Below are 144,179 nucleotides of genomic sequence, written 5' to 3'. Positions count from 1 at the left end.
GTTGTAAAATTAGTCACCTTCATCATGGGCACTAGCCTCCGGAGTATCCAGAGATCTTCAAGGAGCAGTGCCTAAGAAAAGTGGCGTCCATCATTAAGGACCACCATTTCTCAGGTCATGCCCTGTTCTCATTTCTACCATCAGGAATGAGGCACAGAAGTCTGAAGGAACACACGCGTCGATTCAGGAACAGCTTCTTCCCCAATGCTATCAATTTCTGACTGGACATTGAACCCATGAGCACTATCTCACTACTTTTCTTTTGCACTCTTAATTAACTATTATATATTTTCTCTCTCTATTGTCATGTTTTGCATTGTACTGCTGCCACAAAGTTAACAAATTTCATTACATGTGCCGGTAATATTAAACCTGATTCTGATTCTATGTTGTGTCAGATAAGATGAGCTGACAGGGCAATACTGAGAGGAAGTTTTCCTTGGCTGATATGACTAGAACTGGGGACCACATTTAGGTGCGGGATAAGGAGGAATTCATTTATTCAAAGAATTGTAAATCTTTGGCATTTTATTTTACTCCAGGGGGCTTACTATCGGTTTCAAATGCATAAAGATTAATATTTTGTCCTCTAATTCCAGTACCACAACTAACTTTGAAGCAATATTAAGTTATTTATGGCTAGTTAACATTTCACTTACATCAAGACATAGCTCTCTTAGCTACAACATAGTACATTCTCCTTGCACCATTTGCAAAGAGATTTTTTTTTTGCAATTAAAACTGCCCAGAGGATTAGAAATGCAAAGGTCAGATAAAAATTTCATTTTAATTCTTTGATAATAGAGGAGCTTATATCTGTTGTTCACAATGTCAGTTTTTGCCAGAGTTAAAATTCAAGCAGCTTGCAGTTAGGCAGTTCTTGTTTCAGTGTGTTGATCTGATGGGGCATGGTGGAAATGAGTACTTTCAACAGCTCGGCACCAGAAGATTCAGTAGTGCATGAAGCATAGTATCATGTGTTCCTGAGCAGGAGCACATCAAAGAAAAAGGTCTTTGTCTTGCACTACTGTGGAGATCGGAATCATTATCCGAATCAGGATTATTATCACTGACATACAGTGTGTCACGAAATTTGTTGTTTTATGGCAGCAGTACATTGCAAAACATAAAAAATATGATGTTACAATAAAAATAAGTAAATAACGTGAAAGTGGAATATCGGGTAATTCTAGGATCTGATCATTCAAGTCATTGATGACTATAGGAGGGAGAGAACGTCGACTCAGACCATGAGAGGCCTGCATCGGGCATTTTCATGCCTTGCAAGGCGCAGATTGGAAGTCGGTGTGGGGTGCCACTCTTCGCACAGACAGTAGAGTGATGTGTGGTTAAGTGCCTTGCTCAAGGGCACAAACATGCTGCCACAGCTGAGGCTTGAACTAGCGACCTTGAAATAACTAGACGAACGCCTCAACCACTTGGCCACGTGCCCAACACAACTTATTGAAGACTATAAGTTGGAGGTAATGTTCAGAATTTAGAAATAGAGCAGGGATATGGTGCGTGATTGGTAGGCAGGAGGTTGGTCTGAGAGGCTGGGGAAAGTTCAGGATCAGATGGATGGTGTGGGAGTTTCCTGCGTGTGTAGGGGTTACAGATCTTGCTGCTGAGGTTAATGTGGGGAGGGTGTCAGTAATTTGTGGTGGGCAATGATTGAGTCACAGGTGAGTGGCCATGAATTGGTGTGGAGGATGGGTTGGTTCAGCAGATTGGTTAGAATTGAGGATGACCTTGTGCGTATTGAGCAGGGAATGCAGGTAGGCAGTGCCTCTCCAGTTAAGAGATCTTGGGTAAGAAACTCGGCTGAGAAGCACCATTGTGATACATTCTCAGTGTTGTCCCCCCACCTTCCTCTATCTGCTGTAAAGTTGCCAACTAAGTAAATTGACCTACCTGATGCACTTTCTTACTACAGATTCCCAAATACTGGGGGATGCTTGGGTCATTCCTCTATAGTGAATCCGATGTACTTACAAAGTAGGCATAGGAAGCCTGCAATGTTTGAACATGGGCCAATATCTCAGAGAAAGCTACTGTACATTTCAAAACTTTCAAAAGTAAATTTTTTTATCAAAGTACATATTTGTCACCATGTACAACCCTGAGATTCGTTTTCTGGCGGGTACCTAACAGGATGGACAAACAACCAACATGCAACCAACCACAAACTACAAATAACATAAGCAATAAATTTTAAGAACATGAAATGAAGCATCTTTAAAGTGAGTCCACAGATTGGGGGAACAATTCAGTGTCCAGGTGAGTGAAGTTGAGTAAAGTTATTCTCTCTGGTTCAAGAGCCTGATGTTGAGGGGTAGTAACTATTCCTGAACCTGGTGGCATGGGTCCTGAGGCTCCTGTACCTTCTTCCTGATGGCAGGTGAGAAGAGAGCATGGCTTGGATGATGGGAGTCCTTGATGATGAATGCTGCTTTCCCTTGACATTGCTTGCACTTGGTTGTACACCAGTGTGTATATTTGGGTCCATCAAACCCAGGGAAGATCGTCATCACCATCATCATCATCATCATCAGGTGCCGTGCCCAGTTTGAGCTTTGACTGCCATGGCCCACACACTCCCGTTACGGGTCAAGTGGATCAATTCATTGGTATTCATTTCCAGTTCTCTGGCTGCTGTCTCCATCATCATTTGTCTTTGTCTTCCTCTTCCTTTCTTCCCTTCAATCTTTCCCATAATTACCGTGCATTCTAACTGCTCTTTCCTAATCACATGTCCAATGAAATTACGTTGCCTTTTCATGATCTCATACATTATTTCTCTTTTTGTGTTTGCTCTGTTCATGACATCCTTGTTAGATATTCATTTCGTCCATGATATTCTTTGCATCCTCCTCAAAAACCATATGTCTGCTGCTTCAATTCGTTTCCAGGGAGGACAATGGCAAACCTCATACAACATGCAATCTGTTCAAAATATTTACTAATATTCCAGTTTAAGATGGCATTACTGAGGCCGAGCTGCACCTTACTGGTAGTTCAAAAAGTAGGAAATTTGACTATAGCACTTAATAACACTTTTTCTGAAGTAAATTGTGGTAAACTATCGCTGCAAACAATGAAGAGGCAAACAAAGGGATGATGGGAGGGATGAGTTGTGCTGGTGCATTTCAAAGCTGAAGCATAAGGGGTTACAAACGGAGTTGAAGTGCGTGATTTGGAGAGGAGGAGATGAGGTGGAGGAATTTTAATGCTCTTCCATCCAACCCGGGTGCGAGGTTGGATCACTCTAAGCGCCGAGCCAATTTGGAGAGGTGGAGAAAGACTTTGGGCTGAGAGGCGAAGTCTAGGCCCAGAGCGTATCGCTGTGGCAGGGCCCCGATCCTAGTGTGAGGCACGATCTGCTGTTTGGACAATTTAAGTACCAGCCTAGATAGGCTGGAAAGGCAGTGTGTCCGGATCGGGAGCAAGGGTCTGGCCGGTTTCTCACTGAGCCTGCGAGACTGCTCCGGCTGTTGCGCTTCACATCTGGGGGTTTCCTAGCGACATGCCCTGCTAATATGATGAACTGAGACTGAGGCTTTGGGCCTACTCAGAGCTGCTCCAGGGATTCAAATCTAAGGACTCAGTTTGGTTTGGAATGATGTTACTCGCTTCCATTGTTTGCATGATTTGTGTTTTTTCCTCTTTCTCTGTGGATTGGATGTTGTTTTTTTTTAATTGGGTTCCTTCAGGTTTTTTGCGTTGGGGCTGCCTGTCAACAGATAAATCTCAAGGTTGCATAATTTATACACACTTTGATAATAAATTTACTTTGACTTTGACTTGATTATTACCTAAAATGAGTCAAGTTGCATAGAAAAGCTGAACTATGCCCTCCAAATTCTGATGAAGTCATGATGAATGGTCTCAGCCCGAAATGCCGACCTTTTATTACTCTCCATAGATGCTGGCTGAACTGTTGAGCTCCTCCAGCAATTTACGTGTGTTAATCCAAATTCTGGACAAAGATTTTTACTGCGACCAAAATCCTCTCAAAATATTTATTTGGGCTAACATTCATGAGTCTGTTCATTCAATCTAACTCATTAAAGAGCATTGAATATTTTAATCCAAACAGGAAAACACTGTGATTGAAATTTTTGCTTGCAAATGTTCTTGTGCAGAATGAAAAAGCATGGAACTGACACATTTCACTCCTCTGCATTGCTGAACTCATGACATCAACAAGGACTTGAATTTCAGTTACAAACCTGACATAATGAAACAGTGGATGTGGGGTCAGGAGAGCAGAATGGAATAGAGTGCCACTCAAGGACAGGTGAATGAATAAGTCAGGAAAGAGGTAGATGGTTGAGCGTTCTTGATAATTGCAGTGAAAATCCAGGGGAGCCAGTTCTCTCCAAGGTTTCCACAGGCTAGATGGGGCTGAATTCACTTAATTGCTTTAATTACTTATTCACGATATGTCTTATTCCAAATAAAGGTTGTAAGATTTTCTTCAAAAGTTGCCCTTAGATTTATACACTTACCATGCAGACCCAGAAATTGGTCCACCCATGTTTATATTGTGCACTTACAGTAATTGTATGCATATTGAATATAATGGCAGCTCTTTCTGGTAGAAGTCACTCTAACCAAGAAGTTGGACAGGGCACTTATTTATTTAGAGATACAGCACAGAACAGGCCCTTTCAGCTTAATGAGCCACACCGCCCAGCAACCCACCTAGTTAACAGTAGCCTAATCAAAGGGCAATTTACAATGACCAGTTAACTTACTAACCAGTATGACTTTGGAATGAGGGAGCAAACAGGAACACCTGGAGGAAACTAATGTGTTCATGGGAAGGACGTACAAACTCCTTAGAGATGGCAGCAGAATAGAACACTGAACTGTAATGCTCCAAATTGTAACAGGTCTAAGTGTCTCCCTTGCTCAAGTGACGTTTTTTTCCCGTGTCACTGATGTCGATGATGATGATGTCAATGTACATGAAGGACCTTTTAACCTTCCAAAGTGAAAGTTTCAGACAGTCAGAGTCGCAGGGTGGAAACATCAACTACTGGATAGCCTATTTAATTATTGCCTATTTATTTTTTATTCTTGTTTCTTCTCTTTGTAGTTGCACAGTTTGTTGTCTTCTGCACTCTGGTTGAACACCCTAGTCGGTGGGGGGGGGGGGGGGGAGTCTTTTATTGATTCTGTTGTGGTTATTATTCTATAGATTTATTGAGTATGCCCAAGAAAATGAATCTGAGAGTTGTATATGGTGACATACATGTACTTTGATAATAAATTTACTCTGAACTCAGATTTAAGGCTTGGGGGAAAGTGTTTAAGGGAGACGTGTGAAGTAAGATTTTGTGCCTGGACTAGGTTGCTAGGTTAGTTGTGGAACCAGTTAAAATAGCAATGTTTAAGAATAATTTAGGCAGGCACATGAACAGGCAAGAGATACAGGGAGATGGACTATGTGCAGACAGACTGGATTAGTTTAAATTGGCACCGACACGGTGGGCCACAGGGACTATTCCTGTACTGGTCTGCGTTCGGTGTTCTGTATTACAATGCACTGAAGTGGAACTTGCAACCTTTGTTCATGGCACTGACCAGAACAAGAGTAAAACCTTAGACGGGCCTTGGAAGGACTTGAGCTGCTGGAAGATCAGTGAAAGAGGCTCGTCGGTCTGCACAAGACTTGTGCTATTCCAGTAGAATATTCCAGTGCCTGTAAGTGAATGCTTCTACTTGGCACATTCCAGACTGCAGGAGTACACACTGAACACTCATGAAGCTTGGTCCAGCCAACACAAAGGGATGTGAGAGGAAACACAATCGAAGGTCCTGCTGCAACTACATAGAAGATGGAATCTAGAATATTACAGCACAGTACAGGTCTTTCAGCCCACAACGCGCCAACCTTTTACTCTAAGATCAATCTAACCTTTCCCTCCTACATAGCCCACCATTTTTCTATCATCCGTGTGTCTATCTAAGAGTTTCTTAAATGCCTTTGATGTATCTTACTCCACCATGATCTCTGGCTGGGTATTTCACGCACCCACTGTAGTGTAATTAATATTTCAGTAATATTTAACTAACCTTGAAAATATATTTTTCATTAAACTGTCTTTGTTTACATAATTCATTACGTGTTATATGATAGAAGTACATGAATGGCATGAAGAGGTGGTAGAAAGTATGTGAATACGTGAAGGCGTAGTGGAAAGTGTGGAAAACCTAAAGTTCCTTGGAGTTATGTTGTCAAAACAGCTGACATGGACCACCAACACCTCGCTGCTTGTAAAAAAGGCACAACAAAGACCCTTCTTCCTCAGAAAGCTGAAACAGGCCAAACTTCCACAAAAGTTGTTGCTTAACTTCTACAGAAGAACAATTGAAACCATCCTGACCAACAGTGCCACAGTGTGGTATGCCAGCTGCACAGCCGCTGAGCGACAAGACCTGCATCGCGTGGTGACGGCGGCCCAGCGAATTGTCAGGCTGGAGCTCCCAGAACTGGACACCATCTATTCCAGCAGACTCAGGAGGAAAGCAATCAGCATAACCAGAGACACCACACACCCCGGCCACTCCCTGTCTGACGCGCTGCCGTCCAGCAAAAGGTTCAGGACACTAAAAGCCAGAACAAATAGACTGAGAAACAGCTTCTATCCCAGAGCTGTGGCCTCCATCACACCACTCCCACAGAACAATGATTGAAACTGTGAGCGCACACACGCACACACAAGGACTCAAATACTTGCAGTAACGGCACTTGGTGCATTACTGTGATATTTTGGTGCTGATGCAACTTATATTCTGCTACTTACCTATTTAATACTGTTTTTCTATTACTGTCTGGTTTTTATCTACTGCTTTATTTAATTGCCTGAGAGGACGCCAAACAGAGTTTTGTTGTAACTATGTAAAATGACAATAAAGATAATTCAATTCAATTGATTCATTCAATTCAATTCAATGTCATAAGTCATTATGCCAACACATCCTATGTGAGTGCCTCACAAAAGAAGAAACTAAGTAAACACACATCCTGGCTTCTGTGCTTTTCTTTCAACTAGTTTTTGGAGTTGCAGAACATAATAGTGGTGATGAGGAAGTTTTAAAATGAACCTTTATACTTTATACTTTATTGTCGCCAAACAATTGATACTAGAGCGTACAATCATCACAGCGATATTTGATTCTGCTCTTCATGCTCCCTGGAGTACAAATCGACAGTAATTATTAAAAATGTAAATTATAAATCATAAATATAAAATAGAAAAAGGAAAGTAAGGTAGTGCAAAAAAACCGAGAGGCAGGTCTGGATATTTGGAGGGTACGGCCCAGATCTGGGTTAGGATCCATTCAGCAGTCTTATCACAGTTGGAAGGAAACTGTTCCCAAATCTGGCCGTACGAGTCTGCAAGCTCCTGAGCCTTCTCCCGGAGGGAAGGGGGACGAAAAGTGTGTTGACTGGGTGGGTTGTATCCTTGATTATCCTGGCAGCACTGCTCCGACAGCGTGCGGTGTAAAGTGAGTCCACGGATGGAAGCAACACACATCAAAGTTGCTGGTGAACGCAGCAGGCCAGGCAGCATCTCTAGGAAGAGGTACAGTCGACGTTTCAGGCCGAGACCCTTCGTCAGATGTCAGCAGTCCTGACGAAGGGTCTCGGCCTGAAACGTCGACTGTACCTCTTTCTAGAGATGCTGCCTGGCCTGCTGCGTTCACCAGCAACTTTGATGTGTGTTGCTTGAATTTCCAGCATCTGCAGTATTCCTGTTGTCCAAGGATGGAAGATTGGTTTGTGTGATGTGCTGGGCTGTGTTCACGATCTTCTGCAGCTTCTTCTGGTCTTGGACAGGACAACTTCCGTACTAGGTTGTGATGCACCCCAGAAGAATGCTTTCTACGGTGCACCTATAAAAATTAGTGAGGGTTTTAGGGGACAGGCCAAATTTCCTTCGCTTCCTCAGGAAGTAAAGGTGCTGGTGGGCCTCCTTGGCAGTGGACTCTGCTTGGTTGGACCAAGTCAGGTCATTTGTAATATTGACCCCGAGGAACTTAAAGCTTTTGACCTGTTCCACTTGCACACCACTGATGTAAATGGGGTTGTGTGGTCCATTACTCCTTCTGAAGTCAACAACTAATTCCTTCGCCTTGCTGACATTGGTTGTTTTCTTCGCACCATGCCACCAGGTTCTTAATTTCCTCTCTGTACTCAAACTCATCATTATCCGAGATACGGCCTACAATTGTGGTGTCATCAACAAACTTATATATTGAGTTTGATGGAAACTTGGCTACACAATCATGGCTGTACAGTGAGTACAGCAGGGGGCTGAGCACACAGCCTTGTGGGGCACCGGTGCTCAGAGTGATTGCAGAGGAGAGCTTGTCCCATATTTTTACAGCCTGGGTCCTGTCTGTGAGGAAGTTGAAGATCCAGCTGCAGATCTGTGTGCTAAGGCCCAGGTTCCGGAGCTTAGGAATCAGTTTATTTGGAATGATGGTATTAAAGGCAGAGCTGTAGTCAATGAAAAGGAGCCTTACATATGTGTCTTTATTCTCCAGGTGTTCTAAGGAGGAATGTAGGGCCAGAGAGATGGCATCTGCCATTGACCTGTTGCTCCAGTAGGCGAATTGCAAAGCGTCGAGGTTGACTGGTAGGCTGTGGTTGATGTGTGCCATAACCAATCGCTCGAAGCACTTCATAGCAATTGATGTCAGAGCCACAGGTCGATAGTCATTCAGGCATGCCACCTTGCTCTTCTTCGGCACGGGGATTATCATTGCCTTCTTAAAACACGAAGGGATCTTAGACTGAAGCAAGGAGCAGTTGAAGATGTCAGCAAACACTCCAGCTAACTCCCTTGCACAGGCCCGGAGAACCCATCCTGGGATGCCATCTGGGACCATGACAACTACCTTAGAGAGCTACCTGTTGTAGTGCAGCACATTTTCCTCAGAAGGGAAGAGTTATGCTTGAGTTCAAATAAAAGGTAGAAAATAGACAAAATTTACAGATTAATAAGCAGAAATAAATAAATAAATACATACATACATAAATAAGCAGAAATGTTTGCCTACATTGAAGAGATTGCACAACACATAACCGGAATATAACTGAATGAATTGAGCAGTATTTTGAAGCAAATGAAATAGCCAATGAAAAGCGAGTGCCAGTGTTACTGAGTGCAATACGTGGAAAAGCATACAGTTTGCTTAGAAGTTTATCTGCTCCAACCAAATCAGCCAAAATGAGTTTTGCTAATATCATGCAAGTAACGCAGAAACATTTAGTTGATTGCAGTTTGCTTTAGGTTTCATAGGTGGAATCCAAAGGAAGTGGGGGGGGGGGTGGTCCATTTCAACTTATGTGGCTGAATTGAAGAAATTGTCCTAGTATTGTCAGTCCAGTGATGCATTCAATGATGCACTGTGAGATAGATAGTTTAGTTTATGGAATCTTACCAGAAAGCATTCAGAAGCAGCACAGCTTGCATTCAAATGAGCAGTGGAAATCGCTGTTTCAAGGGAAACCACAGATAGAGATGCAATTGAGTTGAAATCAGGAATGGAAGTGAGTATGAACAAAATTGCAACATCTCAATAGAAACTTGCCTGGCCAAACAATTTGTATTACCATTGTGGCAGGAGCCAAAGCAAGTTTAATATCTCAATAATATTTGAGTGATAATATTTTAAATATATTATTGAATAAGCATTCTTTGTTTGTTAACATAAGTAAATACAGGTTATATGTAAGAAGTCTTTGAATAGCATACATCATTACATCTCTACATCATATGTGAGCACCTCACTAAAGAAGAAACTAAGGTCATATGCAACCCAGTTCTTTTATTTTTCTTTCAATGAACTTTTGGAGTTACAAAACATAGCACCCACCACTCTTTGTGTGTAAAAAAAACTTAACTCCGGCACCCTGCTGTCCTTGGAGTGATGAAGTTTGAGAGGTGACCTCATAGAAGTGTATATGATAATCAGAGGCATTAACGTGTGGCTAGCCAAAGACTTTTTTTTCCCAAGGCCGAAATGGCTAACATGATGGGGCATAGTTTTAAGGTGCTTGGAAGTGGGCACAGAGGGGATGTCAGGGGTATGTTTTTCACACAGAGTGTGGTGGGTGTGTGGAATGCACTGTCGCCGACAATGGTGGAGTTGGATACAATAGAGTCTTTTAAGAGACTCTCAGAGAGGAACATGGAGCTTAAAAAATAGAGGGCTATGTGGTAAGGTAATTCTAGGCAGTTTCTAGAGTAGGTTACATGGCCAGCACAACATTATGGGCTGAATGATCTGTAATGTGCTGTAGATGTCTATGTTCTATATGCTTTCTCCAATCTCCTTAAGCTTATGCCCCATTATATTTGCTATTTCCATCCTCAGAACTATTCTCTGGCTATCCACTTGAACTGTCGCTCTTATCATCTTGTACACCACTATCAAGTAACCTCTCCCACCCCTTTGCTTCAAAGACAAAGCCCACTCAAGCTATCCTCATGAGTAATGCTCTGCAGTCCAGGCAGGTAAATCTCCCCTGCACCGTTTCTGAAGCTTCACAACATTCCTATAACGAGGCGACCAGAGCTGAGCACAATATTCCAAGTGTGCTAATATAGGTCCTGGGTAATTGTCCAGTTTATACTTATGACTGAGGGGCTAAGCACAGCCCTAGTGCCATTTTTAAGCTTACTGACAACGCCACCGTCACACCCTGAAACAAGCATAACGATGAATCAGCATATAGAATATAGATTGAAAATCTGGCTGAGTGGTGCCACAACAACAGCCTCTCACTCAACATCAGTAAGAGCAAGGAGCAGGTTATTGACTACAGGAGGAGGAAAGCAGAGGTCCACGAGCCATTCCTCGTCTGGAGAATCAGAGGTGGAATTGGTCAGCAACTTTAAATGCCTCGATGTTATCACTTCAGAGGATCTGTCCCAGTAAGTGCCATTACAAAGAAAGCATGACAGCACCTCTATTTTGTTAGAGGTCTATGAAGATACAGCATGTTATCTATAACTTTCAGAAACTTCTATAGATGTACATTAGAGGATATATTGACTGGTTCCATCATGGGCTGGTATGCAAACACCAATGCCCTTGAGCAGAAAAGCCTAATAAAGTATTGGATACAGCCCAGTCCATCACGGGTAAAGCCCTCATCACCACTGAGCACATCTACATGGAGCGCTATCCCAGGAACGTGGCATCCCTCATCAAGGACCCCCACTGCCCAGGTCACACTCTCGTCTCTCTGCTGCCATCAGGAAGGAGGTACATGAGACTCAGGACCCACTCCTCCTGGTTCAGGAATAGTTATTTTCCCTCAGCCATCAAGCTCTTGAAACAAAGGAGATAATTTCACTCAACCTGCCCATCACTGAACCGTTCCCACAACCTATGGAACTCACATTCAAGGACTCTTCATCTTATGGTCTCAACATGTATTGCTTATTTATTGATTGTATTTGCACAGTTTGTTGTCTTTTGCACATTGGTTGTTTGTCCGTCTTGTGTGAGGTCTTTCATGGATAAAACTGTGTTTCTTTGTGTTTAGTGTGAATACCCATACTCTAAGTAAATGAATCTCAGGGTTCTATGTGATGACATATACGTACTTTAATAATAAATTTACTTTGAACTTTGAACTTTGAACAAACATTTGAACGATATATTGTTCATAGAGGCCAGATGAGTGACGGTGGTGCTTTTGCGAGGAATATGTTAACCTGATAACATGTACATTTTGGGTAATTATAGGTGCAAAGAAAGTCATGTACAGCTTGGTATTTCTTCAATGTATTTTTTATCAGTAAAGGTTATTTTTCTTTGAAACAAAAGGGGACTCTCTCAGCATGATATCCTGCCTGGGATTTCAAGGATTGTGCATATAAAGTTATCAATAAGACTGAAAGGCTACAGAGAAAATTTACAAGGATATTGCCAGGATATAAGTATCTGATTTATGGGGAAAGGTTGAATAGGTTAGAACTTTTTTCTCTGGAGTGTGGGAGAATGAGGGGAGATATAATAGAGGTATACAAAATTATGAAGGGTGTAGATAGCATGAATGTGAACAGATTTTTTTTTCTACTGAGGTTGGGTGAAACTAGAAGTAAAAGTTGTAGGTTAAGGGTAAAAGGTGAAATATTTAGGGGAAACCTGGGGGGGGGGGGAGCCGTGGTTTAAGTGTGGAATGAGTTGTTAGATGACGTGGTGGATGTGGGTTTGATTGCAAAATTTTTAATTTAAAAATGTTTTTATTTAAATGAGATAAAGCACAGAGCAGACCCTTCTGGCCCTTTGAGTCATGATGCCCAGCAATCCCTAGGTTTTAATCCTAGACTAATCACAGGACAATTTATAATAACCGATCAACCTATCAACTGGTCTTTGTTCTGTGAGAGGAAACCAGAGCACCCGGAGGAAAGCTACACAGTCATGGGGAGAACATGCAAACTCCTTCCAGGCAGTGGCGGGAATGCTTTACCTGTACTGTGAAGCATTGGGTTAACTAACATGCTACCATGAAGTTTGGATGCGCACATGGATGGGAGGGGTATGGAGGGGTATGGAGGGCTATGGTCCAGATGCAAGTCAATGGAACTAGGCAGAATAACAATTCAACCAAGACTAGATGGGCAGAAGGGCCTGCTTCTGTGCTGCAGTGCTCTATTTGTCACAACATTGCTGGTCTTACCATTTTAATCTTTCCATACCTAGCATGAATCCACTATGATCCCATCCTGAGTAATGTACTTGTGTGCCTGGAAGGAATGAGGCCACTTCCAACACCAGACCCAATCTGCAACAACAATCACAGGGAAGGGAGACATTTGTAAGACTTGTGTCCCCTTTTCCTTCTTTCCCTCACTGCCTAGGCAGCTCTTTCTGCTCCTGTACTGGGGTGCCATGGAGAGAGGTCTTTAAAGCTCTCTCTCATTTTTTATGACTCTTTGTGTTAAAGACTAGGCAATGCAGTCAAAGACACTTTCAGCCATGCTTTAAAGAAGGATTCATTATGAAAACCATCCGATACTATCTTAAAGTTTTTCTTTTGAAAATCCGTGAATTTTGGGATCCTCAAATGAATCAATGAGATAAACACTAATCTACATTTTATTGCTTGAAGTAGTTGCTGCAACGTTTTTTTTAGCATTTGCAAACATTAATGATATTGACTCTAGAGTATCATTCTAACTTTCCTTCTATTTTTGTCCTTTAAATAATTGTTTTCTTTGGCATCTGATTTCCACAGTGCCGTCATGTAGAGCACTCTGAAAAACTCTTCCTCTCTTCAATTGAAAACTTTCAAGTCTGTTCCCAACCAGATACTTAGAAGTATTAACTGGATTTACGACAGAAGACTGGATGCGGATTCTGAAGCTGGTTAACTCTTCTTCGATCTGTGCTAGTCATTCACTGATTCAATTTAAAATTGTACATCGTTACCATCTGACGAAAGAAAGATTGTCTAAAGTATTCCCTAATGTTGTTAGTATTTGTGATAGATGTAAAACTGAGACAGCTACACTGACACACATGTTTTGGTCCTGCTCTATACTGGAACAGTTGCGGAAGTCAGTTTTTTCGACAATTTCCAGAGCACTTAAAATTAATTTACAACCTAATAAATTAACTATGCTTTTTGGAATAATTACTCAAAATATCCATGGTATCTCTGTGTCTGACCAACATATTATTGCATTTGTTACATTGATAGCTAGGAGGGCCATTTTGTTAAAGTGGAAGGATACATCAGCTCCCACTTTGTCACAATGGTTCTCTCAAGTGATGCTATGTCTTAGTGTGGAGTTGAGGCTCATTTGCTCATTATTATCATTTGAGTTAATTGATGGATTCTCCACGATCTAATTGTAAATATTTTTAGTACTTCTTTTTGCTGGTGGTTTGATGTTTATCTTTAGAAGCTTTATGTATGACGCATGGCTCTGGGGTTGAACACCTAATGGGATTTTTTTTTTCCCCACTTTTCTTGCTTAGTAGAAGTTATTTTTTCATCACAAAATTTTTTCAATCTTTATATAATTTTTTTTTCTTGAGATATTGTAAATGTTGTTTACTTCGATATACTCATGTTTATTTTGCAAAAAAATAATAAAAAGATTTGAAAAGAAAGGAGTATTAACTGGCAACACACATCAAAGTTGCTGGTGAACGCAGCAGGCCAGGCAGCATCTGTAGGAAGAGGTGCAGTCAATGTTTCAGGCTGAGACCCTTCGTCAGGACTAACAGAAGGAAGAGTGAGTAAGGGATTTGAAAGTTGGAGGGGGAGGGGGAGATCCAAAATGATAGGAGAAGACAGGAGTGGGAGGGATAGAGCCAAGAGCTGGACAGGTGATAGGCAAAAGGGGATACAAGAGGATCATGGGACAGGAGGTCCGGGAAGAAAGACAATGGGGGGGGGACCCAGAGGATGGGCAAGAGGTATATTCAGAGGGACAGAGGGAGAAAAAAGAGAGTGAGAGAAAGAATGTGTGCATAAAAATAAGTAACAGATGGGGTACGAGGGGGAGGTGGGGCCTTAGCGGAAGTTAGAGAAGTCGATGTTCATGCCATCAGGTTGGAGGCTACCCAGACGGTATATAAGGTGTTGTTCCTCCAACCTGAGTGTGGCTTCATCTTTACGGTAGAGGAAGCCGTGGATAGACATGTCAGAATGGGAATGGGATGTGGAATTAAAATGTGTGGCCACTGGGAGATCCTGCTTTCTCTGGCGGACAGAGCGTAGATGTTCAGCAAAGCGGTCTCCCAGTCTGCGTCGGGTCTCGCCAATATATAAAAGGCCGCATCAGGAGCACCGGACGCTGTATATCACCCCAGTCGACTCACAGGTGAAGTGTTGCCTCACCTGGAAGGACTGTTTGGGGCCCTGAATGGTGGTAAGGGAGGAAGTGTAAGGGCATGTGTAGCACTTGTCCCGCTTACACGGATAAGTGCCAGGTGGGAGATCAGTGGGGAGGGATGGGGGGGACGAATGGACAAGGGAGTTGTGTAGGGAGCGATCCCTGCGGAATGCAGGGGGGCGGGAGGGAAAGATGTGCTTAGTGGTCGGATCCCGTTGGAGGTGGCGGAAGTTACAGAGAATAATATGTTGGACCCGGAGGCTGGTGGGTGGTAGGTGAGGACCAGGGGAACCCTATTCCTAGTGGGGTGGCGGGAGGATGGAGTGAGAGCAGATGTACGTGAAATGGGGGAGATGCGTTTAAGAGCAGAGTTGATAGTGGGGGAAGGGAAGCCCCTTTCTTTAAAAAAGGAAGACATCTCCCTCGTCCTAGAATGAAAAGCCTCATCCTGAGAGCAGATGCGGCGGAGACGGAGGAATTGCGAGAAGGGGATGGCGTTTTTGCAAGAGACAGGGTGAGAAGAGGAATAGTCCAGATAGCTGTGAGATTCAGTAGGCTTATAGTAGACATCAGTGGATAAGCTGTCTCCAGAGACAGAGACAGAAAGATCTAGAAAGGGGAGGGAGGTGTCGGAAATGGACCAGGTAAACTTGAGGGCAAGGTGAAAGTTGGAGGCAAAGTTAATAAAGTCAACAAGTTCTGCATGCGTGCAGGAAGCAGCGCCAATGCAGTCGTCGATGTAGCGAAGGAAAAGTGGGGGACAGATACCAGAATAGGCACGGAACATAGATTGTTCCACAAACCCAACAAAAAGGCAGGCATAGCTAGGACCCATATGGGTGCCCATAGCTACACCTTTAGTTTGGAGGAAGTGGGAGGAGCCAAAGGAGAAATTATTAAGAGTAAGGACTAATTCCGCTAGACGGAGCAGAGTGGTGGTAGAGGGGAACTGATTAGGTCTGGAATCCAAAAAGAAGCGTAGAGCTTTGAGACCTTCCTGATGGGGGATAGAAGTATATAAGGACTGGACATCCATGGTGAAAATAAAGCGGTGGGGGCCAGGGAACTTAAAATCATCGAAAAGTTTAAGAGCGTGAGAAGTGTCACGAACATAGGTCGGAAGGGACTGAACAAGGGGTGATAAAACAGTGTCGAGGTATGCAGAAATGAGTTCAGTGGGGCAGGAGCAAGCTGAGACAATAGGTCGGCCAGGACAGGCAGGTTTGTGGATCTTGGGTAGGAGGTAGAAACGGGAAGTGCGGGGTGTGAGAACTATAAGGTTGGTAGCAGTGGATGGGAGATCCCCTGAGCGGATGAAGTCGGTGATGGTGTGGGAGACAATGGCCTGGTGCTCCTTAGTGGGGTCATGATTGAGGGGTAAATAAGAGGAGGTATCCGCGAGTTGTCGCTGTGCCTCGGCAAGGTAGAGGTCAGTACGCCAGACTACAACAGCACCCCCCTTATCGGCGGGTTTAATAATAAGGTTAGGATTAGTGCGGAGGGAGTGGAGAGCAGAGCGTTCGGAAGGAGTGAGGTTGGAATGGGGACAAGGTGCAGTGAACTCGAGACGGTTGATGTCCCGTCGGCAGTTAGCAATAAAGAGATCCAGAGCAGGCAGAGCAGCAGGTTCCCCTGGTCCTCACCTACCACCCCACCAGCCTCCGGGTCCAACATATTATTCTCCGTAACTTCCGCCACCTCCAACGGGATCCCACCACTAAGCACATCTTTCCCTTCCCCCCCCCTGCATTCCGCAGGGATCGCTCCCTACACAACTCCCTTGTCCATTCGTCCCCCCCCATCCCTCCCCACTGATCTCCCGCCTGGCACTTATCCGTGTAAGCGGAACAAGTGCTACACATGCCCTTACACTTCCTCCCTTACCACCATTCAGGGCCCCAAACAGTCCTTCCAGGTGAGGCAACACTTCACCTGTGAGTCGACTGGGGTGATATACTGCGTCCGGTGCTCCCGATGTGGCCTTTTATATATTGGCGAGACCCGACGCAGACTGGGAGACCGCTTTGCTGAACATCTACGCTCTGTCCGCCAGAGAAAGCGGGATCTCCCAGTGGCCACACATTTTAATTCCACATCCCATTCCCATTCTGACATGTCTATCCACGGCCTCCTCTACTGTAAAGATGAAGCCACACTCAGGTTGGAGGAACAACACCTTATATTCCGTCTGGGTAGCCTCCAACCTGATGGCATGAACATCGACTTCTCTAACTTCCGCTAAGGCCCCACCTCCCCCTCGTACCCCATCTGTTACTTATTTTTATGCACACATTCTTTCTCTCACTCTCTTTTTTCTCCCTCTGTCCCTCTGAATATACCTCTTGCCCATCCTCTGGGTCCCCCCCCCCTTGTCTTTCTTCCCGGACCTCCTGTCCCATGATCCTCTTGTATCCCCTTTTGCCTATCACCTGTCCAGCTCTTGGCTCTATCCCTCCCACTCCTGTCTTCTCCTATCATTTTGGATCTCCCCCTTCCCCTCCAACTTTCAAATCTCTTACTCACTCTTCCTTCTGTTAGTCCTGACGAAGGGTCTCGGCCTGAAACCTCGACTGCACCTCTTCCTACAGATGCTGCCTGGCCTGCTGCGTTCACCAGCAACTTTGATGTGTGTTGCTTGAATTTCCAGCATCTGCAGAATTCCTGTTGTTTGAGTATTAACTGGCAAGACCTTGAGAATTTTCCTTTGGTATCTATTCCAATTATCAGCACCATCCTCCACACTCTTGCAGTGAGGAGAAGAGAATCTTTCTAAGCATAACTCCTGTTTGAGATTTATGAATTTCATTCAAGCTGTTAACCACACTTCGGAAATACTCTTAACTATTCTAGAAGCATGTGTACTATCTCTCTTCTGTCTTAAGCTTTGATGAAATGCAGTTAAGTGATGCAATGTCTAATATACAGGCCAACCACAGTTTCCTTATTGTTCAATTCAAAATGTAGACTTCTCATGAATTGTACGTAGTGGTTAACTGAGTACCTGTTTCCTGCTAGTATTAATATTGATTGTAATGCCTATTGAATTCCAGGATATTTTCAGTAATTAAGCAATAATCCTTTTTCCGTTTCTTCTTTTGTTAAATGAGTTTGGTCATCTACCTAAATCTTCATGCTTACCATTCCAAAGTGCATTACACTTACCATATGCAAAATCCCATTATAATGATAATTTAATTCCCTTGAACCTTTGCTGTCTTCCTTTTGTTTATCAGCAAACCATAGTACTCTAACTTCTTCCCTCAATATCATTAACCAGTAACTGCTCAGCAACTTCCCCACTGATGTCTTCCTCATGAACTACTGTATGCCATAATCCCTGTGTAAACCTCTGCATTATGCAGTTTCTAACATATTAACTCTGGCCTCATGTACTCTTTAACTTGTTTCATTGAGATATATGTGTCACTTGATACATATCATGAAACGTTAATAGATTAATTGCATTGTTTACACAATTAGTACATTCTCATAACACACATAGGAGGGCTTTGAGAACCACTTTGTTTCATAAATTTAGCAGGTTTTTAAAATTATTTTTGTCTAATTGAAAAAACACGAGGTTCATCGTGATACCTATCTCCAGTTAATACTTAAAGATGTGGGCACTCTTTAGCTCCTTGCATACTTCGCTAAACATGAAACCAGTTAGTTAATGTCAAAGTAAATTTATTATCAAAGCACAGTGACCAGTTTATTAGGTACCACCTGATAAAGTGGCCACTGAATGCATTAATTATGTACTTGTCAGTAAAATTTCATGGATTTACCATGGACCTATTAAGCAGAGCACGATAGCAAATCCTTCCCTATCAACTCTTGCTGATGAATGAAGATGTTCAGGCTTTGAGACATGGACAAAAATCATAGGTCTGGCACAGTTCAAAAGCTCAAAGTACATTTATTATCAAAGTACATGTATGTCACCATGTACAACGCTGAGATTAATTTTCTTGTGGGCATACTTAATGAATCTATAGAATAGTAACCCTAATAGGAAAAAAAACAGAATCAATGAAAGTCCCGCCCAGCTAGGGCATCAACCAGAGTGCAGATGACAACAAACTGTGCAAATACAAGAAGAAGAAGAAGTAATAATAATAAATAAATAAATAGTCAATAGATATCAAGGACATGAGATAAAGTGAGTCCATTGGTTCTGGGAACATTTCACTGATGGGGCAAGGGCAAGTGAAGTTGAATGATGTTATCCCCTTTAGTTTAAGAGCCTGATGGTTGTGGAATAGTACTTTCCTGCGACAGTGTTTCATGTGGATGATCTTAATGGTTGGGAGGGCTTAACCCATGATGGACTGGGTCAAACCCACTACTTTTTGTAGGATTTTCCATTCAAGGGCATTGGTGTTTCCATACCAGCCTATGGTGCAGTCAGTCAAAATACTCTCCACTACACAGCTATAGAAGCTTGTCAAAGATTTGGATGTCACGCTGAATTTCCATAAACTCCTCAGGAAGTAGAGGTGCTGCCATGTGTTCTTCGTAATTGAACTTGTGTGTTGGGCCCAGGACGGTCATCCAAAACCTCAGAATTGATAGTCACTATCCCTCTCCAGCTCTGATCCTCTGATGAGGATTGGCTGACGGACCTCTAGTATCCTTCTCCTGAAATCTATAATCAGCTCCTTGATCTTACTGACATTGAGTGAGAGGTTTTTGTGATGACACCACTCAGCCAGATTTTCAGTCTCCCTCCTATATGCTGATTCATCACCACCTTTAATTTGGCCTGTGACAGTGGTGTCATCAGCAAACTTGAATATGGCATTGGAACTGTGCTTAGCCACACAATCATCAGTGTAAAGCAAGTAGAGCAGGGGACTAAGCACACAACCTTGTGGTGCACCTGTGCTGATGGAGATCATGGAAGAGATGTTGCCAATCCAAACTGACTGGGGTCTGCAGGTGAGAAAATCCAAGATCCAATTGCACAAGGTGGTCTTGAGGCCAAGATCTTGGCATTTATGGATTGGTTTTGAAGGGATGGTAGTATTGAATGCTGAGTTATAGTTGATAAAGAACATTCTGATGTATGCACCTATGCTGTCCAGATGGTCCAGGGTTAAGTGAAGAGCCGATGAAATGGCATCTACTGTGGACCTGCTGCCCTGCTAGGCAGGGAGCAGGGCTGTTTCCTCTCAGCTCCAGTGACCCATCTTCAGTCTTGACTCCCAAATGCTGTTTGTGTGGAATTTGCATGGTCTGTGACTGCACAGGTTTCCACTGGTGCTCCAGTTTCCTCCAGCCTCCAAATTTGTGTAGGGCAGGTTGTTACGTTAGACAGGCTTATGTACATTAAGCATGCCCTAAGTTATAGGCATCCTTAATGATCGGTGCCACCTTTTTGAGCTGTTGCTCTTTGAAGGCGTCCTTGATGCTGGGGAGGCTAGTGCCCATGATGGAGCTAGCTGAGTACAACTTTCAGCAGAAGTTACCAGGTCCATGTTTCAGAATTAGATTTTGAAATCATTGGAAAGACATCTGAACAATAGATGAAGTTAAAATCTGAAATTGATTAAGGATCTTATTTATATTGTGTTGAGGGATGCACAATAGACAAATAATTAACTCAATGGTTTTGTTTTCTGTGGTTGAAGCAGAGGCAGAACTAACAGAGCTGCTGCCTCACAATGCCAGAGAGCCAGGTTCAATGCCAGCCTCCTGTGCTGTCTCCGTGGAGTCTGCATGTGCTCCCTGTGACCATGTCAATTTCCTGAGAGCTCCTGTTCCTTCCCACATCCCAAAGACATGCAAGCTGGTAGGTCAAATGTCCACTCTAAGCTGCTTCAGGTGCAGATGAGTGATGTAATCTGGAGGGACATAAGGAGAACATCTGAAGGATAAAAGTGAGTGGCTGATGGTCAGTGCAGACTCATCTGGCCAGAGAGCTTGTTTCTCCATGGCTCTATGACTACATGTAAGACATGCAGCATTGCTATGTACCAGAAGCAAGCTTTTAGTTAGAATTGGAATCAGAATCACAACCAGGTTTATTATCACCAGCATGTGTCGAGATATTTGTTCACTTAGCAGCAGCCGTTCAATGCAATACATGATAATGTAGAAAGAAAAAAAAGGAAATCAATTGCAATATATGTATTTTGAATAGTTAGATTAAAAATAGTGCAAAACAGAAATAATATAAAAAAGTGAGGTAGTGTTTATGGGTTCTATGTCCATTTTGGAATCCAATGGCAGAGAGGAAGAATCTGTTCCTGAATCACTGAGTGTGTGCCTTTAGGCTTCTATACCTTTTTCCTGATGGTAACAGTGAGAAGAGCTCAAGCCCTGGGAGATGGGGGTCCTTAATAATGGACATGGTCTTTCTGAGGCACCTCTCCTTGAAGATGTCTTGGATACTACAGAAGCTAATACCTAAGATGGAGCTGAATAATTTTACTATTTTTTGTAGCATTTTCAGTCCTGTGCCCCCCCCTTACAAGACAGTGATGCAGCCTTTCAGAATGCTCTCCACAGTACATCTGTAGAAGTTTATGACAAACCAAATTTCTTCGAACTCCTAATGAAATATAGCTGCTGTTTTGTCTTCTTTATAGCTGCATTGATATGTTGGGACCAGATTAGATCCTCAGAGATCTTGACACCCAGAAACTTGAAATTGCTCACTTTCTCCGCTTCTGATTCCTGAGGTAGTCTTCATTGATCTTGTCAAGTTCACTTGACAGGTGGATGAGACTAATTTAATTGATTAGTAGATATTGGTTTTCTATTATTTGACTTGGTGACAACAGCTGCAAATAAATCATGTTTTCTAAATCCTGATTCAATTGTGATTAATATTTTAAATTGTTTGGGTGCTCTTGTGGGAGTCGCTGTACAATAGCATATTACCTAAGCAATTAACATTGAGCAAGTTAAAATATAAAGGGAGGTGAAAGGAAAGGTAAACGACAGACCCCAGAATAGTTTCATTTGTTTAGGTTGGGGGGTTCCCAGCCTTTTTTATGCCATGGACTCCGACCATTAATCAAACAATACTACACTCAGGTTAATTACCTAGCCTTATTTAGGGCCTCAGGGCACTGTAGTTAACTTACAGCCTTCACAACAAGAAGTTGTCCACAGTGACAGGTCCCTACAGAACAAAATGTTGAAGATGAGAAATGTTAGGTGAGAGGCTTGGCAGTGCTTCGACAGTTAAAATGTAAGATTGTTCCTGGTGCATTAGTTTGTCATTTCAAATTTTCTTAGAAAGCAAATATCTTAAAAATGATTATACAATATTATACAATGACTATTTCCAAGAAGTTTGAAACTGCTCAGTTGCTACTGCTGTGCTACTTGTGTAAAGAGGGTGTCGGTGGTGCAAGTTCTTCCGAAGTCAATAGCCATCTCATTTGTCTTGTTGATATTGAGTAAGAGGAAGAAGAGTATAACAGTAAGTGAGAAACATCTATCGATATTCTCTGCTATACCGCTGTCTGGTTGGTCATTGCCGCTTAACTGGGCAGAAAAGGCCCCAGCATTTCAAGAGGAACATTAGGAACCTTAGAACATTTTTGAAAATAGCCCTGCATGTGAAATCGGTGGTGAGTTTGTGAAGTGTGCACTATCTGCCCCTGTTAATGATGTGTTAATGGAGAAAAAAAATTACCTTGAGCTTGGGTAAGTGAAACTTTTGGAACAACAAAAATAACTCCAAATACACATGTGTCATTGCACCCTTTCTATTTAAAAGACCTTGTGTGAATATATTTGTGATTTCCAGGCACTGTTCAGACATATATTTTAGTTAATTTAAGAACCTGAGATACTTGGATTCGGAAAATGGCAAAAATTTGGGAGTAACCCCTGTAGTCACTGGTGGCACCTCCACTACCCAGGATATACCCTCTTCTCATTACTACCTTCAGGGAGGAGGAACAGGAGCCTGAAGACACCCATTTAACATTTTAGGACTTCCCCTCCGCAACCTATGTCGGTGATAATAAACCTGATTCTGATTCCAATTCTGTCACTGAAGACATTTGATTGAGTGACTCACACAGAATTCTGGAGGAACACAGTAACTTAAGCAGGAGAGGAAAACAGTTGATGTTTTGGGCCGGGATCCTTCATGAAGATTGAATCAGGGTCTCAGCTGGAAACGTCGATTGTTTATTGCTCAAAATTTCCAGCATTTATAGAATCTGTTGAGCTGAAGACTTTTACTTCTCTTGTTGCTGACTCACAAGAAGCCGTCGACTGCTTCTGGAGCTTACCAGAGCAGCTTTCTCTCCACTGTCTCCTCCAGGAGCCCATCATTTGATTAGTGATGAAGGATTTCAGAAAGAAAGGTACAGGTCGACCTTCACTAATCCGGCACCATTGGGATCTGAGGAGTGCTGGATTAGTGAATGCCGAATTACAGAAGGATCACATTAAGCATACTCAATGCTGGGTTATGGAAGGAACCGGATTACAGGTAGTCGGATTAGTGAAGGTTGACCTGTACAAATAAAAGTCACACTTTCAAAATCATCTGTGGTTTGTTAATGATTTCAAAAACTATTTTTTCAGCATATTTAGACATCTTCAAAATTACATTTTTTAATTGCTTTTTTCACTTTATGAATGTTTTTGAATATCAGGGACTTAGAGGGTTTGACATGGCGAAGCGGAGGGTGGGGCTTTGTTGCCTGGAGATTTATGGGTAAGGCTTTTTCAGGGGAGAAGGCCGATGTGAGTTCAGAAGTGAAAGGGCAGCCAGATGAAGAAGAGGACCAGAATTAGCTGAAAAAGCTGAGCTGTAATTTTAATTATTTTAATCATTTCAAGTCACATCAAGTCAAGTCGCTTTTGTTGTCATTTCAGCCATAACTGCTGGTACAGTACACAGTAAAAACAAAACAACGATCCTCCAGGACCATGGTGCTACGTGAAACAACACAAAACTACACTAGGCTACGTGAAACAACACAAAACTACCTTAGACTTCAGGCTTACACAGGACTACATAAAGTGCACAAAACAGTGCAAGACAGTACAATAATTAATAAACAAGACAATAGGCACAGGAAAGGACATATTACAATATAATAATAAATGATGTAACTGTAAATGTAAATATGAACAATGCAAACAATGTTTTGGCAGGAATTGAGAAAGAAATGTGCAAATATTGCAAAGGGAGTGGAGTGGTGTTCAGTTGAGTGTGTGTGTGTGCGTGCGTAGGTTGGTGTCAGACTAGACTCTGGGAATTAAGCAGTCTAATGGCTTGGGGGGAATTTAAGCCCAATATTGAAATTTATGACACCAGCTCTCCTAATTGCTGATAGAATCTGGCAGACTTGTAGTACTGTTTTGTAGGTATGTTAAAACCCGAAATAAATATGAGATGAGTTGGATTGGTGGAAGATTTCTGTTAGTGAAATCAAGAAAAGAAAAATGGAGGGTTATCAGTGAGGAAAGAATTGGACTGATCTTAGTGTAGATTAAAAGGTTGGCATAACATCGTAGGATGAGGGGTCTGTGCTGTGCTGTGCATTTTATGTTAACTCAGCTGGACTGATGAAGGATCTTCCCACAGATGCTAGTTGACACGCTGAGTTCTTCCAGCATTTTGTGCGTGCCAGAGAGATTATTCGCTGAACTGCCACCGCTCAGAGCCCTCTCACTCAACTCTTGGATTGCCTCCGGCAGAAAGTTCAGTACAAGTACTTCTGAATGAATGCAAGAATAGGCAATGACTCTGGCTCTAATTAAAGTAAGTAATAGAGTCATGGATTGAATGTGGCCCTATAGCCCACTGGGTCCAACCCAACCATCAACCAAATATTGACACTAATTCTATGTCAATCCCCCTTTTTTCCTCTCTATATTCTTGTCATCTCCTCCTTAATGCCAGCACTCCTCCACACACTACAGGCAATTTACCATGGCCAATTCACTTCTAACCTACATGTGGTTGGGATGTGAGAGATGACCGGAACACTTGGAGGAAACCCATGTGGTCACAGGGAGAAGGTACAAAGTCTAAACGGACATCACCCGAGGCCACAATTCTGGGGGAATGTGGGAATGAGAATTGTGGGCAATTCCTTTCCAGCCTTGATGAAGGGTCTTGGCCCAAAACATCGATGCTTCCTGGCCTGCTCAGTTCCTCCAGCATTTTGTGTGTGTTGCTCAAGTATGTATTTAATTACAAGGTCATTAGGTGGGCCATTTGTCCCATCAGATCTCTGTAAACTCTAAGAACAATGCCATCAATCTCATTCTCAGACTTACTTCCCTCTATCTTATTTTGTCTTTCCCTGCATAGACAGCACCTGAGGTCAAAGGATCAGGGCTCAACTTTACTCAGCATGTATTAGGAATTTGTTGTGGTATGTTGGTCGGGGTGCGATATGCAACAAAAAACAAACATCCAGCAGTTACAAAGAATAAAGAATTTTATAAAAATAAAGCTAGGGGTTAAAGCACAGATATGGAAATATGTGCATAAATACCAGCATGTACATCATTAAAGGTGGTTTAAAGTGTTACATTTGCAGTGCAGTGGTGTAGATAGAGATGAGACAGTAACTCTAATGGTTGATCAGATTCTGGTGTGAAGTTTTTGTTTTATTAACCCTGTAGCACTTTCCAGAAGGGAGCTAAACCTGGATTGATGCAATTATGCACCAGCGATGGTAAGTTCTTTAACCACTCTGCTGCCTCAGTTATCAATGATCTTCTAATGAAGAACAATCCGATTCTTTACATCTGGTGGTGTGAAGGGTCAGTGGGCAGTAGGTGGGTATGAAATTGTACTAAAGATCAGGGGTGAGAGGATTGAAGGCAGTTAAGATCAGAGAGGCTGCACCTGTATTCCCTAGTGAAGGAAAAGATCAGATAGAACATGACTGAGATATATAAAAGGATGAGAGGTTCAGATAGATAGACTACAGGAAACTTTTCTTCATATCAGTGACAGTTAAAACTAAAGGACCCAGATATAGACTGAGGAGCAAGAGATGTAGCAGGGATACCTGAGGGAGACTTTTTTCATGCATGCCTGGAATTACCTGAGAGCGTGGTGGAAACAGAGTCACTGATAGCACTTAAGAAGGATTGAGATGAGCATTTGAACCACTCTGGGCATAGAAGGCTACAGGTGAAGTGCTGAAAGATAGAATTATAATGGATGGCTGCCCACTGGCCAGAATGGATATGGTGTCTGTGTACGATTCTGTAAAATTGTAAAAAAAAGAGGTGTCTGTCTCTTCCAATTCTCAATGTACTGAGATAGCTGACAAATTGGAGAGATGAGGAGCTTTCCTCTCTCCGATTTTTCTCATTTACACCTCTTCCTGCACTAAGCCCGAGCACGGTAATGACGATCGAGTGGTAACCATGGTCCAGGGCTAATAATAAGACAATTGCTGCGAAATAGGGCACCCCCCCCCCCCCATTTGGGCTTCCTGTGGACTTCAGGAAAACAGTGATAGAGCTGCAAATGGTGGGAAGGGAAAGATGGAGAGGCCCTTTTGACCTGCCCTTCCCTCATCATTTCCAGCTTCTATCCAACAAAGATGAAAGTAGGGAGAGGTGCCTGGCTGAAACTGAAGAGTTTCATCATTAAGGATCACTGGAAGTAGTTCACTTTAGGGGTAAAGCAGCCCACTTCTATGGGTGTCCATGAAAACAGCTCTTCCTTAGAATGATAATGAGGTCTGGGTGTTTAAATAGGCACAAAAAATAAAGAGAGGAAGGTGGAAGACACCCTGTTTCTGTCTCCTGATCCCTGATTCCCAGTCAGCTATTTTGAGCTTTCTCAAACTGCTGAACAGAAAAGGTCCGAGGATCAAGTTTATTCACCATATATATTTACATATATTAGGAATTTGCTGTGGCATGTGGGTCATGATGCAACATGCAACAAAAATGAACAACACTCAGCATTTACAGTGCTCTGCAGTGACTGAGGTCATAGATGAAGGCGGTGAAGTGGGGGGGGGCGGGAAGAGTGGCTAAAAAGAACAATTGATCAGATTAACTGTCTAGGGAAATAAACTTTTAAGATGCTGCAAAATCTTTGTTCTAAAAGCCATATTGCGCTTTTCAGAAGGGAGCTTTCGGAAAAGTCAGATTGCAAGGTGGGTAGTGTCCACGGATATTTTCTGCCCACCTCTTTTTCTTTGTCCTGGACACACACAAGTCCTACAGTGATTGTAGACTGCAGCCAATATCTACTGGCCTGCATGTCTACAGTAGTTTTAGTATATAATGAGAGGATGCTGCACCAAACCAGACAGTAATGGCTGATGTGAGGATGCTCTCTCTGATGGCAGTGTAGAATTGCACCAGTCTGTTCTGGGGAAGATGGAAGTTTACAACGGCTGCGCAAAGTTCATCTTCTGTCAAGCCATTTTATTAATGAAGGAGATATGGTCCATTCATGTGTAATAGTTTTTAAAGCACTGTTGACTGACCTAGGTTAAGTATGATCCACTAGCGTGTTTTTCACTTTGATCATACTTTGAATGTAGCATTAAACAGAAGTGTCTGTAATGTGGTAGCTGCTCCTTGTAACTACAGAGCTTTTAACAAAATTTGCAGAAGTCTTAATGATAGCATTCTCCATCCTCTTTTACTGAGCTGCTGGGTGATCAAAATGCACCAAACGTTGACAGCATATCATCAACGATTACTATTGAACATGACATATGAAATCAAGGTGAACTTCTAAACTGTACCTTGCCAAGTAAGTTGTGGAACTGCATCAAAAAAAAAACAGTCACCCTGGATTGTTATATATTGCATAGATTAAAACCATTCCCTTAGCATGTGGTTTTCCAAGACCACTTTTGACTCAATAAGGTCTCGGTAGTGCTTAATATAAAGTGAGATTAGATTAGATTAGTTTAATTTGTCACATGTATATCGAAAAGTACAATGAAATGCATTGCTTGACTCAATGGCCAACACAGTCTAAGGATGTGCTGGGTGCAGTCCTGAAGTGTTGCCATGCTTCTGGCACCAACATAGCATGCCCACAGCTCACTAACCTTTATCCATAAGTCTTTGGAATGTGGGACGAAACCCATAGGGTCACAGGGAAAATGTACAGCCTCTTTACAGGTTGCGATGGGGATTGATCCCTGATTGGTGATTACTGGTACTTAAAGCCACTGCACTACTGTGCCACTTTGTCCTGTACTGTATGGAGCACATTAATATATATTCATTGTGCACAGTGGGAGGGAAATCCTGTCAGTGAGATGCAAGTTTACCTCTCTCAAGTCAATAGACAATAGACAATAGGTGCAGGAGTAGGCCATTTGGCCCTTCGAGCCAGCACCGCCATTCACTGTGATCATGGCTGATCATCCACAATCAATATCCAGTTCCTACCTTACCCCCATGACATTTGATTCCATTATTTTTAAGAGCTCTATCCATCTCTTTCATGAAAACATCCGGAGACTTGGCCTCCACAGCCTTCTGGGGCAGAGCATTCCACATATCCACCACTCTCTGGGTGAAAAAGTTTTTCCTCAACTCTGTTCTAAATGGCCTGCCCCTTATTCTTGAACTGTGGCCTCTGGTTCTGGACTCACCCATCAGCGGGAACATGCTTCCTGCCTCCAGCATGTCCAATCCCTTAATAATCTTTTATGTTTCAATCAGATCCCCACTCATCCTTCTAAATTCCAGTCTTTACAAGCCCAGTTGCTCCAATCTTTCAATATATGACGGTCTCGCCATCCCAGGAATTAACCTTGTGAACCTACGCTGCACTCCTACAATAGCAAGAATGAGCTTCCTCAAATTTGGAGACCAAAACTGCACACAGTACTCCAGGTGTGGTCTCACCAGGGCCCTGTACAGCTGCAGAAGGACCTCTTTGCTCCTATACTTAACTCCCCTTGTTATGAAGGCCAGCATGCCATTCATAATTGTTGACCATCCAAGCTCCCTGCACCTTTATAGGTACCAACTGCAGCATTTGCTAGGCCAACTCCAGAGCCTGAAGATCCACACTTATTGATTCTTCCCCTCCAACATCAGATTTGTTAATGGTCCATTAACCATGAGCATTACCTTACATTATTCCTTTTTTTCTGCACCATTTATTTATTTTGTAACTTATAGTAATTCTATGTCATTGCATGATACAGTTAAAGCAAACAGTAAATTTCACTTCATATATGATGGTGATAATAAGACCCAATTCACGATTCTTGATTCCATTTCCAGTTACTGCATAAAAATTTTTGTTCCTCACACCTTTTAAAAGACAGTTGGGCAGGCACGTGGATGGGGAAGATTTAGGAGGATATGGGCCAACAGTGTGCAAGTGGGACCAGCTGCAACGAGAATCTTGGTCAGCATGAACCCCAAGTTGGGCGGAAGGGCCTGTTTCTGTGCTGTGTCACTCTGCGATCTCTCCTTTACTGCTTGCCCCAAAACCAGCATCTGTACTGAGGTAGAAATGGAAATTGCAAACTTGGTAATTAATATTGCCATCATTAGAAATCGAAAGGCCTGGGACATTCATGTAGCATTCCTTTAACCATAATTTCATCAGAAATCATCCTTTGTCAGTTTTAGTAAGGTCAGCCCTTTTTCTAAAATAACCCTTGAATGTGACGCACATGTGTCAAGCATTAACTAACATTACCAACACTAATTTCAATGCTTACGCATTAGCAACATCAAAAAGATAATGAGAAAATTTCCTATGCTTTCTATACCTAGAAAACATTCTCAGGGACCATTGTTCATGCTAGAGGATCAAAGTGATAATGTCAGCATGATTCACTTACCACTAATTTCTCCTCTGAGTCAGAGGCCATGAGTTCAGGGTTCTCTCTTGACTGGTGTATGTTGTTATGCTGATACAATGGTACAGGACAGGGCGATCAATGCAGCATTGAAGACAATTCTCTTCAAATAAAATGGTAAACTCTTCTGGCTACACTGCAGCATGTGACAGAAGTTAACCAGGAGCATACCTTGACCAATATGCTGCTTAAAAACCTAGGCAACTCATTTCAATTTTGAGTGATTTTGCAGAGAAGAAAGTGTAAACTTGAAAGAAAGAAAGAAAGAAAGAAAAATTATACTTATTTGATACATACATTGAAATATACAGCAAAATGTGTCATTTGCATCACATTGAATCGGCAAGGATTATGCTGGGTAGCCTGAAAGCGTTGCCAACATAGCATGCCCACATGTTTACCATTTACTCTTTAGTGTTTACCTGTGCTGCACACTTCACATGCTTTTTGAATTCTATTTTGTTAACTTATTTGTGGCAATATTTTGCTTTATGTGCTGTGTGTGATATATTTTGTGGGAGTGCAGTGGCTCGGAGGAATGTTGTTCCTTTTGGTTGTACATACTGTACGTACAGTCAGACGACAATAAACTTGAACTTGAACATACCTTACTAACCCTAACCTATATGTCTTTGGAACGTGGGAGGTTTATGATATAATCTAGTTTCTGGTTCTAGTTCTGCTCGCTCTCTTTTGTTACGACTCTGGCCGATTTTTGAATTGGAGCAGCCCGCAGGTAATGAACCCTGAGCTGAACTGTACTGAAATACACCTTTGATTTTGTGTTTTATATTCTGTTTTCACACGTTTTGTTTTTGTTGCTGTTTGCATGAACGTTTTTCACGTCGGGGGGAAGGGACGTTTGATGTGTGATTTTTTTTTGAACAGGATTCTAAGGTTCATCTTTGTTTCGTGACTGTCTGTAGGGAAGACAAATTTCAGGGTTGTATATTGTATACAAACTTTGATAATAAGTGTATTCTGAATCTTGAAACCTGGGCACCTGGAGGAAACCCACACAGTCATGGGGAGAATGTGTGCAAGCTCCTTACATTAGGGGTAGTTCTTGAACCACAATCTTACAGATGGTGCTGTAACAGTATTACATTAACCACTCTACTCCTCCAAGGGAATCATCGAGTTTGGAGGCTTGCATGCCTCAGTGACTCAGAGAGCTATGTTGGCTGGAGTGAGGGCCTTGTGCTTTGGCTCATGGTAGGGTCACCTGTGCCGAACAGGTCAAAGGGCAGAGGCCAGACTAAGAGTGGTCCTCCAAGATTTGGGGAGTTCAGCTCAGGGCTGACAGCCTTGACTGGTCAAAAAATAATTGTTACAGAAACAGTAACTTTAGAATCTTTCTGCACAGACAGAGATGGAGGACCTTCATTGCTGCCCTAAACACCAGCAGCGTAATGGGCAGAAGTATTAAGTAACCACTGTGCTACCATGCCACCTCACACGGAATTCACAAGTCATGAGTTCATTGGATGTCAACTACAAGCAATAAAATAAGGTGAAAACAAACGTTTCCACTTTCCCCATTTTGTTGGATGTGGTGTTAGAGTGAGTTTTTCTGGGCAGTTGATTCATTTACATTTAAATGACTTTGGCCACCAGACTTCTATTTGACAAAGTACTGTGGATTGAGTTCACAACAATGCGCTTCCTAAAAAGGTGTGAATACCAGATGCTTCTGGTGCCATAGTTTGACCAGATGCTGTAGTTTCGAAGACAGTATTATCTATACTTTATAAATATTAATTGTCTTCTATGTTAGCATGTAAAATGCCAAATAAATGTATTGTGGATTTAACTTGCATTCCTAAAGGATGTGGATACCAACCCAGATATGTCGGCGTCGGAAGGAAAGGATGAAGTCAGAAGGTGTGATGTTTTGTATGTAGCTTCAAAAGGAAGCATTGTCTATAACTTTTTAAGTAGCGATTGCCTTTATGTTTAGCATATAAATATCGAGCCCACATTGGGCTAGCGGACCTTTCTACCAAAAGCGTCTCCTTCCGTATGATGCCTACTGTACCTTGTTGTGTCGAATAAAGAAGCTGCTTTGTATCTACCAGTAACTCTGTCTCTCCGTGATTTCATCCACGCTACAACAGTGGTAACTTGAAGTTGTCTTACACTAGCGTGTGGCCCGCATTGCTCTGATTTAGGTGTCATTATACCTAGATCAAATCCCTTTTACATAAGATATTTTTGAACTGTTATTCACGTTATTTAGGTGAAATTGACAATGAATAGGGCAACACAAGTGAATGCAAAATATTTGTCAATAATGGATAGACATTGTTTACTGTTGGCATGATATATGCAAATTTGCTCCAGTATGCAATTTTCAACATTGAAACATGGTATTGGATCTCACACAAGATCCTGGGCTAAAAATTTACCTGGGAAAACAAATCAAGAGACTATTTGTTATTCCATCCCAAAAACAGCAGCTCCAGCACTCCCTCAACATTCCAAGGTGCTTATGAAGCCCAGGTCTTTGAGTGGGATATGAACCGCGACTTTCTGACTTTGAGCTGAGAGTTCTGTAGGTATGATGGTACCCCTGGCTCTCAGCTATAATTTTTGCCAATGGTCAGTCCCTAATGACAAAATGGGCTCTGAATGCTTCTTATATTCCTTATATACAATGTCGATTAGAAGAAGGCCATTCATCCCATTAGGCCCATGCCAGCTCTCAAAGCAATCCCATCATGGTTACCCTTCCACTTATTTTCTTGACTCTCACATGCTCATTAACTCCTCTTATTCTCCTACTGCTAGCCTGTATTGGGGGCAATATACAAACATCAATTAACCTACCAAACAGCAAGTCATTGGGATGTGGAAGAATACGGGAATACCCAGAGGAGATGTATCCTGAATCACTCCGTACAGACAGTGCTTGAGGTCAGAACTGACTCAGTCACTGAAGTTGTGAAATGGCAGAACTACCTGCTGCACCACTATTCCTTTTTACAATACCACTTAATTTACAATTTAAGTGTATTCTTCATCTTCCAGGCATCTCCCCCACCCTCATGACCTGTCCATCGCCTCCCTCTGGGTCACCACCTCTTTTCCTTTCTCCTATGATCCACGCTTCTCTTCTGTTAGGTTTCTTCTTCTTCATCCCTTTTCCTCTTCTGCCTGTCACCTCCCCAGCTTCTTACATCACCCCCCCATGACCTTGCTTGCCCACCCACTTTCCTCCTCACCTGGTCTCACCTATCACCTGTCAGCTCATACTCCTTTCCTTTCCAACTTCTGATCCCTTCCTTTCCTGTCCTGAAAAAGACATTGACCGTTTGTTTTCCCTCCATAGATGCTGCCTGACCCGTTGAAAACTTCTAGCTATTATGTATGCAGCTCCCTTCATTTACTTTCATTTTTGATAAATATCTCACCTTTATTCAGTAAAACGAACATTTCAGCCAAATTTCAATGGTTTCCTAAACATTCACACATACTTATTTATAAAAGTTACTAAGTGTATAGACCACCTACTAGTCTAACATTATTTCAGGTTAAAAAGATGATTAGAATCAGAATCAGGTTTATTATCACCGGTATGTGATGTGAAGTTTGTTAACTTAGCAGCAGCAGTTCAATGCAATACATAATCTAGCCGAGAGAGAGAAAAATAAACAAGTAAATCAATTACGTATATTGAATAGATTATTAAAAATGTGCAAAAACAGAAATACTGTATATTAAAAAAGTGAGGTAGTGTCCAAAGCTTCAAAGTCCATTCAGGAATTGGATGGCAGAGGGGAAGAAACTGTTCCTGAATCGCTGAGTGTGTGCCTTCAGGCTTCTGTATCTCCTACCTGATAGTAACAGTGAGAAAATGGCACGCCTTGGGTGCTGGAAGTCTTTAATAATGGACACTGCCTTTCTGAGACACCGCTCCCTAAAGATGTCCTGGGTACTTTGTAGGCTAGTGCCCAAGATGGAGCTGACTAGATTTTGATCAATGATTTCTCATGCCATGAAAGGTTGAGAAGATGAATTGTCTACTATGTTTCCCATGAAAGGAGCATATTTTGAGCACCACAAACTCATCAACTGATGCATCATTTTAATTGGAATGTCCTATCTGTAACCCACCAGCTTCATGGCACTTAGAAAGGAAAGAGATGTTTTATCTGAGCTTTGCCCTTTATTTCCTTGACATTTCTAAAGCAACATGCACAAGGTGGTTGGCTTTGCTCTGAACTGCACATAGATTTTAGCCAATTTAAGACTAAACAGCAGTTTAATGCATGAAAATAAAATAAAAAAGCTACTGATGTTGGAAATCCAAACTAAAAGCACAAAATGCTACCTGATGCTCTGAGTTTATACAGCATTTTCTGTTATTTTATTGTAGTTTAATACAGTTTGGGGGGGGGTCAGAAGTCACCATTTGTTTTTGACTTTATCAGTATGAGATTACCAGCTGCCCATTGAACAAACTTCTTTACATTTAATCCTTTTGACTTCATTGGAACGGGACATGAGGGAAGAACAACAGCTGGTCATACCCTACCACCTATTTAACACCAGCAACCAAAGACAAATAATGCCCTGTCTTTGCCTTATCCATGTTTATGATACACTGTTAATCTTCAGTTTAATATAGCTTTACTTTTGATCTTTGACATTTCTTATTATTTATTTCCTTTTATTACCATGATTTGTTCCTGTCTATTTTTCCCATGCACCGGATTATTTTGAGGCTACATTCTTTCCAAGAAATAAAGATGAACCACAATCAGAACACCAGAGTTCTTTCTCAAACGCTGCGTGGATTTTCCCACAACTGCTTAAAGTTTGAGTCATATATTTTCTATATTTTCATATCTTATTGTGGACCATTTTGTAAATGGGGAGCAAATTCAGAAATCAAAGCTGCAAAAGGACTCGGGAGTACTAGTGCAGGGTTCCCCAAGGTTAACTTGCAAGTTAACATTAATGCAATGTTAACATTCATTTTGAGAAGTCTAGAATATAAAAGCACAGATGCAATGCTGAGGCTTTCTATGCATCGGTCAGACCAAACTCAGAATATTTATTTATTTATTTATTGAGTTACAGCACGGAGTAGGCTCTTCTGTCCCTTTGACCCATGCTACACAGCAACCCAAGCCTAATCACGGGACAACTTACAATGACCAATTAACCTACCAACTGGTACGTCTTTGAACTGTGGGAGGAAACCGGAGCACCCAGGGGAAACTCATCCAGTCACGGGGACGACATACTAACTCTTTACAGGCAGCAGTGGGAATTGAATCCAGGCCACATTGAGCTAACCACTGTGCTACCATGGCACCCACATAGAGAACAGTTTCCGGCCCCTTATCTTCGAAAGGATGTGCTGGCATTGGTGAAGGACCCGAGCAGGCTCAAGAGAAGGACTCCAGGACGGAAAGGGTTAAAGTAAGACAAGCACTTGATGGCTCTGTGCCTGTATTCACTGGAGTTTAGAAGGATGAGGATGGATCTTATTGCCATGGATATTAAATGGTCAAGATAAGATTCACGTGGAGAAGATGTTTCCTATGGCGGGGCAGTCAAGGGCCAGAAGGCATAGACTCAGATGAGGTGGAATTTCTTTAGCCAGAGGGTGGTGAATCTGTGGAATTCATTGCCACAGATGGCTGTGGAGAGCAAGTCATTGGGTATATTTAAAGCAGAGGTTGATAGGTTCTTGATTGGTAAGGGTGTCAAAGGTTTATGAGGAGAAGGCGGGGGGGGGGGAATAATAAGTCAGCCATAATAAAATGGGCGGAATAGACTCGACAGGCTGAAAGGCCTAATTCAACTCCTATGTTTTATGACTTGTGGTCTAATAACGTCAGTGTAAGTTGGACAGTCCGTGCTGGTTCACAGAGGAAGGCGACTCTTCCACCTTCCAACCCGTGACCTCTGCCAGCTATAAGAACAAGGGCTGCAAACGATTAGGAGTGCCACAACCTGGAAGTTGCCCTCTAAGCCACTCACCATCAAGAATGCAGCCAGCCTCTGCAGGGTAATGTAATTGGTGGAAATATGTATAATTCACAACCACCGACATTGAGCTGGGGATTTACTTTAAGAGACCTGTCCGATGTGATGACATAATTACATTAAGGGCTTTTAGTGCGCGTTGAATTCAGCTTTTTGGTGTTCAATAAAAATCAGTTGCCACGGCGTTTCTGAAACATAAAACGCCTCTGCTGTTTTATTTGTGAAAACCAAAACCACCACCTTCTCAAGTACTAATAAGGACGGGCAGTAAAACGATGGCTCAGCCTGCGTCACTTGAATACGCCTCCTTCAATGCTAAATCTGGGGCAAACTTACAATGCCCAACTAACCTAGCAGTTCACACATCTTGAGATGTGAGCGGAAATGAAGCATTTCAGAGTCAGAATCGGTATCAAGTCTATTACCACTGATATATGTCGTGAAATTTGTTGTTTTCTAGCAGCAGTGCAGTGCAATGCACAAAAAAAAATACCATAGGTTACAATAAGAAATATAATAAATGATTGAATAAATAAATAGATGGAGCAGAAAAAGAGCAAAGCATTGAGGTAGTGTTCATGGGTTATGGAGGATTCAGAACTCTGATGGTGGAGGGGAAGAAGCTTCTTCTAAAATGCTGAGTGTGCCTTTTCCTCCACCCTGATAGTGGAAGAGGGCTTGTCTTGGGTGGTGTGGATCCTTAACTATGGTGCCTCCTTCTTGAGGCACCATTTTGAAGACGTCCTCAAAGGTGGAGGGACAAGTCCCTTCAATAGAACTGGCTGTCCAGAACCTTCTGCAGCTCTTTTTGATCCTATGCATTGGAGCCTCCACACCAAGCAGTGATACAACCAGTCAGAATGCTCTCCACAGTAACATCTTCTCAAATCTCCTCAAACCACATTTCCTCCATCACCTAATGACAAACTCCCATTGGGATAGTACCAGGGAACAGTAACAGAATACAGAATAAAGTGTTACAATTACACAGAAAGTGAAGTGTAGGTAGACTCACAGAGTCATAGAGCACTACAGCACTGAAGTAGACTCTTCGAAATATCTAGTCCGTGCCGAACTATAATCTGCCTCGTCCCATCAACCTGTTGCAGGACTATAGCCTTCTCTACCCCTCATATCCATGTGCCTATCCAAATTTTTTTTTAAAGTTGAAGTCAAATTCGCATCCACCACTTCCGCTGACAGCTCGTTCTACACTCTCACCATCATCTAAGTGAAGCAGTTTCCCCCTCATGTTCCCCTTAAACATTTCACCTTTCACCTTCAAACCAAGGCCTCTAGTTCTAGTGTCACCCCACTTCAATGGAAAAAGGCCTGCTGGCGTTCACACTATCTATGCCCCGTATAACAGGACAATAAAGTGCAAGACTATAATAAGGTAGATTAGAAGATCAAGAATTCATCTTTATCATATAAGAGGTCCATTCAAGAATCTTATAATGGTAGGATAGGTGCTGCCATTGAGTCTGGTGGTACACATTTTATGGCTTGTGTATCTTCTGCCTGACGGAAGGGGAGGAGAGAGAATCCTGGAGGTCAAAATGAATGGAGTTGTGATGAAACAAGCCATCTGCTGGATCACTGTTCCATCCTTATTTCATGCACACTCTCTTATAGGAATCTTGGTATTGTTGCCCAGTGTCCAAGGCAGTCAGTGGATGGCTATAAAATCCCATTGAACAAGTTTATCTCTGTTCGTATGATCCTCTGTTTGGGGCCATTTCAGCTCTTGGGCGACACACACTGGTCATTCCAGGGAAGTACAGCTGTCCGTTCCTGAACTGGATGTGAGACTGAGAATAAGGCCAGCGAAGGAAGCTAATCCTGTTTCATCTGAATCCCGTTCCCCCACTGCTGGAGGTTGAATGTGTTTGAAGAGATGCTACCATTTTTCATTCTGACTCATTGATGGATATTCTTAGTCTCTGGCTCATCAATGAGGAATGGAAATAACAGACTGCAAGAGACAAAACACACTGGAGCTTGGCTGCTTTGCATATAATTTCGAAGCTGATCCTTATCCCATTTATGAATCTTTCTTCCCACTTCTTGTACCGCTTAAGTATATAACTGGCTTGTTTTGATTGATCTGTTTTCAAAAGGCGAAGAAAAAGACCACACAAAGAAAGACATGATGAAAAAAAAATATATAGTTCTGTGCTGTGTGCCTCTCCCACCCAGTAGACTTCCAAATCAAGGTCAAAGTCAAGTTAAATTTATCATCAATTTACGTATATGTTACCATATGCTACTTCAAGTTTCATTTTCTTGCAGTCATTTAAAAGAAAATAAAGAAATACAAATAAAATTTATGAAAAACTAGACATAAACAAAGACTGACAAACAACCAATGTGCAAAAAAAGACAAATTATGCAAATAAAAAATAACACTGTAAACGTGAGTTGTAGAGAAGCCCACATTCCTTCCTTAGTTAATGGCAGTCCATTTTTCTATCACCTTTGGCCACGATTCTCTGTGGGAACAATTTCTCCAATCAATTTTAGATTTATGTGGAGCAGATTTTTGCAAAACCATTTGATTCAGCTGCCTAACTTGAATTCTTTTCCACTCTCCATCAAGAAACTAACATTCCTTGTGAAAGGACGGTATATGATAGCAGGAGATGCAACAACATTACCGCGAATTTTAATCTATTGTGGGCATCAAAAAGCAAGTTGCTTCAAGGAAAACTTAGATATTAATCCAAAAAGAGTTCAAATATCTTGTCAAGGACTGATCTGAATGGGAGATTTTAATGTCAACCCTATATAGTAGACTCAGAACACAAGAAGTTGACTACATAAGTCTGCTGTGTTATACTAGAATGTCTGATACTCTCTGGTACCAGATATTCCTATTATAAATTGCATTAAATATTTTAGTGACTTAACTTTAACCAGTTTGTTAACATAATATAAGAACAATGAATCCAAAGGAGAGGTTTGTCCATGTCCCCCTCTTGCTTGACCTTGCATTTAAAAGGTTCTCAGCTGATTATCTTGCAAAGTTGGCAAGAGATCCTTTCTAAATGGGTGAGGTGATGGGTGGCAGATTTATGTCTGACTGCTTCTCTACCCTGAGATCCATCTGATGGCACAGGTAATGTCACTTAAAACATTGAATTAATTTAGAACAGGACTAAATAGTAAAACAAAAATTACCTGTTGAACACCAAATGGACAGAAATTCAAAGCTCAAAGTAAATGTAGTGAAAGCTATTAAAATTATAAATTTTCTTGCAGGCATTCACAGGAGAGTAAGGAATTACAACAGAGTCAGTGAGAAAAAAAACTACACACAAACGAAGACTGGCGAACCGCAGTGTTTTTAGTATAGAAATTGCAAATGAGTCGAAGAATTCAAAAGCCTAAATTTTACAGTGATTAGAGATGAGCCTGGTCAAGATAATGAAAGACAAAGTTGCTATAGTGACAATTATGGACAATAAGTGCAAAATAAAACTAGGAGACATAGATTTAAGGTAAGGGGTAAAAAGTTTAGAGGGGATCTGAGGGCAATGCTTTTCACTCAGAATGGTAGCCATCAAGATGGACTGACAGACAGAGTGTTGGAAGTAGAGTCGTTGACAGCATTAAGAAGCACTTAAACTGTCTAGACAAAGACAGCTATGGGCCAAGTGCTCGAAGATGTGATTATTATGAATGAGTGCCCATTGGTCATAGCACAAGAAGTCAAACTACTTCTTGTTTTAGGGCTCTGCTATACAGGGTTGACATGTATTTAAAAAATTCCCATTCAATTGAATCCTTGACAGGTTGGTATAACTCTGTATTAGCTTCTGAGTATACCCTGAAGCAATTTTCTTCCTGAAACAAGCTAGCAGTAGATTTAAATACTCTTCAATGTTGGTGCATCTTGTACTATCACATACACTCAGTGGCTACTTTATTAGGTATAGGGGGTCAACAACATCCTGCCTGGTCAAGATAATTAAAGACAAAGATGCTATCAGGAAGTACCTAATAAAGTAGCTACTGAGTGTATATTCATGGTTTTCTGCTGCTGTAGCCTATCCATTTCAAGGTCTGATGTGTTGTGCACTTAGAGATGCTTTTCTGCACACTTGTTTTACGCTTGTTTCAGTTACTGTCACCTTCCTGTCAGCTTGCAACAGTCCGGCCATTCTCCTCTGACCTCTCATTAACAAAGTGTTCTCACCTACAGAAATTCTGCTTGCTGGATGTGGTCTATTCTGCTTTTTACACCATTTTCTGTAAATTCTAGAGACTGCTGTGCGTGAAAATCCCAGGAGACCAGCACTTTCTGAGATACTCAAACCACCCTATCTGGCACCAACAATCATTCCATGGTCTGCATGTTTTTATGCACTGAGTTACTGCCACATGATTGGCTGACTAGATATTTGCATTAATGAGCAGGTGTACAGGTGTGCCTAATAAATTGGCTACACGGAATGTTAGCTTATTGAATAGAGGATAGAAAAGAATTTAAATTAGACAGTTGAACCAAGTGGACGTTGTAGGTGGAATGGCCTGTTCCTTCCTACAATGCAACAGCTCTTGCCCAAGGTGTCAATAGTTTATTCCTTTCCATAGCTACTGCCTGATTTGCTGAGTTCTTCCAACATCGTGTGTGTGTGTGTGTGTGTATTGCCCTGGATTTACAGCATCTGCAGAATCCCTTGTGACAATAGGAGCATCGGTTTTCCTAGTGTCTCTGTACTAAACTGAACCAGGAAAGCCAAACAAACTTTGCAAAAGTTCGAGAGGGTTGACTCATTTGAAAATGTGAAACTGGAGATGATTGTGCAACATCACATGGATGGCCAGTCCTGGCCCAAAGAGAACCTGCTATCTGAGCAGAATCAGGCTTATTTAGGAGCTATAAGTAGCATTGAAATTAAGGAATCTTCAAAAAGTAAAATGGAACAGGAAAAGAGAAGGGCAGCAAGTACAGTGAATGTTGGAACAAGGGGGTCTCTACAACCTTTTCAGGATGTGGCTTTGGACAAGTTGCCTGACAAGATTGACACCAACTCAATTGCAGTGAGTTGAAAACACAGATAAGGAAGTATTTCTTTAGCCAGAGGGTTGTGAATCTGTGGAATTCATTGCCACAGAGGGCTGTCGAGGACAAGTCACTGGATATATTAAAAAGGAGTTTGATAGTTTTAATAATTTTTAAAGGCATTAAAGGTTATGAGGAGAAGGCAGGAGACTGGGGTTGAGAGGAATAATAGATCAGCAATGGAATAGCGGAGCAGACTCGATGGGTTGGATGGCCTAATTCTGCTGCTATGTCTTATGATCTTATGGTCTTACATTGGACCAGCAGACTTGGCTGAACCCTGTAGAATTCTTGTAACAAAGATTCCATGTTTATGTGAGTAAGTCATTGCTGACATGTTACTACTTTGTTACTCATCATTCTTCAGGAGCTGAAATAGTTCATCTTGCTTTTGTGCAACTGTTTACAAAAGAAACTGGCAAATTTAGTAAATGACTTACTCTGAGTATTTTAGACAACTTCTAATTTTTTGTATTTGAAATGTATACTGAAATAGAAACTGAATGTGCTGCAAAGATCCAGCAGGTCAGGCTGCACCAGTGCAGACAGAAACACAGTAACTACTCCAACTCCATAATCGTTCTGTATAGGTCCAACATGTTCTCTTGAGTATTTCCAGCCCTTCCTATTACTTCCTCAGATTTTTTCTTTGAAATGTAAACTGTCGATCTTTGGAAAGATAAAATAGAACACAGGGAATAGAATAGTACAGCATAGGATCAGATTCTTTTGCCCACCATGTCTCTGATAAAGATTAGCTTTATTTGTCACACGTACTTTGAAACACACAGTGAAATGTGTCGTTTGCATTGAGGGCGTGCTGGGGGCAGCCTGCAAGTGTTGCTTTGGCTTCCACTGTCAATATATAGCATGTTATCTACTAACTGACATAACTTACGAACCCTAACCTGTCCGTTATTGTGATGTGGGAGGAATCTGGGGCACTGGGGGAAAACCCACATGGCCATGAAGAGGAGGTACAAACCCCTTACAGACAGTGGCAGGAATTGAATCCTACCTTAGAACTGGTGCTGTAAAGCATTACGCTATCATGCCACGCTCACGATGCCAATCGAACTTAATCCCATCTACCTGCAGGTGGTTTGTATCTCCTGATTCCCTGTACAATTCTGATTTGATGGAGACAGATGTGAAAAGGCACAGAGGAACATCTAGAGAAATTTCTGAAATGCCCGCTTCGCTGCCGCTGCTACTGTGCGATTGAGAATCTCCGGAGGGAAGGCCCCAAAATCCCCGGCTTTGCCTGCTGCTAGCGACCGAGGCTGGGGTTGAAGCATTCAGCAGAGATGGTGCTCAGTACTCGGTGTCGGAGGGCTGATCGGAGCTCGAAGATTTCGGACGACTCAGAGTCGGACTGTGGTCGGGCATGGCAGGGAGAGTTTTCTTCCTTCTCCCGTCTGCGTGAGATGTGGGACTTCTGAGAGACTTTGAGCTTTTTTACTGTGCCCATGGCCTGTTCTACAACAAGTTATGGTATTGTTGCACTGTTGTAACTATATGTTATAATTATGTGTTTTTTGTTAGTTTTTCAGTCTTGGTCTGTCCTGTGTTTCTGTGATATCACACCGGAGGAATATTGCATCATTTCTTAATGCATGCATTACTAAATGACAATAAAAGAGGACTGTGGGTCCTCATAATCATAATCATAATATTCATGTGCCCGTCTAAATCGCTGTTAAACATTTCCATCCTATCTGCTTCCATCATCCCCCCTAGCTGTGCATTGTTGGCACCTACCATTCTTGCCTCACACACCCCCTTTCAACCTTCCACCCCACCCTCCATCTTAAACCTATGTCCTCTGTTACCTGACATTCCTACTGCAGGAAAAAAGACTCTCACAATTTTATATACTCCTAGCAGATTGCCCCTCAGACGCTGGTGCTCCAGTGAAAACAACTCAAGTTAGTCAAACCTCATTTTATTACCAGAGCACTCTAATGCATGCAACATCCTGGTAAACCTCTTCTGCTCCTTCTGCAAAGCCCCCGCACACTTCCTGTAATGTGGTAGCCAGGAAAGAGAGAACAGCTTCAAATTCCTGGATGTCAACCTGTCAAGATGTATCCCGGACCCAACATGTTGAGGCAATTATAAAGAAGCCATGCCAGCAGCTACATTTCATTATTTCACCAAATTTGAGGAAGGACATTCTTGCTATTGAGGGAGTGCAGTGTAGGTTCACAAGGTTAATTCCCGGGATGGCGGGACTGTCATATGTTAAAAGATTGGAGCGACTGGGTTTGTATACATTGGAATTTAGAAGGATGAGAGGGGATCTGATTAAAACATATAAGGTTATTAAGGGGTTGGACACGATAGAGGCAGGAAACATGTTCCCGATATTGGGGGAGTCCAGAACCAGAGGCCACAGTTTAATAATAACAGGGAGGCCATTTAGAATGTTGAAGAAAAACTTTTTCACCCAGAGAGTTGTGGAGCTGTGGAATGCTCTGCCTCAGAACGCAGTGGAGGCCAATTCTCTGGATGCTTTCAAGAAAGAGCTAGATAGGGCTCTTAAAGATAGCGGAGTCAAGGGATATGGGGAGAAGGCAGAAACGGGGTACTGATTGTGGATGATCAGCCATGATCACAGTGAATGGCGGTGCTGGCTCAAAGGGCCGAATGGCCTACTCCTGCACCTATTGCCTATTGTCAAAGGCTCTGGCAAATTTCTACAGATGTACTGTCGAGATCATCCATGTCTGGTATGGAAGCGCAAATGCACAAGATTGGAAAAAAAATGCAGAGGGGTCATAGACTCAGTCAGTTCCATCATAGTTGCCACCCACCCTATCATCAAAAGGTGATGCTTCAAGATGGCCGCATCCATCATTAAGGACCTCATCATACAGAACATGCCCTCTTCTCATTGCTACCATCGAGAGGAGGTACAGGAATCTGAAGACACATACTCAATATTTTAGGAGCGACTTCTCTCTCTCCACCATCAGATAGCTGAACGGACAATAAACCTGTGAGCCCTTCCTCATATTTGGCTATCTTTTTGCACTACTTTTTTTTGTATTTCTTCTTGTAACTTTTGATGTACCCCACTGCACTGTTGCCACAAAATAACAAACATCACAACACACGTCAAGCCGATTCTGATACTGAGAACTGTGCACAATACTCCAAATGTGGTCCTGCTGAAGTTGTAGACAGCTGCAGCATGACCTTCTGAGTTTTACATTCAATGGCCCAACTCATGAAAGTAAGTTTGTTCTATGGCTTCTTTCCCATCTTATCCACTTGTGTTTTCAAAATTTGCTCTTAAAAAAACCCACCCAGGAAGTAGATGAGAACATGCTATTTGTGAAAGAGGCTTCTGAATTGACTGTATTCTGTGAAATTAATATAATTAGCATTGATTTTGTGCCAAACAAAAACTATTGCACTTCGCAAGATCTTTAAAACAGACCAGCCGAGAAATTCAACCACAGTACTAATGGTATTTTGGAATCCAATGCTCTTTGCGTTTCAAATACATTCTATTGGCTTGATTCCCAGTCAGTATTGTTCAACATTACTAAAAAGAGATAATTGTCTCGGTAATTAATTAATATATATGATTACTTGGTTTGCAAGTTCAGTCAAACCTAATTCCAGCTTCTGCAGCAATTTGCTTCTATACAGCTGTCTACAAGTTGGATCATGTTGCATTTTGCAATTAAATTTCATTTTTAAAAGTCATTTGTGAAGAAAAGTAGAAATTATGCTTTGATACGCACGGTCCACGGTTTCCCATTGTGTCCTTGCATGTCAAACACACTAGCACATGAAGGAGCCCAGACGTGTTTAGTGGTATGGAATAGTTGAGTGGATTCTGGGATTTTGTAATCCACATGTCCAAAGCTCATGCACTATGCAAGTTGCCCCTACTTGTGAAAGACTTTACAGTGCTTGTAAGTCTGTTTCAGAGTAACTTAAAGGGGATCTTCACCACCAATCCAATCCCAACACCAAAATCTCCCCCCAACCATACAGATGATCAGCTGTCAATCTATTCCTTCAAACCACACCCACCCCACTATGTCCAGCAACTGAGGACCTATCCTGGTCCCAAACATATCAACGAAGCTAAAAAGAAGGCAAGAGAGTGACTATATTTCATAAGGAGTTTGAGGAGACTTGGTATGACACTAAAGCACCTGCAAATTTCTACAGATGTACCATGGAAAGCACTCTATCTGGCTGCATCACCATCTGGTATGGGATATTGGGGGGGGGGGTCAAGGGGTTGGGCTACTGCATTGAAGTAAGGTGCATAGAGTTGTAAACTTAGCTCTATCATGGCCACTAGCCTTTGTAGTATCCAAGACATCTTCAAGGAGCAGTGGCGCAAACAGCTCCTTGTTTGGACCCTCCCCCACCCAGGACATATCCTCTTCTCATTGTTACCATCAGGAAGGAGATACAGAAGCCTGAAGGCACACACAGCCCCTCCTCCTCGAACATCCGATTTCTAAATGGACATTGAACCCATGAACCCTACCTCACTACTTTTTATTTCTATTTGTTTTCCCTACGTATTTCTTTTAACTTTTATGTTGCTGCAAAGCTAACAAATATGACAACATATGCTGGTGATATTAAAACTGATTCTGATGTCCTGCCCACTCACTCCACTCGGACGGATCCCAAGCCATGGACCAGCCTACCGATTCTTGGCTTCTATTCCTGCATGCCCAGAACCAGCTGAAGCTCATGTCCTTGGTTCACTCTGCAGTGGTGAGGTATGCAAAGCAAGGGCATTTCCCATGTGAGATCTCTTTAGCATCCACAGCAGCCTTGGCCTTGTTTGCTGCTAAATTCTGCAGCAGTGAACCCTTGAACTAATCATTAAATAGTCTGCTATGTCACCCTCCAATGACAGACCTTTCCCATGAAATTCAGTTTCTATACATTATATTTGAGCCAATTAAGTTCTTCATGAAGTGAAAACAAATGCTTCTCACAACAAACACCTAGAGTATGTTGCAAATTCCCTTCATGCTGGCCTATATTTTCTGTTGGATACAATAGTGCAAAGATTTAAAATCATTAAATCTGCTGCCACTTTTCATACAGTTGTTAAACTTCTTTTAAACGTTATAGAAGAAAGATTTAGTTTCATTTGTACATTGAAACATATAGTGAAATCCGCCATTTGCATCAAATCAAATTGGCGAGGATTATGCTGGGGCACCCCACAAGTGGCACCATGCCACCGGCATGTCCACAACTGATTAACCCTATTAGTACCTGTGTGGAATGTGGATGAAAACAGGAGCAACTGGAGGAAACCCACACAGTCATGGCGAGAATGCACAAAAATCTTACAGACTGCGGTGGGAATCGAACCCCGATCAGTGATCATTGGTGCAAGGCAAATTAAAATATTCTTAAAGTTAGGAGGAGATATTGCTATTTCCAAATGAAGCTTTGCCAGCCAGCTTGAAATGCCCAACATTACTTTCCACTGACTCTAAAGGCCACTGGTAATATAAACCATTCTGACATTACATAAATGTGATTGGACGGTCCGGTTTTGTCTTGTTCACTCTGGCAGTTTGTAAGTTTCTGTACGAGAACAGGAAGGCAAATTTTGTGAAGAGTTCATTATACAGCAGTGATACAATTAAATTAGTTCAATGCCGCCTCATTTTTCACGAAGATGTTGAAATATCCATTGCCATATGATGATATTCTGTAATATATTTAACACAGAAATATTGACCATAAGACCATAAGATATAGAAGCAGAATTAGGCCAAATCTCCTGCTTTCTCCCCATATCCTTCACACCCTGACTAATCATGAATCTATCAACCTCTGACTTAAATATACAAAAAGACATGGCCTCCACAGCTGCCTGTGGCAATAAATTCCACCGATACACCACTCTTTGGTTAAAGAATTTCTTCCTAATCTCTGTTGTAAAGGGATGCCCCTCTATTCCGAGGCTGTGTCCTCTGGTCTTAGACTCCCCCACCATGGGAAACATTATATCAATGTTCACTCTTTCAAGGTCTTTCACCATTTCATAGGTTTCAATGAGATCACTCCTTATTCTTCTGAATTCTAGTGAATACAGGTCCAGAGCCATCCAACGCTCTTCATATGACAAGCCATTCAACGCTGAAATTATTTTTGTGTACCTCCTTTGAAACTGCTTCAATTTCAGCACACCCTTTTTAAGATAAGAGGCCCAAGACTGCTCACAATACTCCAAATGAGGCCTCACCAGTGCTTCATAAAGTCTCAACATTACATCCTTGCTTTTATATTCTAGTCCTCTTGAAATGAATGCTAACATCACATTTGCCTTCCTCACTACAGACTCAACCTGCAAATTAACCTTTACAGAATCCTGCACAAAGACTCCTGAGTCTCTTCGTGCCTCAGTTTTTTGTGGGAAGCAGAGATAGGAAATGGAAAGTGCTGGAAATGGCCAGAAGATGAGGCAGCATCAATGGAGAGAGAAAACAATCTTCCATTAGAAATATTAGCTCTAATCATCCCTCTGCAGAAGCTGACTGACTTGTATTCGGTCTTTACTTTGTACTCTACACCTCGCAATCAACCTCATCGTGCATGGCTCTTGCACCTTATTGACTGTTTGCTTTGCATTTTGTTTGTAGCCATAACACGATGCTGTGCGTTCTGCTATTGTCTTTCCTTATACCACCTTGATGTGCTGATGTGATTAAATGATCTGTATGGATAGAATGCAAAGCAGAGATTTTCACTCTACTTCTCAGCAGATGTGACAATAATAAATCAATTTGACAACTTTCGGGAGATGGGGATAATCGGCGAAGGAAATAGATTTCAGATCAGACAAGATAACACCAAATGGCATAAAAACTTATAGGGTCTGCCTTTGAATTTATGCACCTTTGTCCATACCAGAACATTTTAAGGAGGTGTGTGATTTAGTTTGCTTACAGCATAATTCTGACAAGTAATCTCTCATGCAACTTAATTTAAAGCTGATAATTTGTCATCAATGTGAATTTTCCCAAAATATTTGTCTTGCATAATAATTTGTAAACACCCTTCCATTTCTTGCAACTGTGACCTTATGTTCCCTGAAGAGAAATTTTCAAGTTAAATGCGACCTTTCTGGGCTCAAACTCATTTTGAGTCCTGAATTCCAGTCAGGTATTTTAAAGTTGTTGGTTGAATTTTGGCTTTTAGTCACCAATACAGATCACATGAGAAACGGCAAAGTTGTCTGAAATGTACTCCTGATCAGCCAGGCCAACAGGGTCAAGGTGTGGTGAATTTGTCTTTAAAAACAGATGGTGTGTGAAATTTCCGGATACTGTACATGCAGAGGAAATGGAAAATGAATTCCTCTGATGTATTGCTGTATTGCACCATCATGACTTGGATTTCATACCTTTCTGTCACAGACCGTGAAAGAATTACCCAGCATGTATGCATTCTCTGTAGAAACTGAAGATAATCCTGAGAAACCCTTCAATTATCTCCCCAAAGCTCTCACTTGATTGACTGTTAAATCTGAATGTGCTTAAAATACCTCACAATGAAAATGAAAATACTTTACCATCATAATGAAAACGTTGCTTACAGCAGCATCACAGGCACATAGGTTCAGACAACACACATATATAAAAGTGAAGGCAAAAAAAATATAGACATTAATGCAACAAAACTCTATCAGGGACAAGTCCACAGTAGTGCAAGAGATCGTCTTGGTATTTGTTTGCTGAGATAGGGTTAGGATTGTGCAGGTTGATTCAAGAACCCGACAATTGGAGGAGAGTAGCTGATGGTCACTTCCAGTCAAAATGGCGCCAGCGAACAACATTTTCCAGATCGTCCACAAGACAGTTTTTGCCCCACTACTTTTATGTCTTCTTTTTCTTTTAAATGTGGTACTGGTACTGTTGGAGCCTGGGATCTACAGTTTGATGGTGCGGTTTCAGGCTGATTGAGCGATCTGGTGCTTTACTGTCTCCAAAGGGTGTCTCCTGGGGTGGGGGACCTTGGGGCTAAGAAGCTTAGAGACGGGGTGTGAGCCCATGATTGATTGCAATTCATGCTGATCTCATCAGTTAAACATTGAGGAAGATTGAAACATTGAGATGAGTGAAAAAGGTGAGCGAGTTTTCAGCGCCGACTACCAGCCCTCTGACTCATTTCTACCGAGGAAAGCTCCTTATGTTCAAATGGTCTCTCTCTCCCCCAATGCTGTCAGAGGGTGGTACCAGAGTTCTGGGCCTGTAGTTTGAGGACTGGACTGTGTTTTTTTGTGTTTCTGTGTTTTTGCTTGTTCTTTCTTGTTGTGTTTGGGCAACTTGTTTTTTATATGTGAGAGGAAGTTGATGTTCTTGTTGCCTTTGGCATGATTTGTTTTTCTTTGTACATGGTGGGGGTTGATGCTTTTCTTTGAACAGGTTCAATGGGTTTCTTTGTTTTGTCACTGTCCATGGCTATCTGGAGAAGACAAGTCTCACAGTTGTATAATGCATACATACTTTGATAATAAATATACTTTGAACTTTGAACCTGAACCTGATGGTGTGAGATTTCAGGCTTTCATACCTCCTGCCCAATGGTGGCAGCAAGAAGAGCACATGGATGGCCTGGTTCATGGGTATCCTTGATGATATATGCCACCTTGTTGAGACTTCACCCCCTGTATATGCTATCCTTGATGGTTATGGTGAGTAGATTGGAAGTAAATGGAAGTTAATGGAACACCATCTCATAAGAGAAGCAGGGAGAGTGTAGTAGCTGAAACTGTGTGCACAAGAATTAAAGGGACCAAGGACCAGACTTTGATCCTAATCTCAGATACACTCTATGTTGTGTCATCTATTCTCTTACTTGGGTTACTCTTGTTGCATCCTGATACTTTTATGATCCAAAGGTTCTTAGAAGTCAAGAATTAGGCATATAGCTTATTGTTTTCTGTTGTGTATTTAATATATCAGTAGTATTTGAGAAATATTGCAAATATATTGTTTGATTAAACATTCTTTGTTGTTTACTTAATGCATTGAATGTTAGATGTAAAAGTATGTAAATGGCATATGTCATCACATCACCACATGATACGTGCACGCCTTGCTTAAAATAAACACAAAGTACATGAGTTATTTCCTGGCTCCCTTGTTTTCCTTCCAATTAGTTTTTATGTTTTGGAGTTACAAAACATAAGAATGGTGATGAGGTATTTTAAAAATGAACCTGAAACAACCACCTTCCTGTTTAAGCACGGTAAGACATTTGAGTTTAAAAAAATGCACTGAGAAATGGATGAGATAAAAAAGAGTGCAGCATTTTCTTACTCAGAAAAGGAGAGGGCACTCAAGTAAAAAAAAAGGCAGAATATGGAAGCATTCACAGGTTCATGAACAGCGATAATAAACATATAAAAGAGCAAAAATGACTGGCTGCATGGGAAAGATTGGTGTATTTGATAACAGGATTTTGTATGCTGAACAATTGAGTAATATTTTAAAGCAAATAAAATAACCAATGAAAAACAGGTACCAATTTTGCTGAGTGCATTGGATTTAAAGGCATACAGTTTGCTTCAAAGTTTAACTGCTGAAACCAAACCAGCCAAAGTTAGCTTTGTTGATATCATGAAAGTAATGCAGGAAATTTAGGACTGAAACCATTGTTGACTGCAGAATGCTTTTGGTTTCATAAGCTGAATCAAAAGAAGGTGAGTCCCTTTTAGCATACGTGGCTGAATTGAAGATATTTTCAGTTCAATAACGAGCTTAATGATTCACTGAGAGATCACTTAGTTTGTGAAATCTTAAAAGAAAGCATTCAAAAAATGGCTCCTAACTGAAACATAACTGACATTTAAAAGAGCATTTGAAATAGCTATATCAATGGAAACCGCAGACAGAGAAGCAATTGAGTTGCAAGCAGGAGTAGATGTGGGCATGAAGAAGATTGCATTGTCTAAACAGTTGTCTAAACAGCCTGGGCGAACAAATTGTGTTACCATTGTGACAGGCGCCCACATACGTATACCAGACCAATGCAGGTTTAAATGTGGAACTTGCAGAAAATACAACAGAGTTGGCCAGATACAAAGAGCATGTTGAGCTGACAGAAATAAATGGATTGCACAGGGAAGAGAAAAAGATAGAAAGTCAAAAGGAAGGGGCGTCCGTTTCAAAAAGAACACTAAACTGCACGCTATTGATGAAAAATCTGATTGTGATGAGAATGACACAGGACTGGTAGCCTTAAGGTGTGAAAACTGACAAGACACAGGCAACATGGCTTACACCAGAAGTGAATGACAGATTAATTAAATGGAATTGGACACTGGCTCCCAGCTGTTTCACTCATTCCAGAAAATGAGTTTGAAGATACTGAACCAAAGCCTGCAGACACCCCACTTAAAACTTGCACTAACAAAAATTAACTCCTGTGTGAATGACATTTTCAACAGTGAAATACTACATTCTACTCACCTTGGGCTTGTATGAGGTAAGAACAGGAGGGCCAACATTGTGGGGTCATGAGTGGCTGAGACAACTACAACTAGATTGGAGATCCATCCACCATTTTGATGCCACATCCCCTGTAAGAGTCAATCAGTCAATTGAAAGTGAATAAAGAAAGATCCCAGATGATGCAACAACTGTCTCCATGCTGTACGCCATGAGCCGTTGCCCAAGAGAGGCCAAACAGGTGTTGGTGCCAACCTTTGTGCCTCTGCTTGGAAAATGTATTGGACCAAGGAAGGACTATGCTGCTCTGAGGAATCATGAAAGTACTAAAAACTGTGTTTCAGCTACAACAGATTTTTAAGCAACATGTCTGAAAAAGCTTGTGATATGTTAATCAGGCAGCTATGTGCGAAATGTCATTTGATTTTAAACTGGAAGAGAGTTCAGGGACCTTCAGGAAAGTTGCAAGCATTCAGCTTTTATGAGTGTAAAGAAACAGAATCTACTCTGCCTGCATTAAGGTTAGAGAGACAAAAAGATGCTTGTAAAAGTAGACATAAAGCCCAAATCCTAGCAGGATGAATGGAAGGTCAAAAACAAAAGAGTCAAATAGGATTTATAAACAAAGGATTTGTCAGATAATGCTGCGGATGAGGAAACCCAGTGCAGAGATCAGATCCTAAAGGGTACAATAGAAGGATTAATAAGAGAATACTCCAGTGAACTAAATGCACTTCCCCAAGATGAAGATGCACATCCTAGAAAGACAAAAAATGAAAAGAGATAGAATGCATAAGTGCTATGTAAATGGAAGATAATAAACAAGACCTAATTTCTCAAGAAAATATCAAATTCAGAGATATTCATGAGAAACTAAAATAAAAAGTGTTGAAGAAGAAGAAAATACTGCGTATGTCTATCTAGTAGTTGCATTATACAGTATACTGTATATATGTATATAATTTGAGATGCATTCTGTTTCGACGCCTCTACTTTTCAAATATTCCACATGAATGCAGGCTTGGCTCCCAAGAATGATGTTCTCATCTCCGCCTGCACCTGCTGAGTTTGTTGAGTACCGTAAGACTGGCAGGAGTACCAAAAGCAATAATCAGAAACGAAACACTTGAAATGAGAATAGGTCACTTGCAGGGTCAAATGCGCACATACAAGTGACAAGTGTCACCATAGAGAGTTGTGGGAACAGCCCTGTCAAACTTCCACACAAAGTATGGCAGGTCAGAGCAAAATGGAGTCACACATTATTATTGTTGTATGTTCCAAAGAAATTTGTAGTTTCTTCAAGCACTGTACAGATGAAAAGCTTGTTCTCATGCTCTTCTTACCGTTGGAAGTGAACTAAACCGTGAATACTCACTTGGCATTAATAACCAGTGTCCAACAGTTCTGAAGCTTCAGATAGAGTAAAGGTAGTACTTCTGTGGAAACATGGACCTTGACAGGAGTTCATTGACCATATGTAAGAACCTTTTCCCATCTGGAGTACACTGTGGGCTGGTTTGTTTATCATAGGATCGATTCTAGGGTCTAGTTCTGTGCTCTGTTAATGTGAAATGAAACAGATCCTTTGCCATGTTGTTTATCTTTTGTACAGCTTGCATCTGCGGTCTCCTGACAATTTTCTGCCGAATTCACTGAGATGCACATGCCAGACCAGAAAACTTAGCACGAATTGGCCAGACAGCTTCAAAAGAAAAGTAGCTGCTGCTGTTCAAGATAACTAATGACTCAAAACTGACCTTAACTGTAGGCGTATAGTGCATGAAAACAAGCGGTTACAGTGTAAATACAGTTCAACTTGAGTTGCAAAGATACCAAACGCTCCAGGGCAGATATTCCAGTGATGTGGAAGGTATAGCTGCTGGTAGTAGACTATACTGTAAACATACATATTGGATCTAACATTCAGAGGTTAGATGCAATTCTCTGTGCACACTGCAGTCTGTATCTTCACCTTCATTATAATCTCCAGGCTACCTTGTCTACGAGGGATATGAAGCACTAAATAAATTCTAATCTGAGAACATTAAATTCTGACAAAAACGAAATGCTTCTGATGCTTTACAGTAGCTTTGTCACAAGGAATGAGATGACACTTAACACCCTAAGTGCTTTACAGTTGATAAAGTGCTGTTGATTGAATTTAGAGCAATGTTGGGTAGCAGGCGAGGGGCCAAGACAGGTACACAGCTCTGCTGCTGTCCCGAAATGACCTACGTCCTTCATATTTGTGCCAGGCGGCCTGGCATGAGTTTAAAATACCTTCATCATCTGTAAATTTTACAGAATTGTAACTCTCGCTTCGGCTAGCGACTTAATATAGGGGGTGATAACCCCCCAGCCCAGCCAAACTTGGGTGGATGCTGTGCGATGTGTCCCCTGTTAGTACACAATATGTGATTAAACGATTAAGCTTTATAATTCTTACTTTGACTATATGGTTAGTAGAGAAATGAAATAAAAGAAAAAAAGGGGCCTAAATCTTATTAACAGTCAGTTGTGCAAAGTTGGCCTCACAGATATGCCGATCTTTCACCATCGACCTCCTCTGATCGTCGCTGCCCTTCGGACCCTCGCTCCAAGTCTACCCCATCCGGCGGTCTATCACATCTCCCCATTCGCATCTTTTCTCCTCATCTCTCCCTGGTAAAAGCCCGTGAGAAAACTCCTTCCAGATTCACAAGACAGGGCAACAAAATCCTGATTGGCTAACATGCATAACCACACTCCTGTTATCTCCAGCCATAACCCAAACATTGGTGCTGCAGCGAAACGGTTACCTCAGCAGTGAACATTACAGAGAAGCCATCACAGCACATTACACAACTTTCTCCAACCAATTTTACAGTTTAGATATGCCTCTTCTTGCATACTTCACATTGAAATGTTGTTATAGAGTCATAGAGTTGTACAATACAACTTTCAGCTCATCAAGTCAATACCATCTTTTCCCCGATCTACAGTACATTGACCTTAGTTGCCTGCATTAGTTCAAAGTTCAAAAGTGTAAAGTAAATTTATTATCAACATATTTAGATATCACCATATACAACCCTGAGATTCATTTCCTTGTGGGCATACTCAATAAATTCATAATAGAATAATAACTATAATCGAGCCAACGAAAGACCACACTAGCTAGGCATTCACCCAGTGTGCAAAAGACAACAAACAGTGCAAACACAAAAAGAAAGAAATAATAATAAATAAATAAATAAGCAATAGATATCAAGAGCTGAGATGAAGAGTCCTTGAAAGTGAGACCATAGGTTATGGGAACATTTCAATGATGGGGCAAGTGAAATTGAGAGAAATTATCCTCTTTGGTTCAAGAACTTGATGGCTGAGAGGTGATAACTGTGCCTGAGGCTCCTGTACCTTCTTGCAAGCGGTGGCAGTGAGAAGAGAGCATGATCTGGGTGGTGGGTGTTCCTAACGATGGATGCTGCTTTCCTGCGACAACACCCTGTGTAGATGTGCTCAATGGTGGATTTAATTAGGACTTAACACCTAACCTATAAACTATATATGTTGCTTTTGGAGGCTCCAACCCAATTACAGTTGCAAAGTAAGTTTGCCACATTACTCTCTCATCCAAATAATTTAAAATATGTCCCAAGTATGGAGATACACCATGAGGTAAGAAGCTTGATGACTTACTCGGCTGTCATCATGCTGTGTTTGTTCCTCCTTTACGTCTCCCCTCCATTTTCCACCATGGTGTTGCTGAGTTTATAATCATGGTCCTTTCATATGAAGCTCTCCTATGGCATTTGCTGCCTCACATTCTCCACAAGCTGTATTTGTACAAAAACACTGTGTTCTGCAACTTCACTCTCACCATGTTCTCAACCTACCCTGTTCACTAGGTTCCTGTGACCCCTACTGACTTCAAAATCAGTCTTTCTAACCATTATTCACTTTACTTTAGTAATCTCCTCCTGCCTCTGACTCAGTCACAAGTCTCTTTAACATCAAAGTTCTTAATCTTGCAGCTATTCATTCAAATGAATAAGAGGGTCACCATATGAGGAACATCTGGCAGCTCTATTCCCTGGTGTTCAGGAGAATGAGGTGGAATCTCATAGAAATAGTCCGAATGTTAAAAGGCCTGAACAGATTAGATATGGCAAAGTTATTTTCCATGGTAGGGGAGTCCTGGACAAGAGGGCACAACTTAAGGATTGAAAGACGTCCATTTAGAACAGAGATGCGGAGAAATTACTTTAGTCAGAGAGTGGTAAATCTGTGGAATTTGTTGCCACGAGCCACTGTGGAGACCAAGTCACTGGGTGCATTTAAGGCAGAGATAGATATGTTCTTGATTAGCCAGGGCATCAAAGGGTATGGGGAGAAGGCAGAGGAGTGGGGATGACTGGAAGAACTGGATCAGTCCATGATTGAATGGTGGAGCAGACTCAATGTGCTGAATAGCATATTTCTGCTCCTATCTTATGGTCTTAAATGCCAGACTTCACCCCAACCAAGATCTTTCCTTTCTCATACTGCTCTCTGACATTCAGAATCACATCCCCTTTAAAATTGTGATCTGGTAAATTAGTTTATTAGTGTCACATACACACATTCTTGCACCTGCTTGTTCATGTGGCAGCAACTCAATGCATTAAAGCATGCAGATACGATCTCCTTAAGTCTTTTTTTCTCTGCTCTTTCAAGCTTTTGCCATTTAGAAGTTAATCTGTTTTATTCTACTGGGCTGCCAAATGAATGACCTCATAAACACCGTGACCCATTAATCACCATTGTGTCTACTCAGCTATTCTATTAAATAATATCTCATTGTAAATTAATGCTTCCATCCAAACTGCTGCAATACTACCTTCCATTGTGTGGTATTATTCCATTATTTAAAGTTCATAAACATTATAACCTGTTGCACTGGCACATTAGCTAACTCTTTGACTCCTGCTGGGCAGGCAGAACAATAGTTTTCCTTCAGGTTAAGCTTGGCTGGTGAAGATACAATGGCTCCCTAGGTGCTTGTTTGTACCATTAGAGAATAAATAATATAGCACAGATGGTGGCCACTTGCCCATTTTGAATGTGCCACCCAGTTGGGCTCACTCAACTGCTCTTTTCCCGTTGCATCTGAAAGTATTTATTCCAATCCCAGCTGAAATATTTTATTCAATCATTTGCTTTCAGGCAGAGAATTTAAAATATTGTCATGTTACTCCGTAACCTCATCCCTACCAATCTATTCCAACAACTTCCCAACCACTGATATCAGGCTAACAGGTCTCTCGTTTTCTTTCTGCTGCCTCTCACCCTTCTTAAATAGCGAAATAACATTTGCAATTTTCTAGTCATCCGGTACAATGCCCGAATCTATCGATTCTTGGAAGATCATCGTTAATGCCTCTGCAATCTCTCCAGCTACTTCCTTCAGAATCCGAGGGCACATTCCATCAGGTCCAGGAGATTTATCCACCCTCAGACCATTAAGCTTCCTGAGCACCTTCTCAGTCATAATTTTCTCTGCACAAACTTCACTTCCCTGACACTCTTGAATGTCTGGTATACTGCAGACATCTTCCACAGTGTACATCCACCCACATCAGTTCATTATCTCTTAATCTCTTTAGTGCGCAAAAAAAAATTGCTTGAGCTAACGTCAAGTAATTTTTGCAGAGGAAAACTGACGTTGCCTTTCAGAAAAAGTTTCCTATCTTCTATCCTATGTAGGCTCTCTGTCTCCTGTTCTCCTGGTATTGGACAGCTTCCTCTGTAGTAACACTTAAAAACTCTTACTAAGTGTTATATTAACACTTATCGACCTCTCCTTATAAGTTAGGAGCTGGAATTACTTTTTTAAAAATCAACTTTATGGTGGGGGTTATTCTTTAAAAAAGAATCTTGTTGCAGTGATATTAATTACAGAAAATCATTCAAAGACATGATGGAATAGTTCATCATCATGAAATTTTTATTTTATACTCAATGCTGCTAATATAAATGCAATATAAAGGTTGCAATGCATTAACTACGAAGTGGGATCAGGTAAGTAAATGTGTTTCATTGATTTTTAAGGGATATTGGCATATTAGCATTATAGTGAAGACAGTCTAGTGAACCCAGCCAATCCACTCTGACATTTGATGTCCATGGGAGTCTCTTCCAGTGATTACTCAAATAACCTCATCTACATGCATTTCTCACTCTTATCTCCAACCCAGCTTGTGATGGCTCATAAGGTTCAAAGTTCAGAATAAATTTATTATCAATGTACAAAGTGGAATTTGTTTGCCACAGGCAGCCGTGGGGGCCAAGCCTTTATGCATATTTAAGGCAGAGGTTGGTAGATTCTTCATTGGTCAAGGCATGAAGGGATATGGGAGGAAGAAGATTGGATCAGCCATGATGACATGCTGGAGCAGACTCCATGGGCCAAATCGCCTAATTCTGCTCCAATATCAATTCAAACAATGAAAGAGTCTACCCAAAAGGAGGAACAAGCAACCGATGTGCAAAGGACAACAAACTGTGCAAATATGAAAGAGAAAAACAAACAAACAAACTAATAAATAAATGAATAAATAAATAAGCAATAATAGTAAGAACATTAGATGAAGAGTCCTTGAAAGTGAAATCAAGAGTTGTGGGAACAGTTCAGTGATGCAGTGAGTGAAGTTCAGTGAAGTTATCCCCTCAGGTTCAACAGCCTGATGGTTGAGGGGTAGTAACTCTTCCTGAACCTGGTGGTGTGGGTCCTGAGGCTCCTGTACCTTCTTCCTGATGGCAGCAATAAGAAGAGAGCATGGCCTGGGTGGTGGGAGTCCTTGATGATGGATGCTGCTTTCTCACGAGAGGGCTCTGTGTAGATGTGCTTAATGATGGGGAGGGCTTTATCTGTGTTGGACTGTGCCACATCCATCACATTTTGGTGGATTTTCTGTTCAAGGGCATTAGTGCTTCATATCAAGCTACGATGAAGCAAGTATAAGGCAACGGCTTCGACAAGCCGGCTAAACCAGGTGAGGGTAGCCGACGAGTCTCAAACCCTTGGTGAGATAGGGAGTTGTCTATCCCAGCATGTGAAGACAGACTCCGGCGGATTGAGCGGATGAGACCAATGGAAGGTCCAACGGTCAAGAAGGTGATCTCTGCAAGCGTCGTGGAACGCGTAGAGCACGACAAGGCACAGAAGATGTCCTGGTCATCCACCGCGCCTAGTCTCATCTTCAGCCGTCTTGACTCTTGTCTTGCCACTGGATCCAGATGGGAACTGGGAAGAGAGAGTGAGGCTGACACTGCGCAACTCTCCCTCATTTAAATCCAAATCATGTGCTAGTCTTGACATCATCAATTGGTGACGAGGTTTTCATCGACAACGATGCATGAACGCGATGATGCATCCAGTCAAAAAACTCTCCACCACACATCTACAGAAGTTTATCAGACTTTTAGATGACATGCTAAATCTTTGCAAACTTCTCAGAATGCAGAGGCACTGTCGAGTGCTGGGCCTAGGACAGATCCTTTGAAATTATAACATGGAGGAACTTAAAGTTTTTGAGCCTCTCCGCATCTGATCCCTTGATGAGGTGGCTTATGGACCTTTGGTTTCCTCTTACTGAAGTCAATAACCAGCTCCTTGGTCTTGCTAACATTGAGTGAGAGGTTGTTGTTGTGGCACCACTCAGCCAGATTTTCAGGCGCCCTCCGATATGTTGTTTCATCACCCAGTCACAACCCAAGATGTGCTGATATTAGAAGGTTTATCAAATTGCATACTCCAAAAACATTTTGCATCTACCTCCAGTTTTTACAGGAAAAAGGGCAGCACACTTGTAGCCATTCAATCCACTGTGGTTGAAACTTGGCCCACAGAACAATTGTTTTTTTGTGCTTTGAGTTTCCAGCATAGAGAGAGTTGGGAGAGCTTTTCTGTCAATCACTAACCTGTCTCAAGAGATATCAAGCAAAAATACATCAGAAAGATTGGTCTGGTTCATATTCAGGCCCATGCTATTCAACTTTGCTGTAGGTTATTAAGGATAAACTGCTCCTGCTCCGACTCCAGGTTCAACACCATGAAAGGTCTATTATTAATTTCGAATACTTTTACTATCATGTTCCTTCTAGATTCTGTCATCTCCTTCAAGCCCATCTGTCCAAACTCCCTGTGTTCTAAACATACAATCCTTCCCAAATTTAACCTTCACCCATTTGATGATGTAGCAACACCTTCTGCTCCAGATTTCCCATCCTTAAAATCGGAGTTTTGGAAGTCTCTTCCTGAACAAGTGAAGGTCAATCGTTGTTTGACCTGACACAGTACTGTCCTTTTCCATAACATGGAAGCATTTTGGATCATGCTGATTTGGTACACTGTATGTTTAAATAATACCCAGCTAAAGAGCAAGATCTGGTATTGTTAAGTTAGCAGCAAGTTCAAGGGCATGTCTCAGGACTGTTATCAAAAAAAAAATATATTGTCCAGCCATATTAAGGCTGGTTACCAATAATTTGGAAAGAGACCAGTTTTGTTGAATGACATTTTCCTCCTTTAATATATACCCACTTGTTTAGAATATGGAGCACAGCAGATTATTGAATACTACAGCATAATACAGCCAATCTTTTAACCTATTCTAAGATTAATCTAACCCGTCCCTCTGACATGGCCCTCCATTTTTCTATCATTCATGTACCTACGTAAAATTTTCTTCGATGTCCTTAATTTATCTCCCTCTACTGTCACTCATGTTAGGATGTTTCACACACCCCTCAACTCTGTACAAAAAATTTACCCCTGACATGCCCCCTATACTTCCTCCCAATGACCTTAAAATGATTCCCCTTGTATTAGCCATTTCTGCCTTCAGAAATTCAAAGTCTCAGGCTGTCCACTCAATCTATCCCTCTTTTCATCTTGTACACCTCTGTCAAGGCGCTTCTGAATTATATGACTAAAAGCTCACTCCTACTGCAAATGCATCCAAAATGGAAGATGTATTGTAAACAGTAGATTCTTACCTCTTCACTTGTTTTATATATAAAGGGCTTTGCTTGTATACTTTTGCACAGTTGATACGTTTCTAAGTGTTTAGTTCCCAGAGAACATTTTCCTGATCTTAATTGTTAACAGGAATTGAAGGTTATGCTGGTTGAATCAATGCCACAAGAAGATCAGTTGAGTAATATTATCCCTTCTAAGACCATACAAATCCTCTTCTTAAATATTGCTCCAACGTCTAAGACCTAAAGCCCAGAAGGCAGAAGTAAAGAGAGTAGTGGAAGATTTATACTTTTAGGAGAGAGAGAGATTTAGAAAAGCTAGATTAAATTAGGTAGGTAAAAATGATCAAATTTTCAGGCCCGTTTCCAATGACACTTCACAGCCTGAACACACCCATTCTTCACCAACAAACAGGATTCACCTTCTGCTCATTCCAGACTCTGCAGCTTATTTAGCCCCTGTTCTCATCCACAATCTTTGTTCACATTTTGAACCAGCCAGCCGCAGTCAGTTGCTGCTAGATTTCACTCTCCCTGCCGAAAGTTTATCTTCTTGCCTGTTGTGTTCAGTTTCTGTTCTTCCATGTTTTGTGGCCCCTTGTGGCTTGTTATTTTGCTGTCTATTAGTGAAGTTTATCGTTACTGCTAAATTGTCTCTGCTGTGTCAAGCCTTCGCTACGTTTCCTGACAGGATGAGCGAACCATCGAGTGACTCAGTGGAGTATGCTCACCTAAAGGAAGTCGTCCACTGACAAGAGTACACAATCTAAAAGCAACAGGAAATTATTGACTATCTGCTTCCCATTCTTTTCCAGCTCTCCATCTCAGTGCAGCAACTCTGCACCAGTCAGCCTCCTCTCTTTGAACCCTGGAGTTCCCTGCCTGAACACCTTGATAGTCTCCAACATATAGTTTGCCTCCACAGTTTCCCTCAGGACATTGTGTTGGACTGGGGCCCACAATTTGTCTACCACTTCTGTCGAGGCTTCTAGGTGGGTTTCTACTGCTGTAGCCCATCCACTTCAAGGTGTGATGTGTTGTGCATTCAGTGATGCTCTTCTGCACATATGGTTGTTTGAGTCATTATTGCTTTTCTGTCAGCATTAACATTCTGGCAATTCTCCTCTGACCTCTCTCATTAACAAGGTGTTTTCGCCCTCTCAGAACTGCCACTTACTGAATGCTTTTTTGTTGTTCACACAATTCTCTGTAAACTCTAGAGACTGTTGTGCATGAAAATCCCTGGAGATTAGCAGTTTCTGAGATACTCAAACCACCCTGTCTGGCACCAACAATCATTCCATGGTGAAAGTCACTTAGGTCACATTTCTTCCCCATTTGGATGTTTGGTCTGAACAAAAACTGATCCTCTTGACCATGTCTGCATATGCATTGACTGGCTGATTAATAGTTGCATAAATGAGCTGGTGTACCGAAATAGCTCACTCATTATTTGTAATTTGTTTGTATATCTATGCATATTATTTATGTAGTAATTGAATACGGCACTCTTATAAACCAGTAAGGTTTATGGTGATTTGGGGGCATATTTTCTTGCAGTTTATCACCATATGGCAGATCCTATTTTGGTTTACTTCTGTAAGGCTTGTGCACTCAATAGACTTCAAGGTAATAAATAAACATGTCAAATTTATTATGTGTACAATTACAGTGAGGGCAGGGTGGAGATAGGGTCTCCACCAAAGGAAGTGTAAGGCACTCCTTCCTTCCGTAAGCCTGCAGGTCATCCTTGATCAAGGTCACGCGAAGACATGGGAGCAGGTGGTGGATGGTTGTATGACCAACTGGTGCATATTACAAATCCTGGTTATGTGCCCACTGGCAGAAGATCTCCGAACAGTATTGGTAATGGCTGGGGTCACCCAATCTAGTAAAGACACAACCCAAGGAAGGCAATAGAAAGTTGCTTCTGTAGAAGAAATTTGCCAAGAACAATCATGGTCATGGATAAGGCAATGATCTCCCATGTCAATACGACATGGCACATGATGATGATGAAACACAGGAGGAGGCGGGAGGAGAAGATGGCAGCGTGACGCAGCGTGCTCAGCTCTCCGGTGAAATGATATTGTATCTGTTAAATAGGGGCCGTGGGCAATTCTGATTTGATGGAGACAGACGTGAAAGCACAAAGGAACACCTGGAGAAACTTCTGAAATGCCGGTTCACTGTCGCTGTTACTGCGCGATCGAGAATCTCCGGAGGGAAGGCCACAAAATCCCCAGCTTTGCCTGCTGCTGGCAACCGAGGCTGAGGTCCAAGCGTTCGGATAGAGATGATGTTTGGTATTCGGTGTTGGAGGGCTGATCGGAGGCTCGAAGTTTTCGAATGACTCAGAGTCAGACTGTGGTCGGGCATGGCAGGGAGAGTTTTCTTCCTTATCCTGTCTGTGTGAGATGTGGGACTTTCGAGAAACTTTGAACTTTTTTACTGTGCCATTGCCTGTTCTTCATCAAGTTATGGTGTTGTTGCACTGTTGTAACAATATGTTATAATTATGTGTTTTTTGTTAGTTTTTCAGTCTTGGTCTGTCCTGTGTTTCTGTGATATCACACCGGAGGAATATTGTATCATTTCTTAATGCATGCATTACTAAATGACAATAAAAGAGGACTGCATGTCCTCATAATCATAATCTAATCTAATGATTATAATGGCAACACTTTCAGCAGCATCACAGACAGATATGTATGGACAGCACACACAATACAAATTACTCTTAAATTATCACTCGACAGTCAAAATTGAGCCTCCACTTTTCTGTATGTTCTGATATAAAGATATGAATAGTGGTGCTATAAATTGCCTACTTCTCTTCCCAATCCCCCTCCCAAAAATACCTTTCTTTGTGTTTTGTCTGGCATTTTTAACATTGAAGTCATCTCTCCTTGTACAGAGTCCAACCTTTAAATGTTTGTACAACAGTCATAATCAGTCGTGTATGCAAACACTTTCCTGGAGTTAGTTTTAATCATATTTGAGCAGATTCATGAAAAAAATCAGCTTGCAAATATGTTCTCCCTGATACAATCTTCCAAGAGTTAGTCTGCATTGGAGTTTCTAGTTAATTTTAAGGATAAAGACATTGTGAAGGTGAAATTGCTCACGGTGAAGAGGTCATTAGTGGAAAATAATGATAAACAACATGCAAATTTAATCTGCATTGCAGAAGAACATCACAGAATCAGGAACACAAAGTACTGTTGAAGAAACTAACAAGTTTGTTTTATATTATTGTTGTTAAAACAGTAGATAGAAGGCAGGAACAGGTTGTTCATATGCCCTTCCAAAGAGGAACGTTGGACTCCCCTTCAAATAGCAAATTGGGAAGGCCTTTACCACATGGATTCCAGTTGCTCAGGGAGGAAACTCACTTTTTTCTCCAGAGGAAATGGAAATAGACAATAATACTGGTGATATGTAAAGTCCTCAGAATGAATAAAGAGGACAAGAGGCACCAATGTCAGATGCCCCCTGCATTGGCTGTCCGGAGAGAAAGTATCACTGTGGCTTATACCTCATCTGGTTGAGAATGGTGGAAGTCTCACTGAAGATAAGTGCAATAAATAGAATAGAATCCAAAGGATCTTACAATGTGATAAAGAGAGAACTTCGGACCAAGTTTACTGATTTAATATAGAGGGTTCCCAAGCTGGGGTCCACAGACCCCTTGGTTACTGGTCCATAGCATAAAAAATGTTGGAGTGACCTAAAATTCTGGTTGATTCAATTTGGTGTTCATAAGACCATAAGCCATAGGAGCAAAATTAGGCCATTTGGTCCATTTACCCTTTCCCACTATTCCATCATAGCTGACTTATTATCCCATTCTCCTATCTTCTCCCCTTTGATGCCTTCGTTAATCAAGAACCCATCACCCCTTGCTTTAAATATACCTAATTGTGCGCAATTAATTCCACAAATTCACACCATCAGACTAAAGAAGTTCCTCCTCATCTGTTTCAAAAGGACGTCATACTCTGAGGCTGTGTTCTTTGGTCCTGGACTCACCCACTATTGAAAACATCCTCTCAACGTCCACTACATCTAGACCTTTCAATATTTGATAGGTTTCAATGAGATCCCCCTTCATTTTTCTAAACTCCAGTGAGTATGGGCCAAAACCCATCAAACACTCCTCATACATTAACTCTTTCATTTCCTGGATTATTCTTGTGAACATCCTATGGACCCCTCCAATAGCGGCAAATTCTTTCTTCAATAAGGGGCCCGAAACTGTTCACAACACTCTAAATGCAGTCTGACCAATGCCTTATAAAACCTCAGTGATGCCCAGCTGCCTCCTTGTATTAACTGCTGGCAATGATGGCAAATTGCATTGAATGACCATTGTTTAAAACACTTGGTTTCAAATTAAAAACATCATTTATCTTCTTGAGAGCAGTATATACTGTCAACTTTTCCTGCATTGTTTTCTGAGAAACTGCTGTAATGGTGTAAGTATATTAGGATGTTAGCAATTAGACAGTAAAGGATTAAATTATTCAACAATATATTAATACTACAAATGTTTGTAAATTCTTGGAAGTTAGTGCCTTATTATAAATAAGGGCTAATAAAGCTGAAATATAGTGGTAGCTTGAATTGTTTTCTCTCTCACAAATAAGAAGTTTTTTGGGAGATAAACAAGTCAGTTTTGCCTAACACAATTGACTATTCTTTATTTGTTGTTGTGAAGAGGAAGTGCTGCATTGTTTTTCTTTGAATGAAACGTTACACTGAGGAACCATCTGTCCACTTGAGTGGACATGCTAGATCCTATAGCACTAATCTGGGAAGAGCAGAGGTATTCCTTAGGTTCTCTCAAGGAAGTCACAAATTATCAGGTTTTTTTTTTAATTTCATAGGTACTCGTGGAATTTTCTGTCCATAAAGTTTTTCACTGTACTTCTGGAATCCCTTGGCAAAGCCATGTCAATGACCCATAATCAGATTACGTCTCTCCAAATGCTCAGAAATCCTGCCTATCAGGATCTTCTCCAACAACTTGCCCACCACTGAAGTAAGACTCACTGGTCTATAATTTCCTGGGTTCTCTCTAATCCTTTTCTTGAACAAGGGAATAACATTTGCAACACTCCAGTCCTCTGGCACTTCTCCCATCCCTACTGATGATGCAAAGAGTCTAGAGATAGTGGACGTAGAGAGGATGTTTTCAATAGTGGGGGAGTCTAGGACCAAAGGGCACGGCCTCAGAATATAAGGACATCCTTCTAAAACAGATGAGGAGGAACTTCTTTAGCCAGAGACTCAGCAATTTCCACCCTCACTTTCCACAATAGCATGGGGTATATCTCTTCTGGACTCAGTGAATTATCTAACTTAATGCTTTTCAAAAGCTCCAGCACATCCTTTTTTTTAATATTGATATGCCCAGGCATTTCAGTCCACTGTAAGTCATCCCCACAATTGCCAAGGTCCTTTTCCCTGCTGAGTACTGAAGCAAAGTATTCATGAAGTACATGCACACCCTTCTTCAGGACTGGAAAGGAAGGGGGAATTTGCTAGAACAAATAGGTGGGGGGAGGGGAAGGAGGATAACTAGAAGGTGATAGGTGAATCAGGTGGGTAGGAAAGTTAAAGGGCTGCAGAGGAGGGAATTTGTTAGGAGAGGAAAGTGGACCACAGGAGAAATGGAAAAAGGAGGAGCCCTAGTGAGAGGTGATAGGCTAGTGAGAAGAGGTAAGAGGCCAAAGTGGGGAATAGAAGAAGAAAAGAGGGAGAGGGATAATTTTTTTATTGGAAGCAGAAATCAATATTCATGTCATCAGATTGGAGGCTACCACGATGGACCTCCACCCTGAGGGCAGCCTCATCGTGGCACAATAGTAGGCCATGTTCCAACATGTTGAAATGAGAATTAAAATGTTTGTCCATTGAGAAGTTCCGTTTTTGGCGGTTGGAGAAGAGGCGCTCAACGAAGCAGTCTATTGTCCTATGATTACTCTTAACTGGAGACATTTCTTCACGACAAAGGCTACAACCTTATAATATTGCCTCTAGGACAAATCCAATGTATTTGTATTCCCTCTTCGATGTGCTTCCTCTTTCCGCAAATCCCATTGGCTCTGGAGATAGACAGTCCTCATTATCCTTCAAGACTCAGATTCTTCATTGTGCTATGGTTTCATTAATTTGCCACCCAAATCTTTTTGTGCTGAAGAGTGGGGAGAAATATGGACATGTGGGGTATGGTACATAACTTCCCTCTCCAGCTAGTCCTCAGTCAAATGTGGACTTTCATACAGAGTACTTACCACCAGCTAGATTTCCACCTTATTTTGAAAGTGTTTGATTTTGTTATAACTGATGAAGATAATGATCTGCCATGTTTTTCAAATAGCAATGACAGTCCAAGATCAGGTGCCAACAAAATGCAGTAGCAGTAGATGATCTTTCAGCTTCCAGTACAGTAATTCTATCTGAAAGTAATAAGTTATCAGAGACATTACTTTTGGGGAATTAATTCTGTTGCTTTAAGCAGAATTTTAACCTGAAGCAATTATGCATTTACATAGATAACAACATTAAACTCATCTGAAACTTACAGATGCAATAACTTTCCAATTGTCAAAGCTCAGCAGAAATAACAGAGTAATTTAGTTTAGCAAATTGAATGGATGGCTCACATTTCCTCTTGCAAGCAATGCCGGGTTTTTATATTAAAGGTTTAAGTGCCAAAATGCAGGAGGAAGCTTCAAAACTTGGAGCAAGTTCAATCCATTTTGGACTGCAGTCTTCAGTCACTGACACAACAGAATTATGGAGGAGGTTCAAGGATCAGATGCATCATGATTTTGGTAAAAGACTTACAGTTTCTTTCATAATTATTACTTCCATTAATAATATTTACTCTGTGTGCTGATGAAAGCGAATGCCTCATTTCATTAAAGGCTTCAAATCAATAACTGTTTTATTTTTATTTAGCGATACAGCGCAGAGTAGGCCTTTAGGGACCTTCGAGCCACACTGCCCCAGCAACCCCCGACAAACCTGATTGACCCTTACCTAATCATGGGACAACTTATAATGACTAATTACCCTACCTGGCACGTCATTGCACTTTGGGAGGAAACCAGAGGACCTGGAGAAAACCCATGCAATTCCATGGGGAGGACGTACAAAGGACAGCGGGATGAACTCCAAACTCCGGAACCCTCCAAGTCGGAATAGCGTTGTGCTAACTGCTACACTACTGTGGTACCCCTTGAGTATGAAACATTCATAAATTTGTTCTGCTTTAAATTGGTAAATTGTTAAATTGGTTTATTATCGACACATATACCAAAACATAATGGAAAACTGTGTTCTTTATGCTGCCTATGCAGATCATTTCATCACATCAGTCATTGTCGCCGTGGCTATTCCTCGAGGTCGAGGATGATGGTCTTCATTCTGAAGAAGTGGCCCACAGAGTGACGACGCCTGTGCGTGTAAGTGTTTAACGTGTACTTGTTTAACGTGCACTTGATGTTGCACTCCAAGAAGCACACGATACTTCACATATCAACCAACTGATTTCAATGGCGTGGAAACCACGACGATTGGAGCTGATGGATTTGTTGCAGCCTTCATCCGCCTTCGCAGCCGTTGAGTTCAAAGTAACTTTGTCCGCCTGTTCCACTGTTGAGGTCTTGGTTGGATTGTTCCTTGTCAGGGACCTCACCCTCGACCTTACCGCCATGGGTGACCCTACCAGGAGCATAGCTCCAGACGGCATTGCTCTCGGGATCACAGGACCACACAAGCTTCTCCACCGCGACAAGGTGACAATTCACGGAGAAGTATATCGGTATATTGTGGTGGTACAAGTGAAAACGATAAGACAAGGCAGAATAACGTGCTACAGTTAGAGAGAAAATGCAGCGCAGGCAGGCAATAAGGTACAAGCCCATAACGAGGTCAAGAGTTCATCCTATCATATTAGTGGACCATTTACTTGTGATATAATAGTGGGGCAGAAGCTGTTCTTGACCTGATAGCATGAGCTTTCAGAATTTTGTATCTTCTGTCTGATGGGAGGGAGAGAAGAGAGCATGTTTAAGGTGGGATGGTTCTTTGGTTATGTCAACTCGACCAAGGCAGCAAGACATATAGACAGATTCCATAGAGGGGAGGCTGGTTTCCATGGTATGTTGAGCTGTGTCCAGAATTCTGCAGTTTTTATGTGGTCAGAAGCAGAACAGTTAAAAGTAAAAATAAATCTTTCATTTTTATTGTTTTATTCAAATTTTTACATGAACTTTTCATTCTAAAGCTCTGTTAAAATTAAACCATATTTTAGAGCGTGGCTAGAGAACATAAAGGAGTGATAAACAATTCTACAAGATATGAGCACACTATTAGAATGATTGTGTACAACCATCTCAACGGGTAAATTTTAATTCATGCAAGACATTCACTCAGTGGCCACTTTATTAGGTACACCTGTACACCTGCTCGTTAAGGCAAATATCTAATCAACCAATCATGTGGCAGCAACTCAATGCATAAAAATATTCAGACATGGTTAAGAGGATCAGTTGTTGTATGGAGCAAACATCAGAATGTGGAAGATATGTGATCTAAGTGACTTTGACCGTGGAATGACTGTTGATGCCAGACGGGGTGGTTTGAGTATCTCAGAAACTGCTGATTTCCTGGGATTTTCACATTTACAGAGAATAGTGCAAAAAAGCACATTCAGTGAGCAACAGTTCTGTGAGCGAAAATGCCTTGCTAATGAGAGGAGAATGGCTTCCTCAGAGGTTCAAGCTGACAGGAAGGCGACAGAAACTCAAATAACAACATGTTACAACAGCAGTGTGCAGAAGAGCATCTCTGAATGCTCAATACATCGAACCTTGAAGTGGACGGGCTACAGCAGCAGAAGACCACAAACATACACTCAAGTGGCCACTTTACTGAGTGCAGATAGTCACTGAATGTAGAAGGAACAACCTATCATTGTGCTTCATTATATCTTTCATGGTTCATTATATTTCTGAATCAATAAAAACAGATGTTAACGATGTTGCCCATGTTGAACTACAATTGGACAAGGTCAAGGTTTACTAATTTCCTAGCTAACAGTCCCAGTTTAAAATGTGTCTAGAAAATCAGGAAAAAAAGAACCTTCAGATGCTGTAAAACTGAAATTATAAAGAGGAGATGCTGGACGTACTCAGTAGGTCAGGCAGCATCTGTAGAGTGAGAAACAGAACTAACATTTATGAGAACTTTGCCAGTTTTTTGAGCTAAGTTAATAACTGTTCCAGTTTTTACAAATGTTGCATAACCTGGTGAGCTGTTTCAAGCATTTTCTTTTAGAATGGCTTTAATTTTTGCATTTTCCTACATTTTAACACTGAACGTGCTTCCACAGTAATCACCTACCTGTGAAAGAGTACTTTCTTGGAGCATCCTAAACTTGTGAGAAGGGCCAAAACAGGATACTTTGGTTTCCTCTCACATCCTAAATACGTCCACCTTGACCTACAACAGTGAGAAATCACTCCAAGCATCATTACATCAAGATAGTACCAAGGGAAAAGGAACAACAGAATACAGAGAATAGTCTTACACTTACAGAGTAAATGCAGTGCTGGTAGGCAAATAAAATGCAAGTGTAACAAGCAAGGTACATAGAGAGATCAAGAGTTCAGTTTTGTTATTTATTTAATTAATTATTGATTGATTGAGACAGAGTGTGGAATCGACCTTTTGAGCCACGCTGCCCAGCCATTCCTCATTTAACCCTAGCTTAATCATGGGACAATTTATCCTGACCAAGTAACCTACCAACCAATGCCTTTGGACTGTGGAAGGAAATCACAGCACCCACACGGTCACAGGGACAACTTACAAACAGCGGAAGGAATTGATCCCGGGTTGCTGGTACTGTAAAGCGTTGTGCTAACCACTACATTACCGCACCACCCTAATTGTAAAATTAGCATTTACAACAAGCAGGAGTTTATCCTGCTTGAATAAAACCCATCAGGCCAGAAGACAGTTTAGAGAAAAAGTGGTCGGCCTGCCACTAAAGGTCATGCCTCATTGGATAATTAATCATTTAATTATAACTAATCAGCTCATTGAAAAGATGGGTAGATTGCAAAGGGGAGGCTCAGCTAGTTTCTGATGTCTCATTAAGCTTTATGCAATCTCTCAAATTTATGTACAGTAATGATATTTTGGCATAAAGTCCCGCTTGGTGGCGCAATGGTATCAGCGCCAGACTCCGGAGCGAAGGTTCTGAATCCAAATCGGGTTGAGCATCGAGCTAGCAACTTGGCCTCATAAAAACAAGAATAGCTTGCTACGGAAACGCCGTCATGACGGTGCCCCAATAACTCCATTGCCAGGTTAAGCGCTATTCTTTCTTCTTGACATAAAGTAACTTTTATGTTTCACTTTCTCGTTTACTGATCAGGACTTCAATTCCAAGCCTGTTGTAAGTGCCATGGGAAGAGACCAGTCCTGCATTGAATGCAGAAATAATACTCACTGAAGATATTCAGACAGGATGTTAATATCTGGAGACAGTGACAGAGATAAATGAATCAATTGCTCATTTCAAAGTTTCAAGTGGATTTATTATCAAAGTACATACAGTGCCAGTAAAAAGAATTCACCCCCCCCCCCCCCGCCAGAAGTTTTCCTATTTTATTGTTTTACAACATTGAATCACAGTGGATTTATTTTGGCTTTTTTTGACACTGATCAATGGAAAAAGACTCTTTCGTATCAAACTGAAAACACCTCTACAAAGTGATCTAAATTAATTATAAATATAAAGCACAAAGTAATTGATTGCATAAGTATTCACTCCCATCTAGTCAGTATTTAGCAGATGCACCTTTGGCGGCACTTACAGTCTTGAGTCTATGTGGATAGGGCTTGATCAGATTTGCACATCTGTACACTATAATCTTTCCCCAATCTTCTTTACAAAACTGCTCAAGCTCTGTCAGATTACACTTGGATCATGAGTGAACAGCCCTTTTCAAGCCCAACCACAAATTCTCAATTGGATTGAAGTGTGGACTCTGACTTGGCCACGTCAGGATATTATCTTTGTTGTTTTTAAGTCATTTCTGTGTGGCTTTGGCTTTATGCTTGGGGTCATCGTCTTGCTAGAAAATTAGTCTCCTACCAAGTTACAGTCTTCTTGCGGACTGCATCAGGTTTTCCTTCAGGATTTCCCAGTGTTTTGCTGCATTCATTATACTCTCTTCCTTCACAAGTCTTTCAGGGCTTGCTGCAGTGACGCATCCCCATAGCATGATGCAGCCATCACCATGCTTCACAGTAGGGATAGTGTGTCTTTGATGACATGCAGTGCTTGGCTTATGCCAAACGCAGTGTTTAGTCTGATGGCCAAAAAGCTCAATTTTGGTTTTATCAGACCATCGAACCTTCTTCCAGCTGACTTTAGAGCCTCCCACATGAGCTTCTGGCAAACTCTAATCAAGAATTCATGTGAGTTTATTTTCAACAGTGACTTTCTCTTTGCCACTCTCCCCTAAAGCTGTGACTGGTGAAGCACCCGGGCAACAGTTGTTGTATGCGTAGTCTGTCCCATCTCAGCCACTGAAACTGGTAGCTCCTCCAGAAGTGTCATCAGTCTCTTGGTGGCCTCCCTCACTAGTCCCCTTCTTGCACGGTCCGTCAGTTTTTGAGGGCAACCTGCACTTGGAGGTTCATAGCTGTGCCATATTCTTTCCATTTCTTGATAATTGACATAATTGTACTCCAAGGGATATTCAGTGGCTTGGAAATTTTCTTTTATCCATCTCCTGACTTGTACTTTTCAATAATCTTTTGACGGAGTTACCTGGAGTGTTCTTGTGTCTTCATGGTGTTGTTTTTGCCAGTGTACTGACTAACCAGGAGTTTTCCAGATACAGGTGTATTTTTACTACAATTAATTGAAAGACCTTGACTGTACACAGGTCTCCGAAAGCAGATCTCCATTTAACTAATTGTGTGACTTCTAAAACCACTTGGCTGCACCAGTGATTATTTGGTGTGTCATATAAAGGGGAGGACTTATGCAATCAATTATTTTGTGTTTTATATTTGTGACCCGGCTGGTGGCATAGTGGCATTAGCGTCGGACTTCGGGATGGAAGGTCCCGGGTGCAAATCCAGCGGGCTCCACTGCTCGCTTTCCATCCGTGCTGGGCTACGAGCCGGTGATCTCTTCGGAAACTCACCCGACAGAAGGCAATGGTAAACCACTGCTATAACTTGCTTCGTACGCGATTGCCCACTATTTCAGAAAGGCGTGGAGGGAAATCGTCCGCTAACCAGAGAAACTCCGGATGTGACGTACCTTTCCTTTTATACTTGTAATTAATTTGGATAACTTTGTAGAGATCTGCTTTCACTTTGACACAAAAGAATCTTTTTGTTGATCAGTGTCAAAAAAGCCAAAATTAAATCCATACTGATTCAATATTGTATACTGTAACAGTAAAACAGGAAAACTTCCAAGGGCAGTGAATCCTCTTTTTAGGCACTGTATATGTCACCATATACAAAACTAAGATTCACTTTCTTCTGGACGTATTCAATAAATCAATGGAATGGTAACATAACAGCATCAATGAATGACCACTCAACTAGGGGATTCAACTGGTGTGCAGAAGACACCAACCTGTGCAAGTGCAAATAGAACATAGACATCTACAACATGTTACAGGCCCTTCAGCCCACAATGTTGTGCTGACCATGTAACCTGCTCTAGAAACTGCCTAGAATTTCCTTACCACATAGCCCTCTATTTTTGTAAGTTCCATGTACTTGGCTAAGAGTCTCTTAAAAGACCCTATTGTATCTGCCCCTACCACCGTCGAATATAAATAAATTGCAATAAATAATGAGAACATGAGATGAAGAGCCCTTGAAGGTGAGTCCATTGGTTGTGGGAACATCTGCCCCACTATTTACAGGGAATGAAGAAAGACAGTAGAATTTTATGAAAAATTATACATAAGCAGACAAAGACTGAGAAACAATGTGCAAAAAGAAGACAAACTGTACAAATAAAAATAATACTGAGAACATAGTTTATAAAGAGTCCATGAAGGTGAGTCTGTAGGTCATAGAATCAGTTGAGAGCAGGGGTGATTGAAGTTACCCATGACAGTCCAGGAGCATGATTGTTGCAGGGTAACAACTGTTCCTGAGATTGAAATGTAGAGCTTGGATGGGAAATGTTCTTTTCCCTGTTCTCTTTGAAAATGGATGGAATCCTACTTGCAGAATTTTATACAATTAATGTAACAATGTTGTCACATTCTTACTGCCATTGGCTGATAAATGGAAAGTGCCAGCCTAACAAGAGCAAAACCTTGATCAGTGTTATTACTTTTTGCCAAGTCTCTCACTATGAATATCCTGATGGTAGTCATTGATTTGAAACTTATCTAGATCAACCATATGAAAGCTGTCCCATTCTACAAAGTATCTTGGAATAAATCTTCAAGCTTCGTAGAGTAGCAGTTAGCACAATGTTTTACAATACCAGCAGTAAGGCTTGATTCCCACCACTGTCTGTAAAGTTTGTACTTTTTTCCCAATCACTGTGTGAGTTTCCACCAGGTGATCCAGTTTTCCACCAGATTCCAATGACATATAGTTAGAAAAAAACTTACAACACAGTACAGGCCCTTTGGCCCACAATGCTGTGCCGAACCTGTACTTACTTTAGAAATTACCTCAGGCTACCCATAGTCCTCTATTTTTCTAAGCTCCATGTATCTATCCAGGAGTCTCTTAAATGACTCTGTTGTATCTGCCTCCACCACTGTTGCTGGCAGCCCATTCCACGCACTCACCACTCTCTGTGTAAAAAACTTACCCCTGACATCCCACTGTACTTACTTCTAAGCACCTTAAAACTGTGTCCTCTCATGTTATTCATTTCACTTCTGGGAAAAAGCCTCTGACTATCCACATGATCAATGCCTCTCATCATCTTATACACCTCGATCAGGTCATCTGTCAACCTCCGTCGATTCAAGGAGAAAAGACCGAGTTCACTCAACCTATTCTCATAAGGCATGCTTGCCAATCCAGGCAAAATCTTTGTAAATCTCCTCTGAACTCTTCCTATAGTTTCCCCATCCTTCCTGTAGTGAAGTGCCCAGAACTGAGCACCACGACCTCTAGCTGTTCACCTTCCCACTTCAGGATATTGTGGACACGATCAGAAACGTCCCAGACCCCGGCACCTGGGAGGCAAACTACCATCCTTGTTTCTTTCCTGTGTCCACAGAATCGCCTGTCTGCCCCCCTAACTATAGAGTCCCCTATCATGCTGCCATCCTCTTCCTTTCTCCATGCTTCTGAGCCACAGGGCTAGACTCTGTGCCAGAGACATGGCTACTGTTGCTTCCCCAGGTAGGTCATCCCCCCAGCAGTACTCAAACAGGAGTACTTATTGTTAAGGGGTACAACCACTAGGGTACTCTCTTGTATCTGACTCTTGCCCTTCCCTTTCCTGACTGTTATCCACTTATCCATCTCCCGAGGCCCTGGTGTGACTACTTGCCTCTCTATCACCTCCTCACTTTCCCTGACCAGACAAAGGTCATCTTGTCTTACCGGCAATGTCCGGATCCTGGACAATGAATGAATAATATAACATGTAGTTAGGGTTAGTGAATTGTGGGCATGCTATATCAGTGCTGGGAGTGTGCCAGGAATTGCAGGCTGCACAGCATATTGCTGATTTAATTGAGTGCAATTGATGCATTTCATTGTATGTTTCAAAGTACATGTGACAAATTAAGCTAATCTTCTTTAATTTTTTAAAGTTTAGCTGGATAGTTCAGCTCTGCCTACACTTAGGGAGCTTTACACCAACCAGGATAAAGTAACTCAAATGACTGGTAACTGGTACACTACTCTAAACATTCAGCTTTCCACCGTTAGCAGACTATTCTGGGAGAGAGTACAGTCTGGAAAGTATGTTGTGATGACTCACATAGTCTGCTCTGACAAAATCTCCCAAACCCTTGATTCCTACCACAAGGAGACAGACAGAATGTCACCAGGAACACCACCTCTTGCAGGTACTTCGCCGAGTTCCACATCACCCTGACAAAGATGTATATCACCATTATTCCACTGTAGCTGCGTCTAAATCCTGGGTCTTTTTTGCAAGCATTATAGAGGGAATTTCAAAGTTCAAAGTAAATTTATTATTAAAGTACAAACGTGTCGCCATATACAACCCTGAGATTAATTTCTTGTAGACAATTCAATAAGTCCATAATAGAATCAATGAAAGACTGCCCCAACTTGTGTGTTCAACCAGCAGGTTTCAATAATATCTGTTGGTACGTGATAAATGCTGTCTTACCAGCAATGTCCAGATCCTGGACAACGAATGAATAGTATAACATGTAGTGGAGTGATATTTTGATCAGCTGTCAAAGGGGACAATACCCCACTGATTAGAATGTCAGAGTGGTGCTTTTTATCAGCAAATATGCTCAGATAATGATACCCAATACAAGTTTGTGATAGTCACAAATGTGACTCAGGCGGTGACATTTCAGCCACATCGGTACCAATTCTAATGTAAAATGTTTCATGTGTGATCTTAGCAGTTGATCCTGTACTGAAAATTAATTAATAAACAATTTAATCATAACCTCAGTATCTAATCAAAGGACCCTTACCCTTATCTTTTGTTTTTCACCTTACCAACATAACAGCAAATGTTCCTATAGATGAACGCTCATTTGACTGTCTATTACAATTTTAAAAAAATTTGTTATGTAAATAGAGTAAGCATCATCTGATGAGTCCTATTTAATGATATTTCACTGGTAGTCAACATCTTGCATTTTGATCGTTTATCCATCTTTATTTGTGTGCATTTTTTCATTGACTCCTTTGTGTTTCTTTGTATCTACTGTCAATGCCAGCAAGAAAATAAATCTCAGGATAGTATATAGGATCATAGTACATAGGAAGAGAATGAGGTCAATTGTCCCGTTGAGTCTGCTTTAATATTTCACAGCAATATTTAAGGAATATCACCTACAGGTATGCTTGACTTTCATACCCTCTGGGTACCAGAGTCAACAGTGAAGAAATGAGTTGTTTTATAAATGTCGATGTCTATGAACATTATGTCAACACCAATATTGGTGTGTTTTATTTGGCATTGAAAAAAAGATGTTAGGTAACTCCAGTACCTGATAAAGTGGCCACTGACATTGTCTTCTTCAGCTGCAGCCCAGCCAGTTCAAGTTTCCATGTGCCTTGCATTTAGAGATGCTCTTCTGCACACAACTGTTGTAGTGCATGGTTATTTGAGTTACTGTTACCTGCCTCTCAGCTTGAACCAGCTTGGCCATTGTCCTCTGACCTCGTTTGTTAACAAGGTGTTTTCACCAACAGAACTGTCACTCACTGGATGTTTCTTGTATTTTGCATCATTCTCTGTAAACCCGAGACTGTTGTGCATGAAATTCCCAGGAAATCAGCAGTTTCTGAGATACTCAAACCACCCAGTGGTGACATACTTGTATTTAGATAATAAATTTACTTTGAATTTTGTTAAGCAATGTTGCATGGGGTATCCACTGATCCAACCTGGGGACCATGGGCTCCTCAGTTAATGGCTCGGCTCCGTGGCATAAAAAAAGTTGTGAACCCCTGCTCTAAGGCTTCTTCTTCAATAAAACAGAACTTTTTAAAATATCTTTCATCTCCACAGCCTCCCTTCCCATGGGTTGAGTAATAGCCTTTCTAACCAGGAAAGTACAAGTGCATGGAACTCCTTTTGGTCCACACTGCAGGACTCAGCCAGGGAGCCTAGATAAAGCACTGCCAGGAGCTGATCACACACTCCAGAAGGTTAAGTTTTATTTTGCCAATGAATATTCAAGTGAGTTAACCTTATAGGTTTTGGCCATATCATTAAAAACCTGACTTAAGCAAAATTGGTATTAAATTGTCCATCTTATTTACAACTGGTTTGGGTGGAGGGGGAGCTACACTTCTTTGGGTAATGTGAAACTGTAGATAATTGTATCCTGCATGGATCTGATAACTGGGCTTTGGCCGGTAGACAGACACTGGAAGCCCAGATTTGGAAAGTTTCCTTCCTCCATGAATTCACTTTTCTTAATGATAATAAAACAATCAGATTGAACTGATAAACTCTTATCTTTATATTTGGCTAAAGATTATTGCCTAATTTTTTTAATAACAAGGTGGCTTATTTTAATCTCAGTACTAATATCCCAGGGGACACTGAGATAAAAATCCAGTCTTGTTAACATTGACTATATGAGATGGAAATACTGATGTCATCACTGTCAAACAGCGTGAGATTCCCAATGGCGCAGTACTACCTATAGCTGAGGAAGCCATAGTTGATCTGGAAGAACTTTGCCTTTCAGGGATAAATGGCTGACAATGCAGTAACTGAGGAACAGTCTTGATCCATTTTATTACATACCATCTTCTAAGAATGCCTCTGGGCCTGATGATGGAGTTCAGCTTGGTAGGTTGGGGGAGAAATTTCATTGAAATCTCCTGGATGCTGAAAGGCCTGCCTAAAGTGGATGCAGAGAAGATGTTTCCATTAGTAAGACTGTCTAGGATCTGAGGACATGGAAAAAAGGGATGTCTGAATTATGACTGAGATGAGAAGGAATTTCTTCAGCCAGAGAGTGGTGAATCTACGGATTGTCACAGGGTGCTGTTGAAGCCAAGTTATTTGGTGTATTTAAGGCGAAGATTGCTATGTTCTTGACAGATAAGGGGATTAAATGTTACAGGGAGAAGGCAGGAGAATTTGCTTAAAAATAATCAGCCATTATTAAATGTCAGAAAGGATTCAATTGGTCAATTTGGTTTTTATATCTTATGGTCTTATGGTCTAATGCTCTAATGCAGAAGACTGAAATAAGGGATAAACTCATTTAAGTGATCTTTTATGCTATTTACTTAACTTAGACGGGATAGTAGTACAGAAATCTTTTCAAATTCTGTGTATCCACACACACACATCAATAGCTCTGAGGATAGTGTCTGTTTTTACAATTGTAAATCTCTGGAGTCATCATATTTCCAAGCTGATATTTTAGTGCATTATGATGCGTGTCTATTAGTGTCTCCCTAATCCAGCTGAAACATATCATCCAAGTTTTCTGTTCACTCATTCAAAAAGCCAGAAGGGATCTATATTAGTTTAATAAAAAACAGTAACCAGTTTGCAGGGTACCTTGACCAGCACATTTCTGCTAAACATTACTGTCAGAAATGGATTAAAATGTCAGAATCACTTTACTTTCTCAGTGAGCAAATTGATTGCTCGTTTACCCTTTCACATTTGAGAAGAACCGTAATAGTGCTGAAACAACTGGCAATCTGAAAAGACGTGCAAATGATGTTTTCCTTTCATAACACAACAGGTTCTGCAAATGCTGGAAGGGTCTTGGCCCAAAACATCGACTGTTTATTCATTTCCATAGATGCTGCCTGACTTGCTGAATTCTTCCAGCACTTTGTGTGTGTTGCTCATGTTTTTCTTTCCCTGCTTTTAGACACTGTTTCTATAACTCATTTTCTATTTTCACGGAGATAGCATTTGGATCGAAGACACTGAGTTGGTCTTTGGCAAAGTGTATGATGGAATTAGCTGTCCCTTTTCCATCCATTATACAATATGCAGCTTTTCATTTGAATTCTTCAGTAATACACAGATCAACATTCATAGCCTAGTGTTCAGAATCCTCATTCTCTGTCATCAGTGAGTCATGGTGTCAATACCAAAGTTTGAAGCCTGAAGGTTGCTTGGAAGTGCGGAAGTTGATGCCCAATGGCCAGACCCCCAGGTTCACTGGGGAGGTCGAAATGCAATGCTTGCAAATCTATGACTCCACTGGAGGCTGGAGCCTACAGGTGGCCTGTCCTGGAGTTTGAAGTTTGTTTGTGTACGTGGACGGGTGGGAGGAAGAATTGGGGCTTGTTTTGCTGTCATTGTGTTATTACTTGTACTATTGTATGTTGGTACCTGAACGTGTAGAGGCACTTGTGAGCTGCCCCCAATTTGCAAATGTGTTGGTTTTGGTTGTTAACACCAACAAATCATTTCACCGTATGATTTGATGTACACGTGACAAATAATTATGAACCTGAATCTGACAAATGACAAAGTACAAATTGCTATCTTGGGTTGTTTACTGGAGTTTGGTAATCCTAGGGAATTACCAGTGAGACTGGAAGTCTTGCTCTTCCAATTGAGTTATAACATTACAAAGATGACACTACAACCTTATAGAGATGTATAAAATCATGAGGGGCGTAGATGGGGTCAATGCATACAAACTTCTTAAAAAGGAATTTAAAAGTAGAGGGCTTGTATTTAAGATGAAAGGGGAAAGACTTAGAGTCATAGAGTCATTGAAAAGTACAGCACAGAAACAGGTCCTTCAGTCCATCTAGTCTGTGCTGAACCATTTAAACTGTCTGCTCCCATTGACCTGCACAGGGATGATAGTCTTCCATACCACTACCATCCATGCAGCTATCCAAATATCTTTTAAATATTGAAATTGAGCTGGCATGCACCACTTGTGCTGGCAGCTCATTCCACACTCTCACCATCCTCTGAGTGAAGACATTTCCCCTCATGATCCCCTTAGACTTTTCACCTCTTACCCTTAACACATGACCTCTGGTTGTAGTCCCACCCAACCTCAGTGGAAAAAGCCTCTCCTCTCAATCTTCACTGTTCCAAGGATTGGCTGGCGATGTTTTCACACAGGAGGTGATGCATGTACAGAACAACCTGCCAGTGTAAGTGGCTAAGACAGATACAATAACAACATTTAGAAGATTCTTGGAGAAGTACATGGATAGGAAAAACTTAGAGGGGCTTGGGCCCAATCTGAGCAATTGAGATTAGTTCTTGGTCAGAATGGAAGGGTTGGGCCAAAGGGTATGTTTCCACGCCATATTGCTGTATGCCTCAGTCTCTTTGAGTTTATCTGAATAAATCCATAATGGTGAACGTTGCATAGAAAATGGAAGGCAGAGCGCTCTTGAGGTACTCTACCAATGAGTTGTCAGATTTCCTAATTTACAGAGTATTTTTATCATAAACTTTACGTTTTTTGAATGAATGTAGAAGATTGAGAGGAGATTTGATTGAAGTATATAAAATTTTGAGGAGTATAGACGGAGTAAATGTAAGCAGGCTTTTCCACAGAGGTTGGGTGGGACTACAACCAAATATCATGGGTTAAGGGTGAAAGGTGAAAAAATTAAGGGAAACATGAGGGGAAACTTCTTCACTCAGAAGGTGGTGAGAGCGTGGAACATGCTGCCAGCGCAAGTGATGCATGCCAGTTTGATTTCAACATTTAAGAGAAGTTTGGCTAGGCACATGAATGGTGGTGGTATGGAGGGTTGTGGTCTAGGTACGGTTTGATGGGAGTAGGCAGTTTAAATGGCACTGCGCAGTCTAGATTAGCCAAACAGCCTGTTTCTGTGCTGTACTTTTCTCTAACATGAAAGGAATCTTATAGTTTAACCAGCATTTTATTTTACTTCCAATGCACTTAGTAAAATGTTGATGTTCTACATTTTGAATACTTACTGTGTGTTCCACGGTGCAATGGTTCAAAGGTCAAGTTTAATGTCAGGGAAATGTATACAATACACATCCTGAAATGGTTTTTCTTTGCAAAACATCCACAAAAACAGAGAAGTGCCCCAAAGGATGAATGACAGTTAAAGATGAGAACCCCAAAGCACCCCCTCCCCAGCTCCCCCTCACGTGCGTAAATACTTCACCTAACTTCTTCTGCACAGTATTTCTTTAGGAGTCTAGACACAATTTTGCAATAAAATAATAACACTCTGCCTTGTACTGCCTTAGAACTAGCGGTCTCTCTTCAATAATGTAGGTATACTTGCAGGTAATTGATAGTAACATGATTGTCTGTATGTAAGAGGGCGAAGTGTTCAGCTCTGTGAAAGAAGCATAGAACATATGGTGGTAAATAAACACTGTTACATAACTGGTTGCTGACAAAGACATTATTTGATTAGTACCCAAGAGATGTACTCTACTGTCAACTTCCAGATGTCGAGTACCGTATGTGAATGTGAAACAATGAGCTGAACAGGAGTTCAACTCTTGTATGCGAATGTGCAGGGCCTATTAATATACTCTCAGTGACTATATTATCAGATACCTCCTGTACCTAATAATGTAGCCACTGAGTATATCTTCTGCTGCTTTAACCCATCCACTTCAAGGATTGACATGTTGTGCATTCAGAGATGCTCTTCTGCACACCACTGTTGTAACATGTGGTTATTTGAGTTACTGTCATTTTCCTATCAGTTTGAACCAGTCTGGCAATCCTCCTCTGACCCCTCTCATTAATAAGCTGTGTTTGACCATGGATCTGCTGCTCATTTTTTTTGCTTTTATTTTGCACCGTTCTCTGTAAACTCTAGAGACAGTTGTATGTGAAAATCCCAGGAGATCAACAGTTTCTGAGGTACTCAGACCATCCCATCAGGCACCAGCAATCATTCCACGGTCAAAGTCATTTAGATACTTTATACTTTATACTTCATTGTTGCCAAACAATTGATACTAGAACGTACAATCATCACAGTGATATTTGATTCTGCGCTTCCTGCTCCCTGGATTACAAACATTAAATATGAAAAATATTAAAAAATAGTAAAAATTAGTAAATATTAAAAATTTAAATTGTAAATCATAAATAGAAAATAGAAAAATGGAAAGTAAGGTAGTGCAAAAAAACCGACAGTCAGGTCCGGATACTTGGAGGGTACGGCCCAGATCCGGGTCTGGATCCGTTCAGCAGTCTTATCACAGTTGGAAAGAAGCTGTTCCCAAATCTGGCCGTACGAGTCTTCAAGCTCCTGAGCCTTCTCCCGGAGGGAAGAGGGATGAAAAGTGTGTTGGCTGGGTGGGTCATGTCCTTGATTATCCTGGCAGCACTGCTCCGACAGCGTGCGGTGTAAAGTGAGTCCAAGGACAGAGGATTGGTTTGTGTGATGTGCTGCGCTGTGTTCACGATCTTCTGCAGCTTCTTTCGGTCTTGGACAGGACAATTTCACTTAACGTATTTAATTTAACGTATTTAACAATTTCATTTAACAATTTCAGATAACAGTTCATCCCCATTCTGATGCTGGGTCTGAACACCAACTGAACCTCTTGACCATGTCAGCAAGCATTGAGTTGTTGCTGCATGATTGGCTGATTAGATATATGCATTAACAAGCAGGTGCACACATGTACCTAATAAAGTGGCCGCTGTTTAATTTTAAACATCCATAGAATGACATCTACCATTAAACATCCAAACATGTGAGGACATCTTTGGACATTAAGTTGACTGCATAATCTATCCTTTCACAGATATCTTCCTGATATTTGTTTGGACAGAATGTTCATTCCCTATTTGAAGCCACAAGTGTTAAAGTATTATGATCTTAGGGACATAACTATGGAAATGTCAAAAACAACAGCCCGTACAGGTAGTCCACACTTAAGTCTGTTTCACCGTTCAATATGAATAAGACAGATTATTCAAATTCAGTACCCTATTCCAGGTTTCTCCCCTTATCTCTTGATCCCTCTGGCCTTAGGAATATAAAATTAATGACTGAATATATTTAGTGATTTTGCTTCAGCTGCTTTCTGTGTATCAATGTATAGAATCAGAATCAGAATCAGGTTTATTATGGCTGACATATGTCATGAAATTTGTGGACTTGCAGGAGCAGTACAGTGCAATACATAAACAATACGACAACTTTACAATAAGAAATATATATGAAAAATATTAAATTAAATAGGCAGTAGAAAAAGAGAACACAAATTGTGAGTTATTGCTCACGGGTTAGTTTATTGTTCATTCAGATATCTGATGGTGGAGGGAAAGAAGCTGAGTGTGTGTCTTTGGGCTCCTGTATATCCTCTTTTAAGGTAGACATATGACAGCATGTCCTGGGTGTTGGAGTCCTTAATGATGGATGCTGCCTTTTTGAGGCATTAGATTTTGTCCTCAGTGCTGGGAAGGGCCTTGTTCGTGATGGAGCTGGCAATTATATCTATTTAAAGATATAATGATGTAATCCATGACAGAGGTGGATCTGCCATATTAAAAAGTTCCACAGTGTGTTAAGGCCAGATATCGTCACAGTACATTTCAACTGGACTATCTTTAGCCTGTATATAAGTAGTAACAATGTCCAACTTCTCAGCAATTATCCAATTATACATAAGTAGAAACAGTTTAAAATATTCTTGAGGAAAAGTCAATTAAGAACATAAAGAATATAAATAGGAAGATGTATAGGAATATTGGCCCTTCTAATCTGATCCAATATTCAATAAGCTTAAGGTTGATCTGATTTTAGTCTTAGCTTCACTTTTTTGCATATTCTTCACAATCCTTGATCCACTTTGGACCGAAGTTCTCAATAACTCAGTCTCCAGATGCTCAGAAATAGAGAGTTCCAAAAATGTGACACTTCCTCATGGAAAGAATTGCTTCTCATCTTCGTCTTAAATGGGTATCCTCCTACTCTGAAACTGTACCTCATTGTTCTAGATTCCTCTTTATAAGAATATACCGTGCTTAGATTCTCATAAATGCACTTTTCCATAAGATCATGTCTCATTCTTCTAAATTCCTAGGAGGATACCAACCTGTTCAATCATTCTACATAAAGTTTATTCCAGAAGTTCGCATGATAAACACTCACTGAACTTCCTCCATTGCAATCTTGAAGAAAAAGGCCAAAAGTATATACAATATTCAAGTTGTGATCAAATCTTTCTGCAGTTACAGCAAAAATTCCACCCCTCCCCCACCTTTTATCTTCCATCGCCTTTATGATTATATAACCATACAACCATATAAAACTTACAGCACGGAAACCGGCCATCTCGACCCTTCTAGTCCGTGCCAAACTCTTACTCTCACCTAGTCCTATCGACCTGCATTCAGCCCATAACACTCCATTCCTTTCCTGTCCAGATAGCTATCCAATTTAACTTTAAATGACAACATTGAACCTGCCTCAACCACTTCTGCTGGAAGCTCGTTCCACACAGCTACCACTCTCTGAGTAAAGAAGTTGCCCCTCCTGTTACCCCTAAACTTTTGCCCTTTAACTCTCAGCTCATGTCCTCTTGTTTGAATCTCCCCTACTCTGAATGGAAAAACCCTATCAACGTCAACTCTATCTATCCCCCTCATAATTTTAAATACCTCTATCAAGTCCCCCCTCAACCTTCTATGCTCCAAGGAATAAAGACCCAACTCGTTCAACCTTTCTCTGTAACTTAGGTGATGAAACCCAGGTAACATTCTAGTAAATCTTCTCTGTACTCTCTCTATTTTGTTGACATCTTTCCTATAATTCGCTGACCAAAACTGTACACAATACTCCAAATTTGGCCTTACCAATGCCTTGTACAATTTTAACATTATATCCCAACTCCTATAAGGCCAAGATTCCATTTGTCTTCCTCAATACTTGCTTATGAACATTCCTTGTTTTGTGCTCGAAGACACTCAAAACTCATTGTCCCAAATATTCTAGCAATCTCTCTATTTATAGACTTACTTATTTATTTATTGGGAGACAAAGCACAGTAACCGGAACTTCTGGCCCAGTCACACCTAAGTGGCCAATTAACCTGTATGTCTTTGGAATGTGGGAGTACCTGGAAGAAACCCTCACAGTCATGAGCCTTACGGTCAGCAGCAGAACGGAACATGGATTGCTGGTACTTTAATAACACTATGCTAACCACCAGGCAAGAGCGCCTCCCCTGGTGCTCCCACCAATTCCTATTTTTGCCACATTATATTCCATCTGTCAAATATAAGCCCACATGCAACTCAACTTATTTTTCCTGCCTATCTGTACAACTTCTTCAAATTGCTTGAGGTCTATTAACGAATGTCTATTTTGTCTAAATTAATCAGTACAACTCATTCCCAGCTCCACTGGTAACCAATACAGAGATCTCTATACCTTTGATGCAAAGACAGACACAAAAGCAGTAGGAAGTACATGTTCATTTCAGGATTGTTACAGTAAAATGTCAGCACCAATGTACTAATACTGCTACTACTACTGCTACGTTGACTCAGACCTAGGGGGCCGGTGTTGGGCATAGTCAGTTCAGGGCCTTGCCTTGCTACTGGTAAAACGTAGCCCAGTACTACCTGTCTCGGGTTGGCAACTCAACCGGCTTACCCCCGGTGCACTTCGGTTAACCAGGGAGGAGGGTGTGTAGGCACCCAGCAGGACTAAAAACAAAACCTATCAAAGGGCAAATGAACTCTTTGTGAGTCAACGGCCACCTACTGTCTGTGTGAGGAGTGGCGCGCCACACAGTCTTTCGTTTCGTGCCTTGTAAGGCATGAGGCAAGCACCAATGTGACGGACAATTACCTTCCCTTTGTCCTCCAAGATGCTTGGCTCCTTAAAGAAATTTTTAACACAAAATAATCTGCAGATGCTGGGGTCAAAGCAACACTCACAACACGCTGGAGGAACTCAGCAGGTTGGGCAGCATCCGTGGAAAAGATCGGTCAACGTCCTGACGAAGGGTTCCGGCCCGAAACGTCGACCGATATTTTCCACGGATGCTGCCCGACCTGCTGGGTTCCTCCAGCATGTTGTGAGTGTTGCTAAGGAAATTTTTAAATTTCTGCTTTTCCAGTAATTAGTCTGAAATTGGCTATCAGGATTTGTCATCATTGAAAGGTTGTCTTATAGTTGGATAGGAGTTATTTTCCAAATTGTCAGGGAATATATGCAAATTAAACAACACTGACCCAAACAACGCTTGCAAGCACAGCCATACTTGAACATTGAAATCAAATGATTAATCTACTGATGTGATTACAGCAACCAAATTCAAGCACATGGGAATTATCGGTGACACAAATTTGAAATGAAAGTGTCAAGTATTTGGTGGTTCTTTAAAACTTAAATGTGCAGGTACATCTTTGGAGGATTCTTAATTTTAGGCAGCTTTAATGTATCTTTAGCCTTTAATACTCTACTTTGCCCAGAAGAAAATTGTTTAAATGCTATCTTGTCACTACAAACAATATTTTAGGCAGTTTTACAAGTTTCTAGGCCAGTATGATTTAGCCCAGGTTCCCACACTCCCCCACTACAACTTCCTCCCATTATCAAATCATCGATGTCAGTCCTAGAATTACTTGATTCCAATGCAGAAAATCAATGTTGTTGGCTGCAAAATGTCCTGGGCTGCAGTAACAATGCCTAAACTCTAATGGTGTCTCCAGTGGTTCACTAAAGCTGACTCCACTCTCGAGTTATATCTGATACTTTTGGCGGCTGCCGGAGATGCGGTTCCAAAAGTTTCTGTTTGTTATTGACGTTCAAGAAACTACAAGGCAATTATAACAACTAAACACAGTCTGATTTATAAAGAAAAATATTACAAGAGCTTTAAAGGTTAAACAGAAACTGCTGGAAATGCACAGTAGTCCACAGCACCTGTGAATGCAAGTTAACCTCTTGGGTCAAGGGTATTTTATTCAAACTGGTAAAAAAATTATAGAGGAACAGCTTTTAAACTACAGAGAAAGTTGGAGAAGGGAAGGGAGAATGAAGGAGAAGGTGAAAAAAGGGTGGAGGGCAAGAACATTTGAATGAGAAAAAAAGGATGAAGGTATAAAGTATAAAGTATAAAGTGACAAAAGTAGTCGAAGTCATTAAAGCCAGAAAAATGTAGAATCCCACATCCATAGAAATAATGAGACTGCTAGAGAGGCACGTCACCTACATAGGCTTTTAGAATTTGCAAAGATCAATCTTCATATGATTTAAAAAGATAATTTATTCAGTAAGATGTGTTTATACAGTAAAACCATGCAGAGTGCACATATATGGCAGCTCAATGACCTCTTTACACTACAACGGACATTTTTAAAAATTTTATTTGTAGTCTTTCTTGTATGACTTTGCTTAATTTATGCTCATGTTTTTCTTGGGAATCTAATGCTATGTGTCTGTCAATTTTTTTATTCTACCTGCTCATACATATACCTGAGCGTATGGCACGAAATATGACTGACTTTTACATCACAGATTCAGGCTTGATGCAATTAACATGAGGAGTTAGAAGATGATAATAAATTAGGCAAAAGATGAGAAAGAGGCAGAGAGGTGAAAAAAGTTAGGGAGGGATTGCAGAGCTTAAAACTTTGGCAACTGAAGACAAGGCCAACAAATAAACTACATCCCAAGTCAAGTGCTTAGAAAATCCTCCTTCTATTAAAATTCTGGAAGGCCAACTTTATATCAGACATATAGTGCATCGGATCACAAGGCTGGTTCAGAACTCTGAGACTATAGTTGTCATCTCAGCTTTGCTATTGTGAATTGCATTACTTCAGCTTTCAGATATTTAATGTGGTTATAGGAGAATCTGAGTGATTGCCCAAGACAATTGCAGTGGAAGTGGAATTAACAAATTTTCATAAGTATTTACAAAACAATTCAGTACAACACACACAAAATGCTGGAGAAGCTCTACATATCAGGCAGCTTCTATGGAAGGGAATAAACAGTTGATGTTTCAGGCTGAGACCCTTCATCAAGATTGGAAAGGAAGGGGAAAGAACCCAGAATAAGGTGAGGGGAGGGGAAGGTAATAGATGAGATCAAATAAGAAGGGAGGTGTTTTTCCTTAGCAAAGTAAGAAAAGGTTTGAACAAATTGCTGTGTTTATTGTTGCAAGCCAATACAAAGACACCGGAATTATAATGAGCAATTACTACTGAAACAAAAAAAAGTCCTTATGGAAGTGAACTGTGTTTTGGAAACAATGTAAGGACCTGATGAAGGGTCTCAGCTCAAAACATCAGTTGTTTATTCCACTCCATTGATGCTGCCTGACTTGTTGAGTTCCTCCAGCCTTTTGTGTGTATTGCTCAAGATTTCCAGCATCTGCAGAATTTCTATCTCATGGAAAGTTTATTCCTCATAAAGTTTCCGTGAGGACTCTTTAATGTTGCGTGAACCACTGTCATATTAAAATGTAACCGTCTTAAAAACAACCGCTGCTAAATTTCTCTCAAATGGAAAGTTGATCAATTAAAGAGCAAGTTTTCCAGAAATATATTGTGACCAGCTGTGATAACTGTCTCTCAGTGGAGACTGGAGGGGTTGCAAGATTAACCTTTAGCTTCCTGATGATCAGTCAAGTCAAAGTCAAATGTCAGTAACTAAAATGCATCCATTGTCTTTTTAAGAATATTAGTCTTGTATTACTTTGAAAGAACATGTATTTTCCTATTTGGAAAGCTCTGGGACAGTAAATGAAAGCCTGGCTCTTGCATCCATGTCTGAATATTTGGCATTGGTGACTTTTTTCAATCTGGATTTTGTCATTATGTCAGATTTTCAAACTCAGCCTATTCTATGAACAACTGAGAGATTGTACTCAGTAGCTTTTCTTTAATAACATAAAGGAGGCAAAAGAATAAATTCTGTGTTAAAGCTCGGTAAATTACTTAGAAGTTCAAGATTGAGGACATCGTCAAAAGATAATGTCTCAAAAAGGCAGCATCCATCATTAAGGGCCCCTATCACCCGGACATACTCACTTCTCATTATTACCATCAGAGAGGAGGTACAGAAGCCTGAAGATAAACACTCAACATTTTAGGAACAGCTTCTTCCCCTCCACTGTTACAGTTCTGAATCAACAATGAGCCAATCCATGAATACTACCTCACTATTTTTGCTCTTCTTTTGCTCTACTTATTTAAATTATCTGTTCAATATATTTCTTTATAATTTTATAGTTTTTACTGTACTGCACTGCACTACTGTCACAAAACAACAAATTTCATGACACAAAGTACGCCAGTGATTTTAAACCTGAGTCAGATTCTGAAGTGAATTGCAATGTGACAAGGGATTACGTTTCAAGCTGATGAAAGCCGTGGATTCTTTTGTTCAGATAAAGTGCAATGAATCAGTGGAGTGAAGGGACTCAGAATAGAAGAGATGGTAAAAAAGCTAAAAGCAAAGATAGCATGCAGTAAGACTGCCAGGAAAGCCAGACAGATGATAGGACAAAAGATGTGTGTCAAAAGGGCAACGTTATGATAGTTATGTGAGATTTTAACAGGTAAATTGGGAAAATCAGGTTGGTAATTGACCTCAAGAGAGTGAGTTTGTTGAATACCTACGAGATGGCTTTTAAGAGCAGTTTGTCGTTGAGCCTACTAGGGGAAGAGCTATACTGGATTGGGTGTTATGTAATGAACCGGAGATGATTATGGAGATTAAGATAAAGGTCCTTAGGAGGCAGTGATCACAATATGATTGAGTTCAACTTGAAATTTGATAGGGAGAAAGTAAAGTCCGACGTAGCAGTATTTCAGTGGAGAAAAGGAAATTACAGTGGTATGAGAGAGGAGTTGGCCAAAGTAAATTGGAAGAAGATGCTGGCTGGGATGACAGCTGAGCAGCAATGGCTTGAGTTTCTGGGAAAAGTAAGGAAAGTACAGGACAGATGTATTCCAAAAACAAAGAAGTACTCAAATGGCAAAATAGTACAACCATGGCTGACAAGGGAAGTCAAAACTAATGTAAAAGCAAAAAAGAGGGCATACAACAAAGCAAAGATAAGTGGGAAGATAAAGGATTGGGAAACTTTTAAAACTTACAGAGCGCAACTAAAAGAATCATTAGGAGGGAAGAGATTAAATATGAAAGCAAGCTAACAAACAATATCAAAGTGAATAGAAAAAACTTTTTCAAATATATAAAATATAAAAGAGAAATGAGAGCTAGAAAATGAGGCTGGAGAAATAATAATGGGGACAGGGAAATGGCAGATGAACTAAATGAGTATTTTGCATCAATCTTCACTGTGGATGACGCTAGCGGTGTGGCAGGTGTTGAAGAGTGTGAGGGAAGAGAAGTGAGAGAGAAGGGAGAAGGTGTTCAAAAAGCTGAAAGTCCTGAAGGTGAATAAGTCACCCGGACCAGATGAATTGCACCCTAGGTTTCTGAAAGAGGTAACGGCAGAGATTGGGGAGGCATTAGTAATGATCTCTGAAGAATCACTGGACTCTGGCATGGTTCCAGCAGACTGGAAAGTTGTAAATATCACTCCACTCTTTAAGACAGGAGGGAGGCAGCAGAAAGGAAATTATAGACCAGTTAGCCTGACCTCAGTGGTTGGGAAGATGTTGGAGTCAATTTTTAAAGATGAGGTTATGGAGTACTTGGTAACACAGGACAAGATAGGACAAAGGCAACCTGGTTTCTTTAAGGGAAAATCTTGCCTGACGAACTCTTTGAGGAGATTACAAGTAGGATAGATAAAGGAGATGCAGTGGATGTTGTATATTTGGATTTTCAGAAAGCCTTTGACAAGGTGCCATACATGAGGCTGCTTAACATGGTTAGGGCATTGGCTGATTGGTAGGAGGCAGCGAGTGTGAATAAAAGGATCCTTTTCTGGTTGGGTGCCAGTGATTAGTGGTGTTCTGCATTAGTGGGGTCGGTGTTGGGACTGCTTCTTTTTACACTGTATATCAATGATTTAGATGATGGCACAGATGGCTTTTTTTTTGGCAAGTTTGCAGATGATGTGAAGATTAGTGGAGGGACAGGTAGTGTTGAGGAAACAGGAATGCTGCCGAAAGACTTAGACAGATTAAGAGAATGGGCCAGAAAATGGGAAATGAAATACAATGCTGGAAAATACATAGTCATGCATTTTGGTAGAAGAAATAAATGTGCAGAATATTTTCTAAATAGGGAGAAAATCCAAAGATCTGAGATGCAAAGGGACTTGAGAGTCCTTGTGCAGAACACCCTAAAGGGTAAGTTGCAGGTTGAGACAGTGGTGAGGAAGGCAAATGCATTGTTAGCATTCATTTCAAGAGATTGAGAATATAAGAGCAAGGATGTGATACTGAGGATTTAAAAGGCACCCCTGATGCCTCACCTTGAGTATTGTGAACTGTTTTGTGTTCCTTATCTAAGAAAAGATGGACAGGGTTCAGAGGAGATTCATAAGGATGATTCCGGAAATGAAAGGGTTATCATATAAAGAACGTTTGAAGACTCTGGACCTGTACTCACTGGAGTTTATAAGGATGAAGGGGGATTTCATTGAAACCTTTCAGAAGTTGAAAGGCCTAGACAGAGTAGAGGTGGGAAGGATGTTTCCCGTGGTGGGGGAGTCCAGAACAAGAGGGCACAGTCTCAGGATAGAGGGGTGTCCATTTAAAACAGAGATATGGAGACATTATTTCAGCAAAAAGGTGGTGAAGTTGTGGAATTTGTGACCACAGACAGCTGTGGGGGCCAGGTCGTTGGGTGTATTTAAGGCAGAGTTTGATAGGTTCTTGATTGGCCACGGCATCAGAGCTTACGGGGTGAAGGCTGGGGAGTGGGGCTGAGGAGGGGAAAAATGCATCAGCCATGATTGAATGACAGAGCAGATTCGATGGGCCAAGTGGCCTATTTCTGCACCTGTGTCTTTTGGTCTTATGGAATCCATGGGCGAGACTTGAAGAGAGAGTAGTAGAGGCAAAGTGCTGGATATCTTTAAACCTGACACTATGAGGGAAATATTACGCTCATTTTGACAGATGTATTAAGATTGCCTGAATACTGAATCTTATTTTCATTTGTCCTTTCAATTGGAGCAGTTTGCTTCCCTTAAGAAAAATCTGAGAGTTTCCATTGCTAGAACATGTATAATTTTAACATGGGATAAATTCATAATGGGCTACAATTTGTGATAGCTTCTAGAGATGTTCCTTGAGCATGATGGAAATGACTACTAGCCACATAGCCAAGGATGCAGCAGCAAGTCACAGATGACAACTTTATGAATTTTGCAATAAATTACTCATATAGAAAATTATTAGTGTAATTGTTGATCGCATAGTGTGATGATAGTGAACATCATTAGTAATTATAAGTTTGCTTTTAAATAATTTGTTTCCCATCTAATTCAATGCACACACCCCACCCCCCACCAAGATACAACAACGTAGAAATTCAGAAGAACAGGATGCTGGATATCCAGAGGAGCACATGCAAAATGCTGGAGGAACTCAGCAGGTCAGGCAGCATCCATGGAAATAAATAATCAGTCACCATTTTGAGTCCTGATGAAGGGTTTCAGCCAAAAACATCGACAAGAAATTCAGCCTCATCATCAGAGCCGGCTAACTGTGCTAGATTTTTGATGGCTTCTTCCATGTGACTTGAATTCTATCCATTGGCATTAATGGAATTAATTTCAGAGTTGGTGTACAATTTTCTTTTAGCACTAATGATAGTGAATGAATTCCTAGACAAATGCACTACAGCGTGGAAAGCACAAATGAACAAAAAACAAAAAATGACACAATTCATTAATAGATCAGAAAAGAAATACCAGGTTCCTTGTGGAATCTCAATATGTACAAACTGATCTTAAATACAAGATTAACAAGTTAGCCTTATAAATTATATAATTAGATATTATTTTCCTTTTATAATCAAGAATTTAACCAGTGTGGAAAATGAAAGACTTCTTATTATTGGACTATGAATGACGTATTGTTTTGGAATAAGTTAATAAAGAGAAAATTATACAGAATTTTTTATTACTAAAATCCTCCAAAGGAACTGATGTTATCAACAGGCTAATTGACTAAAAGTGGTCCATTTGTTATTTTTGGAATATTCTGACCAATGATAAACTTTTGTCCAGGGGAAAAACAATAAAACAACGTACTAATATCTATTGACTGTCAAATACAAGCCTGCACGTCCTATCATTGAGATTGAAATGCTCACGTTCTGTACAATTGCAGGGACAGATTCCCATTTAAAGCTCACATAATGCCCTTTCACAGTCTGTATTGAGTTAGTTTAGACTATAATTGACTACAGCTTCTCTTGGTTAAGGAAGGGAGAGGGAATAAAAGGACTAAATGCAGGAGGGGAAAATAAACCAAATTTCTGCACTTAATTACACCAGAGTAAAATCCTTCAGATATTTTAGATTACCGGATGTGAATGACTTGCATGTCATTAACATCCTCAATAGCTAGGTAGTCTGTCAGCCTTCCTAAGTTCCAAGTGTGGATAAAAGCCAACAATCCATTATCCTTACAATGGCCTGACAACTTTGGTATTGCAACTGGTAAGGAAGGAAAGCATTGAGAGAAAAAGAAATTGTGACATTTGTAAGTGGAAAATAGCTAATTACTTTGGCAACATCCAAATACTTACCTTAAATCATACATATACTTATTGGGGTGATACCGCTCTTCCTTGTTAGTGACAGAGAGAGAGAGAAGGAGAGAAAGAGAGCGAGAGAGAGAGAGAGAGAGCGAGAGAGAGAGAGAGAGAGAGAGCATGTGGCATGTCAAACAGTTTAGTGAATAGTGTTTTTTTGGTGCACTATAAATCATGGTCTCTCTTTGAGAGCTTTGCTGTTGCTTGCTTGCATGGGTGGGTGGTGCGGGGGCTGATGCTTTCTGCTGGAATAAGTGGGGGGGGGGAGGTTGATGCTTTTGCAGTTGGTGAGTGGGAGGGGGTAGGGAAACCTTTGGGGTTCTTACATTTTTTCCTATCACTCATTCTTTGGGATTTTTCTTCTCTTCGTTGGATGAATGCAGAGAGTAAGGATTTCTGTATACATTCTCTGATGTTAAATAGAACCATTGGATAGAATGAACTACATTCCTGTGACTGCAAAGGGTTTCATCTGAATATTCTTGTTTCCTCATCATCCCAAAAATAGGCTGGCTGATGCAGTACAGTGCAAAAGCTTTAGCCACATATATATATACTGTAGCTAGGGAGCCAAAGACTTTTGCATAGTACTGTAGTAATTTTATGTATTTCACTGTTCTGCTGCCACAAAAAAAAACAAATTTCATGACATATGTGAGTGATAGACATAGAACATAGGACATACTACAGTACATCACGGGAACAGGCCCTTCGGCCCACAATGTTGTGCAGAACCAGCTGAAAAGCAAATCTAAAATACCTAAACACTTATCCTTCCTTCCGACACAATGTCCATATCCCTCCACCTTCCTCGTATCCATGAGCCTATTGAAACCTCTCTTAAAAGTCTTTAATGTATTTGCCTCTAATACAATACCAGGCAGTGCATTCCAGGAATCCACCACTCTGTAAGTAGAAGAATTACCCCTCACACCCCCTTTAAACTATCCCCTGTCACCTTCAATGCATGCTCTCTTGTATTAGACATTTCAACCCTGGGAAACAGATACTCTCTATCTAATCTATCTGTGTGTATCGTAATAGAAAACCTACAGCACAATACAGGCCAATCGGCCCGCTATGCTGTGCCGAATATGTACTGATCTTATAAACCACTTGTCAGATCTCCTCTCAGCCTCCACCACTCCAGAGAAAGCAACTCCAAGTTTATCCAGCCTTTCATGATAGCATGTGCCCTCTAAACCTGACAGCATCCTGGTAAACCCTTCCTGCCCCCTCTCCAAAGCCTCAACACCCTTCCTGTAGTGAGGCAACCAGAGATGCATGCAAGATTCCAAATAAACCTGATTCTGATATGAGTCTCTATTGTGGACTGAGAATGGGAAGGTGGCAGGGAGAGGGGAATCATGATCGCGAAAAGGGGAAATGAGAGGGGAGGGATCATCACCCTCTGGTCCATTCTGCTGTACTCAATAAACCAATTGTTTGGGATCAAATGCCTGGTATCTCAGGGCTAGGTGTGTCTGCACCTACCCTGGTACTTCTTCTCTGCCACCAGTTGCACAAACCTCGCCTCTCCCAACATCCTCTGCTCCCGCCAGGTTTAACGAACTCACTCTCAGCCCCATGTTGACAAATTCAGTACTGTACAAAAGCCATAGGCACCCTAGCTATATATATATATGTGCCTAAGACTTTTGCGCAGTGCTGCATGTTAACTGGTGTTTACATGAGTAATAGAACGTGGGGAGAGAATTGTGGGATTCATGTAGGATTTTGGGAAGTGGGTGCTTAGTGGTCGACATGGCTTGGTAAGGCTGATGGACCTGTTTCTGTGTCGTACAGATGTTTGTAGCTTTGCATTAGTTACAGCATGGCAGATAGGACCAAGGCATGTTGCGTACACATAGGAATATTTATATATTTATTTAATAATACCGCATGGTAACAGGCCCTTGCAGCCTAAGGAGCCCGTGCTACCCAATTAAACCCATGTGACCAATATACCTTCGGAATGTGGGATAAACTGGAGCACACCGGGAAAATGCACACAGTCACAAGGAGAACATACAAACTGCTTACAGACAGTGGCCGAATTGAACAAGAGCTGCTGGCACTGTAATAACATTATGCTACCCGTGGAATTCGAAGAGTAGGAAGGAGTCACTTGAGAAACCCATCAAATCATCAGAAACTCCTATGACTACATGTGTGATGTGAGATCTAGGCGAGGATGGTTTAGACCCAGGTGCTGGAGTGTCCAAGACTAGGATCAAGACATGATAAAAGACTGAAATGAAGACAGGGTTCTAAACCAAAATTGAGCTGACGCATCCCCCTAAAGATTTAAGCCTGCACTGCTATTTGGCGGCCATGTTTTAACGCCAAGATTTTAATATTTAAAGAGCACCTGTCCTGAGTGTTGGGCACGTGGCCAAGTGGTTAAGGTGTTCATCTAGTGATCTGAAGGTCGCTAGTTCGAGCCTCAGCTGTGACAGCGTGTTTGTGTCCTTGAGCGAGGCACTTAACCACAAGTTGTTCTAGCATCTGTGCAAGGAGTGGCGCCCCACACAGACTTCCAATCTGCGCCTAGTAAGGCATGAAAATGCCCGATGCAGGCCTCTCATGGTCTGAGTCGATGTTCCCTCCCTCCCCTTGAGTATTAAAATCCTGGCGTTAAAACCTGGCTGCCAAATAATGGTGTGGGCCTGAATCTTTAGAGGGGCTGTGCCAGCTATTCATATTGCGGAGAGTTAGAGTGTCTAAACCCTGGAGGCTGGCGTGGTCGGGTGCACGTTGAAACAGCATGATTCCACCAGATAATTCTCATGGGAGATCAGTGGTTTTAAAGCAGAGTGGTGCATTTTACTGAATTCAATGTAATTCACTAACAATTAAACTACTGTCACCTCATCGGTCGCTGTCAGAGATCACTCTCATGCCACAGCCTCTAGAATATCTCCAGAAGAGTCTAGACTGAACTGCAGAAACAGACTGGAATGCAGTCAAGTGCAGAGAAAGCCTCATCAGAAATAGAAATGTAGCTGAAAGGAGATGATGCTGGAACTCTGAGTCACAGTATCATTGTCATAAGAGTTTGGCAGAATTATACTTGATTTTCTTTCTCCTTCAGGATTCATGCCAGCCATCACCACACCATAATTCCAGCCACCAAAATAAAATGGCAATTACACAGAAATTAGCAACTTGAATTTCTGATCATGTTACTGTGGCTGCATGAGTGAAAATGGATTGCTTATATTCCTTTCAGAAAACAGAATCATGACATACTTATGAAGTGCTAGTAATTTTAAGCTGTTTCTTTGCCTGGCTTGCAGCTGAGGGCTTTGTTAATGATATGTAGAGAATTTTCACTGAATTACCATTTGGGCAGTTTAAGAATGCCAGGCCAAAGGCTCTATACTGTCGCTGTAAACCTGTTTTAGACTACATCTTGAAACAGTGCTTCTCCCTTTGATGGAGAGAGTATGGGAGTCACACAATGATCAACTTTTATCCTCAATCAAATGAACTCAATGTCAAATTAAACTAAATCTCTTCTGCTTGCACATGATCTTCCATTACCTGAATATTTATGTATCTTTCGATCAGTTTCTTAAATGCAATTTGTGTCTGCTTCTACCACGACACCTAGCAACCTGTTCCAAGTATCTACCACTCCTGATGTAAAACAAATTGCCCACCATCTTTTAAACTTTCCCCTTCCCACCTGAGATGTATGTTAAATTCTACATTATTCCTTGGAATATAGATTGAGGGAAGATTTGACAGAGGTATATTAAATTATGAAGGGTTTTGCAAGAAGGCTTTTTCCATGAGGTCGAGTGGGACTACAACCAGAGGTCATGGGTTAAGGGTGAAAGGTGAAAAGATTCAGGGGAACATGAGGGGAAACGTCTTCCCTCAGAGGATCAGGAGAGTGTGGAACAAACTGCCAGCACAACTGGTGCATGTAAACTCAATTTCAATGTTTAAGAGAAGCTTGGATAGGTACATGAACGGTGGGGATATGGAGGACTATGATCCTTGTGCAGGTTGTTGGGACTAGGCTGCTTAAATGATTTGGCATAAACTAGGTGGACCGAAGGGCCCATCTCTGTGCTCTCATGCACCCTTTTCCAGACAGCAAAAATGCATCATGATGCTATTTATTGATTACAACGCAGCATTTAGTACCAGCATCCCCTCAAAACTAAGCAGTAAATTCCTAGACCAGGGCCTCAATACCCCCTTGTCCAGTTGGATCCTGGACATCCTCACTTGCAGATCCCAGTCAGTTTGGACCGGCAAAAACATCTCCTCCACAATCTCCATCAACACAGGAACACCAGAGGGATGTCTGCTCAGCTTACTGTTCTACTTGCTTTACATCAATGACTGTGGTTAAGTACAGCTCCAAAGCCATATACAAGTTTGGTGATGATACCACTGGTGTGGGCGATATAAGAGGTGTTGATGAATCAGCATGCAGGAGGAAGACTGAAAAGTTGGCTGAATAGTGTAATAACAACAACCTCTCATTCAATGTTAATAAGACCAAGGAAATGATAGTAGATTTCAGAATCAGAAGAGGAAAACTAGATGTCCGTGAGCAAGAAATCATCGGAGGATCAGAGGTGGAGAAGGACAGTAACTTTAAATTCCTGGGTGTCACTTTTTCAGAGGACCTGTCCTGGACCCATCATATAAATATAATTGCAAAGAAAGCATGACATTGCTTCTACTTCCTCAGGAGATTCTGGAAAGGAGTAATAATAACAGGGTTGTTGTGGTGGGAGATTTTAATTTCCCAAATATTGATTGGCATCTCCCTAGAGTGAGGGGTTTAGATGTGGTGGAGTTTGTTAGGTGTGTTCAGGAAGGTTTCTTGACACAATATGTGGATAAGCCTACAAGAGGAGAGTCTGTACCTGATCTGGTATTGGGAAATGAACCTGGTCAGGTGTCAGGTCTCTCAGTGGGAGAGCATTTTGGAGATAGTGATCACAATTCTACCTCCTTTACCATAGCATTGGAAAAAGATAGGAACAGGCAAGTTAGGAAAACGTTTAAATGGAGTAAGGGGAAATATGAGGCTTTCAGGCAGGAACTTGGAAGCATAAATTGGAAGCAGATGTTCTCAGGGTAAATTACCGAAGAAATGTGGCAAATGTTCGGGGGATATTTGCATGGAGTTCTGCCTAGGTACGTTCCAATGAGACAGGGAAAGGATGGTAGGGTACAGGAATCGTGGTATACAAAGGCTGTTGTAAATCTAGTCAAGAAGAAGAGAAGAGCTTACGAAAGGTTAAAAAAAAAAGGTAATGATAGAGATCTAGGAGATTATGAGGCTAGCAGGAAGGAGCTTAAGAATGAAATTAGGAGAGCCAGAAGGGGCCATGAGAAGGCCTTAGCAGACAGGATTAAGGAAAAGCCCAAGTCATTCTACAAGTATGTGAAGAGCAAAAGGATAATACGTGAGCGAGTATGACCAATCAAGTGTGACAGTGGAAAAGTGTGTATGGAACCGGAAGAGATGGCAGAGGTAATGAATGATTACTTTGCTTCAGTATTCACTATGGAGAAGTATCTTGGCAATTGTAGGGATGACTTGCAGAGGACTGAAAATCTTGAGCATGTGGATATTAAGTAAGAGGATGTGCTGGAGCTTCTGGAAAGCATCAAGTTGGATAAGTCACCGGGACTGGGTGGGATGTACCCCAGGCTGCTGTGGGAAGCGAGGGAGGAGATTGCTGAGTCTCTGGTGATGATTTTTGCATCATCAATGAGGACGGGAGAGGTTCAGGAGGATTGGAGGTTTACGGATGTTGTTCCCTTATTCAAGAAAGGGAGTAGGGATAGCCCTAGAGATTATAGACCAGTGAGTCTTACTTCAGTGATTGGTAAATTGATGGAGAAGATCCTGAGAGGCAGGATTTATGAACACTTGGAAAGGCATAATATGATTAGGAATAGTCGGGTGCTTCCAATGGTGCTGCATCGGTAAGTTGGCGGCGCTTGGAGGTTCATGGCGGGGAGAGTTCCTCTCTTCTGCCGCCTGCGTGGGATGATGAGTCAATCGGGACTTTGAGACTTTTTTTTTTACCATGCCCATGGTCTGCTCTTTATCAAATTATGGTATTGCTTCACACTGTTGTAACTATATGTTATATTTATGTGGTTTTGTCAGTTTTAGTCTTGGTTTCTCCTGTGTTTTCTTGTAATATCCTTCTGAAGAAACGTTGCATCATTTTTCAATGCATGCATTTCTAAATGACAATAAGCGAGGACTGAGTGTCCTCATAATCTAATAATCTAATCTAATCCTTTTAATATCTTGTATACCTCTATCATGTCTCCTCTCACCCTCCTTATCTCCAAAGAGTAAATCCCTAGCTCCCTTAATCTCTAATCATAATCCATACTCTCTAAACCAGGCAGCATCCTGGTAAATTTCCTCTGTACCTTTTCCAATGCTTCCACATCCTTCCTATAGTGAGGCGACCAGAACTGGACACAACACTCCAAGTGTGGCCTAACCAGAGTTTTATAGAGCTGCATCATTACCTCGCGACTCTTAAACTCTATCCCTCGACTTATGAAAGCTAACACCCCATAAGCTTTCTTAACTACCTTATCTACCTGTGAGGCAACTTTCAGGGATCTGTGGACATGTACCCCCAGATCCCTCTGCTCCTCCACACTGCCAAGTATCTCTGCAATCTTCAACAATCCTCCACAATATCTACAACACCACCAACCTTTGTGTCATCTGCAAACTTGCCAACCCACCCTTCTACCCCCACATCCAGGTCGTTAGTAAAATCATGAAAAGTAGAGGTCCCAGAACTGATCCTTGTGGGACACCACTAGTCACACCCTCCAATCCGAATGTACTCCCTCCTCCATGACCCTTTGCCTTCTGCAGGCAAACCAATTCTGAATCCACCTGGCCAAACTTCCCTGGATCCCATGTCTTCTGACTTTCTGAATAAGCCTACCGTGTGGAACCTTGTCAAATGCCTTACTAAAATCCATATAGATCACATCCACTGCACTACCCTCATCTATATGCCTGGTCACCTCCTCAAAGAACTCCATCAGGCTTGTTAGACATGACCTGCCCTTCACAAAGCCCTGCTGACTGTCCCTGATCAGACCATGATTCTCTAAATACCCGTAGATCCTATCTCTAAGAATCTTTTCCAACAGCTTTCCCACCACAGACGTAAGGCTCACTGGTCTATAATTATCCGGACTATTCCTACTACCTTTTTTGAACAAGGGGACAACATTTGCCTCCCTCCAATCCTCTGGTACCATTCCTGTGGACAATGTGGACATAAAGATCCTAGCCAGTGGCTCAGCAATCTCTTCCCTCGCCTCATGGAGTAGCCTGGGGATAATTCCGTCAGGCCCCGGGGACTTATCTGTCCTAATGTATTTTAAAAACTCCAACACCTCCTCTCCCTTAATATCAACATGCTCCAGAACATCAACCTCACACATATTATCCTCACCATCATCAAGTTCCCGCTCATTGGTGAATACTGAAGAGAAGTATTCATTGAGGACCTCGCTCACTTCCACAGCCTCCAGGCACATCTTCCCACCTTTATCTTTAATCGGTCCTACCTTCACTCCTGTCATCCTTTTGTTCTTCATGTTATTGAAGAATACCCTACTTGCCAAGGCCTTCTCATGCTCCCTTCTTTCTCTTCTCAGCCCCTTCTTAAGCTACACACATCAAAGTTGCTGGTGAACGCAGCAGGCCAGGCAGCAACTTTGATGTGTGTTGCTTGAATTTCCAGCATCTGCAGAATTCCTGTTGTTTGCCCTTCTTAAGCTCCTTTCTTGCTACCCTATATTCCTCAATAGACCCATCTGATCCTTGCTTCCTAAACCTCATGTATGCTGCCTTCTTCCTCCTGACTAGATTCTCCACCTCACTTGTCACCCATGGTTCCTTCACCTTACCATTCTTTATCTTCCTCGCCAGGACAAATTTATCCCTAACATCCTGCAAGAGATCCCTAAATTTTGACCACATGCCCATTGTACACTTCCCTGCAAAAACATCATCCCAATTCACACCCGCAAGTTCTAGACTTATAGCCTCATAATTTGCCCTTCCCCAATTAAAAATTTTCCTGTCCTCTCTAATTTTATCCTTTTCCACGATAATGCTAAAGGCCAGGGAGTGGTGGTCACTGTCCCCCAGATTCTCCCTCACTGAGAGATCTGTGACCTGACCCGGTTCGTTACCTAATATTAGATCTAGTATGGCATTCCCCCTAGTCGGCCTGTCAACATACTGTGACAGGAATCCATCCTGGATACACTTAACAAACTCTGCCCCATCTAAACCCTTGGAACTAATCAGGTGCCAATCAATGTTAGGGAAGTTAAATTCACCCATGATAACAACCCTGTTATTTTTGCACCTTTCCAAAATCTGCCTCCCAATCTGCTCCTCGGTATCTCTGCTGCTACCAGGAGGCCTATAGAATACTCCCAATAGAGTAACAGCTCCCTTCCTGTTCCTGACTTCCACCCATACTGACTCAAAAGAGGATTTTGCTACATTACCCACCCTTTCTGTAGCTGTAATAGTATCCCTGACCAGTAGTGCCACCCATCCTCCTCTTCCCCCCCCATCCCTTTTAAAGCACTGAAATCCAGGAATATTGAGAATCCATTCCTGCCCTGGTGCCAGCCAATTCTCTGTAGTGGCCACTACATCACAATTCCATGTATGTATCCAAGCTCTCAGTTCATCACCTTTGTTCCTGATGCTTCTTGCATTGAGGTACACACACTTCAGCCCTTCTACCTTACTGTCTTTACACCGTGTATTCTGCTCCTCTTTCCTCAAAGCCTCTCTATATGTTCGATTTGGCTAAGCTCCATGCACTTCTTTCACTGCTGTATCGCTCCAGGTCCCATCTCCCTTGCAAATTGCCTTTGAGTGGGAAATCCTACAAAAGGTAGTGGATTCGGCTCAGTGCATCACTGCTAAGCTCTCCCAACTGCTGAGCGCATCTACATGAAATGTTGCCATAGAAAAGCAGCATCCAGCCTCAAAGATCCTCACCACCCTGGCTATGCTGGTTTTTCACTGCTGCCATCAGGTAGAAGGTACAAGTGCCTCAGGACTCACTCCACCAGCTTCAAGAAGTTACTACCCTTAAACCACTAGGCTCTTGAACAAAAGGGGGTAATTACACTCTTTCTGCTTTTGGTGTTCCCACAACCAATTGTCACACTTTAAGGACTCTTTACCTTGTTATTTCCTGCTCTTTTATTTCATGTTATTTCCTACTCATTATTTATTGCTAGTTTTCTATATTTGCATTTGCACAGTGTGTTGATCATTGTTCTGGTTTAGTTACTGTTCTACAGATTCGCTAAGTATGTCCACAGGAAAAAAGAATCTCAGGGTTGTGTATGGTGACATGTATGCACTCTGATAATATACTTTACTTTGAACTTTCCAAAGGCTCGGCATCCCTCCTGTAATGAGGTGAACAGATACTCACAACATAATTAAGTAAGGGCTATTGAGCAAAAGTTTGGAGATGTTACTGTACTATTATCAATTTCTTCATGATAGACAGTACTGGTGTGATAGCTCATAAAATTAACAACTGACTGATTGTTATCAAATATTATTCAATGTCTGATGTCTGATGTGTACATGTTGAGAAAAGTAAATATGGAATCGCTGGGTTGTATCCTGGAAACCTTTCTTGCAACTGTGAATCCATCTGTTTACATACAAAACCGTGCTTTAAAATCCGGGGATCTTACAGTGCATTTAAGAAAGAGTATCTGTTACACGCACATAGCAATGCCATGTATCAGTCACTGAGTATCAGAGCAAGCTCATAATGGAGAAAAAACCAAGAGTACAGCATTAGAAGTTAATCATCTGCAGGTTGATTGGGAAAATTATCCTCTCTATTATTAACGGAGATTATTGAAAGCAAAATGGATTGGATAATCTATCACAAGGACTGATAATTCTGTTCATGAGGCAGTGCTTAAAGATATATTGGCTCTGGCTCAACTTTCAGAGAAGCCTCAATCGGAAATGTGTTCTCTTCATTCATAAATCTCGTTGGGACAAGTCTTCCTGTTGATGTTGTGCACTGTGGAAATGCACTTTGCTCTCTGCAGGGGTAAACACTAATGTCATAAATAGTCTCGCCACAGCATATAGATTGATGCAAGAGGCAGCACTTGAGAACGCAGCGCTGAAGTTTGTCTTGCTGCTGCTACACGGGAGTTGCATTTTCTTTTGCCAGCCTGCCACCCAGTGACAGAAGTTTGAAAATGCCATGTCAGACTCGAGGTCCTGAAGAGGAGGTGGTGGAAAAGTGTCTGTACCTTCCTGTGAGCTAGGGCGGGGTGACAATATTCACCATCACCAAGAAGGTATCTGTTCTGTCTGTGCACAACTCTATATATTAAATAAAAACATGCACATGGGAGGTAGCTTTAACTGGTGTATTCACAATGCACAGAGAGAGAGAGAGAGTGAGAACAATGTGCATGTGTAGACAACAGCTCTTGTGCAGTCAACAGATCGACATGTAGTGCTTAGAGGGAAATGGTTGCTATACAAGAAATAGATCCCTATATTATACTTCCTCCTCCTTTAGATTAAAGCAACATATAAGTGTATATGTACAAAACATTCAATTTCATTTTCATAAACCCATATTCCAAATAAACATGCTTTCACAATAACAGTCCAAAACTAACCTTACAGTTCTGAAGGTTCAGTCTTTTGGGTGGTGCTCTGTTTCTTTCAGGATAGCGCCTCTGGACCCGTGGAGTGGCATCAGGTATACTGGGTGTCTACTCTAAGACAACGTTCTCAATTTCCAGTGTCACATTGCTGTCCGTGACATGATCATCACTGAGAGGGAAGTCCAGTGACTACAATGTTTCCATCTTGTTGGATGCAATCAACTCAGGTGTGTTCTTTGGTTGAGCATCCAGTAGCTGACATGACATCTCCATGTCTGATCTTCAACATCCACTGTGTACATCAGTGGTTTAGTTCTTGTAGCTATCCGACCGGGTGTCCATTTGTCTTCTCAGTTGTCACGTGCTAGGACTTCCTGTTCAATCTCGAATCTCCTTGCTGCTTCTCTTGGCAACTGGCTGAACTGTTTATTCTGCACTTCCCTCAGTAAATCTGGTTTCAGGAGGTCTATGCAAGAACTCAGATTCTTGTTCATGAACAGCATTGCAAGTGTTTGATTTGTCATTGCCTGAACAGAATTCCTATACACTAAAAGAGCAGGGATGTGTCATAATGGGGGGAGAAGTTCAATGGATTTATTAGTCTGTTTCCTTGGATGCTTTTTCACATCTTTCTGACCATTCCCAATTTGCTCCTGTCTATAACAATGCATTTAATGGATGCAGCACTGGGGCAATGCTTAGGAGAAACCAGTGGTAGTCGTTTACAAGACCCAAGTATGATCTGAGTTCACTTTCCAGTTTGGGTGCCTGTAGCACTGCTTCAGTCTTCTCTTGTGACATATATAAGCCATGCTTGTCAATGACATGTCCACAATATGATTTTCATTCTTGAAAAACCCACATTTCTCTCTCTTTGTGTGCATACACCATACTCACTCAGCCTGGTAAGTACTTTACCAAGGTTCTGGAAGTTCTCTTCATCATTTTTGCAAGTCATGATGATGTCATCAAGATAACATTGTGTTGCTGGGATATTTTGGAGCACTTGGTCCATTGCTCTTTGCCAAATTGCTGGAGTTGATGCGATGCCAAAGCTGAGATGATTAGATTGGAACAGTCCCTTGTAAGTATTGATTGTGAGGAACTCCTCAATCTCCATTTGCAGATAGGCTTGTGCCAAGTTAATCTTTCAAAACCTCTCTCCATCTGCCAAAGATGCAAAAATGTCTTCTATTCATGGCAGAGTATACTTCACAGTACACAGCACCGGGTTGATGCTCACTTTGAAATCCTCACAGATGCGAAAGGCTCTGACCTTCACTTTCTTGATCACCAGGACAATGGGCATGGCCCAATTGCTCCATTCTACCTTGGAGAGAATTCCAGGTGCCTCTAAGTTCTGCAGTTGAACATCCAATTTAGGATGCAGTGTGTAAGGCACTGGACATGCTTTATGGAATATTGGTGTTACTGTTTCTTCCAGTTCAATTCTGGCCTTCATGCTTTTGATTTTCCTGATCTCCTTCTCAAACACCTTCTCATTACTGTTAAGCAACTAGGCCAATCTCTGGCTAGTGCTACCATTTAGGCTACCATTGCCTGTTGATGTCACACTGACAGCTTTGACTGAGTGCCAACCTAGTTGGATTTTTCTCAACCAAGCATGTCCGAAAAGCACTGGCCCTCCACTTTACAATACATTAAGCTCTAACTGTTGTGTTTGGCTTCCATACATTACATTTACTTTCAGCTTGCCTTTGGGAGACACATTTTTGTCTGTGTAAGTCTTTAGCATCACTGAGGTCTTCTCTAGAGGTACCTTAGAAAAGAGCCTGTTGTAGTTAGCCTCTGGAATTCTGGACAAAGCTGACCCTGTATTTGGCTCCATTTTCAATTTTACACCAGGCACATCTATTGTGATTGATGTTATGTCAAGTTACCTTTGTCAGGCTCTGGGTCCTCTGATTCTGTTTTGCATTTGGTAACTTCATGCATTTGCTTAGTTTTGTGTTTGAGACTTTTCACTCGGTTGTGTGTTTTGTCTGCCTTGCACATTTTCTCTATGTGACCTTGTCTGTGATACTTTCTGCACACATTTTCCTTGAACTAACAACCATTTGCTTCATGGAGTATTTGCCACATCAATAACATTTTTGGCTTCTTGCACCATTCAGAAATGTTTTGTGCATTTCACATTCTAACCATCTTTTCTATAGTTCTGCTGCATCCTTTGCTGTAGCCTTTAATGATATTGTAATGTAAGTTTAGGTCTGCTTTGGACAGTAGTCTCTGTTGTGAGTGCTTTGACTATGCATGCCAAATACAAGACTGTCCCTTAATGCATCAGAAAGTCCACCTCTTAAGCCACAGTACTGGGAAAGTTTGTGCAATTCTGCAATGTATTCAGAAATGCTCTCATCTTTTGACTGGTTCCTTTTGTAAAATCTAAATATCTCAGCTATTGCCAGCAGTTTGGGGCTTAAGTGAGTTTGTAAAATTGCAACAATTTCAATGAACATCTTGCTTGCTGGCTTTTCAGGGGTTACTAAGTTGCGTAAGGGACAGTGCATTCTTGGGCTCATTAAACTAAGAAGTGTAGGAGCTTCCTTTTGCTCCTCCACATTGTTCGCTTTGCAATAAAGTTCAACCCTCTCAATATACGACTCCCAGCCGTCTTTAGCATTATCAAATTCATCAGCTTTTCCAGGTGAAGCTATTGCCACATTATTTTCACTTTAAATTCAGTGCGTCTTTCACTGTGTACAATGCAGGCAGTTATTCACACATTTGTTAGCGTCCATGACAGCCTTCTCCATACTGTTTAACTTTCGCTGTTTCATCTTGTAATCCTACCATAATTCTTGGTGCAGTTTGTGATATTTTCTGCCATTCAGGTTCGTACTTGTTGCCAACTTGCAACTACATATAATTAAATAAAAGTATGCATGAGGGAGATAGCTTTAATTGGTGTATTCACATTGCACCGAGAGAGAGAGAGGGGAATGGGCATGAGCAGACAATAGATCAATACATAGTGCTAAGGGGGGGCCGGGTGTTCATTGCTCTAAAGAAATAGAGCTATACATACATCGATTGATATGTAGTTGTGTGCAGACACAACAGTATTGACAGTAAGGATGCTGGGTCCCAGGCTTCAGGTGGCACAATCTGGATTAAATGTAGGTCCCATGAGCTTTTCCATGTGCAGAGTTCAATGTGTGAATCATGCCCATAGATCAAGGCCACAGTCGGAAGAAAAACTGCAGAAGAGCTGTTGATCTGGAGGAAGCGTTTCTGCCATTCTTCTCTCAGCATTGGTTCCAGCAGGAGTTCCAAAAGTTAACCTATCCATGAGCAATGCCCTATGTGGAATAATGGAACAGGCTACAGCTTTCCTCCTTGGAGCAATGGAGGAAGCGAGGTGACTCGATAAAGGTGAATAAGATTATGACAGCCATAGATAGAGTAGACAGCCTGCACCTTTTTCCCAGGGTGGCAATAGCAAACACCAGAATTTAAAGTGAGTGGAAGGAAGTTTAGGACAATGTCAGAGGTAGGTTTTTCACATGGAGAGTGATGGGTAACTGGACCGCATTGCTAGGGGTGGTGCTACAACAGGAACAGTTCAAAGAATCTTAGATAGGCACATGGATGTAAGAAAAAATCAGGATTATGGGCTGTGTAGGAGGGAAGGGTTAGATTTATGTAATAGTGAAGTAGGTTTCTATATAAGGAGATTAGTGACGTGGTGTCATGATAGCACCTTTCCCTCAATGTCAACAAAACAAAAGAGTTGGTCATTGTGACTTCAGAAATGGGGATGGTGCACATGCTCCTGTCTCCATCAATGGTGATGAGGTTCAGAGGGCTGAGAGCTTCAATTTCCTAGGTGTGGACACCACGACTGGTCTTTTCTGGTCCAACCACATGGATGTCACAGCCAAGAAAGCTCATCAAACATTTCTCAAACAAGAGAAAATCTGCAGATGTTCGGAATCCAGGCAACACACACAAAATGCTGGAACAACTCAAGATACTCTTTGCCTGGCCTGCTGGGATCCTCCAGCAATTTGTGTGTGTGTTTCATCAACATTTCTACTTCCTCAGGAGGCTAAAAAAATTGGCATGCCCCCGTTGACTCTTCCCAATTTTTATTGATATACCATAGAAGGCATTCTGTATGTAAGCATAAGAGCTTGGTATGACAACAGTTCTGTATGCAGCCGCAAGAAACTGCAGAGAGTTGTGCGTACATCACGGGAACCAACCTCCCCTCTGTGGACACTGTCAGTACTTCTTGCTACCTCAGTAAAGCAGCCAACATAATCAAAGACCCCAACCACCCCCAGACATTCTCTTTACTCCCCTCTCCCATCGGGTAGAAAGTACAAAAGCTCAAAATCACGTGCCACCTGACTTAAGGACAACTTCAATCTCACTGTTGTCTGAGTCTTGAACCAACCTCCATTATGATATAATGGACTCTTGGCTTTAAAATCTATCTCGTTATGATCTTGCACTTTCTCATTTACCTCACTGCATTCTCTTTGGTAGCTTTTACGCTTCATTCTGTTTGAATTGTTGTTGCTTTACCCTTTTCCAGCTCAATGATTTGATTTATATGAACAGTATGCAAGCTAAGCTTTTCACTGTATCTTGGTCCATGTAATAATAGTAAACTAAACTAAACATAGGTGAGCACAACATCATGGGTCGAAGACCTGTACTGTGCTTTGCTCTTCTATTCTATCTTCTGCTGGTTCTCAGGTCAACACCCAAGGGTTGCCACTCCAGGCCAACTTCACGGGATCCTCACAGGTCCTAAAATAAGCAATAACTCTTTCAAAGAGAGATTAGCTTCATTTGTCACATATACATTGAAACATTGAAACACACAGTAAAATGCATTGTTTGCATCTTATCAAATCAGTGAGGATTGTGGGGGCAAGTGTTGCCACGTCTCTGGTGCCTACCTAGCTCAGTAACCCTAGCTGTATATTTTTGGAATATGGGAGGAAACCAGAGCCCCTGGAAGAAATCCATGCAGTCAATTGATTGAACCCTGATCAGTAATCGCTGGCGCTGTAAAGTGGATTGTACTAACCACTACGCCACCGCATCACCTCAACCTTTTCCACATTTCAACTGAATGTACAAGGTACCTGATTTACATGGCTCCATGAAATGTCTGAAATATTATTTTTGAGTAGAACAACTTTCAAGGCGTCCTTGGGGCTAAAGGATATTGGTGTAAAAATTTAGGACTCATTGTTTTTGTCTATTCAATGAAGCTCAATCTCTGCAATGTTATTTTCAAACCCTTAAATTGAATTAATGTATACTTTAAAAGGTAACATAGAAAATGTTCATATGTTACTTGATTTGGATTTATGAATAAGTTCTGACCAATTAGAGCCAATTACAATGAGAAAACCCACAAAGAAAATATGCTGACCATCCAGTGAAGAAATTCTGTTAATTGGGTTGACATATTTGTGTCAGTAACCGTGGTGATGAGATGTAGCAGGTGCATTATGGGTTATCTTGTCATTTTCAGCATAGTTTCACTCGTCCTTACCCAGTCTGTCTTATCCCTGAGAATGCCAGCAATGTTATTCTTTGTGCACACTGATCTCCACAGAGATTTGGATCTTTCATTCCTAGCCTGTGCAAAAATGTTCCTTCCAATATGAAAGAGGTCCCTTGATCACATGCTATTTGAAGCAATAAGCTTTCATATAATCATGATGTCATAGAATGATTATGGTGCAGACAGAAGCCACTTAGCCCAGCAGTCCATACCAACTCCTAATGGAATAATTCCACTTGGTTCATTGCTTCATTCTTTCTTCATAATCTGGCAAATTATTCTCTCTCTTGGGCCTATCAATTCCCTTTTGAAGGCAGCAGTTGCTTCTTTTTCATAACCCTTCTTGGAAGCATGTTCCAGATCATAACCGTTCTCCAGGTAAAAATACTTCTGCTCACATTTCCCTTTTGCCACAAACTTTTAATTTATATCTACTGGTCCACGAACAATCTACCAAGTGGAATAGCCCCCCACCTCCCCTCTATCTGTCCTCACTAAACTAGTCATAAGCTTGTACTTCTCAACTCTCTTTACTGTGACATTTGTGAAGGAGACCCATTTGTGGATGAGGAATTAATGCCGTTACTATAACTGAAATCATTACAGAGTCAATGTTACAAAAAAAATGACAAATTGTTTTATGCTATGAGAGTTACAAGGGATTCTACAGATGCTGGAAATCCAGAATAAGGCACGCACACACACACACACACACACACACACACACAATGCTGGAAGAACTCAGCAGACATCTATGGAGAGGAACAGTCGACGTTTCAAGCCGAGACCCTCCATCAGGACTTGCTGAGGTTCTCTAATATTTTCAGTGAATCACAAGGAAGTGTAGGGTTAAAGATCTGCAAAATTCAACACGACTGGGTGGATAATGATTCCCTGTGTTTAGTGTAGCAATCCGCACACTCTCAGAGAGTTAACTAAAGTAGCTTCATTAAAGTAACTACAGTAATGTGAGCAAAATATTTAGCTAGTTTCAAAGGATGAACACTCTGTGTCATAGTTCTTCAAAATGTACTGCAACTACTCAATAATGAATTACCTTTTGGACTGCAGCTGCCTGTTAACGTCTGTAAATGCAACAGCCGATTTGCATAAAGTAAGTTCACTTGAACATCAGGTGTGACAGATGATCATCTAATGTATTGTTTCTGCCCAGAGATGTTTGCTGAGGGAGACATGTTGCTTAGTGATAAATCCCAGTTCTTCCATTACAAGCAAATTAGAGAGAACAGAGTGGAGGGTTCATTTAATTGAATTAGAAGCGGGATGATGAAATCCATCAAACTACAGCATGGACAATCTTGGGCAAATGGTACGTGTTCTTGCTGTATATTCAGTGTAAATAGAAGGAAGAACAGAATAAATTTGAATCTGTCAACTCAGTGTCTTTTCATATGTACCACTCCAACATCACTCTGCTGAAATATAACTTGAATTATGCATTTGAACTGTTAAGTAAAGCTTGATAAACCTTCAAAAGCAGATGCTTGAGTTATTAAAGCGGAGCTAAACTGCATTGTGGGGATTTGTACTGCTGTGGAAAAACAAGCACTTGTCTAGTCCTGTAGATAACTATTAATGAATGTAAATGACACTAAAGATCTTCCTGGTAAAAGCTGTTGGAAACTTCTTTTTTATATGTAGCAAGATTGAAAATATCTTCTTCAGCGCACACAGAGTTAATCTTCCCTATTATTGATAGTCAATTCTGAACAGTGTATTGAATTGCAAGTATTCAGAAGTGCCCTGGTTATTAATGACCTTTGCATAGTGACACAGAGGGTTAAGCCACAACTAAATTCTGTTGGTTTTTCTCTGTTACTAAAGTTATCAATGATTCTGCAATGTTTTCCATCCCAGCTGGCTATCTTAGAATAGTATTCTGAAGCCAGAAGATTGAAAAGCTGAGGGCACTGGCCACTTCACAGTATCCATTGACAAATCTGCTCGATACTCAGTCAGTTCCAAATTTAACTCAAATTGTTTCTACCCACTCTCAGTGGAATAATGTACTTTCCATCTCTTAACCTATATTTGCCTTATAGCACATGGTGCCCGCTGAGAATGTTCCATTGGTCCTATAAATACACCTCAACAATTTAGCTGTTCAATGAGACATACTTCTAGTTATAAGATATGATGCCATAAATAGACAAAGGTAAAAATAGAAAATGGACAAAGGAAAAACATTGTTCCTTGGCCATAACTAACTGATTAAGTTGTGCTTAGCCAGTGACAGAAACAATATGGCGTCCCTTCATAAACGAATGGATAACATCCAAAATTCCTGCCACTTATTACCCTGTGGTACTTTATTAATATCGCGTAATCCGTTGTGAAGACAATATCTTGGCATTGATCCATTATATTTTCCTTGAGCAGATTTTAATCACTGTTTAATTATTAAGTTACCCTCTCACCCAATGTATTTGAACCACAGCTGCCTTTATGTAAACACTTTAGTTCGTCCCAGGAGCAAAGTAGTACTTTGCAAAGTGGGCACTTTGAAGGATTCAGATTAGTTGAGGCCAGGTGCCCTCATAAAAATGTTAATTTTCTGCACAATTTTTGGTGCAGTTGGAAAGGTACAAAGCAGGTGATTTTGGAATAGCTTCTGTGTTTACTAATACTCTCTGTTTTATCCCAGGAGCACAATTGAATACTGGAAAAACAGAAGATAGGACAAGACAGCAAAACGTGAAAGAAAGGGAAGGAGGAGGGGCACCAGAGGGAGGTGATGGGCCAGTGAAGAGAAGAGAAGGGGTGAGAGGGGAACCAGAATAGAGGATGGGAAAAGAGAGAAGGAGCAAGGTTGAGAAGTGATCAAAAGTTATGCAAATTGATGTTGGACGCTACCTAGATGGAATATGAGGTGTTACACCTTTGACCTGATGATGGCCTCTTTGCAGCAATAGAGGAGATCAGGGGCGAACATGTCAGAATGGGAATGGAAGTCAAATTGAAATAGGTGACTACTAAAAAATCTCGCATTTTGCAGTGGGCAGAGCGAAGGTGGTCGACAAAGCGGTTCTTCAGTTTACATTGGGTCTCACCATTCTGGATGAGGCTGCACCAGGAGCACAAGGTACAGTAGATGACTCTGACAGACTTGCAGGTGAAGTGCCTCTTCACCTGGAAGGACCGTTTGGGTCTTGAATGGTGGTGAACGAGGAGGCGATGGGCAGGTGTAGCACTTGTCCTGCTTGTAGGGAAAAGTTCCCAACCTTTACATCATAAAGGAAGGCCTTTACTCATTCAATACACATCTGCTGTTTGATCACCAAGTGCCATTTATCTTGGCCAATGCCAGGTTTCTTTGTCAGTTCTGATACCACATTCACTATTAGGGAGAATGAACCACCAATCATCTTCAGGGGCCATTAATGCTTGGAGTGATAGATACTGGGTGACATGAGCTACCCTCTCCTCCCAGGTTCCTCACCTGCACAGTTCCCTCACCAAGCTGCTGAGTAGCACCACGTAATAAACAGAATCCAGGGTTGTGGCAGAGAATGCCCCAGGCTTTCCCAAAATGTTTTTTCAAAGTCTTCATCACCAGAGACGTACTCCAACAGAATCTAAGCAACTGTGCGGATTTCATTATTGTGTGCGATATACTGAAGCATCAAACAATACACAGGAGAAGAGCACTCAGAGGATAGTCACTTTGACCTGGTAGAGAGGCTTGCAAGTTCCTGAATTTTGGATGTCTGGAGCTTAGCTCCTGACATGGTCACCATGGCGGTAATGCCAAGGGAGAAGATCCAGAGAAAGAGCGATCCAACTAAGACCACAAGGATGGAGCTGGCAGAAGATGATAGTACATCACAATGGCAACAAAGGTGAAGGAAGGCTGCAGCAGTGGAAGGTCTCTAGTCATCTTGCACTCCATGCCATTGGATTCTGACCCTAATCTGTCAAGGATTCTGCAGTGTCTGCCTGTGAACTAGCCTTCCCATGTCCCCATGTTCACACACAGGCATCTCCATTAATGGGAATCCACCTAAAATCTCAGAAACGTGGATCCCAGCTCAATCTCTACAACCACTTGAGGACCCACCAGTAGCAAACCCCTTAGGAGAACATCACACTCAACTCGAGTGATCACACAGTTACACAGGCAGTAGGAAGGAGACTGAAGATTGGTGGGGCAAACACGAGGAAATCTGCAGATGCTGGAATTTCAAGCAACACACATAAAAGTTGCTGGTGAATGCAGCAGGCCAGGCAGCATCTCTAGGAAGAAGTATAGTCGACGTTTCGGGCCGAGACCCTTTGTCAGGACTAACTGAAAGAAGAGCTAGTAAGAGGTTTGAAAGTGGGAGGGGCAGGGGGAGATCCAAAACGATAGGAGAAGACAGGAGGGGGAGGGATGGAGCCAACAGCTGGACAGGTGATTGGCAAAAGGGATATGAGAGGATCATGGGACAGGAGGTCCAGGGAGAAAGAAAAGGCGGAGGGGGGAAACCCCCCTCTGGGCTCAGAATTGGCTACTATAACCAGAGATAGAAGTTAAGGAAGAGGTAATTTCAAGAACATCCCTGTCATGAGGATTGCTTGTATTAACTATAAGGATAGTTTGGACGAATCTGGGTTAATTTCTCTTGAGTGAAACAGATTGCTGGAGTTTACAAAGTTACGAGAGGCATAGATCAGGTAGATAATTAGAATCTTTTTCCTAAAGTGGAAATGTGAAGTACTGGAAAGCACAAGTTTAAGATGAGATACAGAAAGGTTAAAGGAACCTTGTGGGCAGGTATTATTTGACCTAGGGAATACTAGGTTCTTGGAACATGCTTGTAGGGGAGGTGGTAGAAACAGATGTGGCTGCAACTTTTAAATGGCATTTAGGCAGATGTGTAAACAGGTAGAGATTGGAGGGATACAGACCATGTGCAGGCAGATGGGAATAGTTTAGGTTTTTGTTTTCCTACACTGAATTGTTCTTATTTATTTAATAAATTTATTTAGCGATACAGCATAGAGGAGGCTCTTCCATCCCTTCAAGCCATGGCACTCCGGCAACACCCGTTGAACCTGATTAACCCTGACCAGGGGACAATTCACAATGACTAATTAACCTACCTAGTATGTTAATTAGTTGTGAGAGGAAACCAGAGGACCTGGAGAAAACCCACACTTCCCATGGGGAAGACACACACCGACTCCTTACAGAATATTACCGGACGTGAACTCCCTCCCCTGAACGCTGAACTCTGGAATACCTTGAGCTGTAATAACGTCGCATTAACATCTATTTTGTCAGTAATAAAGGGATTTAGAATATAAGCCCTTAATGAAAGGCTAGAGCCTGTATAATAATGTTCTTGCAAATGTGCCAAATGGATGAACCTTCTCTGCTTCTGCCTGCACTTTTCACTGTCACTATTAGTCTTCAGCTAATTCAATTCACTCCACGGGATGCCAAGTAATAGGCAAGAGCAATAAATACAGAAAAAGGTTTCAAACTTGACAATATCCCAGCTGCAATGCTGAAGACTTGCGGAGGAACTAGCTGCTCCTCTATCCAAGCTGTTCTGTACAGGTACAGCACTGACACTTACTTGACAATGCAAAAAATTACCCAGTATGTCTTTGTCACAAAATGCAGGGACAAATTCAATCTGGCTACTTACCACCCAATATTTCAATATCCAACCATGAGCAAGGTGATGAAAGGTGCCATTGACACTCCTTTCAAGCAATAGTTATACTTCAGCATCCTGCTCACAGCTGGCCTGTTTGGATTTTGCCAGGGATGCCCACAGGTAAGCCTTACTACAGCCAGAGAGTTGAATTTCAGAAGCGAGGGGAGACTGACTGCCAATAATATCAAGGTAACATTACATCAGGATATCATCTTCAAAAATCAATGCCTCCAAAAGGCGGCATCCATCATTAGGGCCCCCCATCACCCAGGACGTGCCCTCTTCTCATTATTGCATCAAGGAGGAAGTACAGGAGCCTGAGATATACACTCAATGTTTTAGAAACAGCTTCTTTCCCTCTGCCATTAGATTTCTGAATGGTCCATGTACCCATGAACACTACCTCACTATTTTTGCTCATTTATGTAGGATATATATGAGAAAACCAGAGGACCTGGAGAAAACCCACAAGTTCCACAGGAGAATGTACAGGCACTCCTTACAGATCAGTGCTGGAATTGAACTCAGAGCGTCGGATCACCCTGAGCTTCATATATATCATATACTAACTTGTAGTATATTTAGTGTATTGCATGTGCTGCCGCCACAAAACAACAAATTTCACAGCATATGTCATTGATAATTTAGATTCTGATTCAGATTCATTTCACCAAATGTGCTATCAAGCAACCCTGGCGAAGCTGAAGTTAACGGCATTGAGATGGAAAACAGGACCTCAGTGGTTTTTACTGTTGGAGGTCAACTTCTCAGACCCAAAACACCTTTGCAGGGGATCCCCAGAGCTGTGTACCAGCTCCATCAGCCCCAGTTGCTTCAACAACCACCTTCATTCCCTCATAAGACCAGAGGTGCTGATGTTCGCTGATGGTTCAACAGTGCTCAAGTCCATCTGCAGTTCCTCAGCAAGCTTTTCACGCCATCTCAGTACATGCGACTATAATAAAGTCAAGTTCAAGTTCAATTATCATTCATTCATACAAAAGTACATGAGTACAGCCAAAGGAAACAGTGTTATACTGTAACCAAGGTGCAAAACACTGTACCAGCATTATACACAGCACAAGGCACATAGAGCATGTACTGCATAAGATAGCAGTAAAATACTGTCACACAAAAAAACAGTGCGAGTCCCTGAGTCCATGAATGTTGCAGCAGTCTGCAGTTAAACACAATACAGCTTATCCTCTGCCAAGCAAACACTGGGTTTTAGCACCGACTCCAGCATGGATGCCGCCTGCAGTACTCCAGTGGTGTGCCCAGCTCTGTAACCTCCCCCTGGGTGACTGCAAACAGGCGGCACCTCAGCTTGAGGCCTAGTCCTTGCTACAACCGAGGCCTCGCAGCTCTCCCGCCACCCAACCCTTGCTGTTTGCCAATAAACCAATCAATTGGACTTGCAGTATTCCACACCACCATTTTCCAAAAGGGTCTTGTGATCACAAGAAAAAATGACTAAGAGGAACACTCGCTGTTAGACTGCCCACCTCCTTCACGCACCGACGCCTCTCTGTTGCAGGCAGGATCACAGTCCTTACCAAGTCCAGCGCCTGCAGTTTCTCCACCAATGAGCAACTCACTGAAGGGCTAGACCTGCAGTACTTTAAATCCTTGATGTCGAGCAGGGTCTTGCAATCGCAGCAAAAACCTTTACTTCACTTTGATATTATCCTTGCAGAGACAAACACTTTCAACACTGTGGGGGAAAAACCTTTGACCCAAAACTCAGCTGGATCAAGCATTCAGTACCAAAATAGCCGAAGAAAGACAAGTATCCCTTAGAGAGTGACTTACCTCCCTAAAACCATAAAGCCTGTACCATAGGAACTTAGGAGGAATGGAATGGAATGCTCTTCAATGTACCTGGAAGGGAATATTTCAGGTCTTGCACTCAAAAATTTAACCACCCAGAACAAAGCAACTGGTTTTATTGGTATCCTAAACACCACCCCAATCATTCAATCCCTCCACCACCAGTATGCAGTGGCATTAATAGATAACATCTACTAAACACACTGCAGTTACTTGCCCAGGCTACTCAGGAAGTAATTCCCAAACCCATGACCTTTAACATCCAGGGATTCAACGTAGCACCACAGGTACATGAGAGGCAACCTGGGAGGAACTATTGAGAGCAACCTGGGTTCAATTCTACTGCTGTATATAAGGATTTTGTATATTCTCCCGCTAACTGCATGGATTTCCACTGGGTGGTCTGGTTTCCTCACACATTCCAAAAACATACCGGTTTTGTGGAACATTTAGTCATGTACATGTAATTGGGACAGCAGTGCCTGTTACTGTGCTTATCCGTAAATAGAAATAAATTTTAAAAAAACAAAGTAAAAAAAAAGTCACATGTGAGAAGCAGATTTCAGAGGTAATGTTTTGGACTAAAATGTGTGATATTGCTTCACTATTCTTGTCAGCTGGTCTCTTCCCCTCTCTCTGATATCACCTCAGTTTCCACCCCTTGTGTTCATTGCTGCTAATGTGCACTTCAAGAGTTTTTGAAGCATCTAATAGTCCAGCTGTTTTTCATTTATTCTAATCGAAATTTATAAAAGTGCATCTGCAAAACTGCAGCAGAATTTACAGGTGTTAAAATGAAAAAAAATATCAGTTATTGCTTCAGTAATAAAAATTATATATGGCTGTTCAGGATGTCTGCAATTCAGTGTAATTTTATATCATTCTGATATATATCACATCTGTCTACAAGATGCTGTATGCATGTTAGCTACAACATTTCTTACATAAGAAATATGACTGCAACAAAAGTGTTTCATAAGCCCATAAATCTCCATGTTAAAGCAAACTTCTCTTCATTTTTGTGAGCTTTCCAGGAGTAAAATTAACAAGTTGAAACATCTTCATATGGCCTGTGTTAAGTTTGAGCAGTTATTGTATGTGTGGAAAATGAAGTGCTCTCCCAATATTAAAAAGGTAAGCTGGGGGCAATGCCCTGCAGGTTATTAATTTTGCAAAAGATGCAACACTTTTTTTTTCTGTATTCTAGAAGAAAACATTGTCATTGTGTAGATCTGGTTTGGTCCTACTATTGCAAACACTTCCAAGAGGACCACAACCTTGTCGTGGTTTGGAGGCTTGCATGTCTCAGTGACCTGGAGAGCGACGTCGTCTGGAGTCAGAGCGTTATGTGTTGGCATTCTGTAGGGTCACCCGTGCCAAACAAGTCAAAGGGTAGAGGTCAGACTAAGAGTGGATCACCAGTTCACTGGTCCTCTTGGTTCAGGGGTTCAGCTCAGGGCTGGCAATGCTGACTGGTAAAACAAAATTGTTACAGAAATGGCAATAAAGAATCTTCTACATCTGAGTCTCCACCCTAGACTTGCATGAGTGACAGTAGTGAAAACTGAGCGGACGCTATTGATATGATGAAGGAAGCCCCAAACATCGTCGGAGATGTAGGATCTTCATTTCTGCCCTAAACGCCAGCAGTGTAAAGGTCATTAAGTAAGTATTGCAAACCGAGTGACAGTTTTAATATTGCATAAAATTCACTCTGGCCAAATCATTTTGCCCAATGCATTGGACAGAAATAAAAATCACTATTACAAACTAGGTAGAAATTTATCTGCACTTACATTTTAATGAAGTTAGTCAGGAAGCTTTGCAAGAGATTAATTGATTAATCCTTACTCAAATTTATCAAAATACCATGCCATGTATCTGAAGAATGACAGGGTTTCAATTATACTTCACTACTACACTATAAGCAAGAAGTAAAGAATTAGTAGCAAAAAGAGGCTTTCACATTACCTGTATTATAACATGATAACCCTTTCACTTGGCATAATAAGTACTACATTTTGTTCTAATATGCTTAATATAAATACACTCTCCTCTTAATTTCAATGTCATCTCATCTCACATAAAAGTGATTCAACCAAGATAAACACAAGGAAAATAACTAAAAATTGACCTGGTGATTGATTCTTCGATAAACAAGATGCTTTTCAGAACATTGAATATAACGTTATTTAACTGACTAAATGAGTAACTAACCTAAACTGAATTATCAATACAAAATATTGAGATGAACAGAATATTTTGGAAAAAAGGAGTAGTTCATTCAGCAACTAGTGGTGTAGTGGCATCAGCAGCAGACTTTGAGGTGAGGGTTCGAATCCGGCCGGCACCTTGCATGCTTTCCATCTGCGTTGGGTTGAGTGTCAAGCTAGCAACTCAGTCTCATGAAAAACAGACAGATGCCAAAGAAACAGTGAAGTTGCTGCCCGATGTGCCACAAGGCGCAGAGAGGAACAACAATAACAATCAGTCAGTAACTGTGGAGAAAGAAATATTTCAGGTTCATGAACAGCTGAGTATTTCAGGCATTTTCAGTTCTTTTTTATTTTCAGCAGCTGAGGTACTTTAGTCATGGATATTTTGTTATTTTTTACATCTAACATAATCTAACAACTGTGTTCCTTTGAGGTTATCTTCATTTCTTACAATTCAAAGTTATGAAGCAATCCAATATGAAACGTGCTTTGCAGAGTAACTGGAATTAATTATTTCCAAGTAATAATCTGTGATATTTCATTGAAAAAGGAGAGATCAAAGCCTTTTCTACTTTCACTAAGTTATTTAAAGACATACAACACTGATGTTCTACTTTGAGCAATGATTCAGGATATTGAATTATTGTCTTCCAGTAACGATAAAAGCCAGAAATAGCACATTATGTGCGTAGAAGGAGATGAGTTATTAACTTCAAACTTTCTGCATAATCATTTAAAGAGATGAACTGCACGTGCATGTAACGACAGCTGTATAACTCATCTCCTTCTACGTTAGGCTGCGAACGTATCAATCACCCCTGCTGTGGACCACTTTCTGGAGGTCCAAGATGCTGACTTCTACAAAGAAGAGATCTGTATGCTCCATGACCGCTGGACTATGTGTGCAAATGTAGGAGGGGACTATGTTAAAAAATAAATGTGCTAGGTTTTCTAAAATTGACTCCGTCTACCTTAGGCCACGAACTTATCAATTACCTCTCATGTTTGTTTGTGTGTATATATATATATATATATAGATAGATATATATAGATAGCGTGTGTGTATATATATATATATACACGCGCACTTAGTGTTACTCTTTTTTAAAAAATTATTATGTAATTATGTATCCCATTGTACTGCTGCCGCAAGGACAACAATTTTCACGACATATGCCGGTGATATTAAACTTGGTTCTGATTGTGATTGAGACACTAAGGAATTTTTTTCAACACTTCAAAATTCCCCTAAGATCATTCTTCTAGGTAACAGACAAAAGTGCCTAATTTTAAATTGATCACCCTCTTGGCCGTGTAGGTTGATTGTCTTTTCAGGGACAAATATTTCCCCATTAAGATGGTACCTAAATGTCATATAGACTTATTTTGACAATTAATAAGACCATAAAACCATAAGGCATAGGAGCAGAAAAAGGCCATTCAGTCCATTGAGTCAGCTCCATCATTCCATCATGGTTTATTTATTATCCCTCACAACACCAGTCTCTTGCTTTCTTCCCGTAATCCTTGACACCCTTACAAATCAAGAACCTATCAACCTCCACTTTAAATATACCCAGTGACTTGGCCTCCACAACACTCTGTGACAATGAATTCCACAGAGTCACCACAATCTGGCTAAAGAAATTTCTCCACATCACTGTTCTAATAATTAATTCTAATAAATCCAATTAATCATCAAAATCTAAAACTTCTGGAAACTCAGCTGGCAATTGAGAGGCAAGTTAAAGTCTTTGCAAAGCCCATTGTAGAATTGTTATAAATACCATTCACGCTTCTGTGATATCACTTCCTCATTACAAGTTGCCGGATGATTTAAATGTTCATAATGCCAAATGTTATTAAATTCATTGTTATTTTTCCAAGCCAATATTATGACAAATGGAAAGCCCCTCTCTGATGATCAGGAAAATGGTTACAAGCCCTGTCTTTTCCTTAACAACGTGATTGCAGGTTATGCACATTTAACCTTAGGAAACTCCAAAAGCTCAAATTTCAAGATTCAAAATTCATCTTGAAGCTATTTTATTTTGGAGACGTGGCAACAGGTCTTTCCGAGCTATTGAGCCTGTGCTGCCAAATTACACCCAAATGACCGATTAACCTCCTAACCCGTACGTCTTTGGGCTGTGAGAGGAAACCAGAGCACCTGTAGGGAGCCCATGTGGTCACAGAGAGAACATACAAATGCCAGCAGCAGAATTGAATCCGAGTTGCTGGTGCTGTAATGCGCTACGCTAACCGCTATACTACCCTGCCTCCATGACTCGTTTATTTGTCTCGTGTATGTCGAAACACACAAAGAAATGTGCTGCAATACACATCAAAGTTGCTGGTGAACGCAGCAGGCTAGGTAGCATCTCTAGGAGGAGGTACAGTCGACGTTTCGGGCCCGAAGGGTCTTGGCCCGAAACGTTGACTGTACCTCTTCCTAGTGATGCTGCCTGGCCTTCTGCATTCACCAGCAACTTTGAAGTGTGTTGCTTGAATTTCCAGCATCTGCAGAATTCCTCGTGTTTAAGAAATGTGTTGTTTGCATTAACAAGCCACTGGCTTTTAATTCTATAATACATTTCCACGTTTCAGTTATCAACAGAGGGATGTTGAACTAAGTAATGTAGTTTTTTTACAGCAAAATCTAGTGATGTTCTACCTGCAGTTTGGAGCCTTTAGAGGAAAAGATAAAACTGAAGACATACCCTATATTGGAGCCATGTTGCTTTGATATTTTCACTGTATTCTGCTGGCAAACACTTAATAGTTCTTGGTGAAATTATATCTGTAGTAATGAACTTTGAACTCACCTTATAGTAAAATGTAACAATTTGAGAATATCAAAAAAAGAAGTCCACAGGACTAATTCTAGAGCAACACAAACAAAATGGTGGAGGAACACAGCAGGTCAGGCATCATCTATGGAGGGGAATAAACAGCTGGTGTTTTGGAATGGGACCCTTCAGGACTGGAAAAGAAAAGGACAGAAGCCAGAACAAGATGATGGGTGGAGAGGGATGAGTAGAAGCTGGCAGGTGATAGTTGAGACCAAGTGAGGGGGAAGGTGGATGGGTGGAATGAAGTGCGAAGCTAGAATGTGATTTATACAAGAGGTAGAGGGATAGAGAAGGTGTCTGATAGCAGAGGGCAGTGGAGAAAAGGGGAAAAGGTGGGGACCAGAGGGTGGTGATGGGCAGGTCATGAGGGTGGGAGAGAAGGTGAAAGAGCCACCAAAATGGGGGAAAACTAAATAGTGGGGCAGGGGAAGGGGGTAGGTTACTAGAAGTCCATAATAATAAGTTGAAGAATTACCAGACAGAATATGAACTGTGTCTCCTCCTACCCAATTCTTGAATTTGGAAAGCTGCATAAGGAGGAAAGGCTATCTACACTGGAATGATAGACTAAAGCAAAGAATAAGGGAGGACAACAGAGGAGAGATGATTTGTGAATCCGTAGCTTTGGACCATTTCTCATGACCCACAATTGACATTACAGCTTCTTTCAAATATATCACTTTATATTCACCAATAATAGTTTTCAAGGGTAAAATATTTTCCAATTTTTAACATGTTCAAGATGTTGCCTAGTGGGAGCTATACCAACAGCACAGATTTCTTTCCAAATTCCCACCCCAACTCTATAATATGCTTCAATTTTCTCCTTACCCTGGCTCCTGAAACCCATGGTAAGTGTTTTACAACGCTCCATTATTCATTGTCTCCTGTTCTAATCTCCTCATGCTTGAAAGCGCCCAAATTTTACTGTCCGAATTCTAACTCACAATATCGCATAGTGTGTTTAGCCAGTGCCCTGACTACAGGTTAAACAAATATTTCTTTTACATTTTCATCTTTGTTGAGTATCTCACCCCTCCCAATGCCTGCTCCTTCGACCACCCCAATGAGAAACTGATGCTATGCTCACTGGGAATGCTTAACTATTCATGAATGCAATTGTTCCAACACAGTTGCCCATATCTCCAGCTGATAAGTCTCTATATACTAGAGCAACACACAAAATGCAGACAGAAATGGACAGTTAAAGTTTCAGGTCAAGCCCTTTCATCCGGACAGAGCAATCGAAAGTTCAAAGTTCAAAAGTATTATCGAAGTACATATATGTCACCATATACAACCCTGCGAATCATTTTACTGTGGTTATAACTCAACAAATCTATGGAATGGTAACTATAGCAGGATCAAGGAAAGATCAACCAAAGTGCAGAAGACAACAAACTGCAAATGCAAAGATAAATAAATAGTAATAAATAACAAACATGAGATGAAGAGTCTTTAAAAGTGAGATTATTGGTTGTGGGAACATTTCAATGATGGGGCAAGTGAAGTTGAGTGTAGTTATCCCCTTTCTTGCAAAAGCCTGATGGGTGAAGGGTAATAATTGTTCTTGAACCTGGTGGTGCGAGTCCTGAGGCTTGTGTACCTTTTCCCTGATGGCAGCAACGAGAAGACAGCATGACCTGGGTAGTGGGGATCCCTAATGATGGATGTCACTTTCCAACGACAGCATTTCATGTACTTGTGTTCAATGCTGGGGAGTGCTTTACTCGTGATATGCTGGGCGGAATCCACTACTCTTTATAGGATTTTACTTTCAAAGGCATTGGTGTTTCCATACCAGGCTGTGATGCAACCAGTCAATACATAAGGAAGATATCTAGTATAGAAGGATAAACACGAGGAGTGGCTAGCACATAAGAGGTGGATCCAAGTGCAGAGGGGCGATAAACAGATGGTGAAGGGGAGAGTAGCATTAGTTCCATATATAAGAATTCTTTTGTTATGTTTTCCTCTCCAGCTTTCAATCTTGGTTTCTTTAAAGGCTCTCATTAAAATCTATCTATGACCAAGCTTTTGGTTGTTCTTCTTGCTATTTCCTTTATTGGACAGGTATTTAATATAGTAGGTCTATGCATTAAGTGTGGACACGTGGCCAAGTGGTTAAGGCATTGGACTAGCGACCTGAAAGTCTTGAGTTCAAGCCCCAGCCGAGGGAACGTGTTGTGTCCTTGAGCAAGGCACTTAATCACACATTGCTCTGCGACCACCCTGGTGCCAAGCTGTATGGGTCCTAATGCCCTTCCCTTGGACAACATCGGTGTCGTGGAGAGGGGAAGCTTGCAGCATGGGCAACTGCTGGTCTTCCATACAACCTTGCCCAGGCCTGTGCCCTGGAGAGTGAAGACTTTCCAGGCGCAGACCCATGGTCTCACAAGACTATGCATTAAAGGAGGTGGCACAGTAATGTAGTGGCTAATGTAACGTCAGCGACCCAGGTTCAATTCTGCTGTTGACCATAAGGAATTTGTACGTTCTCCCTGTGACCATGTGAGTTTCCTCCAGGTGCTCCAGTTTTCTCCCAAATTCCCAACACACGTGGCTTAGTAAGTTGCAGGCATGCTTTGTTGGTGCTGGAAGCATGGTGAAACCTAGCACATCCTCGGACTGCTTTGGTCATTGACGAAGACAATGCATTTCACAGTATGTTTTGATGTATGTACATGTGACAAATAACACTAACTAATATTTACAAAAACACATCTCATTACATTTTTGGTGATGTGCTTGAAGGTGGCTCACATCCTAAGAACACTGGAGTGCAGGGTAACAATAAGATCTGAACAGAATAGACTTCATTGTTGAACTTTACTTAATACCTCAATGGTCCTGGTGATCCTCCCTTGTTTTGTTTTGGCTGATTTGGAGTAGTTATGATGGGCAGGTGGGGCTCGTTGGCCTTGGATGGCATCCTGCCCAGGAGAAGGAACGCTCTGATTTTAAAACATCTGCTGCCTTGCGGCAATACCCACCCATGGAAAAGGCTTCCAGAGTAAACCCTGAGAAAGAAATCCGGAGCCGGGGTCCCTAAGGCAGTTTGATGTTGTTTACAACTTCACTCTGGCAACCCCTGCAACGACACTGGTGCCAAACTGTATTGGCGCTTGCCCTTCCCTTGGACTACATCAGTGATGTGGAGAGGGGGAGCCCACTGCATGGACAACAGCCGGTTCTTCAAATCTTTCAGCCCAGACCCAGGAGAGGACACAGTCTACCAGAGGTGCAAACCCATGATCCTCTGGGATCAACAGCTGCCTACTATAGTGGACTGAATGGCATAATTCTGCTTCTATGTCCTATAGTCTTATTTCCACTTTGTTTTTGTTTTCCATATCTTTCTTCAGGTGGATCTTCATGAACATGAAATCCATCGAAACAGCGCTGCTGCCCAATTTGTAATCCCAGGATGTGGACTGGAAGAGCTTCTTCTGATCCATCTGCCAGTGAAGGATCAGTGAAAATGTGCCAAATAGGCCAAACAGGAAGTGGCATTAGCGAGAAGTGCCTACACTTCCATATTTTTACAAGTCTGTTGTAAAAGAAGGTGTTCACACACTGACATGATTTTCAGATCTAACCTCAGCACTTACCTTGAGAAAGTCATGGACACTTAAGATTTAACTTGACATTAGGCATATGGTATGTTGTCAGCCAGCCTGCAAGTGGCTACCCACTGTTTTCCTAGTAGACATCCAGAACATAATTTTGACCGACTGCTGTAGCAGGTAGAACTTGGCAAGAGTCTGTATGTGCTCTTATACCTGGTGCCAACTGCAGTTGGATTGCAGAGAAGCGAGGAACAATTGTTAAGTAATGATCCAGTCCAAGTTCAGTGAGGTTTGGTCCATGGCTGAGGGTATACTCGCAGTGCACCTCCTAGGAGGGAGGAGAAGATGACGACGCGACGCAACGCAACGCGTGTGGCCTTTCCAGTGAATGATATCGTATTTGTAAGTAGGATGCCGTGCACAATTCTGATTTGATGGAGACAGATGTGAGAAGCATGGAGGAACATCTGGAGAAACTTCTGAAATGCCTGCTTCGCTGCCGCTGCTACTGTGCGATCGAGAATCTCCGGAAGGGAAGGCCCCAGATCCTCGGCTTTGCCTATTGACTGTTGCCGGGGCCAGGGTTGAAGCTCTCGGCAGAGATGGTGTTCGGTGCTCGGTGCTCGGGGTCGGAGGGCTGGTCGGAGGCGCGAAGTTTTCGGACAGACTCAGGAGTCGGCTGTGGTCGGGTGCTTCCAGGGTGCTGCATCGGCAAGTTTGCGGCGCTGGAAGCTCATGGCAGGGAGAGTTTTTCTTCCTTCTACCGTCCATGTGAGATGATGGGACTTTTGAGAGACTTTGAGACTTTTTTTTACCGTGCCCATGGTCTATTCTTTATCAAATTACGGCATTGCTTTGCACTGTTGTAACTATATGTTATACTTACGTGGTTTTTGTCAGTTTTTTTAGTCTTGGTTTGTCTTGTGTTTCTGTGATATCATTCTGGAGGAACATTGTATCATTTTTTAATGCATGCATTACTAAATGACAATAAAAGGACTGCGTGTCCTCATAATCTAATCTAAAAAAAATTTGGTAGCAACCATTTGGGCAATATGGCAGCACAACGGTAAATGTTATTACAGTGTCAGCGACCTATGTTCAATTCTGCCGCTTCCTGTAAGGAGATTCTACACTCTCTCAGTGACCACCTAGGTTTCCTCCAAATGTCAATGTTTCCTCCACATTTGAAAGACATATGGGTTAGTGGATTAATTGGTCACATGAGTGTAATTGGGTAGCATGGGCTCATTGGGCCAGTAGGGTCTGTTACTATGCTATTACCTCTAAATAAAACAACAGTAGAGCTGCTGGTGGTGTAGTGGCATCAGCACTAGACTTCTAAGCAGATGATCCTGAGTTCAAACCCAGCCGGGTCCCAACCTGGGCAGCAGCAGTATCTGCACTGTAGAAAGGCCTGGCAATCTACCTCTATGTCTTGCTATGAAAACCCTATGGACCCTATAGTCCATGAAGTTATGAAGAGTCGGACTTGACTAAATGACTGAATAACAAGAACTGCTTATCGTGGTAGTGTAAGAATTCTCTTGTATCTCATGCTCATGCCAAAATTGATGTGACAACTATCAGGTGCTTGAACCGACCTGCACAACCATTATCATATCTCAGCAATGGAACAGTCATACCTCCTCTTGTAAATGTCTGTGAGTGTGTCTTCTATTTTGGGAGGGATTTTGCAGTCCCTGTGTTGTCTTTTGTCTGTGCGCTCTCTGTACCATCCTGCCTGTGAAGTTGCAATAAATCAGTTTTTCATTGTACCTGTGCCTCACTGTAATTGTGCACATTCAATATTCAAGATTCAAATTTATTTATCAGGTGAAATGCATCAATTATGTTGACAACCAAAACACCAAACTATGTACTGAGGGCAGCCTGCAAGCATCACCACAGAACAGCATAAAACAAAACACAACAGGCATCAAACACAGTTCATCCCTCTCACCCACCTACCCATCCTCACATATACACAGACATACATGCCAACAAACTCAACTTGACTTGGCTGTGGAGGCCAAGTCACTGTCTATTTAAAGTGGAGGTTCAAGGTTCAAAAGTTCAAAGGTTCACTTTATTAGCAAAGTACATATGCAGAATACAACTCTGAGATTTTTCTTCTCTAGATAGCCATTAAATACAGAAAACCATAGAAGCTGCTGAAAGAAAGACACCAATCCCCCCTGTACGGTAAGAAAAAGAAACAAAAACTCGCAAACCCTGACCCCTCTCTTATGCAAAACTCGAGAGATCACCCAAACCCCCAGCCCATCAATCGGCAACAAGAAAGAATGGGCAAGAACACCAGAAAAGCACAGAAATGAAAGAGGCCAATATGATCAATAGTCCAATCCATAAATCTCAGAATTTCGGTAAGATCTCCATGAACATCGGGACCCAGAGATCCTTTCAAGGGAAGTGACTTGAAACAGCGAGTTTGATAGTTTCTTGAATAGTAAGGGAGTCAAAGGTTAGGAGAAGGCAGGAGAATAGGGTTGGGAGGGATAATAGATCAGTCAAGATGGAATGTCAGAGCCGACTTGATGGGCTGAAAGGCCTAACTTTGCTCCCATGTCTAATGTTCTTACGGTCTTATAGGTAAATGAGTGCTGATAGACACTAAATCTAAATATGGTTTTCTAGATAATTGATTAACCAGACTTCCTTGCTTGTGAAAACTGAAGTTACAAGACAAAGAACCAACAAGGGATGCAACAACACACTTGTTATAAATACAGTGAAAGCTTATTAAATTTAACCAAGAGCCTAGACCAAGTTCATATTATGAAATATGGGCCTTCCAACCTGTATCCAAGTGATTTGAATATCAACTAATGGGAAGTGTCTCTACAGGTTTGTTAAGTCTTTCGGCATCTCAAGTGTGTGTCCCACCCATAGTGTTTAGGGATGTAGGATTTCACTTTGCAGGATTGTGAGTTTCATTCTACCAATGTCAATTGGAAAAGAGGTTTGCATTGGCCAGGATTTTCCAATCAGCAAAGTGAATGGTATCAACTTTAAGTGGTTCAGCATCATCTTTTCAAGGGGAGTTATATAGATGGGCAATAAATTCTTGGTTTGCCAGTGATGTCCAGGTCCAAAAAATATCTGAACAAAATGGATAACGTGGCTTCAAATTTCCAGTTTTTACTGTTGACAAACTTGTAAAACCTCCCCTGCACTAACTCCAATAGGAATAAAAGTTTCGTAAATAGAATCAAATAACAAATTAGAGGTACGTGGAACTAACTAAAGCAGTAAGAACTGGTCAGCACTGAACAACATGAATAATCAATAAACCATCAGTTGACATTACAGTTTATCTGAAAACACATTAAACACTCAGCGAGATTGTTACATATGCATTGTTTGGTAAACTAGTTACCATTGAGACTCTCATTCCCATTTCCTGAAATAAAACACTTAAAATGGGTTATGGAACATTATATTTGTTGCCGTGCTGAAACTTCAGTAAATATGGTGATTTATTTGAACTTTAAGTAACTATTTGGTGTGTTAAATGCAGCTAAATGAATAGTATGACATTCCCCATGTTTCCATCTAGTTCTTCTGTTGAATAGCTAACTTAGTTTTCTCCCACCCCCTCCAATCCACACTTAACCATTTCCTGTTCCATCTTCTTTAATCACTACTGGGTTAATAAACAACTCTCCATAGAAAGAACGGAATAATAGCTTCTAGGCATTAGTAAATGTAATCGTATAAGGAAAGTAAAAATCGTAAGACCATAACACAGAAGAGCAGAATTAGGCCATTCGGCCCATTGATTCTGCTCCACCACGTCATCACGGCTGACCTATTATTCCTCTCAACCCCATTCTCCTGCCTTCTCCCTGTAACTTTCGACACAGTTCCTAACCAAGAACTTACCAACCTCTGCTTTCAATATTACTCAATGACTTGGCATCCAAAGCCATCTGTGGCATCTGGAGAAATAAATTCCTCTTCATCCCTGTTCTGAAGGGACCCCCTTCTCTTCTGAGGTTGAACCCACTGGTCCTACGCTCTCCCACTGTAGGAAATATCCTCTCCATGTCCACTCTGTCTAGGCCTTTCAATATTTGACATGTTTCAATGAGCTCCCCCCTCGTTCTTCCAAACTCCAGTGAGTACTGGCCCACTGCCTTCAAATGCTCCTCATACATTACCTCTTTTATTCCTGGGATTATTCTGGTAAACCTCCTCCGGACCCTTTTCAATGCCCCCACATCACTTCTTAGAAAAGGGGCCCAAAACTGCTCACCATATTGCAAGTGTGGCCCGACCAATGCCTGGTGAAGAGCTGTGTTGGCTGTATGATCAGTTTCATACCTGGTGTGTGGCATCCGTTAGTCTCGCGAGACCATGGATCTGCACCTGCAAAGTTTCTCCAGGGTGCCGGCCTGGGCAAGGTTGTGTGGAAGACCGGCAGTTGCCCATGCTGCAATTCTCCCCTCTCCATGCCACCGATGTTGTCTAAGGGAAGGACAAAGGCCGATACAGCCTGGCACCAGTGTCATCGCAGGAGTTGCCAGAATGAGATTGAAGGCAACGTCGGACTGCCTTAAGGACTCCAGCTCCGGATTTGTCCTCAGGGTTTACTCCTGAAGCCTTTCCCATGAGTGGGTATGGCCGCAAGGCAGCGGAGGTTTGAAATCAGAGTTTTCCCTCTCTTAGATGGACTGCATTCCCAGGCTGATGAGCTCCATCTATCCGATATTTGGGGCTATATGATATTTTCCTCTGGGACACAATAACAGAGGAATGTTGGCCAGGTCAGATTACATGTCTGGTATGGGCACCTCGTTTCCAATGCAGCTTGAAGGGAATTACGCTACAAAGCCATATTGTGCCAATTTTGAAAAGCAATGAAAAATTATGTTACACTAACACACTCTAAGAAAGAAAGATTTCACCAGATATCATTGTGTCAGCACACAGGATTCTTTGCTAGTCCTATCAGACTTCCAACTGTAATGAAACAGTTGTTGACTATGATCAGATCCTGATTATGGTGTCTGAATGAAGCAACATGATAACAGATTAGCTGTTTAAAGAAAGGAGTGAAAAAAAAAGTGGAGGTAACTTCCACATTAATTTAAGATGTTCCAAACTGCTTTCGGCTAATTAAGTTCATTTGAACTGTGGTCATTGTTGTAACATTGGAAACACAACAGCTTGTGTTTAAACAGTAAATGCCCCAAAGCCATAGGGTGGTGATGACAAATTAATTAATTCCTGAGATGAGATTACGAGATAAATATTGGCCAGGTTACTCAAGAATACCTCTTAGAGACAGGCTGAGGGCAATTTAAACTACCTTAGAGCAGCCTTTCTTAATCTTTTTGCCCTGGAGGAACACTTGAAATAATTTTCAGATCTCAGAAAACCCCTGTGTAAAAATTATTATATCTACAGCTCATGGTACATTAGTGTGATCGGTAAGTTGTAGATATAATAATCCAAAAATAATTGTCAATACACTTTTGAGTAGAGAATGTACTTTTAGCCAACCTTTCCTGAAAAATAAAACAGGTAATTAAGCTTAACTTACCAGTCTTGAAATTAATCTTTCTTTCCCTTTCATAAACTTTAAAAACCCATAAGGCAAATATTCTGTTAAGTAGCTGGCTTAAACCAAAATGGGATTTAATTTTTCTAAAGGTAGCTCAGTAGATTTAATTTAAATAAAGGTGGTAAATTGATGTTAGTTAATGCTATTTACAACACAAAAATTTATTGACAATGTAGAGTAGTAAAGTTACTAAAAACTTTAAGCCAAAGCAATATGAATGAAAATATACCTGAAGACACAATTTTATTCAAAACTTTGAAAAAAAATTCTTACTAAGGGACATGACCAGGCTCAAACATAGGCCTAGCATGTGAAACCTGTGCTTGTTTTTTTGCTGCACAAATACTCAATCCTGGAACATATGTGAGATAAGCACACATGAATTTTACATTCATTTGAAATGAGACAATCTCCACCCTTGCTCTTAATGCTTGCTAAACAAAAACAAGCTTGCTCACACATGTAAGAAGTTGAAATCTACAGCAAAATGTTCATTGCTTTCCTATGAATGGCAGGGTACTTTTCTTTCGCAGAAATCCAGAACTTGTCCAGGGGCAGGTCAGTAAATCTTAACTTGAATGCAAGATTGGACTGAATCTCTCAAAGTTCTTCCTCTTCTCTCAAGGTCAAGTTTTCAGGCTGAGCAGAAGATTCAGAGAATGTGTCCCTCGCTTGGTCATACACTTGTGTTAAAAGGAAGGAAAAATACTGTCCAATTTTGTTCTGCAGTTCTTCCAGGTGGTTTTCAAAAAGACTCGAGACTTACCTTAAATCCAAGAATTTTGTCACTTGAAGTCAAAATATTTTCTCTGGGGTCTTGCAGAGAATTGTTCAACTGGTTCATATGATGAAAAATGATTGTTAAGTAGACTAGTTTCTGCAGCCATTCTTCATCTTCAAAGCACTCAGCAAAATCTGGCCTACAAATTTCTTGAAAGTACTCCTGTAATTCACCTTTCAACTCAAACATCCTACTGAGAACTCTTCCACTGCCAAGCCACCGGATTTCTGTACGTAGCAGGAGACTGGTGTGCTCTACGTCCAGGTTTTCACACAGTTTTTTAAACATTCTCCAGTGAACTGGTCTTTGATTAAGAGAGTTAACCATTTTTGTAGCATCATCCAGAACTTTTTTCATTTCATCTCCAAGAGCTTTTGACGTCAGCACCTGTCTGTGAATAAAGCAGTGTACTGTGACAATGTCAGGACTTTCTTTTTTGACAACAGAAATGAAATCTCCCTTGGAACCAAACATTGATGGGGCACCATCAGTACAGATGCCAGCACAGTTCCTCCAAGAGAGATCTTTTGTTTCCAGATATGAAGACAAAACATTAAATATATCTTGGTTTTTGCTTGCTTCAGACAGCTTTTTGCAACAGAGAAAGTTTTCACCATCATTTACAAATCTTATAAATGCTACAACATGACATTTATTGGTGAAATCTGTTGACTCATCAACCTGGATAGAGAAACTGTTGGTTCAGTTTATCACACAAAACCTCTTCAGCATCATGTGACATATCATAAAATTGTCAACTTTATCGTGCTGTTTGAGGAAGGCTGCCTTCTTGCCCGAACAAAAACCATGCATGCTCAAGCTACCAAATGAGGAAAACTGTGCTCTTCTCATGCACAACAGGCTGCAGTCACAGTTCGCCAAGGCGGCAAGGGCTTTCGAGCTAACGATCAGTCTGAAGAAAACAATGATCCTCCATCAGAAGCCCCCTTGTGGCATTTACAATCCACCTTGGATCACCATTGACAACTACCCTCTCACCATGGTTGAGCAGTTCACCTACCTGGGTAGCGTCATCTCGAGCGACACTATGGTAGTAAGAGACATTGACAATTGACTCGCCAGAGCCAGCAGTACCTTCGGGTGCCTCCAGAAATGTGTGTGGAAGAACCACCAGTTGCATCTGCCCACAAAAATCCAGATGTACAGGGTTTGCTATCATCACAGCACTGTTATATGGTTCCGAAGCCTGGGTCTTGTACAGCAAGCAAATCCAATTGCTCGAGCGTTGCTTCTGGTCCATCATGGGTATCAGCTGGCAGGATCGTGTCTCCAACAACAAGGTCCTGGGGAAGGCTCGACTTTGGAGCATTGAAGCCAATTTGCTGTTCAGGCAGCTCTGCGTGGACAACTCCAGGTTACCCAAAGCATTACTCTAATGAGAACTCTCTCAAGGGCAAGAGATCATGGTGCCCAGCACAAGAGGTATAAAAACCAACTTAAGCAGCAGCTCTTTCAGGCAAATGTCAAGGTCAACGAGTGGCAGCAGCTGGCTTGTGACAGAGACCATGGAGAATGCAGATCCACGATGCAGCCAAGAATTTTGAGGAATCCAGAAGAGTGACTGCTGAAGAGAAGAGGAGACGCAGGAAGGATCCTACTACCCAAGTGCCCATATCTCAGCTGTTCCCATGTCCCTACTGTTTCAGAATCTGCAGATCCAGAATTGGCCTCTATAGTCACCAACCATCATGCTATCACTCCTGAGAACTCTTCTTCCCTCTGATCTTCGCAAGTGAAGAACCAGCCATCATCATCATTGAGTGTGAAATCTTTTCAATTTCTTGAACTCCATCTTGTCCTAGCATTTTACCCACTATAATTTTACATGGTTGCATTATTATGTTCTCACCAACTGTGTAACTTTTCCTTTTCTGGGAAATAAATTCTGCCACTAAATAACTTGCTTCCTGGTGCTTTTACAGACTGTGATTTTATTAACAACAGCTTTACTCTGTTTGTTTTGAGATTCCATTAGCTGCTTAAAACAATCAGTACTTTTATGGCTGTGGTTTGTAGTTAAGTGTCTTTAAAATTTTGCTGGAGACATTGCTGCATTTGTGAGTTGTTTGCCACAGACTAGACACAATGGAATAGAGCAACTTGAATCACCAGTCCATGTAAAACCCATTGACAAGTAGGTTTCATTGTAAAGTGATAGGTGAAGCCAGGAGGGTTGGAAAAACAAAGGACTGGAGAAGAAAGAATCTGATAGGGGAGGAGTGTGGATCAAAGGAGAAAGGGTAGGAGGAGGGGACCAACAAGGAGGTGATAGACAGGTGAGAAGAGGTAAGAGACCAGAGTAGGGAATTGAAGAAGAGGGGAAGGATAGGGTATTTATTTTTACAGGAGGAGAAATCAGAGCATGTGACAATGATAAGCTAATGTACCGATTATGTCCATAACTACTGTCTGGGTTGCAATAATGTCAATACAGAGTTTATAAGAATAAATAAACCTTCTCCATTCTGGAATTGGAATTAGGATTGGAATTGATTTATTATCCCCTTCTATCTCACACGTATCACATCTGTACACTCTGCAAATCTATGTTGGTTTGCAGGAATCCACAAAGTAATTAAATACTATTGCCTGAAGCCCAATTGACGAGCAGTGAAAATCTGGAAAGACCAGAAACTACTTTGTGATGATATCCATAGTTTGGATGAAACCTTTCTTTATATTAGGGCCCAAATAATGGGCTGTGGTTGAAATCTAACTGAAAAGTAGTATCTTCTTAATTCTGTTTTAAACCTTAAGTTAAAAACAGGAGATAATGCAGAACTTGAAATCCAGAGTAACAAAGTGCTTGAGGAACTCAGCAGGTCAGGCAACATCTGTTGTGATGGCACCAGGTTTGCTGACACAAAGGTTATAAGCTCCAACAAGGATGTTAAGCCTTATTAGATATAAATAGCCATGAATACTCTCACTAAAGGGAGATAATACTGTAACTATCCTGTCTTTATAGGCTAGCTGACTTTCCTGTTTATTCCCCACGGCGAGTTTTAGCTCCAATACCCACTACTTGAGTGGTGAGTCCCCTCTCCTTACCAAGGAGAAGATATTTCCACCTAACAAAGTAGTTTAAAACGCAGTTCATTTATTTACGATGATACACATCTGAATCAACACACACATTTAAAACTAACAGAGGATTTCTATATTAAACATATATTTCCCAATTACAAACCTTTTTCTAAAATACAAAGTACTTATTAAACTCAAAGGGTTCCCGAAACACAGATACAATTCCTATAAAATAAATTGACATGCCATGATGCAGACAAGCCAGTATCACTGTATCTGAAGCTAGGGAAATAGATCCTATTCACCGGTCTTCTTACCATTCTTCTTGATGTTCCTCATCCACTCCTAATAAATCTGAATTGCACTCTACATTTATACCCTTTTTCAACTACTTGTGTGACTTCAAGTACATATGATATTTCCTCAGATGTCCTTTCAACACAAATGGTCTAAAAGCATTTTGGAGTCATAGTTCTTTAGCTACCTACCATTAATGCTGTAAAGCTGGGAAGCTAACTTCATTGAGCACATAAAACCTTCTAACTGTAAACGCATCACAGTTATTGATATGTTAAATAATAGTATCCATCGATTGTGCAGGCTTCCTTGAAGCAAGCAACTTAAGAGTCAGCTTGTCTATTTGAAACAACTTGAGTTAAACAACCTATTATCTTATTACATGTGAGCAGTACTAAAGTAGGTGTAGTGAGCTGAACCTTACTTCTCCCAGAAAGAACATCTACTATCCACAAAGCTTGTTTGCAAAGCTGGACTTTAGATAGTATTTGTTTTAACCTCAAGTGGCTTGTGCTTGCAATTTGCATTTAAAGAGCTGAAGATTGACTTCCTTTTATGACTACTTTTTGTATTTAATAATTTAGTAATATTTGAGTAATCTTGTGTGTATATATATATATATATATAAGCTTGTTATATATTCAGATTTACAGTATACATATATATATAGTTAGAAGTCAGACTCACATTTTGGACTCCTGTGCCTACCTTTGAATTAGTTTAATGTTTTGAAATTACAAAACATAACTGTGGTGACAAGGTATTTTTAAAATGAACCTGAAAAGGCTACAGACCTGTTGAAGTGCAGCAAGATGTTCGAGTTCAAAGAAAAGCACAGAGACGGATGATGAGTGGAAAAATTGCCCCAGTACATGCTGAGACTGTTGAGAATAAAAAAAGAGAAATACAGTGTAAGTTCTTCAGCATAGAAGACACAATCAAGTTTTGAAAAAAGTAAGAAAATGGAAGAATTCACAAGATCATAAAGAAAATGGAAAGATCCATAGGCTCAAAAAAGTTGAGCATCAACTAATAATATCATAAAGAAAGATGGGAGATGCCTGGCTATATCAGAAATATTGGCATGTTTGATACCACAAGAGATAACAGGCTCATGTATACTAAGCTAATTGAACAGTAGTGAGAAATGAGTTCTGACTTTGTTGAGTGCATTGGGTTTAAAGGCAATAAGTTTGCTTTGATGCTTAACTGCTCCAACCAAACTATCCGAAATGAACTTTGATGATATTATGAAACTAATGCAGGAACATTTACAACCAACAACACTGTTGATTGCAAAACCGTTTTCATTCAATTAGAGGAAGTAAAAGGAAGGGAAGTTCATTTCAACATTCATGGCAGAATTGTAGTGATCATCTGAGTATTATCAGTTCAATGATGCACTGAGAGATCATTTAGCTTGTGGAATCTTACAAGGAAACATTCAAAAAGAGCTCCTTACTGAAAAACAACTTATCTTTAAAACGGCAGTTGGAATTGCTGTTTCAATGAAAGCTGCAGATAGAGATGAAATTAAGTTGCAGTCAGGAAAGGAAGTAAATATGAACAAAATTGTATTGTCTAAACAGAAAATGACCTGACCAAACAAATTGTGCTACTGTTGAGGTAAGGGCTCACATACACTAGACCAATGCAAGTTTAAGGGCGAAACTTACAGTAAATACAACAACATAGGACACATATATACAAAGCACATGCCAGGCAGGCAAAAATAAATGGATTGCACAGGGAAGAGGAAAAGCTAAAGGGACAAGTTCCAGTTTCAAAAAGAGCACTAATCTGTATGCTGTTGATGAAAAATATGATAATGATGACAATGACACAAGGCTATGTAGCCTTGAGGCTTACTATGTAAAAATTAACAAGACAAACCAGATAGCTTACACCAGAAGTGAACGGCAAATTAATTAAAATGGAATTGGACACTGGCTCTGCTGTTTCAGTCATCCCACGAAATGAGTTTGAACAATATTTCAAAGGTAACAAATTGAAACCTGCAGATATCCAGCTACAAACTTATATTGGAGAAAGGATAACTCCTGAAATAAAACTGTGAAACACAACAACCAAGAAACTATATTATGCTTATATGTGGTAAAAACAGAAGGACCAGCATTTTGGGGATGTGATTAGCTGGAACAGCTACAACTTGCTTGGAGATCCATGCACCATTTGCATGCCACATGCCCGGCAATAAAGTCAACTAAAAGTGAAGTTAGAAAGTTATTGGACGATGCCACATCTGTCTCATGCTGAACACCATGAACCTTTGCCCAGCAGATGACAAACAGACATTGGTCCCAATCGCTGTGCTTCTGGTTGAAAAACATATTGGACCAAGGAAGGACTATGCTGCTCAGAGGAACTGTGAAAGTGATGAAAGCAGTGGTCCAATTTTGTAGGCAACGTATCTGAGAAAGCTTCTGATACCTTAATCATGCAGGTACTTGTGAAATGTGGCTTGGTCTTAAGCTGGAAGAGAATTCAAGGAGCTTTAGGAAAGTTGCAAGCATTCAGCTTTTGTAAGTATAAAGAATCAGAGTTTACTCTGTGGTGCATTGAGGTTATTGCATGAACTTCAAGTGGGAGACAAAAAGCTGCTTGTAAAAGTAGATGCAAAGACCAAAGCTCAGTCGGATGAATGGAAGGCCAAAAAGAATGGTGTCAATGGAAATATAAAAACAGAGGATTCATCAGATGATGTTGTAGATGAGGAAACCAAGAGGAGAGATCAGATTGTAAAGGGACCAATAGAAGGATTAATAAGAGAATACTCCAGTGAACTAAATCTACCTTCCCAAGATCAAGATGCACATTGTAGAAAGAAGAAAAAAGGAAAAGAAAAACTAAAGCTTTGAAAAGGAGTAGAAAGATGTCCAGAGCTGTTAGAACCACCTTCTGCAGTCTCAGAGTTACCTCCTACAACCACCACATAGGAGGCCCCAGAACCTGAGTTTGCTTCACAACCATAAGTCTCACTTGCCAAGCAGAGTGATTCTTGTTGCCAAGAAAGATGTTATCCCACATGAATAAGAAAGACTCCACAGAGATCTTTAGGCCTTAATGGGACAATTTAAAATTTACTATGCTATGAATGTCTGTATGTAGCAGTTGTACTACATAGCATACAGTGTATATAGTTGAGACACATTCTCTATTGAGGAAGTTTATATCTAAGCACAGAGGAGTGTTGCGTATTTAATATTTCAGTAATATTTGAGTAATCTTGTAAACATATTGTTTATTTAAGCATTCTTAATTAAACACGAGGGGGAACTTCTTTACTCAGAGAGTGGTAGCTGTGTGAAAGGAGCCTCCAGTAGAAGTGGTAGAGGCAGGTTCGATATTGTCATTTAAAGTAAAATTTGATAGCTATATGGACAGGACAGGAATGGAGGGTTATGGGCTGAGTGCAGGCGGTGGGACTAGGTGAGAGTAAGCATTCGGCATGGACTAGAAGGGCCGAGATGGCCTGTTTCCATGCTGTAATTGTTATATGGTTATATGGTTATAATTAAGCATTCTACTTCCTTTAAATAATTAACTATATGTATAACTACAAGAATTGCATATGACATCATGTTACCATGTAATACATGCTCACTTAAAGTAAACACAAAGTTAAACTCACATTTCAGACTCCCATATCTTCCTTTGAATTACTTTAATGTTTTGAAGTTACAAAACATAACAGACCAGAAGTCAAACAGCTGTGTGGATTGGTTGATCTAAATGAAGTCTTGGGCTTTACCAGTGACCTGAAATAAAGTTTGTCAGCTCTTCATCAGCCTTGTTCACTGATAGATTCTTGCAATAAATCTTAAAATGTATATATAGATATTTAATCCCTTGTACCTACATTGATATTTAGTTTTGGATTGAAATTGACTCTATAAAAATCTTTGTCCTCGTATTATAAAGTGTTAGCAACCATTGACCTTTTAGGCATTGCCAACAGTGTTGTTGGGACTGGGCAATCCAACTGATTAGCACCATCTCTAAGTTTCCTCACAAGACTTCATTAAGTAATTACTCATTGTATTCGACCATTTAGAAACATATGGACCTTTTTAAGTCTTAATCACATTCTCAGTAATCAATAATTCAACCAGTAACTTGGCTATCTATTTGTTGCCAGTGAGCATTGTGCTGTATTCTCCAATTGTTTGGTGTCATTCAGCCTCATGTTGTTGCTAGGCAGCTTAACACATTAAGCTGGCTCACATTAATGCTGCTGTTTGGATTCAGAACATATGGCTGCCAGTGACCTTGGGGGGTGGAATGGACTCCTTCCAATAAATTTACAGCTGATACAATTGTCACAAATGTTTTAATGCTGATGCAGCAGGTCTAGTTGAACGAAACTTGCTTAGCCTCTTCCCTAATGCAATAATGCAGGGATTAAGTTGAAATATTATTAAAAAAAGATTCTAGGGAAGATCAAGAAACATGATCCAGAGATGCTCAAAGTCGAATGAAAAGTGTGCGAAGAGAAGAGGGATTAAGGTTGATGGAACAGTTAGATATTTAGTGTTGAGATCCATTAAACAATAGGCTTTGTGCTCTAATGAGCAGTGTGGAAGGAAGTCATTTCGTCTATCCTGCCTCTGCTACTCTTTGTACAAGCCATCCAGTATGTTTCACACTACTGCTCTGTCCCCTTTGCCCTGCGAGAATTTCCCCTACTACACAGCTGTAGAAACTCTGGAATGCCAGGTGCGAGTGCTGGAATTTTGTTCTGTTACAGAAAGTAATTTGTAATTTACCCTTTCCCTGATCATTTAAATAATGGTACCGATCGGCAAAGGAAGGTCAAATCAATGCAGTTACTGGAGTCTGGCCACCCACCCATGGGGCACAAACAGATAGATCAGAGCAACTTGGAATGGTTGTCAAAAAGTTGACAGGTCCTTGGGCTCGGATAGAATTTGCACTGGGAATGGTTGGGTTAGATCAGAGTCTGGTTTTAATTTTGAATGCTACTAGACCTCCAACACAAACAGGAACAGCAATATTCGTTCACTGAGTTTTGCCAGGTGCATTCAGTTGCTGGTGGGCTCATTACTTTTCAATAGCTGTTAGCTGTGTTTACAAAGAAATAAAGATGTGTATTTATAGAGCACCTTTCACAAGTTCCGCAGACTTTCTCTGTAACTTTTGTTTTTATAAATTTGTAATTATTTTCTGAGATATAGTGTGGAACAAGCTTTTCTGGCCCTTTGAGCAGTGCTGTCCTGCAATCCCCTGACTTAATCCTAGTCTAATCATGGGATAATTTACTGTACAATGACCAATTAACTTACCAACCGGTATGTCTTTGGACTGTGGGAGGAAACCAGAGCACAAGGAGGAAACTCACATGGTCACGCTGTTGCTCTTTATTCTACATTTGTTACTGTTTTACCTTGCACTATCTTGATGCCCAGTGCAATAAATTGATCTGTATGAACTGTATGGAAAACAAGCTTTTCACCTAGGTACATGAAACAATGATAAACCAATTCCAATTCCAGTTCCAAAACGCTAGGCTACATGCAATTATTCAACTCAAGTAAGGGGCTGTCTATTGGCGGGCCCTTTGGTGGCTGTCGAGGCTATTTCAGGATCCCCATATTCTGGTGCACTGTGATCAGTTTCTCCTTTTGCAGCTTTCCATAGAAGGGAGAATTTTAGATGTAAAAATGCAGTGGAAAGATATACAATGCAGTGTGTAATTGCAGGGTAATAGGAGAACCTTCATATCTTTCTTCAAAATAGCATGTTCACACTCTCATTAGCACACTCTCAGTACTGTATTGGAAAATTGGTCTAGAATTTGTCTTCAATTCTCTGGAGATGGACTTCAACTCATAACCTCTTGTTGTCAGAGTCGTGGCAAAGCAATCAGTGGATACAATAATGTGATAATCTTGGAGATCATACAGAGAACCTGGACAACAATGTCAATTCTAGCTATAAGCTCTTTAATTCGGGAGATCAAAAGAGAATGCTGGAAATATGCAGCAGGTTTGGCAACATCTGTGGAGAGAAAAACAGAACTACCTTTTCAAGCTGATGGCTGTCCAACAGAACCTTGTTGGAATAAGTTCAGAATTCAGTAATTTTAATTGCTGATTCTGGGATTTATTCCTTTAGATATTTTAATTTAAAACAGCATAAATCTCATGTTTATACATTATTGAAATACTTCAAAGTTGAACATTCATCAACTTAACAACGGTCACTTGCAAATTTAGCATATCATCACCTTCATTGTGTGCCGTGTTGTATGACGTGGGTGATCTTGGTGTTGACCATGATTGTTCATGGAAAGTTTTTCTGCTGAAGTGGTTTGTCATTGCCTTCTTCTGGCCGGTGTCTTTACAAGATGGGTGACCCCAGCCAGTATCAATACTCTTCAGAGATTCTCTGCCTGGTGTCCGTGGTCACATAACCAGAACTTGTGTTAAGTACCTGCCGTGCATACGACCATCCACCACCTGCTCCTATGCTCCTATGGCTTCACGTGATCCTAATCGGGTCGGTGGGGGGGCTGCTAAGCTGGTGCTACACCTTCCCCAAGGCTAGCAGAGGGAAGGAACACCATCCACCATCCATCCTGAAAATTTGGAGCATCATTAATAAATAGAGTAACATCATCCCCAGAAAAGCCAGAGGGTAACACCCTCAGCTCAACACATTCAGCTGCCTCACGGTCACAATGCTAGTGCAGCCTGGGGCATCGAAGTTTGGATTTCAAACCTAACACTATCTGTAAGAATTTTGTATGTCATTTTTGTGAGCGCGTGGGTTTCCTCCGAGTGCTCGGGTTTCCTCCCACATTCCAAAGACTTGTCAATGAGTAGGTTAGTTGGTCATTGCAAATTGTTCTGATCAAGCTAAGGTTAAACAGGTAGGTTGCTGGGTGGCATGGCTCTTTGGGCCAGAAGGGTCTGTTCCACGCTGTATACAATAAATACAAATAAATAAAATGAATGATCTTTGTTTCCACCACGAATTTAGAAATAGAAAAGTTGGCATCAAGTTCAATTACATTCATTACACCTCAACAAATAAAGTTCACCTTTTCACTGCAAGACCTTATTCGGGCATGGGCTGTGATTAACAGCTATTTATTTACTCCTGGGGTATGGCTAGGCCAACACTTGTATTGCGTTTGAGAAGCTGTATGCTTACTGTCTTACTGAATTGCAAATGTCCATGCAGAACAAATTTCAAGCAAATACGAAGCTTGGCTATCGCAGACTTCCAATTGATATTGAACAAAACTACAAACAACCTCCTAAGGACAAACTACACAAATGAACTGCCTCAACGAGCAGGCCAGAAGCTGTCTATTCTGAGATGAGCGACTGTGAGAACTCATCCCATCATCTGAGTACATCAGGTTGACTGCAGTTTCAATAAGACTAATGAAATGTGATGCTCTCCTTGTCCAAGTAGCCTGCTTGACTGGTGCACAATCTACCACCTAAAGCATTCACTTCTCCAACCATTAGCATTCCTTGTATGCATTGTGTAAAATCTATGAGTACAATGTTAGGGCGTATTCTGGAGTTAAGGGTGTATAGCAATTAACTTCACCAGCAACCAATCATCAGACCTGAATGTGGATTGTAGATTGAATTTAAGATGCAGCCCTGAACAATAGTTTTCCTGGAGCTGTGGATTGGAGTTGATTGCAAACCAGGAAATGCCGATTAACATTCATTTTGGGTATCTGGAGTGTGGGTGCAAAGAAGGAGATGTGTGAAAACTATATGTAACTCAAAGAAGATACTGTTATGTGTCCATAGTTTTGTTTTTCTGGGAGTCCACAGTTTCGTTTACTGTGGGCGTCACGTGCCCCCAGTTTCGTTTTACTTTGAGTCCACAGTTTCATTTCTGTGAGCGTTACCTTATGACGTATGCTGACAGTATAAAAGAAATGTGGGCATAAGTGCTGAGAAGGAGTCAAAGGAAAGAGAGAGGGTGTGAAGATGGCAGGCTTGGAGTTACCTGGGAACAGCTCACGAATAAGAAGGGTAAAGTCTAATGCTTACCCAAACCCAAAGGTTTGAGTTAATCAGCGGCACACTGTGCATTGTGGAGACGTGTCAGTCCTTCGTATGATCTATGGGTGTGGATTTCGTGACAGTCACTTTATGAAATTGCTGTTTGTGGACTTCGGAACAGTTTTCCTTGGCTGGGATCTTCGGTATCCGTTTCTTCGTTCGCTAGCCGTGGAATCTTTGGAGTTCGTCGTGATCGCCTCGTCGCTGCATTGTGAATCTACAAGTCTCTCCTCTCACCTATTTTGTGAATTACTGGGACTCTCTGAACTGCCTCTTTACGACTGTGCTTGAGTAAGATTTGTTAAGAACGCGTTCTATGTTTGACTATAAGGGAGCTACGGACGCATAACACTGTTAACTTCTGTTTAAGAAAGTAGTTTATTTAATTTTCTA

The sequence above is a fragment of the Mobula birostris genome, chromosome 24 (genome assembly GCF_030028105.1).
Source record: "Mobula birostris isolate sMobBir1 chromosome 24, sMobBir1.hap1, whole genome shotgun sequence".
NCBI classification, from domain to species: Eukaryota; Metazoa; Chordata; class Chondrichthyes; order Myliobatiformes; family Myliobatidae; genus Mobula; species Mobula birostris.
The sequence above is the reverse complement of the archived record's forward strand: the minus strand, read 5'-3'. Positions refer to the sequence as shown.